The following is a 131678-nucleotide window of genomic DNA, read 5'->3' on the forward strand; positions in this document are numbered from 1 at the left end:
AAGTCAACAATTAAGACATTTCCTTCATCAGCAGGAACAAACAGACTATCAGTATCCTTTGATGTTGTTTCTATTGAAACAAAATGTCGTCTCGCTAGAGGCAGTTTCTTTTGAAATAAAATTAATCTCAATTGAGATTGCTGTTTCTTTCAAAAAAAAAATTTGTCTCGTTTGAGATATTTTTCCTTTGAGATACAAATTTTGAATTTGCTTCACTTGAAACAAAATTAATCTCACTTGAGATTGTTGTTTCTTTCAAAACAAATTTCGTCTCGCCTGAGATATTTTTCCTTTGAGATACAAATTTTGAATTTGCTTCACTTGAAACAAAATTAATCTCACTTGAGATTGTTGTTTATTTCAAAACAAATTTCGTCTCGCTTGAGACATTTTCCCTCATAATACAAATTTCAAAGTTGATATACTTGAAAAAAAATTAATCCTACTTGAGAATTTTAAAGTTGATTCGTCTCGCGTGAGACAGTTTCCCCTTTAAACACAAATCTTGAAATTGTTTCCTTTGAAACAAAATAAACCCCTTTGAGATTGTTTCCCTAGAAACAAAATCGGCAATCTTTGAGTCTATTTCTTTTGAAACAAAGTTTTGTCTCTCTTGAGACAATTTCGTGAAAAAAATATTTGAGTCTGTTCCTTTTGAATAAAAATCTTTGTGTTGTTTTTTGAAAAAAAATATTTGAGTCTGTTTCTTTTGAAACAAAGTTTTGTCTCTCTTGAGGAAATTTCGTGCAAAAATCTTTGAGTCTATTTCTTTTGAAACAAAGTTTTGTCTTTATTAAGATAATTTTGAAAAAAAAATCTTTGAGTTTATTTCTTTGGAAACACAGTTTTGTCTCTCTTGAGACAATTTCTTTTGAGAAAAATCTTTGAGTCTGTTTCTTTGAAAACAAAATTTAACGTCTTTGAGATTGTTTCCCTTGAAACAAAACCCATCTTTGAGTCTTTTTCTCTTGAAACAAAAGTCTTTGAGTCGTTTCTTTTGAAACAAAAATCTTTAAGTTTGTTTCTTTTAAAACAAAGTTTTGTCTCTCTTGAGACAATTTCGTGAAATATCTTTGAGTTGTTTCTTTTGAAACAAATATTTGAGTCTGTTTATTTTGAAAAAATCTTTGAGTTTGTTTCTACTAACAAAATCATCTTTGAGTCTATTTCTTTAAAAACAAATTTTGTCTCTCTTGAGACAGTTTTTAATGAAAAACCAACCTTTGAGATTGTTTCATTTGAAACAAATTTCATCTCACTTAAGACGTAATCTGTCTTTGAGTCTGTTTCTTTGGAAACAAAATTTTGTATCTCTTGAGACAGTTTCTTTTAAGAAAAATTTTTGAGTTTGTTTCTTTGGAAACAAAATTTACCATCTTTGAGTTTGTTTCCTTTGAAAGAAAACGAACATCTTTGAGATCATTTCCCTTGAAGCGAATTTTGTCTCAATTGAGACAGTTTCCTTTAAATGTCATCTTGGAGTCGTTTCCCTTGAAACAAATTTTGTCTCTTTTTGAGACAGTTGCTTTTGAAACACGTCATCTTTGAGTCTGTTTTTCTTTAAACAAATCTTTGAGTTTGTTTCTTTTTAAAAAAAAAATCTTTGAGTCTGTTTCTTTGGTAACAAAATTTTGTCTCTTTTGAGACAGTTTCTTTTGAAAAATCTTTGAGTATGTTTCTTTGGAAACAAAATTTTGTCTCTCTTGAGACAATTTCTTTTGAGAAAATCATCTTTAAGTCTGTTTCTTTCGAAACATCATCTTTGAGTCGGTTTCTCTTGGAACCATTATCTCTAAAGATGGCTAGAACTCTTCATCACGTATGAGCCGTACCATCCCCTGACCAGATCTCCTCATAACGTAGGAGCAGCGTCAACTTTAGATAACCAGTCGTCCTCATCACGTAGGAACCGAGTTATCACCTTTCCTAAAGATGGCCAAAACTCTTCATCGCGTATGAGTCGTACCATCCCCTGACCAGATCTCCTCATCACGTAGGAGCAGCGTCAACCGTAGATAACCAGCCGTCCTCATCGTGTAGGAACTGAGTTATCACCACTCCTAAATATGACCAACCGTCCTCATCGCGTAGGAACCTTATCATCCCCCGACCATATCTCCTCATCAAGTAGGAGTCACGTCACCTTTAGACGACCATACCTCTTCATCGCGTATGAGCAGTGTCGTCCCCAACAACCAACATTATCCAATTTCTAAGTTTAAAAGGGAGAGAACCAGACAAAAACGTGTTGTCTTGTCATCTTTGCCCTATTCTTGTTAACACAAGAATGTGCAAAAAGGGGCAACTGTAGACACCCGTTTTTGTCTGGGTCTTTTTTATTTATTTAGTTTTATATTTTATTATTATTATTATTATTTAATATGCATTTACATTATTTTTTTAGGCTTGATGGGCAGCCCAGATTACAAGCCCAAGACCTAGTCTACCCAGCCCACTCAGACAGGCCCAAATAAAGGACCCAACTCAGCTAGGGTTTCACCCTATTCTCCCTAGCCGCCTTTAACACCAGCCGTTAGATCTGGAGGAAGATCAACGGCCCACAAGTAACCCAGATTAGGGTTTTAACCCTAAGCATATCATCCAGTAGCCGCCGCCGCTTCAACTCCTCAGCTTCCTAGCCGTGAGCCGATCATCGAGCCTTCGCCGAGTTCCCGAGCCACCAAGCCGAGCCTCCATTCCGACTGTCTCTGTCGACGTTATCACCAACAGTGACCGAGACCACATCAGTCATGCAAATCAAAGAGAAAACCTGATTAAAAAATCAAATAAAATCATGCAAGTACACAAGAAATCTCGAGGAATCATAAGAGTCTATCTATCAGTCAATCACAAAATCAGCAGAGAAGATATCACCAATGATACATGTAAAGATAAAAAGACAGAGAGGGAAATATCAGGGGACCATTCGGTTTTCCAGTGAAAATAGGAAAGAAGAAATACCAGAGGAAGGATTTGAACAAAACAAAGAAAATATAGAGGTGAGAGGTGGAGATTTTACCTTTCTTAGGTCTTCGTCGGAGTCACTAATCGGTGGGTCTCGGTTGGGGTTGTTTCGTGACCCAGGGAGGTGGTTGTAGGGCTCTTCGAGCCTTGTGAGGCTCGATTGAACCATGGGTAACATAGGGTAAGGAGAACTGGGGTCTTTAGGGGTTTGTCTGCTCCCTATGGCCACCGTTATACGGTGGCCAGGGAGCCCCTGTGTGCTCTGTTCTTCGGCGACGATGAGGCAGGAGATGAGAGAAAGGGAGAAGAAGAGAGTTTGAGCGGCTGAGAGGGGAACATAATGAGGGATTTAGGGTTTCATAACCCTAAATATGATTTATAACCACATTGCTGAACGTCGTCGTTTTGCCAAGGGAGGGTCTGCGTGTTTTGCTAAAAGGGGTAAATCACAGTTTAGGTCCCCCTTTCTTTTGTAACATTTCGTTTAAGCCATTAAATGAAGTTTATTTCATTTTGATTTGAGCGCTCATGTTTATGTACTTATATTTTAGTCCTGTTGTTACCTATTATGCCATTAATGTAAATATTTGACTTTGACCTCAATGTTTTTAAATAATTTAATTTAGTCATTGATTTTATGTGTTTTGAATTTTCTTTGTTATTTAATTTTTGTCATGGAATTTGTAAATAGTTCATTTCAGTCATTGTTGACATTCGGTTTAATTATGTTTCAGCCCTCCATGTTCCTGTTTTATTTACTTTTAGTTATATATGTTATTTACGGGTTATTTCTATTTTTAGTACCTGTATTATTTAATGCTTGTAATTTTGGGCTCTGATTTATTTGTAATTACTGTTGTAGTTCCTAAGTTTCTATTTGTTTCATTTTAGTCCTAAATTCATGTTTATGCTAATTCAGTCCTTTAATGTTATGTTTTGCTCTTTTAGTCCTGAAGTTTCTGTTTTATATATTTTAGCCCCTAAAGTTTTTTATTTTGACTCTTAAATTTCTGTTTTTATTGTTTTAACCATTTAAGTTTATGTTTTTACCATTTTTGTCCCTTAAGTCTTGTTTATACTATTTTGGATCTTTGATTTTATATTTTTTCTATTTTGGTCTTTATAATTTCAAGTACTTACCTTTTTGCTCATTTTATTTCAGTTTGTAATATTTGTTAGTTTTTCATTTTAGTCCCTAATGTATGTGTATTATGTTAATTTTACTTTGCATATTTATACATGTATATGCTGTTTATTACGATATGTTTATTTATTATTTAAATTTTAGTTGGTGCCCTTTGATTATTTTTAAGAACATTTGTCATAGAATTGGTGTGAAAAGTACCCCCTTACGGAGGAGGTGCGATTCAATACACCATTCGAATGAAAGGAAAATTTGAGATAAATCAATTTCTATTTTACTAATTAATTTGTTTATATTATGATTCAAATGATGCAATGAGTATTGTTGTAAATATCAATTTGTTTTATTTCATACAAACTATTTATATTTAGTTTATATTCTATTTGTTTTTTAATCGATGAGGGAATATTTTTACGAATAAGAAATAGACGAGATAGTTTTCCCGACGGAGGATTGCTAATCTCGAAGTTTCTTTTCAAGTTAAAGAATTTTCTCTAATTAATTATTTCGAAGCAAATTAATTAAATCTCAATAAACGAATCATAATTTAACTTTATACTCGATTTATAATTTTCACCATTAACGACAACGTGTAAGCGACACAGTACCAGTTTTTTGGGCGTTGTGGGGTGTTAATCATTATCCACGCGTAAACGACTTCCGAACCCGTTTTAATACGATTTCTGGTAAATGTTGTCTTAAAAATGATTTTTCTTAAAATTATTTTTAAAAGACATTTTTAGGTATTCGACCTACCTAATCCAAAAGGTCGATGGCGACTCTCATTCGATTTAATTTCAATTAATCCAAAATTCCCAATTTTTCAAAATTAAAATCATAATCGTTTTTAAAATAATATTTAATTGTTTTATCAAAAAATGGTTATGATACTATTATATAAGAGAGACAGCAAGAGATTTGAAAACAAAACACTATAATTTTTAAAGACAATATGGCTAGAATTCCTTGCAAGCATGTTCTGGTTGTTTTCATCTTCCTTTGCTTTATTTCTACAACTCCGATTGGTAAACTGAAACCTTAAACCCTTCAATCCTTGTCAAACCATTTGGATATGGATCATTATATTCGTCCTCGATTAACTCTTGTTTTCGTGTTTGTAGCTTGGTGTTCACCGATTGCTAGGGAAACGAAGGAGGGTCTCGGCGGTCAGGTGGTTACGGCAACCGGAAGCGGAGCACTCTCCGATGTTGATGAATTAGAAGCTATGGACTATACGCCGGCAAGAAGGAAGCCTCCAATCCATAATTAAGAGTTTTTTTTTTTGCAGCATAAGTATATTTTCTATTTGTTTAAGACGTTGAATTTATTTCTAAAGGTATGCTTTCTATATATATATATATATATATATATGTTGAGTGTAAGTAATTAATATTCGTATATAGTTTGAGAAATAAAGTTATGAAATGAATTATTTATATGATTGAGGCTCAAGATCATATAGAGTGTATATAAATATGCATTGCCATATTGCAGTAGCTAGGGTTTATGCATTTTCCATAAATATGCATTGTCATCTTTCATGCACGTTGCATGAACCAAATAATCTTAATAGAGTTTTCGAATTCTAACACCAGAAATGTGAGGGTGTGAGCATTTAATGTCAAATGATTGTGAGTTATCTCTGAACATATATTATCTTATATTTATCTCAGATTAACAAAAAAAAAATCTTTCATACATGTCTGAACATATACTTGCTTATACTGTCTTATGCTACCTGGCTAAATGTTTTTTTTTCAGAAAAAAGAAAACTCAAAATCAACTTCTTTGAATTGTAGGCATAAGAAAAAAAAAAGGTCCATAGCATTTGTAACAGTTTAATGATAAATTAATCCTGTTTAGATTCTGCTGTAGACAGTGAGATATAGCATTATTTGATCGATGTGATATGGTGTGTGTAGTGTGAGCCCTTCTTAAATCATCAAAGTTTAATCATTTTAGAATATATAGCATTTCATTTGTCTATTAGTTCAATAAGTTATAGATTATTAACATATTATTTGATATTTAAATTTATTTTTATAATTTAAATTATTCTAATTTTGTTTTTAATTTTAATTGATTTGCAAACTTAATATTTATTATACATTTTAATGTTAAGCATATTTGATAAAAATCAAATTCAAATATTAATTTTAAAAAACAAAATTTAGATAACAAGTGATACATAAACCTAAAAAATGTACAAATAAGTTATATCAAGTTGACACTTAAACTAGAAATGTAACACTCTAGACCAGGACGACACACAATCGACTGATGTAAAATGCCACACGGAACCACCGGAGTGGCTAACCAACTTTTTCACTCTTTCTATTAATTTAAAACAACCATTTTCAAATATATTTCAACATAAACATTCATAAAATAATATAAGTTAAAACTTTACACTGGGGTCCAAAGTAAATAAATAAATACATTTTAAAATATTACAAACCGACTCTTAACTGACTTTACAATGTAACTTTACAATTTGGTTTATGAATACACATAAACTTCAAAACTCGATGGCGTACTCTACTCTACACTGAATCTGGATCTTAGTAGCTCTAAAACTTCTCGACCTGCTCGATATACTAACCTACCCACGGAAACATCCGAAGGATGAGTTAACTAGCTCAGTGCCACACTAACAACTAAAACATACTAAAAGTTCATCATTGAAATGCTCAAACTATCAAGTCTGCTACTATCTCGTTTATCGTTATTTGGTCTACTGCTATATGATCTATTGATCTGGTCTACTGTTCTGTTCTATTATTCTACTCTATTGATCTGGTTGATTGTTCTGCTTCAATGAGTATACTCGTATACCCACTATCTACTCTATAGTAAACATCATGGTGCGACTGAGGTGCTACATCTCGGAGCTCACACACCCCTCTAGTTTACCGAGGATATGGTCCCCAGAATCTCTGCATCGGACACCATACCCCTGACTAACCCACCCCTCATGGGTGTTAAGGCCTCAAAAAACATAGTTAGTCGACTGAAGGGACTCGGCCCTACCTAAGGATATCCGGATTGATCTATACTTTCAACTTTGCTATCTTTCCTAAAGGAACTCGGGTGTCCTAGTCGTTTTCCCGAGCATTTCAAACAAGGATAGTCTTATTTGGTCCTACTTTTATTTTTGCTTCTACGTTTGATTTAAACAATAATTATGTTTTCGCTTATAGTCTTATTTGAAGAAATACTGAAGTGTTGGGTACCTCGAGTCTAAAACACTCAAAAACTGACTTTTCTGCCCAAAACAGACATATGGTATCGATACCCTTGCACTGGTCTCAATACCCTATGTGGGTCTCGAAACCATTTTTAGCTACTGAAATTTCGGTCTCGATACCAAGACAATGGTCTTAATACTATTACCCAGAAATTCATATTTTTACCCAGAAACAAAGAACATGTCTCGATACCAACCCTCTGGTACTGAGACTCGACCTGCAGAAAGCATCAAACAAGTACGAAAAACTACCAAAGACCTTAGTGAGGTCCCCAAACATGCTTAGAGTTTTATTTGAAGAACTAAGGTCATAATAAAGGCTTTATAACATGTTTATAACATAAAACGTGAAATCTACCATTAACATACAACACTGAGCTTCATAACTTGCTCTCAAGCTATAACTCATTTCTAATGAATCACTAGGAGTATGGAAGAGTTGATAGTGTGTTACCTGAACTCATTGGTTGATAAAATCTCCCTCAACTCAACTAGGAGTCACCTTATCTTCTTCCTTTGCTTTAGAACTTCACCCACCTCTTTAGCTAAATAAGGGTAAGAAAATGGTTACTAAACCAACTAAGCTCTTAGATTAAAGCTTAAAATACTCTAGGCAACTTGAACATACTAAAATAAAGATTGGATTCAAAGATCCCCTCAAAATTCCATAAAACCCATTTTGAAAACTAATCTTAAAACCTACAATATGAAGCTTAAAACAAAGCTTGAAGGATGGAGAGAAACATTCTTACCTTGGCTATAACAAACTAAACTTAGATTGCTTGAAACTTGGGCCTTGAAAGGAATGAGGAATGGAAACTAATGGAAAGAAGAAGAAGAAGAAGAAGAAGAAGAAGGGTGGGTGTGATATTATGGGAGAGTTGGTATACGTGAATGATATAAAAGAGGGGAGAATTTTCAGCTTTAGCAAAAAGGGTAAACAAAAATTTTAGGTCATTTTCCTATTTACTTATAAAAACACCACTTTCCCAAAACTATTGGGCCTTACTTAAGCCCAATACCTTATTTTAATTGATCTCCACTATCTTAGGAAATCTAATGGACTCGACTCTTGAGTTTGAGATAACCCGAATTACTGACCCGAAATTCGGGTGTTACAATAAAACAAATTAAATTAATTTATTAATATGATATTTTAATAATCAATTATATTATGATAAATAGTATTGGGTAAAGTACACGAATGGTCCCCTTAATATAAGGTACTCTTTCATCAAGTCCATTGACTATTATAAGCTACAAAAAGTCCTTCGACTATAAAGTGTTGTTTTGTTGAATCCCTTGACTATCAAAAGTTACAAAATGATCACTCGACTATTCATTATGTTCCAAACTCGTCCTTTTCTGTTAAAAAAAATGACAGTATTTTGAGTATAACGTTAACTTACTGACTATGATATGATAAAATCTGATCCAAAAATCTTATGACATCTCAGTCATCATGTTAACGTCCAGCTTAGACAACTGTCAAATTTTTAACAGAAAAAGACAAGTTTGGAACATAATGAACAATCAAGTGACCATTTTGTAACTTTTGATAGTCGAATGACTTAACAAATAAACACTCTATAGTCGAATGATATTTTATAAATTTTAATAGTAAAAGTATTTAATAAAACACTATCCTATAAGCGGGGTCATTTGTATACTTTATCCTATAGTATTTAATGATGTCATCATTTTTTAACTTATTAATACAATGCGAGTAACTTGATTGATTGCATAGTTGTGGAGTCAAAATAGGTATCAATTTTTTTCTCTAAATTCATGTATGAATTTTAGATAAACTAAAGTTTAATTACCAATTTCTAAACTATTACTAAGTCAAAGTACCAATTTGTATAATAAACAAATTTAAAATGACTTCACTAAAAATAAAATAACGCAAAGCAAGCACACTCCAAAACACCCAATTCCACAAATTCGACGGTGGATAACAAAATCACAGTATTTCGTCACCACTCCCCATAACCGTACAAGGAGTGGAGCCCACCTCGTGTCCAGTTGATAGCAAATGGCCACGTGCCACGTGTATAAAGTGATTAAAAGTACAGTGCTTTGGGTCTGAATAGAGGCAGACAAATTTTTTTTTTGAGGGCCAAAATCTTAAAAACTGGAAAAAGGAAAATAATGTGAATGCAAAGAAAGTAACAGAGAGAAGCAGTTGTATTCAGAGTTACCATCCGAGGAATCAAAGGATCTTTTTTCAGGGAAAGGAAAAAAACCCAAGTTTTGAAGAGAAAAGAAACTGTTTGCTGGGTGTTTTTTGCTCTGGGTTTAGAATTATTCATCTACTTGCTTGAAATAGAGGTAAGAAAGATTCAAGCTTTACTCAACTTTTCCCATGGTTTCATTAAGTTGTACTTGCTTTACTGCTTATTTTATCCCTTTCGGGGTTTTGAATCTGGGATTGCTGAAATGCTGGGTTTCAATGAATTTTCTGTTTTGAAGAAAAGTTAGTATTGTTTTTTCGGGCAGAAGAATTATTTGTTAAGCGAATAAGCTGTACTTATTCTACTAGCTTTGTCCTAGAAAATGCTGGATTTGCTTTGTGTTGTATTTTCCATTTTGGGTATAAGTGTAGACAAGGACCTGAATATGGAAGCAGTTCTTGGAAATTGATTAATTTGGCTATGCTAATTGGTCTTTTTCAAATGGGAAATATTTGAATGACATTCTCTTGGGTTTGTTCTTTTCAACAATACTTAATCTCGTGTGCTTGATTCGAGTGACTCTAGCTAAAATGCTGGTGTTTTGAGAGAGTACTAGTTGTTTTTCAATGACTTAGCTTGTTGTGGCTTGTCGAAGTGAGATGATTTATTTAGCTGTTTTGTTGAGCGGAAAACGGTTTCAGATGTCGTTCCTAGACCTTACAAGCTAGTAGAAAGATGGTTTCTCCTCCATCCAAATTGCTCCATTTCCTTACATTTTGTTGCTCTCCATGGAAGCAAAGTGTGGAAATCTTATCAGCTTGTGTCATTTGTATATCAGAACTGCTTTTGTCACAATGAATCCTTCATAAAAATCAGATATGATTGAGCCTTTCCAAGCTCAAACTAATTTAAGGTATTTAGATTCTTCTGTGTATTAACAAATTATCTTACAATCGAAACAATAGATATATAAGTTGACTCAGACCTCATTAGAAAGAATATAATGTGTGACCTATAGTTGTGTGCATGTATGATAGTGCAGTTCTTTATATATCAATCTAATTTGTGACCTAATTTGTCAAAGAAATATTGACAGGGTTAAGTGGCTGAGCATTATTTTTATGTTGTCATTTGTAACTGGCGTGGAAGTTGATTTCAATGAGCTTATGTAGCTGTTGAAGAATATCTTCTGGATGGTAAATCTGAGCTCGAATTGGTCATAAGAAAGCTTGTTGGAACATGCTTGAGCCAAGAGAATCTGATATACCCGCATTATTTCTGGTCTTGGTGGTGTTCCCTCTGGTTGCTTATTTCTTGCTTGGGAGATGGAGTGAGGTTTCAAAGAAACGAGAGAAGATAGGTTTACTTGCTCATCTCTCCGCTGAAGAAGCTCTTACAGCAGAAGCAATGGCTTCTGTCAGTGTTATTCCAGTTGTTCCTATTCCGAAGAAGGGATTGCATGTGTGTGCTAGGTGTTTTGGTCCAGCTACAACTCGCTGCTCGAGATGCAAGGCTGTTAGATATTGGTATATTCCATCGCTTAGCAGCTGCAATGCATCTTTTGTTGCTTTACTTCATTGTCGTTGAATGGTTTACTTGTTTATTATCACTCTGCAAACATAGATATGCCTCCCTCGTGGTTGCCTTTCGAAAATGGATTTTGGATTCATTTATATCCTGGAGTATATTCTATACATTCTTGGGAACTTTTTTGTGAACCCTAGCCATGAGCTGATATATTTATTATTGTTTTTGGTTGTTGAAAATTTTCCTTCTACCTTTCGTATATTTCTACTCTAAAACTGTTGAGTTTATGCAGTTCTGGGAGGTGCCAGATTATTCATTGGAGGCAAGTTCATAAGGAAGAATGCCTGCAGTCGGAGAGTGAAAGCTCGAGCGTGAGCATGTTTCCTAGTGTTGCCTCATTTGAAGAATCTGCGCTACTCAGTGACAACATGAATTCACAGTTCTTAGAATACATTAATAAGCAGGCTGTCAAGGAAAATGCACCTTTAGATAATATAAATCATTGTCCCGTAACCACTGGATTATTTGATAATGGGGATTGTTCTACTATCGGTACCTCTCAGATCTGTGCACCAGAGAAACGTGCAGACAAAAGAATTTCTCGTAAATCCAATGGAGAAATGCTAAGAAGAGAGGATGTAGCTGTATTTGATTCTTGTGAGGAGACCTTGAGAACTAGAGAGACTAGTTCGACACTTAATAATATTTATTCGAAAGAGGCTCTTAGAAAGCATAAGGTTCTCATCTTAAGATTTTCATGTAGAATGTGTTAACTTTTATCTAATCACATTGTTTCTGATAATTGCATCAAACTATTGCTGCAGTCAAGAACTAGTGGTTTTGTTGTATCCGAAGATGGAATCCTTAAACAGGAAAAGGCCAATGGCTCTAACATGCATATTTGTGGACAAAATTTAAGTAATGCCATTCATGAGGGTCATAAACATCAAAGCCAACGTGGCAACATGTCCGAATCCAAAAGCAACTATGAAATTTCTGGCTCACCATATTCTGTAAAAGGTGGGACAAGTGCACATGAAGCCGAACATGCCTTTGTCTGGAGTTCAGAGAACATAGTCAACAGAGAAAATGCTTTTAGCAGTAAATCAGTAGAATTAGACTGTTGCGGCATGGGAGCAGCAAAAGAATGCACAAAAGGTAGAAGTTCATTGCAGTCCGTAGGACCCAAAATCTCTAAGTCACCTAAATCAACAGTGAAAGTGTCTGGGGAACGATTGCACCCTGAAATGGAGAGAAAAGGCCAAATTCCTAATGAATTAAGTAGGTTTTTGGTATTTCTTTCTTCATATTTTAGCCATGTCATTTGTAGTTTTTTATTCAATTTTCATGCATAAGTTTCTGGAATGACAGGTAACAAACCGGGACCTGGAATCAATGGAGTTTCTAGCATTGGAGTTATGGAGATGACGGGTTTACGAAGGTCATCAAAGCTTGCCAGGCAGGATTTTCCTGCACTCTATGGTGATAGACATAAGAATATAAAGGTCAGTTCCTATACATTTATCTATGATTGTTTTCTTTCCACTCCTGTTTTTGAGTTAAATTGTTTCATGGGGATCTTGAATTGTGAATGAAAAACCCTATCCTATTGTCACAGATGCTGTTTCCTTATGAAGAATTTGTAAATTTCTTTCGGTGTGAAGTCTTTGAGTTATCACCAAGGGGCCTTCTAAATTGTGGAAACAGGTACCATTTTTGTTTCTTTTATTTCTCTGTGATCTGGATTGCCTTTTTGGATTTTTCAGAGGATGACTTGTTTGTATGCATATAAAAGAAAGTCGTAGGACTTCCTGTTTTATGCACTCATTGTAGTTTTCATTTTGCAGTTGCTATGCAAATGCTGTGCTGCAGTGCTTAACCTGCACGAAGCCTCTCAGCATTTATTTGCTACATGGATCTCATTCAAGAACCTGTACTTGCTTTAATGTGTCTTGCTTGTGTTTTCTTTTCATACTGATATTGACACCTTTTGATTCCATGCATAGCTCACTTCGTAGTAATTGTAGGTTATGGGAAAGATTGGTGTCTTATGTGTGAGCTTGAACAACATATTATGTTATTAAGAGATGCTGGGGGGCCCTTGTCACCTAGTAGGATCCTTTCACACATCCGAAGTATTAATGGCCAGATGGGTGATGGAAATCAGGAAGATGCACACGAGTTCTTGAGGTCTATAGAATTCACGAGCCAATATTCCCCGGCTCCCTTCATTTCCCCTCATTTATATGTCTAGATTTGTTAATTTCGATTTGGAATTTGATGCTTTTCACTTTATGTAAGAATGGAAATTTCATCACCTTGCCTCTCTGAAAGTTAAATTCTTGTCTATTTCAGACTCTTGGTTGCTTCAATGCAATCTATATGCTTGGAGAGATTAGGTGGGGAACAAAAGGTTGACCCCAGGTTGCAAGAGACGACATTTATACAACATACTTTCAGAGGGCGCCTTACGTCAAAGGTGTTTATAACTATTTTACTTTGTTTTACTTTTATATCACGGTATATTTTTGTGGTGCTTAATTTTATCTTTCCTTGATTCATTCATGTATATGTACATTTTTTTGTTGCCTATATTGAATATCCGTGTAACCAGGTGAAGTGTCTTAGATGTTCTCACGAGTCAGAAAGATACGAAAACATTATGGATCTTACTTTGGAGATATATGGTTGGGTTGAGTCACTGGAAGATGCTTTAACTCAGTTTACAACACCTGAAGATTTGGATGGAGAAAACATGTACAGATGTGAAAGGTATGAAACATTGTTTCAGTGAGTTATCATTTTATCATTTTATTAGAACTATCAACTAATTTGTTCTAACTTTAATTTATTGTCTCTGCAAATATTTTTGTTAAAAGGTGTTCTAGTTATGCTCGAGCTCGGAAGCAGTTGCGCATACACGAGGCTCCTAACATCCTGACGATTGTCTTAAAGAGGTTTCAGGTATTACTTTGCTGTTTGCTCTTCTGTTAATTTCATGTCATAAATGCAACAGTGTATCTCAGAATTTACATCTCTGTTGTTTACTTATGAAAGAATTTAGCCATCATAGGTTTCGATATCGAGTGGTTCATCTTTTCATTCCTTTATGTGTATCTGTTGTTTGAGTATATTATTTTTAGTGATTATTTCTTGATGTTTCTGTTACTTGATCAGGAGGGAAAATATGGGAAAATAAACAAGTGTATCACTTTTCCTGACATGCTGGACATGGTTCCTTTCATGACTGGAATGGGTGACATTCCTCCTCTTTACATGCTTTATGCTGTTGTGGTGCATTTAGATACACTCAATGCGTCTTTTTCCGGACATTATGTGTCATACATAAAAGATTTACGAGGCATTTGGTTCAGGATAGATGATACCGAGGTAAAGTTAGCATCAACATAATGGTTTTACTTGTTGAAAGCTCACTGGTCAAATATCTTTCTGCAACGGAATTGAAACACGGTTTCGGTGTACCCGCTTTCAGGTACATCCGGTCTCGATGAGCCAAGTGATGTCTGAGGATGCATACATCTTATTTTACATGAGGTAGGCATCTATTGATGTTTCTTTGTTGTATGAATGTTACTTGAATAATCTCTTCTAGTCTGAAAGTATGTGATTATTTCAAGGTCATACCCTCGGCCTCCAAGAGCAATCGCTGAAAAGACCAAGCAAGTTCCTACTAGGCACATCACTTCGACAATGGAGAAGCCTTCACGACCATCACAAAGAAAATCCAGCACCTACTCTGTTAGCCCCAAGTTTTACCCAGATTCTAGGCCTGAAATTGCCGCAGGCTGTATCAACCGCTACTCTAATGGCATTCTCCGGCAGAATGCAAGTAGTAACATTCATCGAGTGGTAGAGTTGTATGCCGAACTACCCAATTTGGAGTTCTCCGATGCTACATCATCAAGTGATTGGTCCCTTTTCACTAGCTCAGACGAGGCTTCATTTACAACAGAGAGTACTCGAGACTCTTTCAGTACCGTCGATCATGCCGATGCCAGCAATGGAGATCCATTCTCAATCCCCAATAACTTGTACACCCCAGAATCATCTTCTCGCAACTCAGTTTCGTGCAGAGTGTTTTCGACTAGTAGACCCCACACGAGGTACTTCTTAGAGGAAAAGGGTTATGTTCTGGATGAGGTACTTCTTAGAGGAGAAGGGTTATGCTCTGGATTCGTACTCGTCTTCCCGAATCGTGAACCAATATCAAGAGAACTTCAAACAGGTCTGTGATTCTTTGAAAGATTTTTCTTTAGATACTGATCATGGAATGTTTGTAAAATATGGGGGTAACCCCAAAAATACATTTGATAGGAACTTATGGTCATTGAGAATGGTAGTTCATGGAATATCCAAGTGATTAAATAGTGACTTAGCCAAGTTAAAAGTGTTGCCTCAATTTTTGTATTTTCAATGGCTTTGTTGATTGAGGCATTTGGATCATATGAAAGAACCCAAATGAAAGGATTATTTGATATTTTCTGAAGATTGTATATTGCAGACGTTTGTCTTGGGTTCTTTTAGGCAATGCTCAGTTTTGGGAACATTTTAATCCCCGTCTGCCGGCACTGAAGGGATACATACATACACATACTTGAAGCTTTGGAAAGTGATCATCATAAGAAATTGAACTTCAGCTTGGAGTGAAAGAAAAACCAGTAGATACAGACCCTCTTTTTCTCATACAAAGTTCAGATATTTAAAACATACGTAAATTTCATTACTGTCCTGTAACTTGCAGTCGAGGAAGCTAGCTGAGTTATTTTGATACTTGAACAGGCAAGAACTCATCTTCCAAATCAAACAACATCCAAATCTCATTCACCCTGCCACTAAATTCGAAAGGAGAGTTATACTGAGCAACCGTATAAACCGAAGCGCCATCATCTTTCCGAGTCTTGTCGATTGCAGCAGACCAAACAGTGCCTTCAAGACTGGCTTGCAAAGCAGCAGCTTCCTCTGCAATGTTATAGTCCGTAACAAATCCCCCGAATTGCCTTATCGCTACGTAAGTCGATTCCCATCTTTGGAGATGGAGGCCTTCAGCTGGCGGCGGATTCGCCTGGTCCACCTTTGGGACATAAAAACTGACGGTAAACTATGACTCACAGAAGGGTCCATCGCTTGGTAAAACTTCAGTGATCACTGGACCTGTCATTTCTATCTGCTGCTCGTACTTGTTCTTCCCTTGAATGTAGTCAAATAGCCTACAAGCAAAGTAGGAACCATAAGCTTCCATTAATCTGTAGTTTTTGAAACTTTGAAGCAAAGAAAACAGATTTAATAAGTGGTGATTATGATAGTAAAACTTACTGAAGAAAGCCAGTCCTGGTGGCCTGAACAAGAGAAATATCCTGAATAGGAGAAGTTGACATCCACACACTGGAGTTGTACCTGCGAATCTCATAGCCATTGCCTTGTTGAATGACGTCGAAACTTGGGCACTCGATCCGATTGCACGTAGGTGGAAATATCCCAACGTTGTTCTTGGTGGTTTCTGACAGGAAACCAATGTTTGAGAGCAGACTCAAGAGCAGTGATAGCTTGAGAGGGATGAAAGCAGCCATTGATGGAGGTTTTTCCCAGTGAAAGTTAAAAAAAAAAATTATTAGTTTCAAGGGTACACGGGTTCTTTTATTGTGATTGAAGACTCGGTGTTTCAGGGCCACACATTTACAAGGCCGAGCTTGGTGGATGTTTAGTGAAGTCAGCTTCAGCCACATATGGCAATTAAAAACTACACGTGGGTAATCTTTAATGTACGATTTTTAATTCTAAAATAAAAATATTCATACTCAAATCCATAATTTTTAAGAATAACACAATTATGAGATAATTTAATTCGTACTCTCTTAATTTCTTGTTTTATGATTTTGTATTGAGCGTGACATGGTTAACATAATACAAGTACATACTGCTGTGTTAAAGAAATCCAACAACGACAAATAAAACAAGGAGTCAACACCTTAAATGAATATTCATCCCCTAATATTTTACACAGAATATAAAATATAATGTCATGATAGAAGGTAAAATGAGGGACAAATATAAGAAACTAGAGATTGCTCGAGATTGGGGATTAGGGCACGAGGAAGGAACAATTGATATTGTCACGATGGAAGGTGAAAGAGGGGGGGGGGGAAATGTGAGAAATTAAGGATTAGAGCACGAGGAAGGATCAATTGATTTGAAGATGGAATCTAAAGAGCAGCAGCTAGACGATGACGTTTTGATGCCTAGCATTGAAAAGCAGGTTAACCGAGAATAAGACAAAATAGACAAGTGTTCTAGAGAATATATATGCTCAAACGATGTAATACAAGGATATGAATGAATTTATGCAAAGTTCTGATTTTTCTTCAACCTACGCTCTTCTCCTTTAACCTAAAATTCTGAAATTCACCCTTCAAACGTGACAAATTGGTATCAAAGCTAGAAAAAAAAACCAAACTTTTTTTCAAGCTGGGAAAATTGAAAAAAAACTCGAACCATGGTAGAAAAATCAAATTTGGAAGCTATACAGGACCAAGTCATTGGAATGCAAAGTAAAATGGACGATCAACAAAAGAGAATAGAGGACAAAATGTAAAGTCTCGACTCCAGAATGCATAATCTAGAAGCTGGATTGGAGGATAACAAGTCCGGGTTGGCAAAGATTTTGAGGATTCTTATCGGAAACGATAAGGAACCAGAAAAACAAACAAAACCGGGCATCTAGATCGATGAAGGTAAATTTTTTAAACCTAATCTCAAAAAAATGAAGGACGATCCTTGACACAAGTGACTGTTATTGAAGAAACCGAACGATATAAACCAGGGGAACCAGGTGTCTTAGCTCTTAACCCTTTTCCCTCTAGTTCCCAAAATCCTACCTTTATACACTCCCAGACACCTAAGCCAAATGATTATTTGAATGAACCATTAAAACTTACTGAACATCAACCTAAGGGGAGAGCAAATCAGTATCAGGTTGATGAAGGCTTCAGACCATGTAATCTCTGACTTAAAATAGAGCTAAAAACATTTGATGGGAACAATCCTAGAGGCTGGGTAAAAAAGTGTCAAAAGTGTTTTTCATTGTTTGCTATACCAGACCATCGAAAGTTAGAAGTGGTTGCTATGTATTTAGTCGAAAAAACGAAAATGTGGTTCGATGGTTATATTATGCAACAAAACCAAGTAACATGGTCGGAGTTTGTAGTGGATCTTTGCCAACGATTTTGTGACAGAACATATGCATATACAATGGAAGAGTTCAATAAACCGTGGCAAAGAAATTCGATTGAGGAGTACCAAGAACAATTCGAAGAGCTGAAACCCTTTATACTACAAAACAACCCTTATTTGAAAAAAAATGTATTTTGTTTCCAGCTTTGTTAGTGGATTAAAAGAAGAGATCAAACATAGGGTTAAACTCCAACAACCAAGAAAATTAGTAGCAGCTTACAGGCAAAGTAAGCTTATTGAGTTGTCCTTGGAGCTTGAAGCAAAAAAGTTCATGTCCACACCAAAACTGGTGACTCATTATTTCCAGGGACTTTACACTTTGCCCACTGCTAAGGCAACATCCAATTTTCAAGTAAACAACAGTAAACAGTCACTTCAAGAATTCATGAGGACGAATAATCTCTATTTTAAATGTGGAGAAAAAATTCAACTGGGGCACCAATGTAAACTCAAGCAGTTAATGTCATGGAAGATGAAGATTCTCAGGAACCAACGACAGACGAGTAGCAAGAAAGGGCGGATATATTGTTGGAAAACAATAAAGGAGATTTACAAATTTCCATCAATGCTTTAATTGGAAGCATCGGCCATAACACCCTACGAATTCAAGGGTCTATTAAGGGCAAACCATTGAATATTCTCGTGGACAGTGGCAACACTCATAGCTTTGTGACAGCTACTTGGGCTAAGGAGTGGAAGCCATTGACCCTAATCGACTAACTATAACGGTTGCCAATGCCGAAAATTTGTATAGCACAACAAAGAACAAACAACTGAGTTGGCGCATGCAGGGCCACCAATTTGAACATGACTTTCGAGTTTTAAAAATGGGAGGTAGTGACATGGTGCTTGGGGTAGACTGGATGTGTAAATTTAGCCCAATTACCATGGATTTTCGAGGACAGACTTTGAGTTTCCAAAAAGATGCTCAAACTATTGTCCTACATGGAGGAAGACCTAGTAATGTGAAATTAATTTCTGGACAGAAATTACATAAGCTCACATGGGAGAGATTTATTTGCTCAGCACAGAGGTTGAAGAAACGATAATTCCAGCAGACCTTCAACAACTTTTGGACAAATATAAGAGTGTATTTGCTGAACCTCAGGGTATGTCACCGGAAGGATCACAGGATCATGCTATAACCATTAAGAGTGGTACACAACTAGTTAAGGCCATACAGGTTTCCACATCACCAAAGAACAGAAGTCGAAAAACAGATCACTAACATATTGACCTCTTTCTGTTATCTGAACCATCAAAAGCCCTTTTACATCACCATGTCTGTTAGTGAAGAAGAAAGATGGTTCTTGGAGGCTGTGTGTGGACTACAAACAATTGAATGTATTGACTATCAAGAACAAATTTTCAATTCCTGTTGTCGAGGATTTGTTGGATGAGTTATCCGGGACAAAATGTTTCTCGAAAATTGATTTACGCTCAGGTTATTGGCAGATCAGAATTAAACCTGAGGATATCCCCAAAACAACATTTCGAACACATGGCCACTTTGAATTTAAAGTGATGCCTTTTGGTTTGAAAAACGCACCAACCAGTTTTCAGTCTGTGATGAACCAGCTCTTTAGCCCTTATTTAAGGAGGTTTGTTTTGGTCTTTTTTGATGACATTTTAGTTTACAGTCCTAATTGGTAGCAACATCTTTCACATTTGGAATTGATTTTGAATTTACTGCAAACTAATAGTCTATTTGCCAAGAGAAGCAAATGTTTTTTTGGCCAGGATCAGGTAGAGTATTTGGGATACATCATTTCATTTGCTGGAGTTGCCACTGACCCCTCTAAGGTAGCAGCAATGAGTAATTGGCTTCTACCACACAATTTAAAATCTTTGCGTGGATTCCTTGGTTTTACTGGCTACTATGGAAAACTTATCCAAAATTATGGAGGTATTAGTAGGCCACTGACAAACATGTTAAAAAAGGACAGCTTCAAATGGTCTAAAGAAGCATTGGAAACTTTTGAAATTTTGAAGAAAGCTATGCGTCATGCCCTTATCTTGGCACTTCCTAATTTTTTCAAAACATTTTGTTTGGAAACGGACGTAAGTTATAAAGAACTGGGGGTTGTTTTATCACGAGAAGGCAGACCAATTGCCTATTTGAGTAAAGCTCTTGGAGTTCGACACTCAGACTTATAAGTGTACGAGAAGGAATATTTGGCGATTCTCATGGCTGTCACAAAATGACGACATTATTTGGAAGGCAAACCCTTTGTTATTAAGACAAATCACGAGCCATTAAAACATTTGTTGGCACTGTAATTTAGAACAAAGGGTTGACAAAATTGTTGGGACTTGACTACATTATTCAGTATCGAAAAGGGAGGACTAATAGAGCTGCTGATGCTCTCTCTAGAAGAGAAGAGGTTGACTCTCATTGTTGTCAAATGCATGCTACAATGATCATTCCAACTTGGATTCAAGAGATAGAAATGAGTTATAAAGGGGATGAGTTTGCTTAGGAGAAAATTACAGCGTTGGCCTTTAAAAACACGATGGCAGGTTGAACTTATTCTAACGGTATTTACGGTTCCATAAGAGTGTTTATATGGGATCTATTTTGTTTTTCTTGTTTCGCCTTCCTTTCATTTTTACCTCCTTTGAATAAAATTTCGGAATAGTCTCTACTTTGTCTTGAATTTTAAAACCCCATTTCTTGGCCTTTATCCTACCCAAACCTTAGCCCCATTACAACCCGTTTTGAAGTCCTCTTGATTGTTGCATCATTTTCAAACTAAGTAGTGGAGATTAGATTTAGTTTTAGGCCTAGGGTAATGTGTTGATCAGTTTAAGCTTGAGCGATTCTTTCACCCGAAACACATTAGCGAAATGAGTGAACTCATGTGAGGAACTAAATCTTGTATTCTTTGAAATTGATGGATGATTGAAATGCCAGGATTGATTTACACTTAATTGATTATGCCTTGCTTGCTTGATCTTGAATTTCAACATTTACTTGACTGAGTCTGCTTATAAACCTTTGAAATTCTGTGAAATTGAGATTGACAACTTCAGATTTTTGGCATGGTAATTGTGAAATGGTTGAGGACAAGCTTTGAATAAGTGAGGGGGAATTTATTTAGCGTTTAAATTATACATTATTTTATGATTAATTACTCCTTGATTAGATTGTTTTAGTTGCTAACTTGGGAATTTTCATTCATTTTCGACGCAGGACATTGAATTCCAAAAATCATGCTAAGAACAACGAAATCGTGCAATTTTTTATTTTTTGGATTCATGGCCAGATTAGTGGGCACGACTTGGGACATGACACACCCAACATGGCATCTAGTTAATGCCTGATGTGGCAGTTGATGTGGCGATGATGTGGCAGTTAACGTGGTGATGAAGTGGTAGCTGACGTGGTACCCAATTAACATCTTCTAGAAGGCCCAATCATCAACTTCTAGAAGGTCCAATCATCAACTTCTAGAAGATTCAATCAACAGTGGCGTGGAGAATGAGACTTAGCCGAATTTTTTTAATTTTAAATTAATATTTATCTTATTTTTAGTTTTAGGAATTATCTTTAGGCATTGTTTTTTGTTTAGAATATTATTTTATAGGGTTTTTGATGACTATAAGTACCCCATTGGGGTAAGCCTCAAAGCTATTCAACTCATCATTTGAGCACTCAATCATTTTCAAACTCTCTTGTTTCTTTCTTTCTTTAAATTTATAAAAGTTTTTCTTTCTTTTTATTTTTCAAGTTACTTTATTTTTTTTTCGAAATGCTAAGTATGGTTTCTACCATGCTTAGCTAAGTTTTCTATAGTCAAGGGCTAGAGCAATGACTCAATTATAAGTCGTTAGAATCGAAAAGCGCTTCATACCCTCAAAGGTTACATTTTCAGTTTTCAGTAATCAATGATTGATAATCGACCATCCTTTTACAATCAAAGCGATTTCATTTTAAAAAAAGCACGTTGGAATTGGATTTCAGTTTCGATTAATAGTTGGGAGGAAGGATCGGCCTGTGGCACATTCGACTTCCTGTGAACACACTAAGCGGTGGTCCACTAAGGGAAACTGAAATCAGGTTAGATTCTCAATTGAGACGATAAAATCTGAGTCGGATCTTTCCAGAATTTAAAAGCATTGAATTAATAAGCGATTGCCGCTATTAACTCACAAAGAGTTGAGATCTGAAAATTGATTTTAGATTCTCGATTCATTTGAGAGAAAAACAAGTTATAGGGGTTGGGCCCTATAGACTGTAACCCGCGTGAGCCCGAAGGTAAAATCTTATTCAATGATCGATTAAAATTGATCCAAAATCTTTAACTCAAGGCTGATTTTTACTAATTGAATTTTATTTTCTTAATTTACTTTTATTTCAATCATTTTTATTTCACTTCAATTCTCCAAACTCCTCCCTCTAATTTCTTTTACAAATCACGCTTGAAGTCAAATCAAAAGCAAGAAAATCATCAAACTCCTAGTTCCTTTGGATCAACCCTTACTCTCACTATTCTACTTATTTTTATTTATTTTATTGAGATTAAGGCTATTTATTTTGAAATCATAACGACGTGTGTCGGTAAATTGTATAATTAATTATCAAATTTTAGATTTTGTCTCATTTTGATTATTAAGTTATAAAAAGTTGTAATTTATTCTTAGAGTTTTTAAAATCAATTTTTTATAAAAATCTAAATCATTTTAACTATTATCATCTATCATCGATTATTACAGGATTAATATCAAAATGTTTATATTTTTTCTTATGTTCAGATTACTTACAACTTAAAAAATTATAAGTAATCAAAGAATTATATAAAATAAAAATAAGTAGACATTATTTTTCTTTACCCCATCGAACACTCCAATAATCAAAGCTATAATTTATACTAAAAGTCAAGTTTGATTGAATAGATCTTTGTTTTCTATTTTAAAATATTATATATTCTTTTATTTTATTTTTTGTGATTGAATTTTAGTACAATTGATATGATTATCACTTAATAAGAAGAAGAAGAATGTGGGTTCGAACACATTTAAGTTTGCTTTAGTCTATTTGATTTTTTTCTAAAAAAGTAATAAACCATTCCTTTTATATGAAATATATCATTAATTTGCATTTCATTTAAAGTGATTTCTAATTTGGCACAAACCAACTTACTTAAGTAGTTAAAGAAATGGTTGTTGTTCCTAGAGGTTATGAGTTTGAGCACCAACGACTGTAGCAGGATGGTTGAGTGTTTATTGTCAAATGGTTGAGAGTATTTAGAATAAGTACTACTTTATAATTGTTGAAAAAGAAAACAAAGCAACTTTCGGTGCATGTGCATTAAAGGGCACCGAAAGTTGCAACTTGAAAATGTTGAATTTTTGAGAAATGGTAAAATTGCAATTAGTTCCTAGACTTTAGGGTATTTATAAAATTAGTCATTAAGCTTCAACTATAAATACCCTAGCTTATTTAGCTTCAAAACCATCCCAAATCATTCCAGCTTTCTCCCAATACTAGATAATTTAGAGAGTTTTCTTGAGAGTTGTTTTCTCATTTTTATCAAGAGAGAATTGTTATTGTTTTCTCCTTGTTAGATTGAGAGAAGTTGTAATTCCTATTTTCTCATAGTAAAATTCTTCTACCGTTGCCCGTAGTTTTTACCCTATATTATTTATGAGTTTTCCACGTAAAATTTATGTCTTCTTTATCTTCATTTTTATTTTCTCAAATTATCAGTTGCGATTTTGCTCTATCCGATAGCCGTATTCCGCAACAATTGGCATCAGAGCCAGATTTGAGTGTGTAATATCTACTTATTATCTTTGTGGTTGCCACCAAAAGGTGGATCCTCTAACATAAGAAAGTAAGAAGGTATTACCCATTCTTTGAAGGTGTTAGAGAACTATTCACGATAGTGAAATAGTGGGAGCTATTCGTAATAGAAGCTATGGCAACGAAATTTGATATTGAAAAATTCAATGGGAGAAATTTCTCATTGTGGAAATTGAAGATGAAGATAATCCTGAGGAATGAGGTTGTCTAGCAATTATCAGTGAAAGGCCGGTAGATTTCACAGATGACAACAAATGGATCGAAATGGACGGGAATGTTACGGCAAACTTTCATTTAGCATTAACAGATGAAGTATTATCAAGCATGGAGGAGGAGAAGACTGCTAAGGAGATATGAGATCATCTCACCAAATTGTACGAGGCCACATCGTTGCACAATAAAATTTTCCTTAAGAGGAAATTGCACACTCTCCGTATGTCAGAATCTACTTCAGTGACAGAGCATTTAAACACACTGAACACATTTATTTTCTCAGCTTACATCCTTAAGATGTACAATAGGAGAACAAGAACGTGTTGGACTTCTACTTCAAAGTCTACCTGATTTGTATGATCAACTCATCATCAACTTGAAAAACAGTAATGTCACCAGCCTAGTCTTCGATGACGTTGCAGCTGATGTTATACAAGAAGAAAATAGGCGCAAGAACAAGGAAGACAGATAAGTAAATCTGCAACAAGAAGAAGCGTTGACAATGATGAGAGGGAGATCAACAAAACGTGCCCAAAGCAGTAGTCACAAACATGGTAGATCGAAGTCGAGAAGCAAGAAGAATTTAAAGTGCTACAACTGTGGAAAGAAGGGCCACTTGAAGAATGATTGTTGGAGTCTAAATAAAAACTCCAATCCACAAGACAATACCACAAACACTTCAGATGATGGAGATGTTATATATTGTGAAGCGTCAACCACCGTAGAAGGTAGAAAAAGATTTGCAGATATATGACTTTTTGATTCAGGAACAACATATCACATGACCTCAAGAAGAGAATGGTTCTATCATTATGAACATGTTGCCTCATGTAGTTCAGATTCTGCAATGCTATGGCATCAGAAACTTGGACACATGTCAGAACAAGAAATGAAAGTCCTTGTGGAGCAAAAGCTACTCCCAGACTTAACAAATGTATCACTTACTTTGTGTGAGCATTACATAACAAGTAAGCAGCACCGGTTGAAATTCAACAAGTCAAATTCTAGAGGTAAAAGTGTTCTAGAATTGGTTCATTCTGACTTATGGCAAGCACCAGTTACATCCCTAGGCGGAGCAAAATATTTTGTCTCATTTATTAATGACTACTCTAAGAGATGTTGGGTGTACCTTATTAAGAAGAAGTCAGATGTGTTTTTAACTTTCAAAAACTTCAAAGCATGGGTGGAACTTGATTCTGGAAATAAGATCAAGTGTATCAGAACAAATAATGGAAGAGAATACACAAGTGAAGAATTTGATGACTTTTGCAGGAAAGAATATATCAAAAGACAGTTCACAGTGGCGAGCACTCCTTAACAAAATGGAGTGGCAGAGCGGATGAACAGAACCTTGTTAGAGAGAACAAGAGCAATGTTGATGGATGCAGACCTAGAAAAATCATTTTGGGCAGAAGCAGTCAATACCGCCTATTATTTGGTGAATCGAGCTCCACCAACTGTAATAGAGTTGAAGACACCAATGGAGATGTGGATTGGTAAACCAGTTGATTATTCAAACCTCCATGTATTTGGAAGTATTGTTTACGTGATGTACAACTTCCAAGAAATTTCAAAGTTGGATCCAAAATCCAGGAAATGCAAATTATTGGAGTATGTTGATGGTGTAAAGGGGTAGCCCACTGCTCGTAAAGTGATCATCAGCAGGGATGTTATCTTTGTAGAAGATAAACTACAAAGAAAAGAAGACGATGATAGTGCTGAAAAGTCGGAGACTACACAAATACATGTGGAAAAAGGAGTTTGAACAAGGAGATTATTCTAAAGCAGAACCAGCACATGATGAACAAGAACCAGAGAGTTCTGAATCTCCAACAACTCGTCAATCAGATCGTGTGAGAAGACGTCCCAATTGGCACTCAGATTATGTTATAGAAGGAAATATTGCATATTGCCTTTTAACAGAGGACGATGAGCCATCAACATACCAGGAGGTAATAAACAACTCAGATGCTTCACTGTGGATGATGGCGATGCAAGAAGAAATCGAAGCCCTTCATAAAAATAATACATGGGACCTTGTGCCACTACTATAATGAAGGAAGCCAATTGGTAACAAATGAGTCTTCAAAATCAATCGAAATGGTGACGATCAAGTGGAGAGGTATCGTGCAAGACTGGTGGTCAAAGGATATGCTCAAAAAGAAGGTATTGATTTCAATGAAATGTTTTCTCATATGGTTCAACTAACAACAGTTCGAGTAGTTTTGGCAATGTGTGCTACATTGAACTTACATCTAGAGTAGCTAGATGTTAAAACAACTTTTCTTCATGGAAATCTTGAAGAAGAGATTTACATGCTCCAGCCTGAAGGTTTTGAAGAAAAAGAAAAGAAGAAATTGGTTTTCAGGTTGAACAAATCTCTGTACTGTCTAAAGTAGGCGCCGAGGTGTTGGTATAAGAGATTTGATTCCTTCATTATGTGTATTGGATACAAAAGACTTAATTTAGACCCCTGTTCTTATTTTAAGAGGTTTGGTGATAACGATTTTGTTATATTGATGTTGTATGTGGATGACATGTTGGTTGCAGGACCCAATAAAGATCATATTAAAGAATTGAAGGCACAACTGGCTAGGGATTTTGAAATGCAGAACTTGGGATCAGCAAACAAGATTATGGGGATGCAAATGCACCGAGACAGAAGTAATATGAAGATTTGGCTTTCACAAAAGAATTACTTGAAGAAGATCTTGTTAAGATTCAACATGCAAGATTGTAATCCAATTTCTACCCATCTTCCTATTAAATTCAAATTATCCTCCAGTATGAGTCCTAGCAGTGAAGAAGAGAAGATGGAGATGTCTCGAGTGTTGTATGCATTGGCAGTGGGAAGTTTAATGTTCGCTATGATATGCACAAGACCAGACATTGCACAAGCAATGGGAGTGGTTAGTTGGTACATGGCGAATCCAGGCAAAGAGCATTGGAATACAATAAAGAGGATCCTTAGATACATCAAAGGGACCTCAAATGTTGCATTATGTTACGGAGGATCAAACTTACTAATCAATGGGTATGTAGATTCTGACTATGCAGGGGATTTGGATAAAAGAAAATCTACTACAGGATATGTGTTCAAAGTTGCTGGTAGAGCTATAAGTTGGGCTTCAAAATTGCAGTCAGTTGTGGCTACATCCACAACAGAGGCAGAATATGTAGCAGCTACAAAAGCCAGTAAAGAAGCAATTTGGTTGAAGATGCTATTGGAGGAGCTTGGGCACAATCAAGAGTATGTCTCTCTGTTTTGTGACAGTCAAAGCGCCTTGCATCTAGCAAGGAATCCACTATTTCATTCAAGGACAAAGCACATACGAGTTCAATACCATTTCATTCATGAAAAGGTGGAAGAATGGACGGTAGATATACAGAAGGTCTATACCAAAGACAACATAACATATTTCATGACGAAGGCGATCATTGCTGATAAATTTACTTGGTGTCGATCATCTTGTGGCCTGACAGAAACATAAGCAACATGAAGGTACAAGGTAGAAAGAATGGTGTGAATATATTATTGCTCCAATCAAATCTTAAGTGGGAGATTGTTGAAAAAGAAAACAAAGCAACTTTCGGTGCATGTGCATTAATGGGCACCGAAAGTTACAACTTGAAAATGTTGAATTTTTGGGAAATGGTAAAATTGTAATTAGTCCCTAAACTTTAGGGTATTTATAAAATTAGTCTTTAAGCTTCAACTATAAATACCCTAGCTCATTTAGCTTCAAAACCATCCCAAATCATTCTAGCTTTCTCCCAATACTATAGAATTTAGAGAGTTTTCTTGAGAGTTGTTTTCTCCTTTTTATCAAGAGAGAATTGTTATTGTTTTCTCCTTGTTATATCGAGAGAAGTTGTAATTCCTATTTTCTCATAGAAAATTCTTCTATCGTTGCCCGTGGTTTTTACCCTATATTATTTATGGGTTTTTTACGTAAAATTTGTGTCTTCTTTATCTTTATATTTATTTTCTCAAATTATCAGTTGCGATTTTGCTCTATCCGATAGCCGTATTCCCCAACAATAATCACCTTAGGTTAAAAGAAAAAGTGATTATTAATTTGAACGTGGTCTCACTCGTAATAGGATATGTTATTTTTCCTGTGTTCTAACTTCGATCAACTGCATATACAAAATGTAGTCGTTATCAATCGAAAATTTTGAAGTTTCCAAGTCTCCAAACCATCCTATAGGTGGTTAATTTGTGGAAAATTGGAGCAGGAATTGCGCTACTTATTCAAAACTAATTTACATTTCAATCGAGTAGTCTATTTTTGGTTTAATAAAGGAAATATCAAATAGAACTTTGGCAAATGGAGATGTGATCTGTCGAAGTCTTTCAGGTCATCGCTCCCAACAGTTAAGGCTTAACTGTGGGAGTACAAGGACTCGACTTTTAACTTATATGCACGAAAAGGAATTTTTTTAAAAAAATTAAAAGATAATTTTCCATTTATAATTAACAGGAAAATAATTTTAATTGTAGCCAATTTTCCCTTGGTTTCCCATCAGTTGAGAGCTATACATGACAATATAAAAGCCATCCCTGTCAACTAAACGATCACCTAAGAGTTTTGCTTGGTTTTGAAAATGAATGAGATGCATTCTCTAAAGTTGATATTTCTGGTGAATTTGGTCATCATATTCACTCAAACTGACGGGCAAAGAGCATGTTCTGAAGAAGAGAGGACAGGGCTGTTAGAACTGAAGTCGTTTCTGAAGATAGACGTCATGAATGGTGCAGAGCATGATGTACTGCCTTCATGGGTCGATGATCCGACGAGTGATTACTGTGGCTGGGAGAGACTTAGCTGCAACTCCACCACCGGACGGCTTCACAGGCTCTCCCTCTTCAATATACGACTGTCTAATTTACATGATTTTTACTGTTTCGATTCACCCAATTGGAACATCACCTTATTCCAGTCTTTTAAACATCTAAAAACTCTCATTTTAGCCTACAATTGTATGACATGGACAGAGAACCAAGGTATGGTTATTACATGCATGATCACATCTAATATCTTTAAATTTTTGGCTGATAATATCTTGTTTATTGGGTCTAAAGGTTGGTCTAGGCTACAACAGCTGGAGACGTTGGATCTTTCGTATAACATTTTAACAAGCAGCCATCTGCATTCTTTGAGGAAACTCAAATCGCTTAAGAATTTGAACCTTAGTGGCAATTCCTTTAACGGGTCCTTCCCTGCCCGAGGTATACATGTTGGAATTTAATCAATATATATATAGGATTACAACAATAATTGTTTTGTTTCTCTTCCACAATGCAGAACTATCTGCTTTTGAAAACTTGGAGACACTGGATTTAAGTTTAAATAGACTACAAGATTCTCCAACAAAGTTCGGTATGGGACAAGTTCATTCCTTTAATTACGCAATGATTTCAGTATCTGTTTTGATATATATATATATGATGATGATGATGATTCACACCCATTGATTTGTGATAATTATCCAGATTCTGTGGATTGCTCAAAGCTCAGGAACGTAATTCTGCATGACAACACCTTCACCGGTACTAATATTATAAGGTTTCTGGGCTCACTTCCGTCCCTAAAGTCTCTTGATCTTTCCGATAATGTTATGCGAGGCACTCTGTCGAATCAAGGTACGTAAACATGCAAATTCCTTTCTAAGGAAAAAAAATATTTGATGAAGCTTACATTTTTCTTTGCTTTGTCCGTAGATTTGATAACATTGGGAAGATTGGAGGTATTAGATTTACGCAATAATATTATGGAAGGAGGTATTCCTCAAAATATTGGGAATCTATCCCATCTTAAAGCTCTGTATTTGGCAGATAATTACTTCAATGGCTCTTTGCCGGTCCACGGTAAGAGTATAACTGAGGTGAAATCATCGTTTTCTTGTAAATTATTGAAACAATTTTAGTTTCTCCTTCTTCCAGGGTTGTGTGAATTGAGGAGACTTCAAGTGTTAGATATTCATCATAATAGTTTCCAAGGAACTCTTCCCCCTTGTCTAAGCAATCTGACATCTCTAAAGATTCTTGATCTGCATCATAATCACTTCAGCGGCACCATTACATCATATTCAATACCAAGCCAAAAGTTTCTTCAGTTCATGGATATTAGCCATAATGATTTCGAGGGTTCCTTCTCTCTTAGCTCCATATTCAATCACTCGAAGCTTGAGGTAGTCGTACTCGGGAGCAAAGAGAACAAACTGCAGATTGATAATGATGAACAAGCTGGGATCCCGTTGTTTCAACTAAAGGTATTGCTGCTTTCGAATTGTAACATGAAGAATGCTCCTCGGTTTTTGCTAAGCCAGCATCGGTTAATATGGGTTGATATCTCGCACAATGACTTGAGCGGAGCCCTGCCTTTCTGGTTGCTTGAAAATAACACTGATCTACAGTTTCTGAACCTTAGGAATAATTCGTTTATCGGGAATCTCAATCCTCTTCGGAAGAATCCTATGAGTGGTGTGGTTCATGTTGATGTATCAAACAATCATGTTGAAGGGCATCTTCCAATGGATCTTGGACTGTTTCTTCCAAATTTACAGTATCTCAATTTATCCTGTAACTTGTTTGAAGGCGAGCTCCCGTCCTTGGTTGGTGTCATGACGAAGTTGTCGTGGTTGGATTTATCCTTCAATAATTTATCAGGAGAAGTTCCAAAGGAATTGGTAGAAAATTGCATTGATCTAGTTGGTTTGATGTTGAACAACAACAGTTTTCATGGTGAATTCTTTTCCGCTGATCACTTCAACTTGAGTAGAGTACAAGTGTTGAGACTGGGGAACAATAAGTTCACCGGAAGTCTAATAACAAAGAAGGAATTCTATAGTTCCATGAAACTCTTTGATGTTAGCAACAACAACATGGCCGGTGAGATTCCTAATGGAATAGATGCTGAGGTTCTTTTACTGCAGAACAATTCTTTCGAAGGCCACATGCCATGTGAAGGATTTTATGAAGCGCAGGTCATTGATATTTCTCATAACTTGCTGTCGGGACCGATACCGTCTTGCTTGATCGAGAATTTTCAAGGTTATTCACCTGTTTTCTTGTTGAACATCAGAGATAACAGATTTTCTGGAAACATTCCTTCCCAACTTGGTCCACTTCGTCACTTACAAATTCTTTTGTTAGGAAATAATCTCTTCGATGGCTTGATTCCGAGACAGTTGTGTCAATTAACAGAGATAACCATATTGGATCTTTCCAACAACTCCTTTTCTGGTCCAATACCAAGCTGCTTGAGTGATTTACCATTCGGAAGTGCTTCCAATGATTTCGTTAAAGACTTTACATTTTCTTATGATTTTCACAATCTCCTTCAAGAATTTTATGACTTTACCAGTTTCTGGGATAGTAATAGGCTAGATGTCATGTATGTGTGTAATGTAGACTTTGTCACTAAACATAGTCTCCTTTCTTACAAAGGAAACATTCTGAATTACATGGCTGGATTAGATCTGTCATGCAACAATCTGACGGGCGCAATTCCTCAGACTCTTGGGAAGCTGTCATTCCTTCACGGACTCAACTTATCCCACAATCATCTGACGGGGTGCATTCCGGTTTCGTTCTCGAATCTCCCTCAAATCGAGAGCCTGGATTTGTCCTACAACAATCTAAGCGGGAAAATCCCATCGGAGCTGGTCAAGCTTAACTTCCTGGAAGTCTTCAGTGTGGCACACAACAACTTATCAGGCAGAGTCCCAGACAAAGGCCAATTCGCGAATTTTGGCATCGACAGTTACGAAGGAAATCCATTCCTTTCTGGCATACCATCGGAGAAAAACCACACGGCATTGCCACCAGATGGAGCCGAAGAAAAATGGTATGCAATGGACCGTAATTCTTTCCTTGCAAGTTTTTTTACAAGTTATTGTGTGGTCTTGTGGACATTGGGGGCTGTTCTCTACCTCAACCCCAACTGGCGAAGGAGGTGGTTTCGTTTCATCGAGAATTCTATCTACTGCTGCTATTACTTTGTTCATGATGCTGTTCGTAACTTAGCTACCATGTTCAATCATTAGTTGTCTTTCTTTTACCTTTTGTAAGTCAGTTGTTTTCAAGTTTAAATTTTTAAGAAAACTTTAACGTGCACGTACAAAGCAACCTTAGTAGCAAAGAAATCGTTGTTATTCCTCCAGGTTCCGGGTTTTGAGCACTAAGAATATAAAAGATATAAGAGTTCAAAATCAAATGGTGAAGAGTTATCTATAACCAGATACTGACTTACTCTCACTCTAGATTAATAAAAAGGAAACTTAATTCCAGAGACCATTATGCCAAATTAGATACCAAAGTCGGTCAGACCAAAAACATGGGGGACTATCGACATAGTTTACCATTTATTATATTGTTTTTTCTGACCAACAAATTGATCAACACGATCTAGTTTGACTTGTAGATAAACGGGTAAGATTGAGCTGAATAAAGCTCAAATTAGAGAAATGAGACCGTTAGAAAGAGTTTAGTCACACACATTGAATCAATCTTGACGAATTACATTAATTGCGCGCAAGCTAACTTCATCTGCAGAATCCAGTAAAGGTGATGTTTGATCCTCACTTGATATGATATGTCAAAAGGAAGTTGAAATTGCTTTGGAGGTATTCGAAGGAGTTCGACATCGGCTTCGAGCATCTCCAACACTTTCCTCATCGAAGGACGGTCGGTCTGCTTTATCTGTATGCACCAAAATGCTGTTATTACCATCTTTCTCACGGTGATCTTTTCGTCATCGGTAACACCTTCGAATTTTATGTCTTCTCCTTGAGAATACCAATCATATATCCAAGATGGAAAATACATTCGACTCGATTCTTCAACAACCGACTTCATATTCTTCCTCCTCCCAACTATTTCCAACAACAGCATTCAGAAGCTATAAACGTCGGCCTTATACGAGATGCCACCGATGCTTTTGTAGACCAACTCGGTAGCAATGTACCCTATCGTACCCCGAGCTGCAGTTAGAGATACGATACTAGCATCCGTCGAATATAGTTTAACAAGACCGAAATTAGACACTTTAGGAACAAAGTTCTCATTTAAAAGAATGTTAAGCGGCTTGATATCAAAATGTAGAATCTGCATATCACATCCTTGATGCAAGTACTCAATCCCTCGAGCCACACTAAGTGAAATGTCGAACATCTTTTTCCAGCTTAAAATGGTCTTGCTTTCTTCTGCAAATATAATCTGATCCAAAGAACCATTCGGCATGAAATCGAATACAAGAACTTGTTTTGATCCTTCAACGCAGAATCCGATAAGTTTCGCAACATTAACATGGTGAATCCTCCCTATTGTAGCAACTTCACTAATGAAATCTTGTCCATCCGCCTTTGCCTTGCACAATAACTTTATCGCTACGAGATTACTGCTACGAAGCCTCCTTTATATATGGAGCCATAGCCACCTTCACCTTGTTTTTCTTTAAAATCGCTGCTCAATTGTTTGATCTCACGAAAAGAGTACGTTATTGGCATTAGATCACCTTGGCCTTTAAGGAAATTTTCAATGTTATCATCAGCAGATAAATGTCTTCTCCGCCATTTGTATGCAACAAGTGCAAGCAAGCAACATATCCCCAGTAAATATATTGCTAAGATAACTCCTTTTTTTAAAAAAAAAGGGTAAAATTGAATGCATTAATGAAATCTGTTCAATATAAAGTTACCTGTTAAGTGCAATTTAGAGCAGAATTAAAGCTAATTACCTGCTACTCCAACACATAATACACTAGTACCTGCAAAATATGATTATTTCAATATGAATCAAAAGTGTTAATTGATCAATTATAATGAAATTTGGGAATTAAACATACTGTCAGGTGCATAATACGTATTCTGGAATACATGGGGGCCATTGAACAAGAAATGTACGAAGCTATCTGTATGGGGATGTATAATAAAGCTGGTCCACATATATTTGAAAATTCAAAGTCAAAGTCGTAACACATTTTCTTTGTTTGGTATACCAATTAAGAGGAAAATTACAAAATAAGAAGACGCATATGAAATAATAGCGCCCGCCTCAAATGACATTTGAACTGGTTATAGTAATATCATCCTTTGATGTAGTTGGCTCATCATTAGAGTACTCACCGCCATGAACCTCCGATGACGTGTCAAGAGGAAGTTGATGAAATGGCTTTGAAGGCATTTCAAGTAGCTCATCCTCATTTTCATGCATCCTCAATGCTTTACTCATCGATGGACGATCTGCAGGCAGTAATTGTATACACCAAAAGGCTGTTATTATCATCTTCCTCACCATCACTTTGTCATCATCAGAAGCATCTCCAAACTCCATCTCCTCACCTTGATCCAATCGATCATAAATCCAAGACGGAAAATAGATCTGACTGGTGTGTTGAAAGTCATAGCACTAGCAGCCGGCAGCTAATGCTTCAAAGGTGGCTTTCAAAATTAATTATTTTTTGTTGAATTATGCAAGGGAAAATTACAACATTTGATCATTGTACTTTAGGGTATTTACAAGATTAGTCCTTAGATTTCAACTATAAATACCCTAGCTCATTTAGCTTTAAAACCATCCCAAAGCATTCTAGCTTTATTCCAATACTAGAGAATTTAGAGAGTTCTTGAGAGTTGTTTTCTTCTTTTTATCAAGAGAGAATTATCATTGTTTTCTCCTTGGTAGATTGAGAGAAGTTGTAATTCCTATTTTCTCATAGTAAAATTCTTCTACCGTTGCCCGTGGTTTTTACCCTATATTATTTAGGGGTTTTCCATGTAAATTTTGTGTCTCTCTTATCTTCATTTTTATTTTCTCAAATTATCAGTTGCGATTTTGCTCTATCCGATAGCCGTCTTTCGCAACAATTGGTATCAGAGCCAGATTTGAGTGTGTAATATCTGCTTATTGTCTTTGTGGTTGCCACCAAAAGGTGGATCCTCCAACATAAGAAAGTAAGAAGGTATTACCCATTCTTTGAGGTTCTAGAGAACTATTCACGATAGTGAAATAGTGGGAGCTATCCGAAATAGAAGCTATGACAACGAAATTTGATATTGAAAAGTTCAATGGGAGAAATTTCTCATTGTGGAAATTAAAGATGAAGGCTATCCTGAGGAAAGACGGGTGTCTAGCGGCTATCAGTGAAAGGCCGGTGGATTTCACAGATGACAGAAAATGGAACGAGATGGACGAGAATGCTATGGCAAACTTTCATCTAGCATTAGCAGATGAAGTATTGTCAAGCATCGAGGAGAAGAAGACAACTAAGGAGATATGGGATCATCTCACCAAACTGTACGAGGCCACATCGTTGCACAATAAAATTTTCCTTAAGAGGAAATTGTACACTCTCCGGATGTCAGAATCTACTTCAGTGACGGAGCACTTAAATACACTGAACACTTTATTTTCTCAGCTTACATCCTTAAGCTGTAAAATAGGAGAACAAGAACGTGTTGAACTTCTACTTCAAAGTCTACCGGATTCGTATGATCAACTCATCATCAACTTGACAAACAGTAATGTCACCAGTCTAGTCTTCGATGACGTTGCAGCTGTTGCTCTACAAGAAGAAAATCGGCGCAAGAACAAGGAAGATAGACAAGTAAATCTGCAATAAGCAGAAGAGTTGACAACGATGAGAGGGAGATCAACAGAACGTGACCAAAGCAGCAATCACAAACATGGTAGATCTAAGTCAAGAAGCAAAAAGAATTTAAAGTGCTACCACTGTAGAAAGAAGGGTCACTTGAAGAAGGATTGTTGGAGTCTCAATAAAAACTCCAATCCACAAGGCAATACCGCAAACACTTCAGATGATGGAGATGCTCTATGCTGTGAAGCGTCAACCACCGTGGAAGGCAGAAAAAGATTTGTAGATATATGGCTCATTTATTCGGGAGCAACATATCACATGACCTCAAGAAGAGAATGGTTCCATCATTATGAACCTGTCTCAGGAGGATCTGTGTATAGTTGCAATGATCATGCCTTAGAGATCGTTGGCGTGGGAACCATCAAATTGAAGATGTATGATGGAACAATTAAAGTTGTTCGAGATGTGCGGCACGTGAAAGGCCTGAAGAAAAATTTATTATCCTACGGATTGTTGGATAATAATACTAGCAAGATTGAAACACGAAAAGGAATCATGAAGGTGTTCCGTGGAGCGCTTGTGGTGCTGAAAGGCGAAAAGATAGCTGCAAACTTGTACATGCTGAAGGGAGAGACTTTGCTAGAAGCAGAAGCCTCTGTTACCTCATGTAGTTCAGATTCTGCAATGATATGACATAAGAAACTTGGACACATGTCAGAACAAGGAATGAAAGTCCTTGTAGAGCAAAAGCTACTTCCAGGCTTAACAAAGGTATCACCTACTTTGTGTGAGCATTGCATAACAAGTAAGCAACACCGGTTGAAATTCAACACGTCAAATTCTAGAGGCAAAAGTGTTCTGGAATTGGTTCATTCTGACGTATGGCAAGCACCAGTTACATCCCTAGGCGGAGCAAAATACTTTGTCTCATTTATTGATAAATACTCCAGGAGATGTTGGGTGTACTCTATTAAAAAGAAGTCAGACGTGTTTTCAACTTTCAAAAACTTCAAAGCACGGGTGGAACTTGATTCTAGAAAGAAGATCAAGTGTTTCAAAACAGATAATGGAGGAGAATACACAAGTGAAGAATTTGATGACTTTTGCAGGAAAGAAGGCATCAAAAGACAGTTCACAGTGGCGAACACTCCTCAACAAAATAGAGTGGCAGAGCGGATGAACAGAACCTTGTTAGAAAGAACAAGAGCAATGTTGAGGGATGCATGCCTAGAAAAATCATTCTGGGCAGAAGCAGTCAATATCGCCTGTTATTTGATGAATCGAGCTCCATCAACTGCAATAGAGCTGAAGACACCAATGGAGATGTGGACTGGTAAACCAGCTGATTATTCAAACCTCCATGTATTTGGAAGTATTGTGTACGTGATGTACAACTCCCAAGAAATTTCAAAGCTAGATCCAAAATCCAGGAAATGCAAATTCTTGGGGTATGCTGATGGTGTCAAGGGGTATCGCTTGTGGATCCCACTGCCCGCAAAGTGATCATCAGCAGGGATGTTATCTTTGTAGAAGATAATCTACAAAGAAAAGAAGACGATGATAGCGCTGAAAAGTCAGAGACTACACAGATACATGTGGAAAAGGAGTTTGAACAAGGAGATTCTTCTGAAGTAGAACCAGCACATGATGAACAAGAACCAGAGAGTTCTGAAGCTCCAACAACTCGTCAATCAGATCGTGTGAGAAGACGTCCCAATTGGCACTCAGATTATGTTATAGAAGGAAATATTGCATATTGCCTTTTAACAGAGGACGGTGAGCCATCAACAAACCAGGAGGCAATAAACAGCTCAGATGCTTCACTATGGATGATGGAGATGCAAGAAGAAATTGAAGCCCTTCATAAAAATAATACATGGGACCTTGTGTCACTACCACAAGGAAGGAATCCAATTAGTAACAAATGGGTTTTCAAAATCAAGCGAAATGGTGACGATCAAGTGGAGAGGTATCGTGCAAGACTGGTGGTCAAAGGATATGCTCAGAAAGAAGGTATTGATTTCAATGAAATTTTTTCTCCTGTGGTTCGACTAACAATAGTTCGAGTACTCTTGGCAATGTGTGCTACATTGAATTTACATCTAGAACAGCTAGATGTTAAAACAGCTTTTCTTCATGGAAATCTTGAAGAAGAGATTTACATGCTCCAGCCTGAAGGTTTTAAAGAAAAAGAAAAGAAGAACTTGGTTTGCAGGTTGAACAAATCTCTGTACGGTCTAAAGCAGGCGCCGAGGTGTTGGTATAAGAGATTTGATTCCTTCATTATGTGCCTTGGTTACAACAGACTTAATGCAGACCCTTGTGCTTATTTCAAGAGGTCTGGTGATAACGATTTTGTTATATTGCTGTTGTATGTGGATGACATGTTGGTTGCAGGACCCAACAAAGATCATATTAAAGAATTGAAGGCACGACTGGCTAGGGAATTTGAAATGAAGGACTTGGGATCAGCAAACAAGATTCTAGGGATGCAAATTCACCGAGATAGAAGTAATAGGAAGATTTGACTTTCACAAAAGAATTACTTGAAGAAGATCTTGTCACGATTTAACATGCAAGATTGTAAGCCAATTTCTACCCCTCTTCCTATTAATTTCAAATTATCCTCCAGTATGAGTCCTAGCAGTGAAGAAGAGAGGATGGAGATGTCTCGAGTACCGTATGCATCAGCAGTGGGAAGTTTAATGTTCGCTATGATATGCACAAGACCAGACATTGCACAAGCAGTGGGAGTGGTTAGTCGGTACATGGCGAATCCAGGCAAAGAGCATTGGAATATAGTAAAGAGGATCCTGAGATACATCAAAGGGACCTCAAATGTTGCATTATGTTACGGAGGATCAAACTTACTAATCAATGGGTATGTAGTTTCTGACTATGCAGGGGATTTGGATAAAAGCAAATCTACTACAGGATATGTGTTCAAAGTTGCTGGTGGAGCTGTAAGCTGGGTTTCAAAATTACAGTCAGTTGTGGCTACGTCAACAACAGAAGCAGAATATGTAGCAGCTACACAAGCCAGTAAAGAAGCAATTTGGTTGAAGATGCTATTGGAGGAGCTTGGGCACAATCAAGAGTATGTCTCTCTGTTTTGTGACAGTCAAAGCGCCTTGCATTTAGCAAGGAATCCAGCATTTCATTCAAGGACAAAGCACATACGAGTTCAATACCATTTCATTCGTGAAAAGGTGGAAGAAGGAACGATAGATATGCAGAAGATCCATACCAAAGACAACATAGCAGATTTCATGACGAAGGCGATCAACGCTGACAAATTTACTTGGTGTCGATCCTCTTGTGGCCTGTCAGAGACGTAAGCAACATGAAGGTACAAGGTAGAAAGAGTTGTGTGAAGATATGATTGTTCCAATCAAATCTTCAAGTGGGAGATTGTTGAAAGTCATAGCACTAGTAGCCGGCGGCTAATGCTTCAAAGGTGGCTTTCAAAATTAATTATTTTTTGTTGAATTATGCAAGGGAAAATTACAACATTTGATCATTGTACTTTAGGGTATTTACAAGATTAGTCCTTAGATTTCAACTATAAATACCCTAGCTCATTTAGCTTCAAAACCATCCCAAAGTATTCTAGCTTTCTTCTAATACTAGAGAATTTAGAGAGTTTCTTGAGAGTTGTTTTCTTCTTTTTATCAAGAGAGAATTATCATTGTTTTCTCCTTGGTAGATTGAGAGAAGTTGTAATTCCTATTTTCTCATAGTAAAATTCTTCTACCGTTGCCCGTGGTTTTTACCCTATATTATTTAGGGGTTTTCCACGTAAATTTTGTGTCTCTCTTATCTTCATTTTTATTTTCTCAAATTATCAGTTGCGATTTTGCTCTATCCGATAGTCGTCTTTCGCAACAGTGTGATCAGCCAATGCATTTACATTCTTTCTCCTTCCCACCATTTCCATTAGTAACATCCCGATGCTATAAACATCGGCTTTGTATGATATGCCTCCCAGGTTTTTGTAAACCGATTCGGGAGCAATATATCCTATTTTTCCCCGTGCTGCAGTGAGAAACACAATGCTATCATCTACCGAATATAGTTTAGCAAGATCGAAATCCGAAATTTTTGGATTGAAGTTGTCATCTAGAAGAATATTGTGGGCTTGATATCAAAATGCAGAATTTGCATGCCACGCCCTCGATGTAAGTAGTCAATTCCTCGAGCCACCCCAAGCACAATCTCAAACATCTTTTTCCAGCTCAGAGTTTTCTTATTTTCTTCCGTAAATATGATTTTATCCAAAGATCCATTTGACATGAAATCATATACAAGAGCTTGCTTTGATACCTCCACACATAATCCAACAAGTTTTGCCACATTAGCATGATGAATTCTCCCAATAGAGGCAACTTTATTTATGAAATCTTGGCCATTACCCTTTGATTTGCCAAGCAATTTTATGGTCACATGATGCCCACTACGAAGCTTTCCTTTAAATACGGAGCCATAACCCCCTTCACCTAATTTTTATTTGAAACCTCTTGTTATTTTTCCGATTTGTTTAAAAGAATACCTGATCGGCACTAGATTGTTTTGTCTTTGAAGGAACTCTTCGATCTTATCATCTATTGATAGATGTCTCCTTCTCCATTTATACACAACAAGCGCAAGCAAAGATGGTGTCCCAACCAAAGGCCTCGATAAGATAAGTCCAACTATTGAAAAAAAAATTGCAGCACATTAGTAGTTGTGAAATGAATCCAATAGCATGTTACCTACATTCTCAAAAAGTCTGTAAATGTAAGTGAACTTGAATTTTTCTTTTCTATTGCAGAGTTTTTTTTATATATATGCAAATTGAGTCCAAAAGCATGCCTGTCCCTTCAAAGTGATCATAAGTTTCTGTAGAAACACAAAGACAAGAGATATGCATATCAATATTACCAATGAACAAAAGAGGTAAAATATAAGTAAAAATAATGCAAATAAACTCTGTAAACCATACTTTTATACATTTCACTACGAGTGGGTTGATAGGGCCCACGGAAAATGAAATGTTTAAAGCTCTTCCAATTTTTTCCCAAGCCCTCATGCATATAATACAATCTGCAATATGAAGACTGAAGTATGAACACACCCAAATAAACATTAGCTGACCCAACCATGGCAGCTTTGCTTTTAATTGTGGCATGCTAAAACACGACAACAACAATGGAGGATTAACACTGAATTCAGCCAAACATATAACAAAACTTCAGCCTCAGAGAAAACATTTGTGGTGGGTTAGAAGACTTTGATTGAGAAGACTTGGACCAAGTATTTTAAGTGAGGGGGACCAAGGGGCCGGCACTTTTCCCACTATTGTTGATATCTATGATATTAAAACATATATATATATATATATATATTTAAATCCATTAATCGGCCGAGTAATAAAAAATTTCATGTTATCTCACCTTAATATTAATCTTAATATTATTAAATCTTTATTTAATAAAAAACATATTTATTTGTGAATCGTATTATCATATAGAAATAATTTTGGAAAGAATAAATTTGGATAATTGAAGATTTAGGAATAATTTTTGGATATATACCCAACACGTACATCATCTTCATTTATGAAAGACTTCGTGAAAGATTTTATATATCGTAATTCATATTTTAGCCTAACACGTACATCACATCGGGCAATAATTTTATGAAAGATTTTGTCATGAATTTGCAGGAAATACAAGAAGAGTTGTAGAATGGAAGCAGGGTGAAGTTTCCAGGAAGAAGTGAGGAGGACCAAGGGCACAGTACCTTTCCCAATTTAATACCTCTAATTTTATCATCTTCGTTTAACGTCATTATTATCATTCAATAGCTTAACGTAAACTACACAAGCTATATTCCAGCTTAACAAAACATTAGTTTAGAGGTGCAACTATTTTAAAATAGTTATTTTGTCTCATATTCTATTTTTCGGTATAATGCCAGAATTAGTTCTCACGTTTACTAAAATGGTTATTTTGTCTCGTGTTCTATTTTTTTGGTACATTTGGACCGCTGACATTTCATTTTAGAGTAAAAATGCCTTTAACATTTGTAAACTAATCGATTTGTTCCTTGTTCTTTATTATAGGGTATTTTAGCCCTCAACGTTTCATTTTAGGTTAAAAAATACTCTTATTTTATAACTATAATCATATGTTAACTAATGGTTTTCATCTATAGAGAGAGCTTTTTGTCCCAAAGTAAAACGTTGGGGCTAAAATACTCCAAAAAAAGATAAGGTCCAATATGACCATCTTGAAAACATTAGGGGCTATTTTTGACATTGTGCCTGTTTTGCCTTTAAAATAACTTAAAAAGGCTTTGATTAGTAGTAAAATTGAAGTTTTCTAAAAACTAAAAAATCCCAAGCATAGATCTCGTCCTATATATATAAAATAGTATTTTTATAATATTTAAACTAATATTAATTATAAATATTATAATGATAATATTATCAATTTAATTGGAGGTGCAACTCACTATAACTTTGAGCCTTAGACTTGTGAGTCGAACTCGAGCTTCTTCCTCTTTAAGCTACACTCTTTTAAACATGGAATCCTTTCGATTTCAGGCCCTTTAAATAGGGAAAAGAAAGTTGTTTACTGAATCACTCGTGTAATTTACTGAGGTTAACTCGACCTAGTAAGTTGTAAGTTAACACATGCATTTTGCTGCCTTAACTCTGATTAAAATTAGGTTCCCAACCCTCTTCAAAGCTCCAGAAACACTTTGGTTCTTCGGTGCTGGTTGAAGCTTCGGAATGCCTCCGGTTGGCTTCGTTGTCACCCAAATGCAACGAAACGTAAAGATCTTCATCGCAGCCGTTCCTTAAGGATGCAAGATTTTCGGAGACAGCCTTGTCCGATAAGTTTTTAGGGAGATCGTCCGATGAAGCATGGAATGAACTGGTGCTCTATGCTAAGACCAGCATGTTGGGAAAATAGACCCCTTGTAATCCAACAATCCCTTTAGATCACAACATTAACAAAAATACTTGAAAAATAAAAGAGAGAAAAACACAATAATTTAACGTGGAAAACTCCCAAATAGACAAAAAAACCACAAGCGTTGTCAAAAGACAACCAAGAGAAAAAAATATTTACTATGTGGAAAATTATTACAACCACAACACATGCCCAAAAGCTAAAGTACACCCCAAGAGAATTTCCCTTTAAATTCTCTACTAGTATAGCTAATAGCTTTCTAGTACACCACTTGTATTTTGATGATTGACATACATTTAACCAAAGGGAAATGTTCTATTTATAGGCTAAGAATTTTTCCATCTTTTGTTAATTTCCAATGTGGGATTTGGCCAATTTTTGCCAAAAACTAACAAATCTCCACCTTGGCAAAAATTCCATACAATTCTTCACCATAAAAACAACAGCTACCTCAATAACACCATCAGCTATGATAGTCACAATTCTAAAAACAAGAATTGTCATACTCCACCATAAGAGTATACACACTTGGAATTCACTAACTCCAAGAATTTTTACCTCGACCAGTTCATGTCGAAAAACTGCTAATAAGTTATGGTGCAACTTCCAATGTTGACTTTCTAGGAAGTTCATTAGCCATCGACATCAATTCCACCACACACCTTGCATCAACTGTCAACCAATGCCATGTGTAAATGTGGACATGCTACCTTTTCATACATCCTTTTCCATGGCAACTCAATTGGTAGCTATCATGCCATGAGGATATATATCTTTCTTTAAAAAGCAAATTCATCGTCTTCATTTTCAAAGACGACTACATTAGTAGCATCACTTTTGGAGCCATTAGCCGAATTAGCTCCACCGTTTTTGCAATCCTTCTTTAGATGTCCAGGTTGTCCACATCCCCAGCAAATAATTTTCTTATTGGAGCCTTTATACTTCTTCCTATTTCCACAAACCGACAATGCTCCACTTTCAGAAGATTTGTTCTCTCCATTCTTCAGTCTTCTTTCTTCCGAAATCAGCTTACTTGTCACTTCTGAAAAATTCACATTCTCTTTCCCGTACATTAAAACGGTTTGCATGTGCTCATAGGAAGATGGAAGAGACCAAATAAGTCTCAATGCTTTATCTTCATCATCAATCTCCACTCCAATAGATTCCAGTTCAGAAACAATCCCATTGAGTGCACTAAGGTGGTCAGAAATTTTTGTACCTTCTTCCATTTGCAATTTGTGAAATTTCTCCTTCAAATATAACCTATTTGAAAGACTTTTAGCTTGGTACATCTCCTCAAGCTTTTCCCAAAGCTCCTTTGTTGATGACCATCTAACAACATTAGCAAGAACATTTTTGGCTAGACAGAGACGAATCTGACTTGCTGCTCTCATGTCTAACTCCTCCCATTCTTCTTCACTCATCTTGGATTTTCCCTTGTCTCCACTGTTGTCACTAGGATTATCTGGTTCCTTTCCTTCGGACAAAGAAGCTGGCTTTCCCTTTAAGGCCTTATACAATCCAGACTGGATTAGTATATCCTTGACTTGTACTTGCCACAACCCAAAATTAATTCTCCCATCAAATTTCTCAATATCAAATCTGAAACTCATTTTTGCTCAACAATGCTATAGTGATCTCACACGTGAATAATGAGTGAACAATTGTGTCTACAAAATGCACTAAGAAAGTTTCCAGGAAAGATTGGGGGGACACAAATGGTACCGCTTAAGTCCCAACCTCCTTAGGCGATTATAGCCTTTGTGACAAAACTTTCTTGGCTGCACTTACTTACACAATACCACACTCAATAAACACAATAACGTATTTAAAGGACCTCCAGTTGGACCACAACAATTTCTAAAAAATCTTTTCTGATGTAGAAGATCGGACAAAGCCGCAACCACAGAGCATACTAAGAATTTTAAAGAAATTCCTACACCGCCTTGAAGTTTATCTTTTACCAAGCTCCGATACCAATTGTTGGGAAAATAGACCCCTTGTAATCCAACAATCCCTTTAGATCACAACATTAACAAAAATACTTGAAAAATAAAAGAGAGAAAAACACAATAATTTAACGTGGAAAACTCCCAAATGGAGAAAAACCACAAGCGTTGTCAAAAGACAACCAAGAGAAAAAAATATTTACTATGTGGAAAATTATTACAACCACACTACAAAATATTTAACTCTCACACATGCCCAAAAGCTAAAGTACACCCCAAGAGAATTTCCCTTTAAATTCTCTACTAGTATAGCTAATAGCTTTCTAGTACACCACTTGTATTTTGGTGATTGACATACATTTAACCAAAGGGAAATGTTCTATTTATAGGCTAAGAATTTTTCCATCTTTTGTTAATTTCCAATGTGGGATTTGGCCAATTTTTGCCAAAAACTAACACAGCATTGATATCATCTTCCAAATGGAACTCGGTTTTTATCGGTGACGGATTCATTTCCGGGCTGTTGCAGTCTACTTCTAATGGGATTTGCTGAATCTGAAAACCAAATGGCTCAATTTTTTTTCGCTCTTGTCCCTTAGAAGAACACGTTCCGGGGTCGAAGAGTCCCCAACCGTGGAGGCAATAACTGCCACTGAGGCTGCTCTTTGTTCTTGCACCTCTAATGACAACAACAGCAACAGCAACAACATATGGTCCTTCGGCACGTGTGTGTGAGTTTTAATCCTCTAGGAATAATAACTACTCCTATTTCTTTACCCCCTGAAGTCAGTTATGCTTATTAATCTCGAGGTCGGTCCATGTATGCATGGATTTAAAATAACCTGAAAGGTAAATTATTTATTTGGGTTAATGTTATTAAGGTTGAAGTTTTGTCTTCTGAAATTGCACTCTCGCTGTTTTCTCTCTGTTTCTTCCCAGCTTGCTTCCCATTATTTGATCTCTGTTTTCTCTCCATCTTATATTGCTTTTTCTGACCAACAAATCATCGATCTGATCTAGTTCTTGCTTCTACTATCATTGTTATTTCTTCTAAGCCTTGTAGAAAAAGGGGTAAGATTGAGCTGAATAAATCTCAATTACAGAATTGAGACCATTAGAAAGGGTTTAGTCATACACATTGAATCAAGTAAAGGTGTTGTTTGATCTTCACTTGGAATGTTGCTTGTTTGATCTTCACTAGACATGTCAAAAGGAAGTTGAAATGGCTTCGGAGGTATTTGAAGGAGTTCGACATCGACTTCAAGCATCTCCAACACTTTCCTCATCGAAGGACGGATCTGTATGCACCAAAATGCTTTTATTACCATCTTTCTCAAGATGATCTTTTCGTCATCGGTAACACCTTCGAATTCTATATCTTCTCCTTGAAAATACCGATCATAAATCCAAGACGAGAAATACGTTTGACTCGATTCTTCAACAACTGACTTCATATTCTTCCTACTACAACATCCCGAAGCTATAAACGTCGTTCTTATACGAGATGCCACTGATGCTTTTGTGGACCAACTCGGGAGCAATGTACCCTATCGTACCCCGAGCTGCAGTTAGCGATACGATACTAACATCTGTTGAATATAGTTTAGCAAGACCAAAATGAAACAAAGTTCTCATCCAAAAGAATGTTATGAGGCTTGATATCAAAATGTAGAATTTGCATATCACATCCTTGTAAATTATTTTCAAAGTCAAATTTAATATGCATAGATATTAAACCTAACATGTTACTCAATTTATTCTAAAAAAAATATTTTCTTTGTAATTTTTTCTGTTACAATTAATTCCTTTTTTTAAACTTATATTAATCGGTTTTATTTTAAACTCATCTAATATCTACACTTGTAATTTATATATATTGGTTCTATTTTAAACTTCCATAAACTTTTTTTTTATTAAAAAAAACTTTCATAAGCTTACATGCTCAAAATTTGTTCAAAATTTTAGTGAACTCTAGCCACTAATTTTAATTCCAAGCTCAAATTCATATTGTTCTCACCTCAAACTTGCCATTGAAGTGCTTAATGCATATAATCCAAGTTTCTTTTATTTTGGTCCTTAAACCGAAATTAAAAATTGTAAAATTATAGCTTTAAAAATTTAATCTAGTATACATAAGTGGTAAATCTAAAATGTTAATTTATTTATTCTAAAAAAGCTATATTCTTAGTAAGTTTTTATGTTACAATTATTTTCTGTTTTTATAACCTTATATTAATCGGTTGTATTTTATACTTATCCAATATATTATGTGTACTTGTAATATATGCATATTTAATATTTATAATGTCAGCTATAAATTTTTTAATATTATTTTACAAATATCTAATCTTTAGACTAAAAAATATTAGTTGGGCTCCTTTGTATATTTTCATTATATATTTCTTTTTTTTAATTAATCTATTTACCGACTAATCCAGATCAGGTACTGCAGAGGCGAGGGTGACCCTCCCAACCCAGCTTGCTCCATTCACAAACGTCAGGATTCGAACCCATTACCTTGCAACTAAACGCCTAAAACAGTTACACAAATAATTGAAAACCAGCCACAAAGAGTGTAGCAAAACTGCACTCAAACCCACCTAAAAGATAGCAGCATCACACGGGTACGAGACTTGAGAAATATTATTAATATTTATATAACTTTGAGAAATATTATTTTATTAGTAAATTGGAGGTTTAAGTACTAAATTGTGAATTTATATTCTATTATATGAGACCTTTAAAACAACATAATATATGCTTAAAATGATAGAATGATTAACGAAAAATTGATGATCAAAGCAAGTTACAAAAATTGTTGTGTTGAGACAGTCCTTGGATGCCCGGATCGATTCTCGACTTAAGTGAACAATTTATCTTTTTGGAGTCGTCACCAATCATTTGGGTTAGGTAAGATAGGATACCTAAATCTTACTGAATCTATCTCTTACCATATATTTACTTGGAAGAGTACGAGAGTTGATTATGTAAGGGGAAGGACGAGCATTCCCACAACGCCCAATTTTTTTTGCTCGATAAATATAATTTTTGATGTCTCTTCGTCATTATTGTGTCTTGCTCGGCGAATCGAGGGTATCTTCGTTATGTTTTATTGTGCTTGACGTGGTTGATTTTGTTTGCATCAGTCGTATTGCAGTGAGCTGAATTGTTTAAAGGTGTTGTGTGCGTCTGGTGAATCAGATGCAATCTGTTTTTAATTGGTTCAACCTGATATACTTGTGCTTGTAGGTTGCTGTTTTGTTATCTTCTTTAAGCTTTTATGGTGTACCAATTGATAACTTTTGGCTTCTGACCAATTTTCCCTTTATTAATATAATATGCCTCCTGTTGTTCCAAAAAAAAAGTATTGCACTGAAGAGTATTGTTTGGTGTACTCCAAAATCTAAGCAGAATTATAATTAGGGTACTCAATTCATTTCAATTACCAAGTAAAATTATTCGAACACGATATTTATAAGATTATGTTTAAATATATTATTTTATGAAAAATGACAATAGAAGATATTTAAACTTTCATAAATAAAAAAAATTAATCAAATTATTATTTATAAAACATCAATAAAAATAAATTTATTTAAGTTTTAATTGATCATTAATATAATTTAATAAAAAACTATTATGTATAAAAGACAACAAAATATAAAACTACAAAGGAATGGAATGTCCTCAACCTCAGACTACATTTGAACTAGTTATAGTAACAGAGTCCATTGATGTAGTTGACTCATCAATATTGGGGTTCTCGCAACCATGAACCTCCGATGACGTGTCAATGGGAAGTCGATTTCAAGCGATTCATCCTCATTTTCAAACATTCTCAACCCTTTACTCATCGATGGACGATCTCCAAGCAGTAATTGTATACACCAAAAGGTTATTACTATCATCTTCCTCACCATTGATTTTTCATCATAAGCATCTCCAAACTCCATGTCTTCACCTTGATCCAATCGATCACAAATCCAAGACAAAAAAATAGATTTGACTGGTGCCATCGACAAATCTATTCAAGTTCTTTCTCCTTCCCACCATTTCTATTTGTAACATCCCAAAACTATAAAGATCCGCTTTCATGAAATGCCTCGAAGGTTTTTGTAAAACAATTCGGGAGCAGTATATCCTATTGTTCCCCGTGTTGCAGTGAGAGAGACGATACTATTATACTACAAGACCGAAATTTAAAACTTTTGGATTAAAATTCTCATTTAGAAGAATATTGTGTGACTTGATATCAAAATGTAAAATTTACATGTCACACCATCGATGCAAATAGTCGATTCCTCGAGCCACACCAAACTCAATATAAAACATCTTATATTAAGAAATGCCAAGCCAAACATTATTTGTAAATTGAATATCAAACATCTTATATTAAGAAATGCCAAGCCAAACATTATTTGTAAATTGCGTTACAACTTGCAACACTCCGACGTGATACTCATTCTTCTTCTTTGGTTGAGGCAATTATATTAAGAAATGTCAAGCCAACATTTAGTTGTATGTCTCGTTAAAAAACCCTAACCTAAATGAAGAAAACGAGCACATACAACCAAACAAAAGTTTCAAAGGGGTTTCTGGTTTTAAAATTGGCTCTCTTCCAGTTAAGTATCTCGGAATTCCTCTCGTCTCTCGTAAACTCACTGACAAAGATTGTGAAGCTTTAATCATCAAAATTAAGCAAAAGATGCAATCCTGGTCTGGTAGGAACTTAAGCTATGCAGGGAGACTTGAATTGGTTAAAATTGTTCTTTATAGTGTCTGCAATTACTGGTGTAGACAACTAATTCTGCCATCTTCTATCTTAAATAAAATAGAACAACTTTGCTCCCGTTTCTTCTGGAAAGGAGTTGACAAAAAAGCTGTTGGAGCCAGAGTTAGTTGGGCACGTATCTGTCTTCCTAAGTCTGAAGGAGGCCTCGGTCTGAAAAATTTAAAAGACTGGTGCAAGGTCTGTAATTTTAATCTTATTAGGAAGATTCTTGCAGGTAATGGATCTCTTTGGGTAGCATGGCTTAATAGCTATGTTTTTAAGCACCAAGATTTCTGGAATTTTCAAGCTGGAGTTAATGTAAGATGGAGCATTAAACGGTTACTTAAACTGAGAGCTGAATCTTTCCCTTTCCTCACTGATGGTCATTCACAAGCCAAAGATTTTTGGAATTAATTCGTACGCGAGAGCAGAAAGTTCCTTGGCATCGATTAATTTGGTTCCCGATGCATGTTCCTAAGCACAGTCTTATTGCTTGGAAGGCCATTCTCGATCGTCTTCCTACAAGAGATCATCTTCAACGTATGGGAATCTGTTCTGAAGGAGTTTGCGCCAATTGTAACTCCTTCCAAGAGTCCCGGGACCATCTCTTCTTCCTCTGCCCATTGGCAATTGATCTCTGGAAATCTATTATGCTGCTAAATGGTATTAGCTCTTGTTTGCTTGTTGGGACAATTTTTAGATTGGGCTATTTCTGTTTGGAAAGGAAAGTCACTTATCACTTTCATATTGAAGCTTGCATGGTCTGCTTTCATTTATTTTCTATGGAAAGAGCGCAATTGCATAATCTTCTCGGGTCGTCGTAAAAACGTTGAAGACTTACTCAAAGATATCAAGGAGGTCGTAGCCATCCGACTAAGAGGCAAATCCATTAATAGACTTGATAGTTTTAACCTTACCCTTTGTAATGCTTGGAATATAGCTTAACCAATCATTTTTTGTATCTGTTATTTGTTCCATTGTAGTTTGATTGGTTGATTGGTTGATTGGTTGTAGCAACTTTACTATTTGGTTAATAAAATTTGAATTATCCAAAAAAAGTTTCAAAGGATATTTAGAAACGACTAACAAAACGAGCACAACAATCTGCCAACAAACCAGAGAGAACAGCAAACACAAAATAAAGGAAGATCACAACAAACCACACACACAAACAACATGGTGCAAACAGTCACCACGAAGCTTTGAACAAATCTAGCCTTGACAAGCAAGCCACCCTGCTAACGACCTGTGTTCGGGTGAAGAGTGATGAATGTCAAGCGGAGATGCTCATATGCACTCTCGGCGAGGATTTTATTCAAAGCCTCGGTAGGATGGACAGCATCCCAAAATACGTATCTCCATGGGCTACTACACGACTTTGAATTATGAAGGCAAAGCTCTCCGCCGCCACCAGTTGTGCAGCATGAACTATTCGTCACTGAATGCCCCAACCAAAATATCAAATAGTTTTTCATTAAAAGACATACGTTAAGAAGAGTATTTTTCAGCAATTTTAATGTCACGTTACGATAATATCATAACATTTCCATTGTAATCATACGAGAGGCAAAGCTAGGGTTGTTTACCTAATGTTGCAAGATCAGTTGGAGTTCCGGAGGGATTAAGATAGGTAAATCTAGCACCGGGTAGATTGGTGTTAAGTTGATGGATGAGTAGCTCCAGTCTTTCATTGAAAAGGGTTGCTCCCTCGTTTAATTTCACTACACAGTCTGACCCATTAGTTCCGTACATCGAAATTGCGTACGGAGTGCAACCAATGTTCCCTATCCCGTACACGCCAAACATCCTTGCACCCTCATTGTACAAAGACTGGTATAGTGCATACGAATTAGTTAACCAATATTTGAACTACATCAAATAATTCAACTGCTATATTTGGTACCGATTAAAATTTAAACAATCATTCAACTTATAATAAAACATTTCTTCCTATACTTAATTCCTTAGATTAATCTTGATTTAATTAAAAGATGGTATAAAATATATATAACTAATTACCTTAAGTTGGACTGAACCAGCACCGTAGCATATTCCGACGGCGTGAAACTTTGGCCGGTTTTATAGAATTCCGGCTTGAAATAATTGTTGATATAATCATTGCTTCCGGTTTGAACCGAATAAATACATTGTTTTAAAAGCGAATTCGTGGCCGAATAATTTTGCATTAACTCCATGAGTTTTGAGATAATAGTTTTGTGATTTTTTGTTTGCTCATCTAAAGATATACAAACACCCTGCACAATACATCAGTAGAGAATATTGTTACGTCACAACGTAAGCTCGCTCAAAAACATGTTCAACGGCTATATTATACTAGAGTTGCACATAATTGTTAAAGCTCAATTTAAAATATGAATCTTAAATCGTGTCCAAACATGTACATGTATGCAAGTGGTGCACTCAGACTTGTTTAAAGCTGACCATATTTTTTTTAATCATAAAAATACGTCGTTTTAATATTATTATTTTATTATAATATAACAATGTTGAAAATTCAATATTAGCCTAAATAAGTTCACACCTAGATTAATTTGCTTACATCAATTTAGTATTCATGTCATTGATTACATCAATTTAGTTATGTGGAAATTAAGTTTTTTCTCATGTTTTAATTTCAATGGTTTAGATTATTTAGTGATTATTTTAATGAGTGGTTTAGATTGTTTCTTATAACCTATAAATACCCTACTTGTATTTGAGTTTTATCATCCAACAATCAAAGCTTAATTATAAGCATTTGAAAGCTTTCTTAAGAGTTCTTTCCTTTTGCAATTTTGTGAGATTATTCTAAAGAGAGTTTTTCTTCTTCTCGATCAATTAGAGTTTTTACTCTATTTTGATTCAACAATTGGTATCAAGAGCCACGTTTTTTAAGGTCTCTAGAAATTCGAGTATGCTCTGTGGCTGCAGTTTTAACTAATCTTCCACATCAGAAAAGATTTCTTGAGATTATATATTGTCGGGGTTATTACAAACCTTGTGGAGCTTATTTGTGTTTAGAGTAATTTAGTACTCTGCACGTTTGTTACTCAAGCTTGTTCGGTGTAGTCAAAGCCTTGCCGTTAAGATGGGTGATCTTCAAGTAATTGGAGGAATCAAGAAGCTCAACAACAAAAACTACAACACGTGGGCAACATGTATGGAGTCATACTTACAAGGTCAAGACCTTTGGGAGGTTGTCGGTGGTGGTGAAGTTACACAACCGGCGGCAGAAGATGCCAATGGCATCTTGCGAAAGTGGAAAATTAAAGCAGACAAAACAATGTTTGCTTTAAAGACTACAATTGAAGAAGAAACGTTGGAGCACATCCGGGATGCTAAAACACCAAAGGAAGCATGGGACACTTTTGTTACACTCTTTTCAAAGAGGAGCGATACAAAATTGTAACTTCTCGAGAATGAACTTCTATCAATGGCGCAACACGACATGGCGGTTGCCCAATACTTTCACAAGGTGAAGTCGATATGCCGCGAAATTTCATAATTAGATCTGACAGCTGCTATTAGGGAAGCTAGGATAAAAAGAATAATTGCCGTTGTACAGGGATGGCCGACACAACCATCACTTGTTGAGTTTGAAAATTTGCTTGCAGGTCAAGAAGCCATGGCCAAGCAAATGGGAGGAGTCTCGCTGAATGGTGAAGAGGAAGCGCTCTACACCAGGAAAAATAGAGGCACTTTTCAGTGGTATACTGGCATTGGATCTAAAAAGCATGGTGACAAGGTGAAAAATTACCAAGGAAAGGGAGGCCCCCATTCAGGGGGAGCTTCCAAGAATCGCGGTAATAGTAGAAAGTTTGATGGCAAGTGTTACAACTGCGGGAAGATGGGTCACATGGCAAAAGACTGTTGGACCAAGAAAAAGCATGTTGAAAGTAATACTGCTACTTCCAGTTCGAAGGAGTATAGTGAAGATGGTTGGGATGCTGAAGCATTATTTGCTACGGAGGAAGAAGAATTAGCTCTCATGGTAACAACACCAGAACGGATTGATTACAAGAATGATTGGATCGTAGACTCAGGCTGCTCAAATCACATGACGAGTGATAGACAGAAGTTGCAAAACTTTTCTGAGTACAAGAGAAAAGGAGTTTCCACACGCAAAGGAAAAGAGGGTCATGGTGGGAAACGGGAAGAGAGTCTGGTGGGCTCGAGAGCATCATCAGTGTCCAAACATGGGGATGCCATGATGAGTTCGCAAGAAATGCTTGGGGCGATGAAAACACACCAGGAGGAGCTAGATCTCGAGGTAAAAAGACTCGATGATGGAGCCCAAGGCATGTTTGAGCGAGACAGTACATTCACTCATGAAGACGAGGAGAGTCTTGATGGGAAACAAGAGGAGGAACTGACAGTCTACGAGAAATGGGTTTATTTGATGGAAGGTTTGGCTTTCCATGCAGATAGGCTCATCAAGTTGAAGCATCTCAACTTTGTGTGAAAAGAGGGTCGGGGGACTTGAAAAAGCCGAGGATGAGGCCAAGGAGACTCAGGGTGTTGTGGAGTCCCGCCTTGATAAATTGGAGTCCATGGAGGACAAGTTCAAAGATGAGATGCAACGAGTTCTCAATGAGTTGGAGATAGTTCGAGGGAGTAATGCCCATGAAGTCGAAGTGATGGCTTTGAGAAACGAGGTGGATGAGCTCAAGAGGGAGCTACTCATATGCAAGGGAGAAATGAGTGAATGGGGTGCGCTCAAAACCTTCTTGGAAGGACTTAGACCAGGGACGATACTCGGGGGAGAGCAAGGTGATGCCCAGAGACTTTCGGGAGCCATAGTTGTAGCCGGAAAGCTGACTGAGCTTGCAGGTGACAAGCCAAGTAGCAATGTGTCGTCCATGCCCATGCCCAGGGATAGTGGCAATAATGGGGGAGACCAGGAAAAGATGAAGCGGGGAGATGGTAGAGAAAGCTCTTCGAGTGGCCAAGTTGAGCCAACGACTGTTCGTAGCCAAGGAAAGCCATCATGAAAGAATGACAAGGCTAAGTCTGGTGTAAAGAAGAACGGGAGCAAGGAAAAATTGAAGTGTTACTTCTGTGATGGTCCTCATTTGATTAGAAGATATCCCGAAAACGTCACCTTGCAATCATCATGAAGAGGATGGAAGAAGGAGAAGTAGCGGGAATTGGCACGGTCGCAAGTGTTAAAGTTGCCAAGGTAGGGAAAAGACTTGGTTCGATTGAGGGGATCAATGCGACCAAGCGAGGATCAAGACGAGGTAAGGCTGTTGATGTTGAGGTAGTCGAACCCAGAAGAAAGCCCGATGTGATTGCGAGTGTTCAAGCAATCAAGTCAGGAGGACTTGGTGAGGCTACATGTTCCAAAGTAGCCGAATCAAGGGGCAAGGATGGTGCGATTACAAGTTCTCAAGTAGTCAATCCAGGATCGAGACGTGACGAGACTGCGGGTGTCAAAGCAGTCGAGCACAAGAAGGGACCCGATGCGATAGCGAAAGATAAAGCCGTCAAGCCAAGGGTGCAAAGTGAGCAAGTTCGCTTACAGTGATTCAAAGAATGGAGGCTAACATTGAGGGGGAGTGTTGAAAATTCAATATTAGCCTAAATAAGTTCACACCTAGATTAATTTGATGTCATTGCTTACATCAATTTAGTATTGATGTCATTGATTACATCAATTTAGTTATGTGAAAATTAAGTTTTTTCTCATGTTTTAATTTCAATGGTTTAGATTATTTAGTGATTATTTTAATGAGTGGTTTAGATTGTTTCTTGTAACCTATAAATACCCTACTTGTATTTGAGTTTTATCATCCAACAATCAAAGCTTAATTAAGCATTTGAAAGATTTCTTAAGAGTTCTTTCCTTTTGCAATTTTATGAGATTATTCTAAAGAGAGTTTTTTTTCTCTAGATCAATTAGAGTTTTTACTCTATTTTGATTCAACAAACAATTTATTTGTGATAGTTTTTTAAATTTACCAGATGTCTCCCAGTTTCGTTGCGAATGCCTGCAGAACCCGACGCATAGTTTACACCGTTGAAAATGTCTTTCCCTCCTGAGTTGGCGAAAGCAGGAATATAATCTTCGAACCCCAAAAGTTCAGCTATCGTCACATGCATTTACACATACAAATCAAATGTCAGTTATACTTCTACCGATAAAACAAATTATAATTTTATTTTGGTCCCTCCTAAAACAACCTCTTGGACCTCAATCATAAATTTTTAGTGCACGTGGAAATAGAGAAGAGAGAAGTGCATACCGATAAAATCATGCATGTTTCGACCATCGCTAAACCTTCCGGTTGGTCCTTGGGGGAAATCATTCCCGTAAGGCAGATAATTTACTTTGGCCAACGTCGGAAGGTTATTATTGTTTCCATTATCTGATAACGAGTCACCGAAAATAAAGTAGCACGGCACTTGCGGGCTTGCATCCGCCTTGTTTGACATGCTTAACAATACTAACAACATCGCCACCAGCTCCATTGGTTTAAGCTTTGATTCCATTGAAGATACAAAAACCAAAGAAATCACAATTTTTTTATAATAAAAAAAGATGACTTGAAGAAAGGTTGAGTTGGAAGATAAATAACAAAACAACTAGCTATATATAAGGAGAAAAAGAAAACAAAAGCTGTGATGATCTGTTTTCTTTCTTTTATTATTGTGACAAATCTTAATTATTATTTTATCAGCTTGGCACATATTTAGCTAAGATAACATGTCATGGCACTTTTTCGTTTTAACTCAATAAAATTACATTACAAAAATTTATGGCTAACAAAACCATGTTGGATGCTTCTCCTTCTTAAAGCTCAACCACATCAATTGTTAGTGCTTGCCAAACCATGTTATCTTGTTTTTCCAACCATAATTTATTATTATCTAATTAAATTATCAATTATTTAATGGAGTTGGATAGAAAATAAGAAAAAAATTAAATATGGGAATAATTAAAAAATTAAAAATTAAAATATACTTTAAAAAATTAATAATAAATAAAAAAGGGGAAAGTTCCTGCATCATCGTGTTCACACTTCCCCTTCCCCTTACAGACTTCTCTGTCTTTTTCCTTTCAATCACCAGACTTGTGTTCTATTAGCAGACTGTTTTATGTTCACGGACGAAATCGTCAGATTTACCGTTCTAGTTTGCAAACGACCCATGATTGGGATCAGGCGATGGCTGTTTAGCGATTTAGGTAACTATGATCTTAACTAGCAACATTTGGGAACTATTTTAACACATAACATATTGAAACAAGAATTAATAACCATAAGTAACTTACAGTTGCAGATTGAGATGTACAGCTGGAGCTGTCTCGAAAGCCGTTTTTAAGCTTTGGCTCAAATAATATCTGATTGCACAATCAAAGAAAAAATTAAAATGAAATTCTGTGCTGAAAACACCAACCACTTGCATGGTTGCTGCCACGTAGCAGCTGCATAAGAACAAATTTAGGAAATCAGAAAAATCAAACCATTATATTGTTACTGGTAGCCTTATCCCTAATCACCATCATCATTACCTTTTTCCAAGATTCACAAGACCAGTATAACCTGGTCCAAAAATTGGTTCCAAATCCTGCCCACTTTCTTGATTTCTATCCCAATCAAAGTTGGTATTCTGGTCAAGCTCCCTCTCAGCAGTTGTCCTTGCAGTCTAGAAACAGTCATAGATTATAATTTCTAATCAGATAACATTAAATCATTCATAAACGCTTCAAGCTTCCTATTTCTGATCATTGTATGGCAGTGGTTGATCTTCACAAAGAGGCTCATTTAAATAGACCGAAACCCTTCAAATTCTTCAACTGTTGGACTTTACATCCAGAGTTTCTTAACATTATTGGTCAATCGTGGAATATAGCAGCACAAGGCAACCCAATGAAGTCTTTATTCCTTAAGCTTAAACGACTCAAAGCTAGCCTTAAACAGCTCAATAAAGACTATTTTAGTGACATCTCGGATCGAACTAGAAAAAAAAGAGAAGAGCTTGAAAAACAGCAAATTCTTACCTTAAGAGGTGATGATTCCATGGAGAAAGAGCTCGAGTTGCAAAGGGAGTTCAATTCTTTAGAAGCAGCAGAGACCATGTTCTTAAAGCAAAAAGCTAAAATGCATTGGCTAAAGGAGGGTGATAAATGCACAAAATTCTTTCACTCAGTCATTGCTACAAAGAAAAAGAAACAGACTATAAGGGTTCTTGTCAACAATCGGGGGGAAAGACTTGAATCATTCGACGAAATGTCCTCGGAAATAATTGAATTCTTCACAAATCTCTTAGGTTCCGAGGATCCAAACGTAAAAGAATGTCCTTCTTCACTTCTTAAAGGTCTTATCCAACCGATTTCTTCATTTATTGACCCTGAAGCTCTTGTCAAGGAAGTTACTAGTGACGAGATTAAAGAAGTTCTTTTCAGCCAAGGCAATGACAAGGCTCCCGGACCTGACGGTTATACGTCTCTCTTTTTCAAGAAAGCTTGGCCTGTTGTAGGTAATGATGTTATTAAGGCAATAAAGTACTTCTTTCAAGAATCTTTTATTTATCCAGCCTTTAATGCAACCACTATTGCTTTGATTCCAAAAAAGCCAAATCCTAGCAAAGTTGCCGACTTTCGACCCATTTCTTGTTGTTCGGTTATTTACAATACCATTACAAAGATTCTTGTTAATAGAATGACAAATCTGCTGCCAACGATTATTGCACCTAACCAATCTGCTTTTGTCAAAGAAAGGAGTATAGTTGATAATACCCTTCTTGCTCAGGAAATTGTTAAAGGTTACGGAAGGAAGCTCATATCACCAAGGTGTGCACTGAAAATTGATCTCCAAAAGGCTTTTGACTCAATCAATTGGGGCTTTATTTACGCAGTCCTTAAAGCATTGGATTTACCCCATAAATTCATCAATTGGATTGTCTCATGCTATACGAATGCTAGATACTCCATCGCTCTCAATGGAAGCTTGGTTGGTTATTTTAGGGGAAAAAGGGGAATCAGACAAGGAAATCCGCTTTCACCTATTTTGTTCGTTCTGGTTATGAATGTGCTCTCTAATATTCTCAATAATGCTGCCTTCAGAGGGATTTTTGCCTTCCATCCTAAATGCAAGAAAATTGGACTCACCCACTTGTCATTCGCTAATGACTTATTAATTTTCTGCAAAGGAAACCTAGAGTCTGTTATGGGAATCCTTACTATTTTGGACTGTTTTTCTGAACATTCAGGGTTGAAACTCAACACAGGCAAATGCGAGATTTTCACTGCAGGTATTTCAGCCCTTAATCTTGATACTATCATCAACTGTTCTGGTTTTAAACATGGTAGGCTGCCTGTCAGATACCTGGGGGTTCCTCTTGTCACCAGGAAACTTACCGATAAAGATTGCCAAGCTCTGCTTGACAATATCAAGAGTAGACTCCACCAATGGTCTAGGAAGAAAATGAGTTATGCAAGCAGGGCTGAGCTTATTAAGACGGTCCTCTACAGCGTTGCTAATTATTGGTGTAGACAGCTAGTCTTGCCACAGTCCATTATCAAGAAGATTGAGCAATTATGTTCCAGATTCTTCTGGAAAGGATCGGACATTTCTGCTGCTGGTGCAAGGGTGAGTTGGGTGAAAATTTGCAAACCAAAATCAGAAGGAGGCCTGGGATTAAAGGACATCAAGTCCTGGAACAACGCCTGCATAATTATTCTTATCAGGAAATTACTTGAGAGAGAGGGTTTTCTATGGGTAGCGTGGCTCCATACCTACATAATTAAACAAAATGATTTCTGGACCATGGCAGAACCGCAAAATGCTAGCTGGAGCTTCAAGCAAATGCTGAAATTCAGAATTGTTGCTCAAACAATGCGTGTAACAGCAGTAAAAAGCACTGCAGAAATTTGGGAACTGATCCGCCCTAGAGATACTAAAGTCTCATGGCATAAACTATTATGGTATCTTTTTCATGTCCCGAAGCATAGCATTGTCTCATGGATGGTTATTTTGGATCGGCTTCCCACTAGGGACAGACTGCACCGACTTGGTCTTATTACCAATGACCTTTGCATTTTCTGCTCGGAAGCAAAGGAAACTAGAAACCACCTCTTTGCCGAGTGCTCGAAGACTGCTTCCATTTGGAGATCCATCCTTCAACTTTCTGGTTTGAATAGGCAATTCTCGACTTGGACTAACCTGCTGGAGTGGGCGACCGCTACATGGAAAGGCAAATCACTGCTTTCTTGCATTCTGAAGCTGTCATGGTGCGCCTATAATTACTTCATTTGGGAGGAACGAAATCGTAGGATATTCAAGGGAATTTGCAGAACTGATGAAGTAATTATCAAAATCATTAAGGAGGTGGTAGGAACTCTTCTAAGTAATAGAAATGTTAATAGATTAGATAGCATTAACTTAGCTCTTTGTGATCATTGGGATATAGTCTAATTTTGCTGTAACTAGTTCCCTTTTCTTGTTCCTTTGACTGCACTGTTTTCTGTTGTTACTAGCTTACTGCTATTTGGGTAATAAAAGCTTGAATTATCCGAAACTTACATTCTACAATAACATATCACTCGTCGAGGGATACACTCTTCAACACCAAACTTAAAACTCCTCGAGGGATCCACTTCAGGTTTCTCAGCATTAGATCGTTCAACTTGGTCGAGCAAATGAAGGAAGAACTCCAAGGCATCCTACAGAGAATTCAAGGGTCCACATAAGCAACTGATGGCAACACAAAGGGAACATTATGATCCCCAAGACAGATCCTACTGCACAATGAATGGATTAACCCACATAAGCCCGTATTGCAATGATGTATTATGTCGCTTGGTCACCTTGCTATATCTACCATTAGAACTTTTATGTCATATTCTTCATGTAATCTTAAAGAACCATTTTCAGATTTACTGGAAATATGGCAAATTCAAGCTGATACTAGAAACCAAATAATAATTTCAAAGTAGAATTAGTAGAATCAGCATACCTGTTGTCTCATTGTAGAAAACTCGGGATGGTCGGCTGCAATAACTGCTTTGAAGTTTGAACATGTGAGGAGGGATCCCTTCTTGTTTCTAATATTTTCAAAAGGTTGAAAAATGAAAAGAAGTTCACAGGCGACTGTCACAATTGTTCAAACATAGCACGTAGAAATTAAAATAAAATTACTGATAATTTAAGACGACTCGTTTAAGCATATTTAAGTTGCATAGCACAAATTCTATAGCTAAACACCGATACCCATGCATTTATGCTTCACCAGAAATTTCCAGGTTGCATATGTACTTGTATCATAACAGAGCTGGCAAATGCATGATATCGTCTAAGAATCTACAAGAGTAGATTATACAGAGGGAAGCTTACGGCATCTTTTACCGGAGATGTAGCAATTCCATCTTTCTGGAAGATTAAAAAATATCAATTAATTCATTAATCAGAAAAAAGGGCAACTTTACTAGGAAAATCAGATTGATATGGTTACAGTACCTCTGATGCTGGAAGAGAATATTTACCGGAGAGCAAACCATGTGCCAGTTTTGTTCTGTGACACAACCAGAAAACGGTTACATTATCATCGGATTAGGGGAAGAGGAAAAAGAACATCAAACTACGTATTAAATACAATGCAGAACATAACAGGCAAGGACTACACACATCATAACAAGATGAGAGGCATTTGTAATGTATCTTGTATTAAAACAACATTAGGTAAACCACCACATCATCTTTGTCAAGAAAGACAGCAACAAAACACCAACATAACCATCGTTACGTGGAACGGTCTGGTACGAGGAACAAAATGGGAACGCAGATCGCTATTTGTTTGGAACAAAATTCAATAGGGTTAGTCTTTTTTGGTTCGTTTAGTAGGAAAAAAAATACAATTTTTCAGTTCGTTTAGTCAGAACAAAATATGGTTTATTAGAACACAAAACATTCTTATAAATAATATATGTATTTCAATTTAAATAAACAAATACAAATACAATTAATAAATACAAATAATTAAATTTCATAAACTTTATGATTAAAAATATTCTTAATGGAACTCTAACTCCATTATTTGAAAGCTCCTCAGGGCTAATAACAAGTAGATAAAAGATTAAGAAAATATAGCAGACTTCTCTCAATTGTTTATCTGTTAACGGCACTATTAATAGAAATGATATAATATATAAAAGAAATCAATAAAATGTACCAAAATATGCCAAATGTTGTGCTAGAAGTGGGTCTATAACATTATCATCCTCTGGGTAAGAGAAAACATCTGCACTGCCACAATAAGTTACGCATGGTAAGTTCTGACAAATGTAAACACCAAAGCTAAAAAGATACATGACCAAAATTGTATGTCAGACTTTTCATTGTCAAAAACCACGGTTTCGATTCAAAGATATCTAGGTTGAAAGCTCATTGGTAACTGAGGGCAAAAAGAGTTTATAACAATTGTGGACCAATCAAAACTTACTGAAAAGACACTAGAAACAAATACATAGACAGCGAAATACAAGTAAGCATTACCTGCAGCTTCAAGATCAGAAGTAATTGTCCCAAGATTTACGGCTATAGGATAGCCAGTCTCCTTGTAGTGCTCAACAGCGTGGCTGTTACCGCCAGTTCCATCCCAATTTCTCTTCCCACAAAGGATCATTCCATCACTAAGATTTATCCATAGATTATCTCTTTTATCACACATGGCACATTTCCAACCAGATGGGGGAACGACACATGGCACATCTCTTTTATCACACAAGTATTCATTTTAATGTTATGGGCAGATCCGTTTACCCCTTGTATATATTAATTCATTTTAATGATATGAATATTATAAAAATATAATTAAGTGAAATTATAATAATAATTATTAAATAGAAAAAACATACAAATTACTCTATTCAAGTATTACAATTTTTAAACTTACCGTATTCAATAACTGAAACTGTTCGAATCTAATTTGACAATAAATAAATCAAAATCGGTTTTATTTTTTATTTGAACTCAATTAACTCATGAATATAATTGTCACATTTCTCATCTTTTACTTGGATGAGATTATGAGATTTTTATGATAAAGATGGAAGAGAGCGGTTAATTGGAACAGTTTGTATCACTAGTAACAGGAGGAAAATAAAAATTAATATTACATTTCTCGCCAAGTAGAGGAAGTCGTTTAGGGTCATACGCCCCGTGTAGTGGCAATACTACTTTAAGCCACAAGCATACTTCTTGTTCATCTCGTTTGTTTTTTGTTTTTTCAGCAATTTTTTTAGCACCTGCACAACAACTTGGCCATGGATCAGATTCCACGCCAATAAAGAAGAGCCGGCAAGGTGATATTAACCCGCGAACCTCATCCCATGCAAACGGGGATCTATAGCGGTCGGGCGGTGGTGGAGAGGGTTTATCATTCAAGAGGGTCCGAAAGGGCGCTATTAACCCGATAACCTCACGATTTGCAGACACAGTTGAAATGCAACACACAATTAAAAAGTTGAACATGGCTAGAAACCTTATCGAGGCACACATAGTGGCTAATCAATTTTATTGCCTTATTTTATTGTTGTTTCAGTTCAAGCTTATGGATATATATAGGTCAAAGTATTATTTTTTCTAGGAAAACATGAAATTGGCCAATACAAGGAAGGAAATAGTCAACAAAATTATAGCAACTAAACGCCTAAAACAGTTACACAAATAAAAAAAAACCAGCCACAAAGAGTGTAGCAAAACTGCAATCAAACCCACCTAAAAGACAGCAGCATCACACGGGTACGAGACTTGAGAAATATTATTAATATTTATATAACTTTGAGAAATATTATTTTATTAGTAAATTGGAGGTTTAAGTATTAAATTGTGAATTTATATTCTATTATATGATACCTTTAAAACAACATATAATATGCTTTAAATGATTGAATGATTAACGAAAAATTGATGATCAAAACAAGCTACAAAAATTGTTGTGTTGAGACAGTCCTCGGATGCCCGGATCGATTCTCAACTTAAGTGAACAATTTATCTTTTTGGAGTCGTCACCAACCATTTGGGTTAGGTAAGATAGGATACCTAAATCTTACTGAATCTATCTCTTACCATATATTTACTTGGAAGAGTACGAGAATTGATTATGTAAGGGGAAGAACGAGCATTCCCACAACGCCCAATTTTTTTTGCTCGGTAAATATAATTTTTGATGTCTCTTCGTCATTTTTGTGTCTTGCTCGGCAAATCGAGGGTATCTTCGTTATGTTTTATTGTGCTTGACATTGTCTTGACGTGGTTGATTTTGTTTGCATCAGTCGTATTGTAGTGAGCTGAATTGTTTAAAGGTGTTGTGTGCGTCTGGTGAATCTGGTGCAATATGTTTTTAATTGGTTCAACTTGATATACTTGTGCTTGTAGGTGTTGGGGAAACCGGATTATTTCTCACACGAACGTAGTTTCAAAATTGATCTGAAATGTCAAGATCAAAACCACCAAAGATTGCACAGCGGACAAACCCGTCAAACTATTAAATATTGAAACACAATGGAAAAAACCCAATAAAGAACAATAAAGGAGAGAACACACAAAATTTACGAGGTTCGAAGAGAATATCGTCTACTCCTCGGGCACCACACCGGATGATAACTTCACTATCAACAAATATCACAATAAATGGAATTCTTTAGAATTCCCAAAGTGAGAGAATGAAGAAAACAAATGGAAGAGAGAACTTGTTTTGGGATGATTTCTAATGAAATACTTAAGCCTATTTATAGTTGAGTTTTAAGGACTAAACTTATAAATAACCTAATATTTTAAGGATCCAAAGATGAAATTCTCATGTACACAAGTTGGCCACCTACCAAAGATGAATTTTCCCATGTGTACAAGTTGGCCACCAACCAACTTGTCAACTTTGCCAACTTACCAAATTTGACAATTTGCAAGCCACACTTAACAAATCTCTACCTTGGCTTGAAATTACCAAGCATACTCAACTTCTTCAACTCCCCAAATTTGATGAAGTTATTTTAATGTAGTGCCCCTAATTGCGCTCACAAGCGCCATATACCCGAAGGTGATCAAACTTTCAGGATGTTAATCAAGTTCAAACAATAATTGAACTTGATTACTGTTACCACCTTGGTCATCATATCTGCAGGATTTTCTGCTATCGCAATTTTCTGAAGTAGAATCTTTCCTTCTTCAAAGATCTCACGCACAAACTGATACCTCGCGTCGATATGCTTAGTCCTTGAATGGTAGACTTGATTTTTCGCTAAGTGAATAACACTCTGACTGACACAATAGATACTAATGTGACTTTGAACAACTCACAAGTCTTCCATCAACCCGTTAAGCCAAATTGCTTTCTTCACAGCCTCTGAAACTGCCGTGTATTATGCCTCTGTAGTAGACAAAGCCACTATAGATTGCAAAGTAGGCTTTCAACTTATTGGGGCTTTAGCAAGAGTAAACAAATACCCAGTAGTTGATCGACACTTATCCAAATCACCAACATAGTCGGAATCAACATATCCAACCACACACTAACCAAGTGTTTCATCCTGTTCAAAAACTAAACCAACATCCACGGTTTTTTGGAGATACCGTAGTATCCATTTCACAGCTTGCCAATGTCATTTTCTAGGATCATGCATGTACCTGCTCACAACTCCAACTGCTTGTGAAATGTCAAGACGTGTACACACCATTGCATACATCAAGCTCCCAAATGCATTAGCATATGGAACTTTTTCCATATAATCTCGTTCTTCGTTAGTTTTAGGAGATAACTGAGAACTAAGTTTCAAATGAGAAGCTAATGGGATACTTACATGTTTGATATTTTCATTCATTCCAAAACATTGTAATATCTTTCTCAGATACTGCTTCTGTGTTAAACAAAGCTTTTCTCTCTGTTTATCTCTGCTTATCTCCATATCGAGAATTTTTTTGGCCTCACCTAGATCTTTCATCTCAAACTCTTGATTCAATTGAGCCTTTAATTTGTCTATCTCCTTTTGAATCTTCGAAGCGATCAACATATCGTCAACGTACAAGAGAATATAAATGAAAGATCCATCTTTGAGCTTTTGCAAATACACACAATGATCATATTTGCTTGTAGTGTACTTTTGTCTCCTCATAAAGCTATCAAATCGCTTGTACCACTGCCTCGGAGATTGCTTCAATCCATATAGTGATTTGTTCAACTTACAAACTCATTTCTCATAACCACCATCTTTGTATCCTTCTGGCTGAGTCATATAGACCTCTTCTTCTAAATCACCGTGCAAGAAAGTTGTCTTTACATCAAGTTGAGCTAGCTCCAAATTCAACTGTGCTACCAAGGCCAACAATATTCTAATGGAGGAATGTTTCACAACAAGGGAAAATACTTCATTGTAGTCGGTTCCCTCCTTTTGAGCGTAGCCTTTAGCTACCAACCTTGCCTTATAGAAAACATCTTTTTTTGCTATGAGATACATCTTTCTTTGCAAATACCCACTTGCATCCAATTGCTCTTTTACCTTTATGTAATTGTGTCAGTTTCCAAGTGTTGTTCTTTTGGAGAGATTGTATTTCTTCATCCATGGCATTTTTCCACTTATCACTTTCCAAGCTTTGTATTACTTCTTAGTAAGTGATAGGGATATCATCATCAACAACTGGAAGAGCTTAGGCCACCATATCAACAAATCAAGTAGGTCTACGAATTTCTCTCCTTGACCTTGTAATTGAAAGTGGTTATGGTGTCTCCAATGGTTTTTGGGTTTGAACCTCTTCATCTTCTGATTCTTCTATTGGAGTTGAAGAATCAGTTGCATCAACTTCTTAGATCATCGTCTGCTGAAACTCCACCTGTTTTGGAGTATGCTCCATCTGCTGCGAAGTGCTACTTGTCTGGACAGCTTCATTTGTTACCTTCTTGACTATGGCAGATTCATCAAATGTAACATCTCTGCTACAAATTATCTTTTTGGTGTCTAAACACCAAAGGTGGAATCCCTTCACTCCATGAGTGAATCCCATAAAGAGAGCCTTCTTTGCTCTCGGATCAAGCTTGGATTTCTTCACATGATAATAAGCAGTGGAACCAAATACATGTAAGGAATCATAATCAGTAGCAGGTTTTCTAAACCATACCTCCAATGGTGTTTTTCCTCCTATCGCTGATGACGGCAAACGATTGATGAGATGACCAACATATGTCACAGCCTCAGCCCAAAATGCCTTATTTAACCCAGCATTAGACAACATACATCTAACTTTCTCCAATAGTGTTCGATTCATACGCTCTGCCACCTCATTCGGTTGTGGTGTATTTCTAATAGTGAAGTGTCGAACAATACCATACTCACGGAAAACGTCAAAGAATGGGTCACTTTTATATTCCCCTTCATTGTTCGTCCTAAGACGTTTGATCTTTCTACCAGTCTTGTTCTCGATCATATTTTTCCATTTAAGGAAAATTCGAAGTACTTCATCTTTAGACTTCATCGGATACACCCAAACTCTTCTGGAAAAGTAATCTACAAAGGTTACAAAATAATGTTTTCCTCCCAAAGAAGGTGTCTTGGAAGGACCCCACACATCTGAGTGAATATAATCCACAATACCTTTTGTATTATGTATAGTGGTGTCAAACTTCACTCTCTTATACTTTCTCAAAACACAATGCTCGCAAAAGTTCAATTTGCAAGCTTTTGCACCTTTCAACAATCCTTTCTTTGCCAGAATTTACAAGGATTTCTCTCCAGCATGTCCCAACCGCATATGCCACAATTGGGTTGTGTCCAAATCATTGCCTTCAGAAGTTGCTGCAACTGCTCCAATGATTGTACTACCTTGGTAGTAATACAAATTATTTTTCCTGATGCCATTCATCATCACAAGTGCGCCAGATGTGACTTTTAAAACTCTATATCTCATAGTGACTACTGAGCCTTTGGATTCCAAGGCTCCCAACGAGATGAGATTTTTCTTCAAACTAGGAACGTATCAAACATCAGTCAGAACTCTGGTTGATCCATCTTGATTCTTCAATCGAATTGAACCTATCCCAATAGTTTTACAGGCATTGTCATTGCCCATATAAACAACTCATGCATTTAGTTCTACTAAATCAGAGAACCACTCCATATTAGGGGACATATGATAGGTGCAACCTGAATCTAATATACACTCATCTAAATGGAATGTTTTTGATGAAGCAACCAATGATATGTTAGAGTTATTTGCATCATGCTCTGCAACACATGCATCTGGAGCAGCTTTTCCTTTCTTCTTCAGCTTCGTACAATCTTTCTTCCAATGGTTTTTCTCATGATAAAAGGCATATTCATCTTTTCCAAATCTGGACTTCAAGTTTGATCTCTCTCTCCTTTTTGGCTTTTGATTTTTCGAGCGACCTCTTTCCACCATGGCCTCCGCTGCTGCGTACTTGCTCTCCTTCTTGGTTTTCTTTCTGAGCTCATAATTATACAAAGAAACAGTTACATCTTTAAGGGTAACATTATTCTTACCATGAAGTAACGTTGTCTCAAGGTGCTCAAATTCATCTGGAAGAGATGACAACAACATCAAAGTCAAATCTTCACCTTTGAAGGTTTCATCCATGCCCAATAAGTATGCCACTAGCTCATTGAAAGTAGTGATATGTTCATTCATACTGGTGTCTGGTTGATAATCAAATATGAACAATATTTTCTTCACGTGGAAACGATTCTAAGAGCTTTTCTTTAGGAATTTTTTTCTCCAATGCTTTCCACATCTTACTTGCAGAAGTCTCGTTCTTGTAACCATACTTCTGCTCCCTGGAAAGACAAGATTGAATCGTGATGCACGCCAAACAATTGATTGTTCTCCATTTTTTCTCCTCAATATCTACGGGCTTTTCTTCCTCAATGGTGATGTCTAGACCTTATTGGAATAAAGCGTCTAACGCCTCACCTTGCCACATGCCAAAATGACCGGATCTATCGAACAACTCCACCGAGAAATTTGCATTTGACATCACCCTCCTCACCGGTCCAAATGAAGAGCTTGATGTCTCAACTGATCCGTATTTTGGCATTTTAATTATAACGAACAATATTCAATAGCACAAATTGTATCTTTTCAACAACAGGACCACCAGGATAACTTCAATTGAAGCTCTGATGCCAATTGTTGGGGAAACCGGGTTATTTCCCACACGAACGTAGTTTCAAAATTGATCTGAAATGTCATGATCAAAACCACCAAAGATTGCACAGTGGACAAACCCGTCAAACTATTAAATATTGAAACACAATGGAAAAACCCAATAAAGAACAATAAAGGAGAGAACACACCAAATTTACGAGGTTCGAAGAGAATATCGTCTACTCCTCGGGCACCACAACGGATGATAACTTCACTATCAACAAATATTACAACAAATGGAATTCTTTAGAATTCCCAAAGTGAGAGAATGAAGAAAACAAATGGAAGAGAGAACTTGTTTTGGGATGATTTCTAATGAAATACTTAGGCCTATTTATAGTTGAGTTTTAAGGACTAAACTTATAAATAACCTAATATTTTAAGGACCAAAGATGAAACTCTCATGTGTCCAAGTTGGCCACCTACCAAAGATGAATTTTCTCATGTGTACAAGTTGGTCACCAACCAACTTGTCAACTTTGCCAACTTGCCAAATTTGACAATTTGCAAGCCACACTTAACAGTAGGTTGCTGTTTTGTTATCTTCTTTAAACTTTTTTATGGTGTACCAATTGATAACTTTTGGCTTGTGACCAATTTTCCCTTTATTAATATAATATGTCTCTTATTGTTCCCAAAAAAAAAAGTATTGCACTAAAGAGTATTGTGTTTGGTGTACTCCAAAATCTAAGCAGAATTATAATTAGGGTACTCAATTCATTTTTAATTACTAAGTAGAATTATTCGAACACGATATTTATAAGATTATGTTTAAATATTCCTTATCGAATTTTTTAAATATATTATTTTATGAAAAATGACAATAGAAGATATTTAAACTTTCATAAATAAAAAAAAAAATTAATCAAATTATTATTTATAAAACATCAATAAAAATAAATTTATTTAAGTTCTAATTTATCATTAATATAATTTAATAAAAAACTATTATGTATAAAAGACAAAAAAATATAAAACTACAAAGGAATGGAATGTCCTCAACCTCAGACTACATTTGAACTAGTTATAGTAACAGTCCATTGATGTAGTTGACTCATCAATATTGGGGTTCTCACAACCATGAGCCTCCGATGACGTGTCAATGGGAAGTTGATGAAATGGCTTTGGAGGCATTTCAAGTAGTTCATCCTCATTTTCAAGCATTCTCAACACTTAACTCATCGATGAGTGATCTACAGGCAATAATTGTATACACCTGTTATTATCATCTTCCTCGCCATTGATTTGTCATCACTTGGAATGTTGCTCGTTTGATTGGTGTTGTTTGATCTTCACTAGGAATGTTGCTCGTTTGATCCTCACTAGACATGTCAAAAGGAAGTTGGAATGGCTTCGGAGGTATTTGAAGGAGTTTAACATCGGCTTCGAGCATCTCCAACACTTTCCTCATTGAAGGACAATCGATAGGCTTCATCTGTATGCACCAAAAAGCTGTTATTACCATCTTTCTCAGGATGTTCTTTTTGTCATCGGTAACACCTTCGAATTCTATATCTTCTCCTTGTGAATACCGATCATAAATCCTAGATGGAAAATACATTTGACTCGAATATAGTTAATCAAGACCGAAATCCAACACTTTAGGAACAAAGTTCTCATCTAAAAGAATGTTATGTGGCTTGATATCAAAATGTAGAATCTGCATATCACATCCTTGATGCAAGTACTCAATCCCTCGAGCCACACTAAGTGAAATGTCGAACATCTTTTGCCAGCTTAAAAATGGTCTTGCTTTCTTCTGCAAATATAATCTGATCCAAAGAACCGTTCGGCATGAAATTGAATACAAGAGCTTGTTTTGATCCTTCAACGCAGAATCCGATAAGTTTCGCAACATTAACATGGCGAATCCTCACTATTGTAGCAACTTCACTAATGAAATCTTGTCCATCCGCCTTTGCCTTGCACAATAACTTTATCGCTACGAGATTACCGCTACGAAGCCTCCTTTATATATGGAGCCACAGCCACCTTCACCTTGTTTTTCTTTAAAATCGCTGCTCAATTGTTTGATCTCACGAAAAGAGTACGTTATTGGCATTAGATCACCTTGGCCTTTAAGGAAATTTTCAATGTTATCATCAGCAGATAAATGTCTTCTCCGCCATTTGTATGCAACAAGTGCAAGCAAGCAACATATCCCCAGTAAATATATTGCTAAGATAACTCCTCCTTTTAAAAAAAAGGTAAAATTGAATGCATTAGTGAAATCTGATCAATATAAAGTTACCTGTTAAGTGCAATATATAGCAGAATTAAAGCTAATTACCTGCTACTCCAACACATAATACACATAATATTATTGTAATTACTAAAAGAACTCAGAAAAATAGACAATATTCGAGTGACATGTAATTGACACAAAAAACCTATTTAAGAGGTAAAAAGCAGTAGAGGGATAGAATTTTAACAGAAAAGAAAGAAGTGAGTCAAAATAAACAAAAGGACAGAGGCAATTGTTTTAAACAAAAAAGTCTCAAGTTAATGATGTATTGAAGCATACTCAACCAATGGATACAAAACTGAGATCCTTCGAAGAAACTTGCACGTCTTGGAATGAAAGTTTGTAGATGCAGAGTCTCCTGTTATTGTAGTAATAGTAGTACTCCCACGTAAGCAGAACATCCTCAGATAGCTTATTGTAGATAGCCAGCGTAGACATGCCTGAGATATTATGAACCTCAATTGGAACCTCCGCTTCCGCAGTGCAGGATCGAATGAAATCAGAGGGCAGGGTTGTTCGATGTAAAATGTAGAAATAGGAAGAGGCATTGGAGTTGATCCTACAACGAGAGGCTGAAATATAGATAGGTGACTATAGGTTTCGTGCAATTCACGACATACATAAGGCTACGAGGATTGTAATTATAAAAATAATAATCACAATCATACAATTGAAGAGAGAGGAAGGGAGTTGCAATCATCCATGTCTAGGCCCGCATCAACCACTTGCATCGTATTATTCTCATAAAAGATTTCTTCCACTGAGAATTTCCCCTCTCAAAACCAAAGTGGTGCGGTTATTTTTCTCACACTCAACTTCATACCTACGGTAACCACAGGGAGGAGGTTGGTTTTTCAACCGGAATGGGGAACTGATATTCAAGCTTCCACAAAAAACAGACCCACAATCCTGATTTACATGCCTGGCGTGGCAAGCACCAGGAAATACAAATACAACTAAAGCAAAAGCGGCCATTACCTGACCCAACCATGGCAGCTTTGCTTTTAATTGTGGCATGCTAAAATACAAAACAATGGAGGATTAACACTAAATTCAGCCAAACATATAACAACACTTCAGCCTCACAGAAAGCGTTAATGTTGTGGTAAGGTACAGGACTTTGACTGACAAGAAGCATTGGCCGAGAAGACTTGGACCAAGTGAGGTGGACCAGGGGGCCAGTACTTTTCCCACTATAATTAATATCTAAGATATTATGCATCTAATCGAGTTATAAAAAAAAATTCATATTATCTCATCTTAAAATTATAATATCCTTATTTAATAAAGATTATATTTATTTTCAAATCGTATTATCATATAGAAAATAATTTTATAAAGAAATATATTTGGATAATTGAGGAGTTGGGAAAGATTTTTAAAAGAAAGTTGTTTACTGAATCACTCTTGTGTAATTTACTGAGGTTAACTCGACATAGTAAAGTTACAAAGTTAACACATACATTTTGCTGCCTTCACTCTGATTAAAATTTAGGTTCCCAACCCTCAAGCTCCATAAAGGGTTTTCACTTTGGTTCTTCGGTGCTGGTTGAAGCTTCGGAACGCCTCCGCTTGGCTTCGTTGTCACCCAAATGCAACGAAACATAAAGATCTTCATTGCAGCCGTTCCTTAACGATGCAAGATTTTCGGAGACAGCCTTGTCGGATAAGTTTTTATGCATGGGAGATCGTCCGATGAAGCTTGGAATGAACTGGTGCTCTATGCTAGGACCAGCATTGATACCATCTTCCAAATGGAACTTGGTTTTTATCGTTAACGGATTCGTTTCCGGGCTGTTGCAGTCTACTTCTAATGGGATCTGCTGAATCTTAAAACTTAATGGCTCAAATTTGTTTTCGCTCTTGTCCTTTAGAAAAACACATCCTGGGGTCAAAGAGTCCCCAACCGTGGAGGCAATAGCTGCTGCTGAGGCTGCTCTTTGTTCTTGCACTGCTTCTGCAAATAAAAAGAAATGAAAGTAACATTAGGAACAAGCTGTGAAGTCTCATAGCCAGTTTGCATGATGCATGCCAATAGATGAAAATGGCCTTTCATAGCCTAAAGACCATAATTGAATTGTAAGGTCAATTTTCCAGCATTATATTTGGATTTCCATTCATCACAGGGATCCGATCATTCTCGATCTATCTCGCCAAAGAAAACTCTTAATGAGGGAATTCAACCATGGCACATAAACCCAGATTACTCACTTGGAAACAAAGAGAATATGTCCTTGAGCTAAAGACCTTTACCTATCTTTACGATCAGCATGAAAATAACACAGTTAAGTTCAAATATTTCAATCATGGCATCAAAGACGCGCATCGCTCCGGTTGTTCAATGCATCGGACTCTGAAGACAAAATATGATATAAAATAAAACTAAAATGATGGAAGGTAAAATAAGTGTTAATGGAAAGGACAACCTTTAAGCCCTTCTTCTGTAATAATAATATCAATCTCAAGGAGGTTGAGCAGTCGCCCAAGATCAACCCCACTGGTCCAAATTTCGGGTGGTTGTCCAACTTTTAGCTTAAGTCGACCCCGGTTTGCAGTTCCACCCCATATAATTCCTATCGGCCTTGACTTTTCCCCATTTTCACCTTTCATAATGATGAGGCTTCCACTATCCCCTTCAAGGTCGAAACTCTGATGATTCTCACCGACAACAAGAAAATCGGTTAAGAAGCATATGCCTTTTTCATCGTTATATTCAAGGGAATAAGCTAATACTGTTCCAGAGGTTAAGCCAGAACTCCTTCCAACCTTCATAACTTGCTTGCCAATAAGGCTACCAATTGGATACTGTAAATCGATAACCTTGACATCACCAATCTCACCGACACCTTTAACGGATGTAGTAACAGTGGACATGTCGAAATCATCAGCGAACGGGATAAATGCACCATCTGCTCTGACAAATGTCTCTGCAAGTTAATGGAATTGTTAGGGACACAATTAAAATTCAGTTCAAGAAGTGAAAAAATGGCAAACAATAGGAAAACCTGCTGAGCAGATCAGATGAGAAACATGAAGGAGTATAAGGAAAGAATAGCAACAAAACGAGATACGGACGGCAGGAGTTCCTCATTTAACCAACGAGTCCAATGATTGAAAAAAAGAAATCCCGATGAGATCCCATTTCAATAGAGCCATAACTACATATCATGCTCCAAATAGCGCAAAGCATTGAAAAGATACATAAGTAATAAGATCTTGGGACAAATAGGTCATGTAAGTTCAAATAAAAGCAAGGTAAAAAAATCCCATTTGAAAACAAATGCAAAATTAATCAACATGAAGAAGGAAGCAAAGCACAAATCATATCCGTCTAAAAATCAATAAAAATGCATAACGGTGACCTGATTAAACCTTAAACGAAAAATGGCATGGAGATTGTAATGAACCTATGGTATTGACTAGGTTTCAAAAGGAAACTGTAAAATGACAGTTCAAAAGCTTCATAAAGATAACTTCAAAATAGTTAAGTAGTTCGTTCATGTGGCAGCATAAGCTTTCAAAACAAAACCAAAAAGTGAATCAGCAGAATCCAAGTTATCATAAAATTCTTACCCGGGTTTATTCCGGCAAAAATGTCATACCAAAGATCGTCCGTGATGAATGAAGTAGCTCTCTCCACTGCACCAAGATATACACCAGGGCCAAGTGTTGGAGGCAAAGGATGGAACATTTTTTGATTTGGGTAATCCAAGTCAACTGCAACATGGCGATTCGTAAGAAACCCGACCTGTCGGCTGCCAGTTTGACTTTTCACAATAGCACCCAAAGTCCCATATGTTTCCTGGTTTGCTACCTGACAATAATAACATATAGGACTAGTATGGAATCCAAGGCTTGCTTTGGAAGATCATTTCTCAAACATGCTTGTACACCAAAAAGATCTACCAACTACCATCGAATAAAAAAACATTGCAAGGCAACTTGAGAATACCTGAGAACCAGAGCCAATATGCGGATCACCCCCACGTAAATCCTCCACAATCTCCGTGTACAGCTGCTCTTTGGGTGCTGGCTCAGGCGCACCGAAATACGAGAACTCCACAACATCCACATCACACCATACTCCTCCTGGTCCCTGATTAAAGGATTTAATACTTATTTTACCAACATAATTACCCGAGCCCAACTAAAAGGGGTTGAAACAAGATAAAAACCAGTGTGTAGTAAAAATGAATAACCTCTAAGGCTGTAGGTAGACATTGGATGGGACTGAGCCATTGCTTGTCAACTTTCCTGGAGACGAAAACAAGGATAGCTGGTATGTCAGTCAGCACTCCCTTTTTAATACGAAAACCGATCGCCGTCCCAAGACTGTAGCATCTCAAAATCTTGCTATGAAACGCTCTTATGGTCATCAGCTCGAGTAATGTCATTGCTTGTTGCCCTTTCGGCAACCGACCAAGAGTCTCGGGCAGAACCCCTTTCTGTAGATTAGCGAAATAGTTCGCCCTCTCTTCAGCAGCATCATTTAACCTGCTGGAGGTCGGCCATGAAAAGTAAGGAGTATTGTTATCACTTTGCTGTCCAGCTGACGCGAATGGCTGAAGCGTCGGCGAACTGAAGGAAGGAAGATGAGGATGCCAGCAGCAGTTCCTCTCGGAATCCAAAGCCGATTCCTCCGATGGCGTCGAATTGGAGCACCCACCCCTCGTGTTAAGTCTGGTTCGCTCCATCGTTTAGACCAGCTAAAAAGATAGTCTTGGCGAAACACCTGGAGACCAATACAAATGACAATGACTCAATACACAATTTGACTTATTTTAATGATTTTCGTGAAAGAAAAAGAAAATACAGTTAAGAGCTTTCATCTTTATCAAAGTGTTTACACACTTATTGCTATTACGAGTAGACGATAAGTATACAATGGATTTAGAACCCATCATGTTTTCATTCCTTTTTCAAAACAAATTTACGCATGTAAACTCTAATCATATTCTAAAGCAACCAAACAATCCGTTCTACCACAAGCAATCAACAAACGCAATTTTTTTTTATTAAACACAAAAAGGAAAAACTTTAACAAAGAGAACTACCCAGAAACCAGAATAAACAGAAAAACAAAAACAAAAAAAGTGGAAGAAACTGAAGAAGCTTACAATTGATTTATGGGAGAGAAAAAAAAAGAACTTTTCTTTGGTTAAGTTAAGCGCTTTTCTCCCTGTTCTACAGTGAACTGAAAGCGGAAAGACTAAAGAGTTAAGAGAGGGAAAGGGAGATGGAAAAATTCCTTGGCACAAGAGGAAAAACAACACTTTTTTTTTGTCTCTCTCTCTTTCTTTTTGTTTGTTCATAAAATGGTGTTAATGGCGGTGGGCCTTTGCTTAGAGCTGAGATTGAGTTAGGTTTGGGCTTTTGTGTATTAAAGTTCTTTGTACTTTTTTCTGAATTTAATTCAAATCGTATATACGGTAAGCGTACAGTTTCAGTTCTAAACAAAGGAAAGAAATCTTTATCAATTGAACTAAAATGTTACATAATGACAATGCACATTTATTTGCGATTGGCATACAGCAGAAACTGAGTGATCTTCATGATAAAAGGATTGTTATTCTTTGAGAATTCAGATTTGAACATCATAAATATCATATGTGAACATTCATTATCGAGAGGTTAAGAGTAATATTTGATTAGATACTACCTTGTAAGTTTGAAGTGAGAGCGATAGTGTTGAGATGTAAATTAAACAGGAGAATGTTTTAAGATCTTGAAAGCATTATGTTCATTTAGGTATCTCTCAAGACTATCTATTATTTTTTATCTATCTATTTTTTCTCTAGTTATTCATTAGAACAATTATGATAAAGTCGACCCGAAATAAACGTTCGAATCTGTTATGACATATCCATAAGGCGCTCAACCGACCTTTTAATCTTATAAAACCTTGTCCCTGATCATACAATGACAAGTGTTCTACAATGAATTGCTCCTACTAGCTTTGTGAAATTTGTAATCCCGAGTTCTTTAAGACGCCGCCCACTGATCATGGCTTAAACAAAATAACTAGACAAATCCTTTTTATCAACTTGCTGCAATTATTAGGCAAGTCGTAGTTTTAATTGAAAGGTAAATTCCATCGATCACCGATCAACTTTATTATCTCTTCTATTTCACTCGTTATACTTTAAGTCTGTTCAATTTTTTCACTAATTTTAGTACATTTGATTTTTTTTAGTCTCTTCGTCGTTTTTTCACTAACGACGTTATGAATAGACTATTATATAACTATATAACGCCATCGTTTTGATGAAAATTTTATTTTTTAAAACAACATCATTTTAACACCATTAACTATTTACTGACGGAGTGATAAAAAAAACTAAATATATTAAATTGAATGAGTTTAAAATACAGTAAATGAAAAAAGAGAATAAATTTCAATGATGATTAATAGGATTTACCCTAATAAAAACATAAACCGATTTCTAGGCTACCTGGTAGGGGATGGGATTCGATTTGATCCTACAAAGATTGATGGTATTCTGGAATGGAAGACCGACGTCCAATTTTTCTTAGGTTTGACTGGTTTTTATAACCAATTTTCATTTTTTATCTTATATCAGAAAATCTGTAAATTATATATAATTCAATTGAACTGTGTGGGAGAAAAAGATAAGCAATTTGGGGACACTAATGAAATGTTCAGACAGACAATGTTAAGATGCAGTTTTACCACATATGAAGTGCATTATTTGGAAACACGTCGATAAGACTCCTTGACATCATTCACTCAACAACTACATCAAAATACATATGACGGAATGGGCAAAGGGAAATAAATTGCGTTAGAAAGGTATTCTACGGCTTCCGAGGAGGCGAACCGCTGCTGCTGCTCTTGCTGCTGCTGCTGCTCCTTCCTCTCAATGGCCTGCACGAGAAAAAATAATATGCCTTTCAACATTATAAAATCGGAAACCACATCAAGTGTCAATCTCAGTAATAGGCAGGCAGATAATTTTCGAGAATAAGTCAGAGAGAGATTGTGCTTGAGCAAGCATAGCCTAGTTTCCATGAACAAACAGCAACACTCATTGAACTAATAGTGCAATTGTTCAGTAAAAAAGTTTCTAAAAAGTAAAAAAAAAAAAAAATACCTCCTAGGACTACGACTCCTCGAAACCCTTCGTCCGACCTGTCATAATTGAAAATCAGTCACTTTACGTGATTACCTCAAAACAAAAGTAATAAAAAAAACAGACCTTCCGGGGACTGGGTGATCGGGAATAGGATGATGATCTCCCCCGTCTAGCTGCAGGTCCTCTGCCTCTGTTTTAAAGATAAAATATTGAAGTAAGATCCGAGGTGTGGAAACACAAGATTAGAAACAAAAGTATAAAATTGATAGAGGGATGGAAAGGCATGAAAGGCGCTAGTACAACTCAAATTCACTCACTCATTCAATGCAGTCAAATTTAATTTCAGCCCGTATAATTAAATTTAATAATCCATTCTAACCATACATTTTCTTGAAAACATTTGGCATAATGCAGGAAAAAGGTATAGTCATAATGAAGAAAACGACAGATTGTTTAAAGCAAATGCACTACCTTGGAGGTGAAATTGACCTCGAGCGAGAACGAAGAGGTCTACGAATTGGAGAACGGCTTCGTCTACGAATCGGAGAAGGGCTACGTCTACGATTGATGGGAGACCTTCTTGGGGGACTACGGGCTCGTCTAGGAGGTGAACTGTAATAAGATATGACGGTACATGAAATTATAATCAAACTAAATTGTCTGAGCTAATCCACACTTCATACCAACAAAAAATCAACACTGAAGTGTCAGTCATCACAGCCAATAACATGAACATGACATACCATAACATTCTTAATTGCTCTGATTCGGTTAGGATCTTATGGTTATGGATTTATTCATTTATTCACATGTAATGCAGATTCACATATACCTTAGGGAAACAAAATTAAAGCATTCAGAAAATAGCTAAAATGTATCGGTACCGGCGCCTTGGAGGTGGAGAACGTCTTCGGATTGGACTACCGCGCATCCTGCGAGGAGAGGTCCTGCAAAGATTTAAAATGGGTCAAATTCTTTCAAGACCAGTTCCATTAAACAAGCTATTATCTATGAAAACTACCAAACCTTGCTGGAGATCGAGGCCGCCTTGGAGGAGACAACGGAGAACGACCTCTGGCAGGAGAGGCAGGCCGGCGCCTAGGAGGTGTTTCACCACGACGACGAACTGGAGAATCTAGTCGCCGACGTGGAGACTCTGGTGGTCTTCTAGGAGATCCACCTCTTCGACCCACAGGAGATCTCCTTCGTGCTGACAGTGGGGCTTTCCGTTGAGGAGAAGCTGATTTACATCAGTTAACAAGTTGAATAACATGTAAGCAACCATGTATACAAATAAAAAACGAAATTGAACATTGAACTAAGTTAAACATACGTTCCGTGGTCGTTTGGCCCATCCCTCTCAGTATCAGCATTGACATTATCAGATTTGGGGGCATCTCTTTTAGGAGCAGGAGCAATTGGCTTTGGCGGTGGAGAAACTTTTGGTCTTGGAGGAAGTGTAAACTTTGCTCTTACTACATTGCCATCAATCTGGGCCTGCATCAAAGCAAAAAATAAAATCATTTCACAAAATACCAACTCCAGACACTACTAATAGTATCACTTTCGCATCATACAAAAAACCTACACCATCCATGTAAAGTAGAGCCTTTTCAGCATCTGCTCTTGTCTTGAATTCAACATAGCCATATCCTCTTGGAAGATTGAGCTGTTAACAATTAAAATGTGCCTCAATAATAATAATGATGATGATGATAATCAACAATACCAATATATAACTGGTATGAACTTACAACACGGTCCATTGCAAGGTCCACATTTGCAACTTCACCAAAATTACCTACAAAGAGGGAAGATGAAGACATTTATAATGAGCATTGAACTGGAGTAGCATCTAATGCTTAAAAAACATAAGAAAACAAATACTCATCCAACAAGTAGTAACTTTTCTCAGTGAAGCACTTTTACGACTTGAAGGTTAAAAGGTAAAGTGCGTACCAAATATTCTCTTAGATGACCTTCATTAACATTCCTGCTCAGTGAATCAACATAAAGAACCAGAGACTCACGGATAGGAGAGGTCTTCCTGAAATCAATGTCAAATGAATAAGTACAAGACCATAAACTTCAATCTTTTCAAGCAATGGGTTATTATAGCTCCTTAATCTGGAAAAATATTCATACTGGTAAATCTTCCTATATTATCAAGCAAAATGTATGTCTATATATAGTGTATTAAACAAGCAACCAAGTCGAAGTTTATCTAGAAAATTCGCACATGGATGAAGAGAACAGGAAGCGATGAAAAATTCCTGTGCTCGAAACTGTTTGGGGGGGACAGGACAAGTGTTTCATAAGAAACTAGCAACATAGATAACACTTATCCTGTCCTGTGAGATGAATGATTAAACTAAAAACTGCATCGTAAAAGATTATCGGTGTTCTCTATCACTACAAAACCACATACACTAGCTTCAAACAAATAATAATAAGTTTCCTTTGACAATTCTGTGATTTTCTAAATAATGGATTACCTTTAAAAGTTCATTCCCTACTCGTTAATAATACTGAAAGTATGCAATACACAGAGAACAACATAGGCCTTACAGAGATTTAAACTGACAATACTGGTTAATTTGTACCTAACATAGCTCATATCCAATACTTAAGGCCTCTGAACAAATTTAACTGACAATATGGTAAATTTAAACTTAGCATGGCTTTACCTTGGAACAGGAGATGCCTTTTTAGATTGTGGAGGAGGGGAACGACCTCTCTTAGAAGCATCAGCCTGACTGTGTATAGGAAAGAAAAGAAAACTCAGAAACACAAATTACATTTGAAAAGGATAATCTGAACCTAACATAGCTCATATCCAATACTTTAGGCCTCTGCACAAATTTAAACTGACAATGCTGGTAAATCTTTTCATTTAGTTCTGCTATTGACAAGATGAAATGCCATTATTAAAATTTTCAAAACTTCTAAGTTACTCATTTTTTAGAACAATTTCGAAAGCGTCCGTAACCTGACGAGCGAAAAATAAATTCACCTTCGGCGCTGATGAGGGCTGCGACTTCGAGAGCTGGCGCTACGAGAGGAAGATGATAGATCTAGAGCGGGACCGAGACCGAGAACTGGACTTGGAATCTGAGCCGGAGAAAGAGCGGGATCGTGACCGAGACCGGGAAGAAGAACCAGAGCCGGAGACAGAAGGCGATCGACGGCCTCTCGTCGGCTTCGCCATTGATGGAATACAAGAGAGGGACGAGAGAGGTAAAAAAAACCCTAGACAAACCCTAGGGGCGTGTTTGAACTTGTGATTGTATTCTGCTTCACAGACCGCAATTTATCTGAAAAATACATATATATATATATATATATATATTAAGAGAAACAATGTTTAATTCTCAATTTAGTCCTGAAATATACTCAATTTTCACTTAAACTACATACTTTAATAAATTTAGATCGAAACATACTTTTCTTTTTGCTTTAAGTTTTTAAATTATTTCTTTTAAATAATAATTCAAATCATTATACTAAATATTTATTTTAACAAAAAAATAGTTTAAATATTTAAAATGGTATATATAATAATTTTAGAATTTATTTTGACTAAAAAATTATATATAAATTTAAAATAAAAAAAACATTATTTAAAATTTAATTTTTAATTTGAATCTTTAAAATACGATTAAGTATAGTAATTTGATTGTAATAAACTTATAATCAGTAATTAAGTGATTAAGTAATAATTTTAAAATATGATGACATTATTATTTATAGGATAAACTATGCATTTAGTATTTATCAGTTATAGTTCGTTTTAGTACCTAAACTTTTACTTTTTTAAAAAAAATCATACATAATGTTTAGTTTTCATTTCATTTTAGTATCTCGACATTAAAATCTTAAAGCGTTTAGTACTTAAACTATCAGTTTTGGCTCGTTTTAGTACCTAAACTTTTAATTGTTTCAAAACTTAAAGTTACATTTTGAACGGGATATTAAAAGAAGAACTAAAATTTTTAACTGTGGAATACTAAAATGAAACAAAACTAAACTTTATGTATTGTTTTGAAAAAATTAAAAGTTTAGGTACTAAAACAGACTAAAATTGATAGTTTAATTACTAAACATGTAATTTACGTTTATTTATATGTAATAATAATAGAGTGACCTGTGGTGTAATTTAACCAAAATAGAATAGGTATTCCGTTTTTTGGCGCAAGTTAGAGAAGTTATCGAAGAGAGTAGAGTCCAAAGCCCTGCAGAGCCTGAATTTACGCTAGGGGGTTATCTTATATTAAAAGCTATATAATAAAGCCACTATCTTTGTTACCCGTCGACTCTTTTGAGATACTTTCGCTGCGTTGAGTGTTAAAAAACTGCGTACGATGTCAAGCATTATACAATTCGAGGATATCTTTGTGTGTGATAAGCTCGACCCAGATGGTAAAAAGTTTGATAAAGGTCAGATCTTCAATCTTTCTCTCTATGATTGTTTTCTTTCTCTAGTTTACGTGCTTTGGGTATTATGTTTTCACTGAGTTTCCTTCATTGTTCTGTAATAGTTTCAATTATGCATGAATATTAAGATGTCGCTTTAATTTTATAAATGATCGAGCTTTGTTATGTATTCCCATTTTTTTCTTATTATTCCATTTCAAATATAATATAACTATGCATTAATTGATTTGTAGAAGTGCATATTGGGTTTGATGTTTACAAAGTAGTTTTTATTATTTTCAATCCAGTTTTTTGCACATGAAGTATATGAAGAATGATCATTGCCTAAAGGAACAAATAATATCAATCAAATTCTAACTTTGCTTGAACTAATCGATTCATGTGCAGTTTCCCGCATCGAAGCACGGAGCCAGAACTGTGATATGTTCATGCAGCTGGATGTAAATACAGAGATATATCCTTTGCGTGTCGACGATAAATTCACGATGGCGTTAGCTCACACGTTGAATTTGGATGGAACGCTGGACACCGGCTATTACACTCCGGTGATCTTACTATTGCATTTCTGATGTTTTAGCACTTTTTGCAATTTCTTTTGATGCAGCAAAAGATATTCTTGATGGTAATGAAATCATTCATGTAGGCTCTAGTCTAATCTCCGGAGCTTGAGTTCGAACTTTGATCATTCTATTTGGTTCTGGTGGATGTTTTACCTGATTGTTTGCTTTGATTCTGGACCAGAAATTTGGATAAGTATGCCAGCCGATAAAGCTGTTCAGTAATACGAAAGTAGTATATAGTTTGCCCTTCTCATACAATATTGATGTTGAAGTAAACTAGAACAATGAGCATAAATTGAGTTTGCTCTCTCTGTTTCTCTGTTTGTCTGTCCTCAAATGCCTGTGTGTTGGGGTTTCGGAGGGGATGCTTGAGGAAAAATTGTGGATATGTTTCATAAGTTTCTGAGACGACCAGGTGCTACACCAAGTTGCTACATTAAAACTGATTACTGTTGAGAATGTCGTATTCTGTCTTTCTCATGTAGGAGTAAATAAACAGTTTTCTCTTGAAGTTTGGTCTCGATAACTAAGCCGTTCTTGTATGTTTCTCGTTCTAACAATCAGATGTTTTTGATAATTTATAGGTTCAAATGGTTAGCTATTAAGTATTGTTGGTCTCAAGCTAAAATAGTAGTTTGAAATTCCACTTTTTCGCCATGAGTACCGCATAGTTATATGCACGTATGTATATATGAAAAGGCACCTATAGATTAAACATGCCTGGTATTTCGATTTCTGTATGCCTAAAAGATTTCGACATGTGTTTCAGGGGAGGAAGTCTCTCGCAGATAAGTTGAGTATGTCATGCATGGGAAGCTATACAAGATAACAGACGATGCTTCGGGGGGAGGACTTAAAGCGTACGTCTATTAACCATAATCGGTCGTTAATCTAATCTTTTATCCGATCTTGGACTTAATATGCGTGTCGTTATTTCCAGGGAGTTATACGTATCATTCGGTGGACTTCTAATGCTTCTCATAGGAGAAGCTTCTCATGTCTCCCACTTTGAACTTGACCAGAGGATATTTCTTCTCATGAGGAAGCTCTGAAACTTTCGTTACGTTTAGCATCTCCATTTAAATCGGAGAAATTATCCGAGTCTTACTCGTCTGTAGTAGCATGAAGCGTCGAATTTCCGGCACATTATGCTCGAGTAGAATAACAATAGATTATATGCATTTTCATTTGAAATTCTTGTTGAATGAGTCCATTACCTGAGAATAATATTGTTGGAGAAAGTACTGTTATCTTATTATTTCTTTTGTTTAAACAGAAAATAATAATAATGAAGGGGTCCTTCACAAATATTGAATTATCACATTAGACCTCTAAATCATCATCATCACAAATTCACAGCCTTACATGAATATGATCATGTTTTTCCCCTCAGAAAACAAGATCAACATCGTTAATAAAAAGAATATATATTCAAAACAAATAGAGGTTAGTCAATTCCTCCAAGGAATCCAAGACGAGATTTGGATCAGAATTCTCAAGCAACCACAGAAGATGATCAAACAAAACCACCTCACATTTAACCAACAAATGATCTTCCCCTCCATGCTTCTCTATCAAAGCATTCAAAACGGATGTTTAAGGTACTTCGAATTGATCACGTACTGTTTCCTCGTACTCCCAACGTATATCGTTTGGCATTCTTGATGTTCATCGTCACCACCACTATCGTCATTCTCGTTGTTTCTTCTTCTTCTTCCTGTATGATCCCACACATGACAATGATTATCTTCCCAAGCCGACTTCGATCTCAGGCTGCTATACGAGGACGACCTCCCGAGTTGTCTTGACAAGCTCTTGCATTTTCGAATTAAGAGATTGATCTTCTTCATTGAATTTTTTAGATGGGGGGAAATTGATGAAGATATTTCTTTTGTTGTTGGAAGATGAAAGGAGACTTGACTTGCTCTATGAAGGTGCAATGAAAAGGTACCTAAAATGGTTGGATACATGGTTGGTGCAAAGTCTTTGTATTTCGGTGCTAAAAACAGAATAATTTGTGGGGATCGAACTTAGCAACCAAACATTTTAATTTTATAATTTGAAAGATATGATGGACAATTTTTTAATGAAGTTTGAGGGAATATATGGTGGGGCTTAAACAATGAATTTCAACCCAAAAGTTTAAATATTTCAACTGATTTATATCCGACTCTGATTTAAACATAATATAAGGTGGGTTAAAGTGGCGAAACTTTATGATAAAGTTTGGGGGTAAATTTAAAATTTTAAAAAAATTAGAGATTTAAATTAAAATTTCAAAAATTTTGAAGGGTTCAGTTTATATTTTCTTCAAAAAGGTTGAGTCTAATTAAAAAAAATTAAAATTTAAGAGACTTAATGAGAATTTTTCTAAATTATGAGAGGGGTTCAATTTAAAACATTCAAAAAATTTAAAGTTCAATCTAAATTTTAAAAAAATTTGTGGAGGTAAACTAAAATTTTTGAAAATTTTAATGGTTTAAATTATAAATTTTTAAATTTTGTGTGACCATAAACCCCCACTAATCCTAACTACGTTCCGCCTCTAGTTCAAACTTGTCGGATCTAGAGAAATTTTCATCCCTACTCTTAAACAACGTTCAGAGTTTAAATACTTATACTATAAATAGAATATATTAAATTGAAAGAATCATAGTAAACATCTTTTTTTAATTAACCATTTGTATATGATTTATTAATTGATTAATTTAGATTGGATTTTATAGAGGTTTATTATTAGGATAACCCTTCAAATCTAATTTATACCATAAATAAACATCAAACTTTATTTAAATAATCTAATGTCTTATCTCACTTAATCCAAAATACACCACAAAATACACCACACTGGATGGAAGGGACTTCGTCGTCTATGGTTTAAGTAACACTGAGAAAAGGAGAGCACGTGGATATCGTTCTCATTCGGCTAAGTTGTTCATCAATCTTTCTTTCGTGCCCATTATCTTTCTACTTGCCTTTTATCGCAAAAGGGGATAAATCCAGGGTTTTTATCATACATAAATCATACCGATGTGACTGAAAATGTTGACATATATTTGTACATATATGGGTGGAAATACTTATGTCTCTCATATTTGTTTATAAAATATGATTCCATTTAGGGTAAATTACATCGTTTTTAAATGAATTTTATTCATTCTCCTATTTTTCTCACCTAATTCAATTTGATCAATTTATTCACTGAACTTTACAATCGAGTCATTCTGTTCGCTCGACTGTTTTCTCTCTGACAGCTGATGATGTGGCATTTTTTAATTATTATTTTAATATAAAATAATTAGAAAATAAAATAAAAATAGAATGTGGTTATGCCACCAGCGACCACCGTCGATCGCCGTAGACGGTGTTCGTTCAGTCCTAAAATGGGATGGGTCGCTTCGTCTCGACACATTGAGTCTGTATCAAACCTCTATTTTATTGAAACTTGCTCCAAAGTCCACGAATTTGAGATTGAAAATGAGTAAACCGAAACGTTTCAGACCAAATTTACGGGTTTTGAAATATTTTCCGATAAAACAATCACCAAATTCAGACTCAGAGGGTTGAGACGAACTGGCCCATGAAGTTTGGGGCTGAATAACCACCATCTGCGGCGGTGGACAGTGGTCGAAATGAAAATGGCGTGGTGGCCGACGGAGAGAAAATGAAGAAGATAAGGAAAAAGAGTAAATTACACCATGAGTCACTGAGCTTTACCCTCTCTTATATTTCACTCATCAAAACGATATCGTTTTGGAGTATATTTGAGTTTTTCAAAACGACGTTGTTTTGATGCATGTGCCACATCATAATGTCGTTAAATAGTTAATGACAAAGTGAGTAAAATTATAACACCCTAAATTTTGATCTAGTAGTTTCAGGTTTACCCGAGAGGTAAGTGGACCTCGTGAAATTCATAAGTAAAATCTTTGGGCTTAATTGGGTTGGATTTGAGGCCCAATTAGCCATAAAAAGGATATATTTGAATATGGGACAAAATATAGGAGACTAAAAGTGTAATTAGACAATTGAGGAAAATAGAAGCTGATTTTGGAGTTTTATTATGTTTTGTACATGTGTTTCATTCTCATTTCTCTTCTTTTATTTCCTCTTCTCTATTTCTCTTCTTTTTTTCTTCCCTCTCCAAGTTTCATAACAAGGAAAGATTTAGAGCTCTTTCATACTTCATTTTGTCCTAATAACACCCTAGCAACCTCATTTTTGAAGATTCAAGTTTTATTTTGCAAGAAAAAAGGGGGTTTTATCATCAAGCCTCGATGAGGGTGATTGCTGGCTAAAAGTGGTTCATTTTGGGTTTCTAAAATCAAGGTAGTGTATTTTTAATCCTTTGGAGTATTTAGTTTTCATAAATTTCAAGTATTTGCTAAGATTTGGTGATTTGAGCATATTAGGATTTATCTATGATTTCTTAATCAAATCACATTTTAGGTGTTAAAAATATGTTTTTATGATTCCTTAAGACCCTAAACAACTTACCAAAGCTTCATAATAAGTTTAGAAACCAAACCAAGTCTTTTAGGATGATTTTTGAGTGATTCATGAGCCTAAAACACCTATTTCTTGGTTCAAGTATCGATATTGGGGTGAACAGTATCGATACTGGTTAAATTAGGGTAAAAATTAGGGATTTTGGGCTGGAGTATCGATACTGCCAAGGGGAATATCGATACTGCCCCTGCAGTATTGATACTCAGGGTGATAATATCGATATTGAGGCCTCAATTTAGCAATAATATATTTTTTATATCGATACTCATGGGGATATCGATACTTGGCCCTAGGGTACCGATACTTCAAGTGGAGTACAAATACTACTCATTTTGGATGGTCAGTATTAACCCGTTTAAGGTCCGTAAGAGCTAAGGATGATCAGTATTAGTAAGACTTAGTTCGTGAAGGATACAAATGACCAAGCATCGGGTTCATAAATGGTTTGTTTATGCTCGAAAATCACCCAAAAATCATCCTAAATAACTTGGTTTGGTTTCTAATCTTGTTATGAAGCATTAGTAAGTTGTTTAGGGTCTTAAGGTGTCATAAAAATGCATTATTAACACCTAGAATGATTTACTTAATAATTCAAAAGTAAACCCTAAAATGCTTAAATAACCAAATCTTTACAAATTTATGAATATAAACCCTAAAATGCTTAAACAACCAAATCTTTACAAAATCTATGAATTGATGAAAGCTTAATACTCCAAAGGATTAGAAATACACTACCTTGCAGATTGAATCCCAAAATTGAGCTCCTTTAGTTAGAAATCATCCCCCATCTTGACGTGGATGATAAAACACTCAACTTTTTATTGCGAACAAAGAACCCAATGCTTGAATGGTTAAATCCATGTTGCTTTATGGATTAAGAACGAAAATTAAACTTGAAAGAGGTAAGAAATGGCTCAAATGACTTACCCTTAGCTAGGGAGTTTGAAAAGGAAGAAGAAGAAGAAAATGGAAAATGAGAGGAAGAAAATGAAATGAGATAATATAAAAGCCCCCATCCTTAAAAATGAGATAATTACACTACTGGTCCCTCTTCATCTTCCTACTATGCAAAATCATCTATTTATGGATAATTGTGCCAAAGTCAAACTCAATTAAGCCCAACGACTTGAATTATAAATTCTATGAGACCTACTTACCTTAGTTGTGTTAGCCCAATTTGAGGTGTTTACACCAGTTGTGTTAAGGTGTACCCCGATTACCTTAGTTGCCCTAGTGGGGCATTACCAGTGCGCGAGGCACTTCATGGGCTAACTAGGGTACGAGACCCAAACACTTGAGAGGAGTGGGTTAGCAATGTCAGTGTTGTGTGGCTTGTGGGCATTAGATATGCATGGGTAGTTATGTCAGTTTAGTTCAATTGGGTAAGCTTCTGATGCATGTAAATTTTGGTTTTTACGCTTAGGCTTTTCTGTATGTAAGGTAGGTTGGGGTGTTGTTTCGAGATGCACGTAAATTACTCCGACACACACCAGACCTACTTCATGTCTGTTTACCTTAGTCATGCATGTGTAGTCCATTAGTCTGATATGTCAACTATGTTGAGCTTGACTTAAAGGCTATGTGAGACCGACCCAATGCTTCAATTTGTGTGGGAATTACACCGATGCTCTGTGACATCAGGTTCCCCTCAGTGATCTATATGATGGCTCTGTGAAGACCATGAGATCATTCAGTATGTTTGTGGAAATTACGCTGATGCTATGTGACACTAGGGTTCCCTTAGTAACTAATGTATGAAACTTATGTGAGACCAGATACTAGTCAGGTTTACATTCAGATAATGCATAGTTTGTCAGGTTTGCATTCAGATGATCCACATGAGCATCAGTGTCGCATTCAGATGATGCGTAGCATGTTCAGTTGTTAGGGTTAGAGACCCTTTTAGAGGTGTTATCATGGCAAGGCCCTTATCAGAGGATTAAAAGAAGCATGAAACCCTGCTTCAGAGATATATCATTAAAGCCTTATGTAGGTAGCACTTGATCTAGGTCATGCATGTATTTATCGCTTAGCACCACGTCTCGGCATGCTTATTTTATGAAATTCCTATATTGCTCTAGTTTAACGATTATACTGCTAAACTTTGTAAGCTCATCATTCGGATGTTTTGCGTTGCCAGGTCAGTAGCTTGAGCAGTTCGTGGAGTACCATCACGGTAGGAGTTATAGCATCTCCTACAAAGTACTATATTGTAGCTTAGGTGGGCATATATATTCATAAAACCTTAATTATGTATTTGAGTTGTAAACCTCAAGAGTATTATCTTGATTTTAATTGTGTCATGGAGCTCCAGTTTGTAAAATATTTTATAAATGTTATTTATGTATTTTATGATACCATTCATATTTGAAAAGAAAATAATTAGGTTTTGAAAATCAAGGGTTGCCTCGGTGGCCTAACGTGGCACTTTAGGTAAAATCAAGTTTAGGGTATTACAAAAATGATTCAATATGTAAAGTTCGGTGAGCAAATTGATTAAATTAAAAGTTGGGTGAGGAAAATATGAGAGAGAGTAAAGTTCAGGGAATAACAATATAATTTACCCTTCTATTTATGAAAGAATCATATTATAAAAATTTGAGTTAATTACATCACATATCCTCAAAGTATGCCCCTTATTTTAAATTGGTCTCTAAACTTTCAAATATCTCAATTTCATCATTAAACTATGAGTATCATTTTAAATTAATCCTTAAACTTTTGAACACTTCAATTTCATCCCCAAACTATGACCTTAATTTTAAATTGATCCCCAAACTTTTTGAACATTCTAATTTCATCCCAACTATATATATATTAATCAGTTCATTGTATGTTTGAAACAAAGTTTAGGTTAAATTGATTTATTTGGATGAAATTGATTGGAATATTCAAAGTTTTAAGGACTTAGAAGAAGGTCATAGTTAGGGTGGAATTAGGATGTTAGTTTAAGTACTAATTTAGAAAGAGTCATAGTTTGGGGATGAAATTAAATTCAAAAGTTTAAGGACCAATTTAAAATAAGATTTATAGTTTGGTGACATATGATACAATTAACTCTAAAATGTCACATGTACACATACATTTGCGTTGATAAATTTAATAATTTCATTTTTAAGATATTAATTATAAAGGATATTTAATAGTTTAATTATTAAAATTAATTGTAAAAGAATTTATGAAAATACGGAAACATTAAATTATAAGAAACACAATTATGTTAAGAGAGACCCCACTGTCCAAAGTACCTTCAAGTAGTTAAAATTTGCTGGTGAGACATTATATTCGTCATTTTAATTGATGGTTACTAATGGTCCAAACAGAGAGAATAAATTATATAATGAATACCTTATCTTAAAAATTAATGTTTGAATTGCCTAATACATAAAAATATTAATGATAGTTGGTAAGGGGATAATTTCTTTAAAAAAAAAAAAATAATAATAATAATAATAATAATAGAATTAGGTTGCAACAGCATATCATGACGGTCCATTTTGCCCTAATTGTGACCAACTTTTCAAGTTTCCAACTAAATTACAAAATCATGCAAATAATTGAATTTCTTAAATGAATAATGACTCTCTACACATTTATATTTGGATGAAGTACACAATGGTCCTCCAACTATAGATATTACTTTATTAAATCTATCAACTATTAAAGTTGCAATGATCCCCTACTACATGACATATTTTTTGAGTCCCCAGCTATTAAAATTTACAATATAGTCACCCGACCAGTCATTGTGTTCCAAACTCGTCCTTTTCTGTTAAAAAATTGATAACAATTTGAATTGGACGTTATCCTGCTACTGGGATATCATAGTCGTTAGAAATTCTAGGATCATATTATATCATATCCCAAAATTCTGAGATCAGATTATATCATATCCCAAATTAACATCCAACTCAAACTGTCATCAATTTTTTAACAAAAAATGATGAACTTGGAACATAATGAATTGTCATATAGCTATTTATAATTTTTAATTGTCGGAGACTAAATCTTATAATCGAGAAACTAATTTGTAATTTTTAATAGTCAATTGACCATGTACCCTTTACATTTTTAGTAAAGTAAGACTCGAGTATTTTAATATCATATAGTTAAATTACAAGATATACAAATATGGATAAAAGAAAAGGTAACATTATAAAATTGAAAGTGAGAAGGCAATTCATGTTCCCAAAACATTATTGCATTTGAGGTTGTCGACGACAAAACATCATGATCTAATATACAAACAAACAAGACACCCAACAAACGACATGAGAGACCAGGACGTTAGAAACCTTTGACAAGCCAAGCCAAACCATTGATTCTCTCACCTTGATTTGCTTACAAGCAAAACCTTTGATCAAGCCAAGCCAATGTGGGTGGATTGGTTCGACCTTAGCGTTCGTTAGTGTCGAACCTCACCTAAACGTTGTAGGAGACACCGAAATCCGACAATCATACCCGAATCCAAGTAACATAGCTTCTAGTTGTGTCGAATTCATGCTAAGGATGTTAGGTAGCTCATGGAAATTTAAGAAGGGAGGGCAACAGGTAATTCATTGTCAAAATAATACAGTATCATAACTATGAAGAGCAATATGCAATAGGTTCCAGAAATGTTTTCAATTTAGCAGCCTGTCTCATCTTCTTCGACTGCCACGATAATCTTCTTCGCTTCTTTATCTTTTTAGCAAGAAAGTAATATAAAAATCGGTAGCAGATCATGGTGAAATCCAGGATGGCGAAAGACACCATGAAGTATATACGTTATAACACTAGTAAGATTTTCGCTAAAAGGAAAGCAGTAGAGAAACTAGAAACAGAAAAATGAACATTGTCGATGCTTCAAGCAAACGACTCCAGCATATGGATTCTTCCATACAGTCACCTACCGAAGCTGATGGTGCATGAAAGTGCGGGCATCAAAACAACATGGCTAAATTCTAAAACGTGTATGAGGCGATGCATGCTATCATTATCCCTTCAAGTACTAGAGAAAAGATCACTTAGCCCACTGTAACCTTCCTAACCACAATCAAACTTGAGGTGGGACAAAAGTCGCTAGAAAATCACAAAGGAATACATCTAACACATTTGGCAAATTATTGAAAGGATGTGTTTGTTATTACAGTGAACAGGAGCTTGGGTGATCGTTGGTGCTTCCCGAATCACGGTTTGAGTTTGCCCTGAAGCACTGCAAGTTGCATTCTGCAGGAAGAAGAAACCACGTCAGAAAATCCGAGCTTCAACATCGTTAAAAGTCTAGTAACGTTCATAACCCATATCCACACATGTTTGATCTGTTTCACTAAATCTATTTCAGGCTTTAACTCTGTTTATGCTAGTACATGGTAAACACATAAAGAGTCGGCTTTAGTTAACTATTCTAAAGGAAATCAATTTTCTCCGTAGAAATAAAAGCGAATAGCCGCAGCACATACAATGGATAAGCATTGCTTTCTACGTCTTCCAACGATAGGTTGTGACCGCAAACTGAGTCCTCTCGGCCGAATTCGTGTAGGAATTCGAAACGCAACACAACAGCCACTGCAAATTTGGGGCTCCAAACGATGTCCTGGCGAAAACCATGAAAAATATTATTCATGAATCTAAGAAAATCCAACCAAATGATAAAAGAAAATTCCAAGAAAACCAGCTAGAACAAGAGCATACCGTTAGATAGTGAACACGGCAAGGGGGCAGTAACACTAGCAGTCAGCATTCGCAAATAATAATTACAACAAATGCTATTCGGCTAAGAACAAAACCTGAAAACATATTAGATTCACAACAATGAAACCCCATAAAATATTTTCCATTTTCAACGAACCTACATGGATTATAATTATCAATCCTATAGGGTAAAAGCACCCAAAAGAAACACGGAAACAAAAAATGGCCCAATTCATTTACCTAGTTACCAACAACAAAAACAACATCAAAAGGAGTGATTGAAGTGCTAAAACCGACTTAATTCATGGATTACGTACGAATTAAAAGGGAAAAAATTGAAACCTTGAAGAAGCTGTGGCTACTAGAAGCCCAAGAAAGGAAAGTTGCCGACTTTATGAAGGAGCGAGAACCGGGGATTGCAATCCAAGTTGAGGAAGACGAAAAACAGGGCTCAAATAAACGGCGTAAGTGTATAGAAATGCGTATAATTTGCCGACTTTAATGGCTGCCATTTTGTGGACGTGTGGGAATCTAAAACTTGAGCATGGAGAATTGGAGATGAGCATGGGCTAATGGATCGGGACTCGTATACAAAAGTTTCTAAATTCCGTCCACCTCACAAAAAAATAGGGTAAATTTCGAATTTAGTATCTGAACTATCAATTTTTAATCATTTAGTACCTAAATTTTAATTTTTTCTTCAAAATCATACCTAAAATTTAATTTTTATTTCATTTTAAAAGAAAAATACACACAATTATAATAAATATTTTAATTATAATCATAAATTAAATATATAACTAGAATATTTTTCTATAACTATTAACACAATAAATGATTCACTTGAGATCATACAAGGATCATATAATGAAAATATTAAAAATCCAATAAAATACTCGAACAAAAATAGATATGAATAAATCTAACTATATTAACAAACGAATCACGAAAAGATATAAAAAGTATTAAAAGACCATCGATAAATTGTATATCAGTGGCACGTTTTAATAACTCTAATTTTATGACACATTTTCATTTGTTTTTATGACATATTTTCATCTTCTTTTATAACACACATGCTTTTCGACACGTTTTCGGTTTTTAATTGTTTTATTTTTTATCATAGGTGGATTTTACATTATCACAACTAATCAAGATGACGCTTAATTGTTATCATGATGATCTTCTCTGCTTTGAACCATTGGATCAAGTATGAATATGTAATTTACGTCGGTGAATAATTTTCTCACGTCGGTCTATTTTGATTAGTAATTTTGTTGGTGATCTTTTAATAACGTAATCTTTTTGTGGTTTGTTTGTCAATGTGTTCATATCAGTTTGTATTTACCTTTCATTCGCATTTATTTGGTTAGATTTTAAATCTTTTTACATATATAATCCTCGTATCTTGAAAAATTAATTTATTAGGTTAATGATTATAAAAAAATATCCTACTACACATCAAGTCTACTCTTATAATTATAAGCATTTATTGTAAATTTAGATTTTTTTTAATAAAATTTTATTAGAAAAATTTATTTGTATAACTTATAAAAGTTAAATTTATTATCTTAAAATATAAACAACTTATCAAAATGATTTAATATAAATAGTTTGCAAAATGTTATCCCAATGATTAATAAACAAATAACATTCGTCATCTCTTCTTTAGGGTTCCTTTCTTTGTTCAATTTATCTAATCAATTTTGACTTGGAAAAAATTGGAGAAAAATGCATATTCCTTGACAATGAAATAATGATGCATAGATCTTCTCCCCATCAAACCCTATTTCGTTGCAAAGGGTTTTTGCTTTCAAAACCTCTATTTTTCCCTTTCTCTTTGAATTCCTTTCCTTTTTTAAATCCCAGATTATTTTTGTTTAACCCCGATAGATCGACGATTCAGTTAAATTATTATACTTTTCGTTTTTTGGTTTCTATATTGAGTAGTAATTTTAATTTGTTTATATAATGGATTCTCTTGCGAATCGTGAGCGATTTGGCGATACTTCTACAGGTTTGACGTTCGATCTTTTTCCTTTTATTTACTCTTTATGCTCTTAATGGGATAAAATCAGCTATGGGTTTTGTTTGCTATAGTTTGGTTTAAGCTAGAAGTTTAGGTTGTATTAGATTTAAAATTTAAAATCAAATAATGTTTTTGTACATATGGAGAACTACTGGGCCCTGGCTACATAAAGGCTGAAGTGTGTTTATACTTGTGTTTACTGGTGAAAAGCTTGAATTAATGTTTGTTTGAGTTTTCTTTCTATTGTCTGAATTTATCTCATCTTTGTCTTGTGAGTTTTTCTCTTTAATTATTGGTTGAAGTGTGTGTGTGTTTTTACTAAATTTAGTTTTTTTTTTCCTATGATGCAGGAGATGCATTATTTGATGCTTCGCAATATGCATTTTTCGGAAAAGATGTTCTTGAGGAAGTTGAATTGGGGGGATTAGATGACGATGAGGAGGATTTACCAGCAGTTGGACTTAATGATGAGGAGTTTTTGCTTGAGCGAGAGGAGGTTAATATTCTTGTTTCTTTTCACTTTTCTTTCATGTTTTAGTTATTCTTGCAAATTTATGTAGAGTAGGACATAATCAGTGGTACTTGTTTGAAAAGAAAATTGCTTCCTTCGGAAATCGTGCTGTAAAATCCTTCTGGTGTAATGTTGATGTTCTTTTTCTGAACAGAAGGAAGCCGCTACATTTAATTAGTGGTTGGCATGCTATTCTTATTTATGGAGTAAAACATTGTGGGAGCTCAATCTCATATTATATATTTTTATTTTTTCGGGCATGACACTGTTAACCTTGTTTTATGTATTTGTGAGTTAACATTATATCATTCTTGGTGGGTTGTTTTCTGAAGTTAATTTGTGTTTGCTCTTCTCAATAAGAGGCAGCTCTTGTGTATTGTGTAGAGGCTTGTACTGTACAAGCTGCAGTGGTCAAGTGCCTTAGTTATATTATCAATAAAATTGTATTCTACAGTGGAATAGGTTTTGGAGATTGTGTTAATTGTACTTTGTTGCTCTATATGCTTCCCAAAGCAAATATGTTGAGAAGGTAGTTTATGGTGGGTTTTTTCCTTCTTTTTGGTTCTTAGTTTCTTTGGTTCTTGCTTCTTAGAGTATTCATTATTGAAGTACTGTCCTTTTTATGTTTGTAAAAAAGGAATTGTATTTGATATCAACAGAAATTTGATTGGTTATGCTAATGTATTTAAAAGTTAGATTTAATTGTGGGTTTAAGAATTCAGTCTTCTCATATGTATGAAGAATTTGCAGTTTATGGATCAACTAGTGGAGTTAATTGCACAAATTTATTTGAATCAATTTTGGATTAATTCTAACACTTTTTCGCACTTAGCTATCCAATGAGATGCATGTCTCACTAACAAAGAGAAATCCTAAAAAGTAAGAAGAGAGGAATATTTTCTCTTCCTCTCATCTCTCTCTCTCTGTGGTGTTGTGAAGTCTGATCTGTTATGTGATAAATTTTATGTTTTAATCTAGAATTCTCATCACTCTTGGTGTTTCTTTTGGCCCTCTAAATATCTTCAAGCTTATCATTTTTTTGTAGTTGATTTTAGCAGAATATCTGTGTGCTAGGTGCTTTAACTAATTTCTTTTAATATTTGCAGGGTGAAGTTTTTGAGTTCCTTATTGGACATTGATGATCTTACTAGTACATTTTCAAAGGTGAATCCAGTACATGATCATGTATTTTGCAACTAGTGATAATCAAATATCTTTTCCTCTCCCGAGGATTAGCCCCTAAATTCGCATTACTATTAGATTTAGATCATCCCCATTTTGAGTGAATTAATGGGACGGAACCACGGCACATTACTTGATATTGGCCTTTTTATAAATAAGAAGAACTGCTTATTTTTGAACTTGTATCTCTCTCGTTTATTAAGATATACAATAAATATTTTACCAACTTCTTTCAAAATCATCTGCTAGTGTTTCCAGAATATTGTTCCTCCAAGCTTTTATTGTAACACTAAATAAGGGCACTAGCAGCTATCAGAATCCTTGCTTGATATTTGGCCTTTTTTTTATAAAATAAGAAGTCAATTTATTAAATTGTATCTCTGTTTTCTCCTATTAAATCTTTTGGTGTACATAATCATAAAGAACAGAGTTCCTATTGTTTGTCACAATATTTCTTAAATCATAACTCACAGATGCGTCCATGTTTCTTGGTGGTTAGTTCTAGCCTGTCTTTAACAATTGCTGATGCTAGCTTGTGATGTTGTTGCAGTTGGACACAGCTGTTAGTGGACCAAGAGGCTCTGGGATAATAGATGATGGGGGATCCAGACAAAGTGAGTTTATTAATCTCATTACTTTGTTCTGTTAGTCAGTTGTTGATGATTGATGTTGTTGAGGTCCCATCTTTTTTGGATTTGTTTCTTGCAGAAGTCTTTGATATGTTCTATTTAGCATCAATGCTGATTGTTGAATTTGATTAAAGTATCGGTTATGGTTTGAAGTATGGGCTGTATCTGTATGTTTCCAAATTTAATGTTTAAGTTCTGGAATACTATTATATGTGGATAGGAAAGTTGATTTCAGACTGCTTGACCTTTTTAAAGGAAGAACAAGGATCATCTGGTAGTAGTCGTGAATTCTCAGAACAGATGTTCCCTTGCCTAATCTGTTGATGATGCATTGTCGTGGTTATAATTAATTAATAGTATACTTGCTGAAGGTTTCCTTTGCTACCATTTTTAATAGAAGGTTGTGCATGAATTGTACTACCCATTGTTTTTGCTGTTGTAAGTGAATAGCTAGTCAGTAAGATCCTACATCAGAGTGAAGGGACCCATTACTCACAAACCACAACAGGCAAGATAAATACCATACCGATATTGACTTCTTTCATTATGTTGTTGAAGGTTCATCTGCTGCTGAATGGACACATGGGGAGGAATTTCCTTACTGGCTTGGTCAGCAGCCACTTGGAACCGAAAGTATTCCTAAAGGGAAACACTGGTCGTCACAACCATTGGCCAATTTGGACTCAAAGAATCTCTATGGGACATCCTCATACCCTGAGCAGCAGCAGCAGCAACAACAACAACAATACCATCAACATTTCTCTAGTGAACCGATTTTAGTTCCAAAATCTTCTTATACTTCATACCCTCCCCCCGAGGGCAGATCTCCTCAGGCTTCACCGAACCAACAGCTGGACACCTGAATATTCCTTATAAGGTTGGTGGGTCACAGGTGGCATCTTCGCCAAACCTCTCTGCCTTCTCAAATTCTCAGCTTCAACCGCCTGACTTACACCATGGGCCACCTTTTCGTGAGAATATTCCTCAATTTGCTTCAGGTCCGTCTGTCGGTAGTCAGCCATCAAATCAATGGGGGAGCCAGCCAAAATTTTATGGAGATAATTCCATGTGTTTGAACAATATGCTCGACAACAATTATCTCATCAAAATGGTTTGATTCCACCACAATTAATGCCACAGCTGCGGTCGCACCGCAGAGACTGCAGCATCCTGCTCAGCCTTCCGTTAGCCATTTTTCAGGGATTCAGTCACAACTATTTAATTCTCAACTTTCTCCTTCCCCACCTTTAATGAACGAGGTTGAGGCTATACTTGGTATTGGTGATCTAAGATCAAAGAGTCAATCAGCCCAGAAAGGCAGGCAAAATCTACGGTTTTCACACCAAGGCTTTGATAGTGATAGACTGAAGCACGATCTTGGATGGCCTCAGTTTAGATCCAAATACATGTCACTGATGAGATTGAGGGCATTGTTAGAATGCAGCTTGTTGCAACCACAGTAATGACCCTACGTAGATGATTACTACCACCAGGCTTGTCTTGCTAGAAAATCTGCTGGGGCAAAGTTGAGACATCATTTTGCCCAACTCAGGTTAGGGACCTTCCACCCGAGTCGTTTGAATTCTGAGCCTCGTGCTTTTCTCCAGGTTGATGCTCTTGGGAGGGTTCCTTTCTCTTCAGTTCGCAGGCCTCGCCCTCTTCTGGAAGTTGACCCTCCAAATTCATCTGTTTGGCACCAACAATGATAAAAAAAAGCTTCTGATATGCCTCTGGAACAGGAACCTATGCTTGCTGCTAGAGTTTCAATAGAGGATGGTCTGTGCCTTCTTCTCGATGTAGATGATATTGATCGTTTTTTACAGTTTAATCAGTTGCGGATGGTGGAGCCCAACTAAGACAAAAAACGACAGACTTTGTTGGAGGGACTGGCTACATCACTTCAGTTGGTTGACCCACTTGGCAAGAATGGTCATACGGATGAGCTTGCTCAGGATGATCTGCTTTTACGGATAGTTTCCCTCCCCAAAGGTCGGAAGCTACTTGCAAGGTTCCTTCAGCTTCTTTCTCCAGGTGGTGAACTCATGCGAGTTGTCTGTATGTCCATTTTCCGTCTTTAAGGTTCTGTTCGGAGGTCTTCCTCTGACCAGGAGCGGCTGAAACTACTATTAACCTTGCAAGGGTTGTTTCCTCTTGTGTTCATGGGATGGATATCCGTGCACTTAGCTTCTGTCTTGCATCTGTTTTTGTTCCTCAGAGCAGCCCCTCTTCGTCCCCTCGGAAGTCCTGCTGGAGATGGGGCGTCGTTTATTCTGAAGTCTGTTCTTGATAGGGCAACAAAACTCGTCACAGATTCTAGAGCTACTGGCAATTATACTACGACTAATCTGTCCCTTTGGAAGGCTCATTTGATGAATTCTTTAACCTCTTACCAAGTATTGCGTAAACAAATATACAGTGAGCCTCCTTGTGTATGCAGGCCAAACCAAATATGGAAGTGATGAATCAGATGCTTCTAAAGCTATTAACAATATGGAGCAAGTGCTGCTGAGTGCTGAAAAGAATTAGCTATTTGTTTCTCACAAATGTGGTTATGACGGAGCACCAACAATGGTTCAGGTGAAACTCCAAAGATACTTTTTTAAGTAAAAGCCAATTTCCTTTGAGATTTTAGTTTTAGCTCTTATGGTCTTTTATCCCCTCTTTTAGCAAAACTTTGAAGTGGGCCTACGTGTATTACTATAGAAAATCTGCAGGATATTTTCCCTTGTGCCCTTACCATATATAATCGGAGCTTGTTTTGTTGCTCTGTTGTGAAATTTCTGGTATGAAGATATTAGTCGGTTAGCTTGTACAGGGCTTGGTACTGATATCCCATGCCCCGACTATTATTTCCTGATGATGCCGGATGGATCCTATCTTGGTCTTCCTCAGAATTGTCGCCACCGTCCAACTTAGCAGACACTGGTTATCGGAAATTGTAGCTTTACGGGGAGGAAGGTATAATTATCAGTCTTACCTGCCGAGCTAAAATGTTGAGTTTAGCTCAAATAATGGGAAAGTTGAAGCTTTTGTTTTGATCCTTGAAATTTAGTGTTTGTAATCCTTTTTATCTTTCCCCTCATTTTGCTAAAGAAAAGACTGTTTTATTATATTAGCGCTGCATTTTGATATTGGTGTTGATCCAAAGGCTCCATTCTTTGTATCTTTTTATATATTTAAAAGATTTTATTATCAAATATGGTGTGTACATTCCTAATTCAGTCCACCAACATTTCTAACTATGTTATGTACTTACATATCTCAAAAGGTTAAGATGATACCCATTGCTGTAAAAGCTTATTCATCTTGGGTGGTTACCAGTGGTAGTAAGAAAAGATCATTTAACAATGAATGTTCGAATATTCTGTGGTTACTGATGCTCAAACTCGAAATCCCTGAGAATAATAATCATTCTTTGAAGGATTAAGGGTAATTTTTGCCTCTGTATTGGATCAAATATATCATTTTTGTCCTTATCATATTTTTATATCAATTTAGTCATCAAATTGTATAATTTCATCATCCTATGCTCTATCATTAACTTAAAATCCTAAATTATAAATAAAAAACTCTAAACCATGATCTCTTAACCTCTAAACCTTAAATTCTAAACCATAAACCATACCTTAAGATCCTAAACAATAGTAAATATTTAGTAAAAGGCACCCGAGGTCCCTGAACTTTTAAAACAATGTGGCTTTCATTTTATTTTTTAGATCAATGTGGTCGGCCAACTCGAAAAAAGAACCAATATGACCCTTTGACCAACATTGTTCATCATTGACCAACAATTTCGTTAATTCCTGTTATAAATTGGGTAAATTACACCATTCATCATTCAACTATTTTCTTCTCTTCTATTTTGGTCACTAAACTCCAAAAATTTTCAATTTCAGAGCTTTAGAGAGTTCAAGGACTAAGGTTGTTGTTAACCCATTTTATTTTAAGGGTAAATTATACAAATGATCACTTTTGTTTTAGGGATAAATTATTAATCACGGGTCTCTTTATAAACTCAAAATAATTCAGGGATAAAACATCAATATACTTGGTTTTTTTTTCATATGTGGTCCTATCGAAAAAAGGGTAAATTGAGTTTACAAAGGACCACTTCGTAGAGAAAAGGGTACATTTTATCCCTGAACATCGACAACTATAGAGAAAAAGTGAAGGGTAAATTGATAAAATATCATACCATTGGTCAATGACAGAAAATGTTGGTCAAATGATCATATTGAGTTTTTTTTTTAGTTTGAGGGTCATATTGATCTAAAAAATAGGATGATGGCCACATTGGGTTTTTTGGAAAGTTCAGGGACCTCGGGTGTTTTTTTTGCCTAAATATTTTAAACATTGATACAATTGAACAAATTCAAGGATTAAATCAATACGAAAAAATGATAATGACGAAAATAACAAATTGAATCTATTATAAAGAATGAGCGACTAGGCCTGCAAATGAACTGAACGTTCAGCGAACCGTTCATGAACTGTGCGGCTGGAAGTTCGTTTATGTTCTTTTATTTATTAAATGAACGAACATGAACAAGATTTTGCGTTCGTTTAATTAAATGAACGAACACGAACAAAGGGTTCGTTCGTTCATTTACGTTCGTGAACGTTCGATTATATGTTCGTTCATTTATGTTCATTCATTTATGTTCGAACAGAGGGCAAGTTGAATATGTTACGAAGATTATTGAAGTTGTTTGGATTTCAAGAAGATTGTTTTGTTGAACAAATTAACTTTAAGACTTTATTATGTTCATATAGCTTATTTATGATTTATGTATGTTTTTGTCGTATTCGAACTAATTAACTTTAAAGTTGCATGTTATATTAAAGAATTTTAAGTTGTTATTCTTGTTGTTTACTTTTTTTACATTCATTTGTTGTGTTCGAATAAGTTTGTTTTTTGTATTTGTATTGTTTGTTTATGTTCGTTTATTGTGTTCGTTTATGTTCATTTATTATGTTCGTTCGTTTGTGTTCGTTTATGTTCGTTTATCATTTAAATGAACGAACATAAACAAGCTATATTCCTTAATGAACGAACATAAACAACAAAATTTTTGTTCGTTCGTTTATGTTCGTTTATTTATTAAAGGAACGAACATGAACATACCTCCGTTCGTGTGAGTTCGGTTCGTTTACAGGCTTAACTAATAACCATTAAAATAGTTTGGTTAGTGTGAAAGACGAACAATTATAGAAAATGCGTCTACCAAATGACTTGGAGCCGTATTAGCCATGCATGTCTGGTATCAACGTACAAAAACTGCTAAATATCAACGGTACATAAAAAGTCGGTAAAGATATATAGAAATAGGTATGAAATTACTTATGATCATGTCGTTTTCCATCGTTTTGCCGATGGCCCCTTTTCATTTATCCTTCACACAAGTTCACGAGATCTTTGAAACCATTGTTTACCTAAAAAATAAGGGAACAGATTTGGCGTAATGATCCTCACGATGAAAAGGAACTTCAAGAAGCAGATATGTTGCATCAATGAAATATCATTTTCATTGGAATCGATCACGCAGTAACATTTTTTTAATTAGGATAAAGTACACAAATGATTCATCGACTGTAAAGTATTGTTTTATTGAGTCCGTTGATTATTGAAAGTTACACAATAGTCCTCTAATTATAGGACGTTGCTTTCTTAAGTTCCAACTATTAAAAGTTACAAAATGGTTATCCGACTATTCATTGTGTTTCAGTCTCGTCCTTTTTCGTTAAAAATTTGATGGTAGTTTGAGTTAAACATTAACCTGTTGACTGCGATATGATAGTCATTTGAAATTTTGAGTTCATATTATATCATTTATCAGTCAATAGATTAATATCTAACTAAAACCGACATCAATTTTCTAATAGAAAATGACAGGTCTGAAATACAATGAATAGTTAGGGAATCATTTTATAAGTTTTAATAGTTAAATTACTCAAAAAAATCAATGTCATATAGTTGGGTACCATTTATGTACTTTACACTTTTAACTAATGCAGATAATTGACGCTTTGAAATTTCTTCGTAACCTGTAAGCATTTGAGCTGCCATGAAACTTCACTGGATCATTAATTTCATTCATAAATCATAGCTTTTACTTCCAAGTTCTGCACTTACGTTCAAGAAACCAAGTGATGAGGGAAATTATTAGAGGCTCTGTTTTAGTAGCTTTAATGTCTTGTTTTTACTTAGAGTTCGGCACTGGTACAGACACTATAACACCTTCCAAATCCATCAAAGACCCTGAATTTATAATCTCCAGGACTGGTTTTTTCAGGCTGGGATTCTTCAGCTTCGCTAATTCCAGCAATCGTTATGCAGGGATACTGTACAATCGAATCCCAGTACAAACTGTGGTATGGGTAGCCAACAGAAACAATCCCCTCAAAGACTTCTCCGGGATTCTCAAGCTATCGGACGATGGAAACCTCGTTGTTCTGAACGGAAAATACGACATTCTTTGGTCTTCAAATGTCACAAATTCAGTTCCCGACACGACAACCGTCGTGCTTTTGGATAACGGAAACCTTGTGCTCAACAATGGCGAAAACAATGGAGCAAACTTATGGGAGAGTTTCGAACACCCTTCGAATGCCTTCATTGAAACGATGAAGATCGGCACTGACGTGAAGAAGGGAAGAAAAATGCAGCTGCAATCATGGAAAAGCGCTTACGATCCAGCTGTTGGTAACTTCTCACTTAGCTTTGAACCTTTCAATGTCCCAGAACTCATTCTACGGAACAACAAGCAGCTGTATTTTCGAACCGGACCATGGAACAACATCATCTTCGTTGGTCTAATAAGCACCAAGAGTGCTTATTTCGATGGGTTTTACGTTGTTGCCGATATGCAACACAAGTGTATTACATCGCGTATGAATTCTCTAATAAATCCGCGTTGATTTACTACGAACTCGACCCGCAAGGACGATTGATGGAACGCTTTGGGATGATGGGAAAGAGGAGTGGGTGAACAGGGATACTGTTTACCGAAACGCTTGTGATCTTTATGGGAAATGCGGCGCGTTTGGTGTCTGTGACTCGACGAAACGGCCCATTTGCAGTTGTTTAAAGGGGTTTGAGCCCAAGGATGTCAAGGAATGGCGTCGGGGGAATTGGAGCAGCGGGTGTTTAAGGACTACCCATTTGCAGTGCCGAAGGGATGATCACAGTGGCGGTGAGGTTAGCCGAAAGATGCGTTTTGAAGCTGGAGATGATGAAAGTTCCGGCTTTTCCGACCGGTCATCGATGATCATCGGCGAAGCGAAGATCAGTGCTTGAAGAACTGTTCTTGTGTCGCTTATGCGTATGATGCGGGTATCGGTTGCATGTTCTGGAGTGGAGATTGATTGATATGCAGAAAATTTCAGCTCGCGGCGTCGATCTTTATGTTCGCCTGCCATCTCCTGGACTTGGTAAAGTTGTGATGTCGACCATAAGTTCGATAAACGAGTCAATCATCTGGTTTTTTATTTTATTAAAGTTTAGTAAAAATATCTGTATTGTTATCTCTTAACTAACGTTTTTCGTCGTTGACAGTTTATTTTATTGACATGACAGTTTATTTTACTGACGTAATAATCTACGATAGTTGATAACGTGACAGATGATAATACATATGGATCAAATTAGTAATCAAACATGATAGATGGATTGTTACGTCAATCATAAACTGTCATATCAATATAGTAGATCGTCTTGTTAGCATCATGAACTGTATATCAGTTCTGTAACGATCAATGACGAAAACACGTTGATTAAAATATCACATTATATTTATTTTTTAAGTTTGAGTGTTAGAATAAAAAAATAAAAATAAAAATCACATCGATTAATAGAGACAACCAAGTTTCTCTATTTGCAGATAAAAGGAAAGACAAAAGTAGGGTCATTGTTATTACAACGGGGATTGTCGGTGCACTCGGTATTTCAATTTCTGCACTCTTAATATGTTGGATGACTAAAAAGAGGGTAAAATGTATTCCTTCACTTCGTCTCTATAATTATCGATGTTCGATTCATTAATCTACTAATTCGAATCAGATAATATAAACATTTGTTTATAAAATTACTTCTCTAATTTCTATTATCACAGGAAGGAGACAAAAGACCAAACTGATCAACAGCAACTCCAGCAGCAGCTACCCACTGTTCGATTTCGAAGAACTCGCCACCGCGACGAGCAACTTCCACGACACAAAAAAGCTCGGGCAGGGCGGTTTCGGTCCAGTTTACAGGGTAATAACAACGGCGATATTCGAGCAAAACAACCCTCAGTCAAATGTCATTTTCTAATTTTTGTGCATGCAGGGAACGCTAGAGGATGGAAAGGAAATAGCAGTGAAGAGATTGTCGAAAGCTTCGGGGCAAGGCTTGGAAGAATTCATGAACGAAGTGGCGGTGATTTCCAAGCTCCAACACCGGAATCTGGTTCGAATTCTTGGTTGTTGTGTTGAAGGAGAAGAGAAGATGCTCGTCTACGAGTACTGCTTAACAAAAGTTTGGACGCTTTTCTCTTTGGTTAGTAACCTACCCTATTTTTAATAAGGGTAAATACACAAATGGTCTCCTAATTATAGGATGCTACTTTTTTAAGTCTTCTAACTATTAAAAGTTACAAAATAGTCCCCTAACTATAGGGTGTTGCTTTGTTGAGTCGATCTACTATTAAAAATTACAAAGTGGTCACCCGTATGTTTATTACGTTCTAAACTCATCATTTTCTGTTAAAAAATTGATGATCGTCTGAGTTGGACGTTAACATGCTGACTGAGATATGATAATCGTTTGAGATTCAGATATCATATTTTATCATATCTCAATCAGTAGGATAACATCCAGCTCAGACTACCGTCAACTTTTTAACGAAAAATGATAAATATAGAACATAACGAATACATTTTGCAACTTTTAATAGTGAATCAACAAAGCAACCCAATACTTAGAGACTATTTAAAACTTTTAATAGTTATGAGACGTAACAAAATGTCTTATAGTCAGGAAATCATTTGTGTACTTTATCCTTTTAATAACAACGCACGTCAATTTTTGTTTATTTTTTAATATAATTATGTCTACAATTACAATAAACACGATGTTATAGAAAAATAGAATGTGATCGTGATTTAAATCCCGAATAATGTGGAACTTTGAAGGTATTATTGTTTGGTTTTTGTTATAGATCCACATAAGAAAAAACTGTTGGATTGGAGAAAACGCTTCAACATTATTGAAGGAATCAGTCGAGGACTTTATCTTCATAGGGATTCAAGGCTGAGAATTATACACAGAGATCTGAAAGCGAGCAATGTATTGCTTGACCAAGAACTAAACCCTAAAATTTCAGATTTGGGATAGCCAGAATTTTTGGAGGTGATGACACAAGCCAGCACCAAAAGGGTTATTGGAACTTAGTAAGTTGGAATTTCTTCCTCATTCTGGGTAAATTACGTATGTAGTACCTAAACTATCAGTTTCGGTCTGTTTTAGCACTTGAGCTTTTGATTTTTTAAAACCATACATAATGTTTAGCTTTTATTTTATTTTAGTATCCCTCTATAAAAAGTTAACGTGTTTAGTACCTAAACTTTTATTTTTTTCAAAACTTAATGTTAAATTTTGAATGAGGGTACTAAAATGAAACAAAAACTAAAGTTTTTAACGGTGGGGTACTAAATTGAAACAAAAACTGAACTTTAAGCATGGTTTTTAAAAATTAAAAGTTTAGGTACTAAAATAAATCAAAACTGATAGTTTAGGTATTAAACGCATAATTTACCATGTTTTAACAAATATGGGATTAGATATGAGGTTAGTTGCACCATTTTCAAAAAATTATTCGGATTCTAAATTGATCTTCAATTTTAAAATATTATAAATGAGTTCTTAGATTATAAATATAGTATCAAGGCTTCATATAAAATAAGTGCTCGAACTATACACTTTTTTCTATTTAGGTGTCTAAACTATTTTTCGGTCAATCTAAGTGTCTAAGGTTTTCAACGTTACACTTTTAGGTGTCTGAACCATTACTGCCGTTAAATTTTGCCATTAAATGACACGTTTCACCTTTATAAAATTTATTTTTTTAAAAAAAATTAAAATTACTTGAGCATGACACGTGTCGTTTACAAGAGGAATTTAACGTCCTTTACGGCCGAGACACCTAAAAGTGTAATGTTATTAGACACCTAGATTGACCCAAAAAAAGTTTAGGTATCTAAATAAAAAAGATATAATTTATACTTTATTATATTAAGCCTAGTATTAATCTGAAACTTTTGTTATGTTAAACTACAGTGGATATATGTCTCCCGAGTATGCAATGCAAGGACAAATCTCAGAGAAATCAGATGTATTCAGCTTTGGAGTTCTATTGCTAGAGATTGTTAGTGGAGAAAAGAACACCAGGTTTTACAATGATCACTATCATCTTAGCCTCTTGGGATATGTAAGTATATAACCACCGATACTCGATTCATTTTTCGATTAATCCAGATTAAACATTGCAGAATTTCATTAAGGGCTAATCCTCCCAATCATCTGACATCACTTATAACACCTAGCGCCTCGTTTCACTAAACCAATCAGTAGATGTTGCTCGATCTTTATCTTTAAACCGAATTCGATCGAGTTTTGTTTTTGCAGGCATGGAAATTATGGAAGGAAGGCAACATCCGGGGCTTAGTAGATGAAGTGGTTTGGGATATGGATTTGGATTCGAGGTACGAAAAAGAGATGTGGAGATGCGTACACGTTGGATTGCTATGCGTCCAAGAACTTGCTAAAGATAGGCCAACAATGTCAACCGTTGTTTCAATGCTCAACAATGAGATTTCAGATCTCAACACACCAAAACGACCTGTTTTCACTCAAACTAGTCAAAATGTTGAAGATAGGTTTTCACTTAATGATGTAACTCTTACCGACCTTGATGGCCGATAAAATATGCAAATTATGCTCGAAAATTAATCAATTCTTATTATAATTATTCGAATATATAATATGTTTACTGTTATAAATATACTGCTTTAGCACAGAAGAACATTCCTCTTGGATTCTTATTTAGGTTTCATTATCATATCAGCCTGTGTATAGAAATATCATATTCTTTAACTGCCTCTTAAATCCTGCAAATCACAAATAAATAAAACATAATGTATAGAAATATCATTACGAGAATAAAATATAAAGGGTAAATTATGTGTTTAGTATCTAAACTATCAGTTTTGGTCTGTTTTTTAGTACCTAAACTTTTAATTTTTTCAAAACCATACATAACATTTTGTTTTGGTTTTATTTTAACTTAACGTTAAGTTTTGAATTTTTTTTGAAAGTTTAGGTACTAAAACGGACCGAAATTGATAATTTAGGTACTAAGCATGTTAAGCTTTTAATAGCGGGGATACTAAAATGAAACAAAAACTAAACGTTAGGTATGGTTTAAAAAAAATAAAAGTTTAGGTACTAAAACTGATAATTTAGGCACTGAATGCACAAATTTCCCTTATTTTTATGATTTTATTTAAATGAAAAAAGATTTTTTTCCTTTTTCTTTACAAACTTACCGATCATACACGATATTGATTCTGCTACCATCAGTGTCCGCAATCACGGCAAAAGCCTCTTCAGAAAGGTCAATGGTTACTTGAGGATTTTGTCTCGCCAAAGGATGATAGCGATCCCCAACTTTAACGACGACCGATTCACCCCGGCAAGTCAATGGCACGCCGGGGATGGCTGGTCCAATGCACCTTACTCTGTAATTTGTATTGCATGCCGCACCGTTGTTCCATATAACGTCATTCACCCTGGCGACCATAACCCCACTGTCTTGAAATCCATTGCATGCAGAAGCTGGTATTTTATTTCTTGTGCAGAGAGGAAAGCTGGTATTCCGTTTATTTATACAAGGAAATGGACCATTTTATTAGCCACTTGAGTTGGATGTCTCGAGGTGGATAAATTATTTCATGGACTCGACTCATCACGTCATTTATGATCTCAGTGAATCACATTTATTAATTTTAAAATAATTTTCAAATAATTGTCAACTCCTTATTTACACATAAGAAAGAGTTGAAGATTCACCTTGGAAAAAAAATAGATGAAAAAGTGTTATTGGTTGGGACCACGAATGACAAGACACACAATTTAGATTTTGAATTTGTTTAATTAAAATCCTTAATAAAATCATATTTTTTGAGAAAAACAATGATATCCTTTTTAAAAAAATAAGGTAAACTATGCATTTAGTACTTAAATTATCTGTTTTGATCTGTTTTAATACTTAAACTTTTATTTTTTTTCAAAACCATGCTTAACGTTTAGTTTTCATTTCATTTTAGTACCATGTCATTAAAAGCTTAACACTTAGTATCTAATATATCAGTTTTGGTCCGTTTTAGTACATAAACTTTCAATTTTTTCAAAGTTTAACGTTAAATTTTGAACGGAATACTAAAATGTTATAAAAAATTGAAGCTTTTAACGAATACTAAAATGAAAAAAAAAACTAAACTTTAGACATGATTTTGAAAAAAAACTGAACATTTAGATCATAAAACAGACTAAAATTAATAGTTTAGGTACTAAATGCATAATTTACCCTAAAAATAACACAAAAATAAATTCAATGTCATAGAAATAACATTTATGATTTATCATTAGACTTCAATCACCATATTAAATCTTATAAAGTAATGCATTCAATCTAACACCGACCGACCTTTTCTTCTTATTGGACAAATTATTATTGGAAACCTAATCGAATGGAGTAACGTGGCGAATCGGTCCAAGTAAAAGTACCGAAAACATAAATCAAATTAATAAAATTAAACAAGGGATTAAATGAAAGAAATTAATTCGAAAAAAGTGAATGGAGTGGTCCAAAATCTATAACTATAAATAAATTAAGGGGCTTGAATGAACATTGAACAAGGATATTTAAGTTCAATTGAGAAACTTGAGTGACCGAGATTGAAAATTTGAAAATTCCGACAACTTCTACTAGAATGATATAATGATCTTTTTTGGCCCTTTAACTTTATCAATTTACTCACTTTAACCTTTAGTATTTTTGTATTTTTTATGACATGATAAAAGGAGAATATATTTTACGTCAATTTAGGGATTCAATTGTTGTCCCGTCATATTTGAGTTGAGTTAACAAAACCAAAATAAAAGTTTGAGGGCTAAAAGGAATTCAGTAAGAGTTTAAGGGCTAATTGACTAAACTGGTAAAATTAAAGAGTTAAAAAGATCATTTTACCAAAAAATCACTCAATTAAAAAAGATATTCTAAGCTTGAATTTGTTTCTCTTAACTTATTCATTTACAAAGCCTCGACCTAACACTATCTATAGGCTGATTCTAAGACTTCAACATTGTTGAAGTTTGAATTATTATATTTTGATATAATAAATATTTATAAAATTAATTTTGATTTAATTAATTTTTTAAGAATAATTTAAAGTCCAAATTTTTTAAAAAAAAGTTTGATTTAAATGATATTCAATTTAAGGGTAAAGTACACAAAAGGTCCCCCAACTATAAGGTATTGTTTTATTAAGTTCACTAACTATTAAAAGTTACAAAATAGTCTTCAGATTATAGAGTAATGTTTTGTTGAGTCCATCGACTACTAAAAGTTACAAAACGGTCACCTAACTATTCATTATGTTCTAAACTCGTTTTTTTTGTTAACAAAATAAACGTTATTCTGAGCTGAACGTTAACATATTAATTGCGATATGATAAAATCCGATATCAGAATTTCAAACGACTATCATATCTTAGTCATCATGTTAACGTCCAGCTTAAACAACCGTCAACCATTTTGAATTTTTGAACAAAATTGTGTTTCTACTTTCAATTACTTTAACCAAATTTTAAAAAAAATTAGTTCATCCCACTTGATCTTTTAGCTGATCGGTAGAACCAACAGACATAAACTAAAAAAAAACTGTAAAGAGAAAATAATTATTAAAATTGAATCCAAAAGTAACATTCACGAATTGGCTCTTTAGTCAGACCTATCAAGGTCGACCCTCATATTTTCAAAATATAATTTATATTAATATATATATGTATAATTAAATTTAAATAAAAATAAAAGTTTAAATTATTCTTAAATTAGAACAAAGAGAAATACTGGAAACCTTTGGACAATGAAAATTGAACGTTGAAAGAGAACAAGGACCAAATTAAAATTAAATATAAAATTTGAAAGTTAAATTCATTGAGGGATATAATCACAAGGGTTAAATTAAAATTTATTATCAGTCTTTGTAATATGTGTAATTTTCAGATCTAATTTATTTTCGCTAATCGATTATTTTAAACCCTCATAACTTAACCATATTGTTCCTATGCAGATTGAATTATAACTAAAATTTCAAATTTGAAAAAGTACAAGGGTAAAAGATGATTAATTTGGAATAAAGAGACTAAACCCACAATTACAGATAGTACTGGGCTAATAAAAGAATTTGACCTTTACCAAATATTTGTTCTTTGAGCTGGGCTTATGCAATTTTGCTTTCGGGGGGTTGAAGCCGGGGTTTTTGCCCAATAGAGCATTTAGAATAAAAAATTAAGGTTTTATTGAACCTTAACTTTTAATTAGAGATTTATGACATTTATTATAGTGTCGGGTGAACTCGTCACGTCGAGATGATGAATTTATCTAAATAATATTTTATTTAAATTCTTCATCTTGAGATGACGGGTTCCGATTAAATATAATTTTTTATTAAATTTTATCATATCAAAAATTAATTTTTTTTAAAAATATTTTTATTAAAGCTCATCATTTCAAAATAATAAATTCCGTACAATATAACAAATACAGTAGATTCCTAAATAAAAACCCATCTCATGGACTAAATAATTAACCCACATCTTGTAGAGGGCCCATAGCATATTTTTGGGCTAAAAATCACATCTTTTCATTACACGAAAACCACCACGTTTGAACATTTCTCTTACAGTGATTCTCCTTACTAGTTTCTTCTTCCCCTCTCCCACGCCGGCCTTTCACCGGCGTCCGCCGCTTCTGGTTAGTCCACCCTTTCTTTTCATAAAAGAGCATTTCGAGTTGAAAATCGGATACAATATTTGGGGATTAGATTTCAAACTCTGGGTTTAAATATTTCTTCAAGTTCTTTTCTTTTTTTCTGTTTTTCTTCTTCCAGAATATAAATTCTTTGAATGTTTAAGCATGGTTTCTTTTCTCTCTTTTTTGTAGATGATTTCTAGTGTTAAAAAATTGAACTTTAGTAAGATGGGTTAGCTTAATCCTACAGTTAATCTCCTTTTTTGCTGCACAAAATTTTGAACATTGTTAGTTAGTTGATTTCTAGTTGTTTGCCATTGTTGTTTGAGTGGTTCTTTTGATGTTTGATACTGCGGTGGTATGCATATGTGGCCTGTACAGTTTTTTTTTTTTTGATAAAAGCTTTTGGTCGTACTAGAGTAGTATAATTATAGATATTATGAGCATTAGATTTTGGAAGTTGAACCTGTTCTACCATTTACCTGTTGTTATCTCTTCATTCTAAACCAGTTTGATTTAGTCAATATGATCATGGAACATGAGTTTGCTTAAATTTAAGGCCTCTGTTCAGCTACATTGATTTTCTCATTTTCAGGTGAAATGAAGCATCTTTGTTAGAATGTAGTGTATGCCATCTTCATCGTCTCGTATAGTGTTACAAGGCCTGTCTTTATCCCGAATCCAGAAGTTCATTCCTAAAAAGTAGAAACAAAGTGTCAAGCCTATAGAGTTTCAATCCGACAAACGGTCTGAATCGTATGATTGTGAAAAGAATGAGTTGAATACTTCCACAACTGATTTTTCATCTATGATAGAGAACCTTGTTGCATCTTTCAAGGAACTTTTAACCCAAGGACATATACTGAAGGCATTTAAATCATATTCTCATATTCGGCTCCACGTCTCTTCTACTGCTTCTTGTGATGTTATCTTACGCCCCGTCTCTTTTCTTCTTGTATCGTGCACCAACCTTAAATTGCTTCCTCCAGGAAAACAGCTTCATGCCCAAATCATCTCGCTGGGTTTGGAACAACACCCTCTTCTGGTTCCCAAGCTCGTCAGCTTTTACTCTAAATTTAGTCTTTTGGATGATGCTCGGGTTGTTGCAGAGAATTGTAAATTTTTGCGCCCATTACCCTGGAATTTGCTTATATCTTCCTTTGTCAAGAACAAGCTTTATAAGGAGGCACTTTCTGCCTATAAAGTAATGGTGAATAAGGGGATTATACCCGATAGTTTCACCTACCCGTCCGTTTTGAAGGCTTGTAGTGAGGAATTGGATGTCGATTTTGGGAGGATGGTTCATAGATCAATTAGTGCTAGTTGTCATGAGTGGAACCTGTATGTGCATAATGCTTTGATTTCCATGTATGGAAAATTTGGACAACTGGATGTTGCTCGTGATTTATTTGACAAAATGGTGGAAAGGGATGATGTCTCTTGGAACACGATGATCAGTTGCTATGCCTCCAAGGGCATCTGGGGAGAAGCATTTATGCTCTTTGATCGTATGCACGCTGAAGGTGTCGAGATGAATTTTATAACTTGGAACACTATAGCTGGAGGATGCTTGCGAACCGGGAATTTTAAGTGTTCACTGGAGTTGCTTTCTCAGATGAGAAGTAATGGGTTTCATTTGGATCCAGTGGCAATGATCATCGGGTTAGGGGCATGTTCACATATCGGAGCCTTGAAATTGGGAAAAGAGATTCATGGTTCTGCGATTCGGAGTTGTTGTGATCGGTTTGAGAATGTTAGAAACGCATTGATTACGATGTATTCTAGGTGCAACGGCCTAAGGCATGCTGATCTTTTGTTTCGGTCAATGGAAGAACGGAGTATAATTACTTGGAACGCAATGCTTTCCGGTTACACTCACTTGGATATGTCCGAAGAAGCATCTTTACTGTTCCAGGAGATGTTGCTCTCTGGGGTTGAACCCAATTATGTAACGATTGCCAGCATTCTGCCTCTTTGTGCTAGAGTGGCAAATCTGCAACATGGCAAAGAATTCCACTGCTACATTATCCGACGCAAAGTTTTCGACGATTATTTGTTGTTGTGGAATGCTCTTGTCGCAATGTATGCAAGGTCGGGAAAACTCCTTGCAGCTAAGCATGTATTCGATTTGATGCAGAAGAGGGATGAAGTTACCTATACTTCTTTGATTGCCGGATACGGGATGCAGGGCGAGGGACACACTGCTATGAAGCTATTTGAAGAGATGGCTAACCGCCAGATCAAACCGGATCATGTAACGATGGTGGCTGTCCTATCAGCTTGCAGCCATTGTGGTCTGGTACTCGAAGGCCAACTTTGGTTTAAGAAGATGCAAAGTTTGTACGGTATAGTTCCTCGTTTGGAGCACTTTTCTTGCATGGTCGACCTCTACGGTAGAGCCGGATTGTTGAATAAAGCAAAGGAAACCATCACACGGATGCCATATAAGCCAACCACCGCCATGTGGGCGACTCTCTTGGGAGCCTGTAGGATCCATGGAAACACAGATATAGGGGAATGGGCGGCCGAGAAACTCTTGGAGCTTAGACCCGAGAATTCAGGGTACTATGTGTTGATCGCCAACATGCATGCCGCTGCCGGCTGTTGGAACGAACTAGCGAAAGTCAGGATTCTGATGAGGGATTCGGGCGTAACGAAGTCTTCCGGTTGTACTTGGGTGGACGTCGGGTCAGTATTTACCCCGTTCGTTGTGGGGGACACGTCGAATCCATACGCACCGGAGACTTATCGAGCGCTGGGTGGACTGACCAAACTGATGAAGGATGATGGTTATGTTTCTTCGAACACGATGGTTTCGGACGGTGAAGTTCTTGAGGAAACCGGATGAAACCTGGATTATATATACGGTGTGATTCGCTGATAGTGTTTTGTAGTGTCCCCAAAAAGAATAAACACATTTTTTTTCTATAGGAGATTCGATGATGGATAAACATTGAAGCAGGTTCTTCAAAATTATATCAACATTTTTTATGCATTTTTTCTATGGTGTGGTGACCATAGGTATGAACTTGAGTGTGTGATCAAAACTACCGCACCACTGTTGTTTTGGAAGAAGGCAAATTCTCTGTACTGGAAATCTTTTATGAAAATGGTTCAATGAAAGTGGTTGATGCAGGCCTCAAGAGGAGTGTTAGAGTTTCTAAGTTTTGAACCGGCTATAGTTTATATACGAGACTTTTGATATGTCCACGTAATTTATTTAATCGAAATTCAAGATCTGATAATAAAATCTATCTGGCATGCTGACTTACGAGTAATCGTAGTTATCTTACAGCATTAGTTAATGTCACTATAAATACCTATCAACCACAATTAGCTAATGTTCTTTAAAACTATATCAACATTTTTTTTTTATGTATTTTTGCTGCTAAACTAATCAGATATGCTAATCGTAGTATTCTTACAATTATTTAAAAATTTAAAAATTGTGAATTACCAAATCGAATTGAATTTTATAAGTTCTGTGATGGGTAATCTTAAATAAATTTCACATTGAACGCTTGATGAATAAATAAAAAAATCTATAATTAACGGTTTGAATCTCTTCTAACCCCATGCATACATTAGACAGAGGACTACCTTACGATTCAGGGACAACAATTTAATTCGAAACTGACGGACTTCGACTTAATTTGATGAGATCAGATTTAAAAAAAAAAACTTAGTTCGGATCAAATTAGGTTAATATTTTTTAGGAGTGAAGTTGGATTAGGTTCGGGTGGACTGTGAAAAAATTCCAACTTGATCCGACGGGGGTAATAATATAATTTCTTCAAATAAATTTATAAATATTGTTATATTACCCCTCTGTCTATTGTTTTTTTAATTAAATTCTTATTTATATTAGGTTGGATTAACTCGAATCTAATTTATATTTTAAAAATTCAAGTCGGATTAGATTCGGATGAAATGTATATATTTTTTGAATTGGATCAAGTAAATGATATATAATTTCAGATCAAATCAAGTTGGGTTATATTACCCCTCTGTCTATTGTTTTTTTAATTAAATTCTTATTTTATATTAGGTTGGATTAACTCGAATCTAATTTATATTTTAAAAATTCAAGTCGGATTAGATTCGGATGAAATGTATATATTTTTTGAATTGGATCAAGTAAATGATATATAATTTTCAGATCAAATCAAGTTGGGTTAATAATATATTTTTCGACTCGATCGAGTTAATAAAAAATTCAACACGACCATCTCTAGTTGAGCTATTGAATGAGTCAAACCATGAAAAAGAGGCTATTGAATGAGTCAAACAATGGAAAGAAGGATCGAATTGAAAAGGTCTCCTTGTCATCTCAACCACTTAAATATTTTGTCTTTTAAGTTTAAAGAAGAATTGGCTTCCATCGAACGTAGTTTACAAACCATATGTTGGGCAATCGAATCGACCATAATATTTTTTTTTTTGTTGGATAAATTCATTTTTATTATCCAAGAGCAGAAATATGCTCAAAAGAACAGAGTACTTACAAGAGTATCCAGAAAACTACAATCAAAGTTACAACAAAACAACTTCAATAAGTAATACCCCATTATTACAAAGTGTGATATGATACTATCAATCCTATTGATGTTTCTATCCCGTAATTTGATTGAAATGGTATCTTTAATGTAGTTGAACATAGCTTCAAAAGATCTTGAGCAACCTGTAAATAACCTTTTGTTCCTCTCTTCCCATATGTATAGGTAAAAGATGTCCAAGCAAGCTTCAAGATAGTAACTAGTAGGATTTACCTTCCATGTAGTACATGCCCAAGATATGTGTTCTTCCCAAGAGCAAGGTCTTCTTCTAATGCCATTTAGGTGCAAGATCGCATCCCACAGTGAGCTAGAAAGGACAATGGAGAAATAAGTGATCCCTAGATTCCAAGAGACATTGCAAAGCACACATGTATTATCAATTTCAAATCCCATTCCAAGCAATCTATCTTTAGTTGGAAGTCTATTAACAAAGCCATCCAAGTAATAATGCTAAATTTTGGGAAATGGAGTGGGAACCATATAACTGTGCCATTTATTTTCTCCTCCCTGTGTCTGATTTGAAGCCAATATCTTTTATAGTAGCAGCTCCCCATGGACAAAATAGTCGAAGCTTGATGCCTCATTTTAAGCAAGCTTCGGAAGCCAGCTCATATTAAGACCAATTTCCATGTCCCAGAAATCAGAATTTTTAATGATATAACTATTAATCCAGGCTATCCATAAAGAACCTTCACCCGCAAGCACCTTCCGAATTAAATGCATCATACAAGCTTTGTTCCATGATTTTATATCTTTAAGTCCTAAACCCCCTTCTGATTTAAGAAGACATAGTTTTTTCCAGCTCACTCTAGCTCCCAAAGCTGCCTTGTCCGAACCTTTCCAAAAGAAATGTGAACATAGCTGCTCAATTCTGTTTAGAACAGATTGGGGTAGGAATAACTGCCTACACCAGAAATTTGTGATGCTTAACAGAACAGTTTATAAGCTCTAATCACCAGTGTAGCTCAAGTGTCTTCGTGACCATGATGAAGGCGTTCCCTGATATTATCAATAAGAGCAATACAATCCTTGTCCGAGAGTTTCCTAGTAACTAGAGGAACTCCCAAGTATCTAATAGGTAGATAACCTTGATTGAACCCTGTAATTCGCTTGATTTCATCAATTTGTGTAGGTGATATTCCGCCGTGTAGAATTCACATTCTGCGCATTGATTTTAAGTCCAGAAATGACATAAATTGTTCCAAACACAAATAATTCCCACAACTGATTCAACATTTGCCTTACAAAATAAGCAGGTCACATAAAAGTGAGGTGTGTTAACCAATTTTTTTGCATCTAGGATGAAAGCCAAAAATACCTCGAAGAGTAGCCTTGTTGGGATGTGTGATAAGACGTTCATTGATAGAACGAACAATAAAGGTGAGATTGGATCACCTTGTCGTAATCCTTTGGCTCCTTTGAAATATCCTATGAGACTTCATTAAACGAGATGGAATAACGAGCTCCAGTGAAAACAAGCTTCTACCCCTTGAAAGCCTTGTGGATGTCAATTTTCAATGAGCACCTAGGAGAGATAGATTTCCGACCATAATATTTTTTAGGCTAAACTATACTTTTAGTACTTCAACTATCACTTTTGTTCTGTTTAGTCACTTAACTATTTTTTAATTATACCTTACGTTATGTTTTGATTTTATTTTGATTCTTACTGTTAAAAAAATTAACATAATTATTGATGTGATACTTTTTTTCAAAGATAATATGACATTATCTTATGGTGACTTATCAAGATCAAGGTTAATTTTTAACAACGAGTGGCCAAAATGAAACCAAAATTAAATGTTAAGTATGATTTTTAAAAAAAATAGTTAAATTACTAAAACAAAACAAAAGATGATAATTAAGGTACTAAACATACAATTTTCCCATTTTTATTGGAAGATAATAAATTTTGGAAAACTGCTGCCCCGTTGGACCCGCGTACTTCCGGCAGGCCACATAACTCGTCAAAGTCTTCTCTGTCCGCAATAAGGCTGAATTTCGTTAGAAACTTCATCGTTTACTCATGTTTTTATCACTTTAAATTGTTTATTATTATTTTCGTACGATGTGTTTTTATTATTATTTAATTTAAAATGATTTTAAATATAAAATAAAAACATAAGGTAGTCGGATGTCACCGTCGGTCGTCGTTGGCCGCCATAGACGGTGGCCTTTTTAGTCTCAAATTTCACGTGTGGGTTCGCCTTGACCTTCTAAGTTCGAATCTAGTAGTTGTTTCACCGAAAAATGTCCCAAAACTCATAAATCTCGAGTGAAATATTTCGGTTTCCTCACTTTTGATCTCCAATTCGTGGACTTCGAAGCAAGTTTCGACAGAATAGAGGTCGAATTCGAACTAAGGATGTCGAAGCGAAAAGATCCGTGAAATTTAAGACCAAAAAATCACGATCTACAACGGTCGATTGTGGCGTCCAACCACCTTCTTTTTTTATTTTATATTTTAAAGTGATCAAAACTGATAGTTTATATACCAAACATGTAAGTTTATGTATGCTTTAAAAAAAATAAAAGTTTAAATACTAAAACGGATTAAAGTTGATAGTTTAGATACTAAACATGTAAGTTACCCTAACTTTAATATTGGTAGTTTAAATAGATTGAGTTTTGAAGTGACTGTAGTTTACATACAAGAATTTTGATAGGTACACCTTATCTATTTAAAAGAAATTTAAGATATGATAATCAAATCTATTTAGTCTAATGATCTAGAGTGACTGTAATTATTCTATGTCTAACACCATAAGAAAACATCACTATATATACCTCTCAACCACGACTAAAAGAAAGAATTTTAACTACTTTCTTCTCGTCATAAATGCTTATAATTTTTTTTATATATTCGTCTCTTCTACAAAGAAACATTAGTTAAATTGTATGTCCTCTTCAGAGTGGGTACATATCCACTATGAAATTTAAATTTAAGTTAATTGTTCATTTTATTGATGTCATTCACCCTAAAATTTTATTTTGTTTGTCTCGTATGAATTTTTATTATTATTAATAAATATATGTTCAGAGAGTCGTCTCGTACATTTTCGGCCTCCAAAACGAAAATAAAATATAAACTCTTATAAAACGAAAGTATATATATTTTTGAACAAATAATTTAATATTATATTAATAAATCATAGAAAATGATTAAAATAGGGGCTTAAACTATTAAAGGAAAAAGTTTGATTAAAAAATTATGGACTTCAATTATAAGGTAAAAAGTGAGATAAAAAATTAGGTGCCTCAATTTTAAAGGTAAAAAGTGAGACAGAAAAAATTAGGGAACTAAATTATAAGAAAAATGGGATTGAAAAAATTAGAGACCTCAATTATAAACGTAAAAAATGAGATTAAAAATTAGGGGTTCAATTATAAAGGTAGAAAGTGAGATTGAAAAAATTAGGAGCTCAATTAAAGGTTTAAAGTGTGATTGAAAAACTTAGAGTCATCAATTATAAATGTAAAAAAATGAGATTGATAAAAATTAAGGGATAAAGGTAAAAAGTAGAATTACAAAAATTAGGGACCTCAATTTTAAAGATAAAAATAAAATTGAAAAATTAAAAGATTCAATTATAAAAATAAATAATAAAAAATTAGGGAACCTATAAAAAAAGAGAAAATAACCTCAGTGACCGAAAATTCCTTATAATATACGATTTTGACCAACTTTTTTACGATTTGCCAAAATGACCAACAAAATCGCAATGCGATCTCTAAATCGCAACGCGATCTCCATTATCGCAATTCAGTTTCCAGATTCGCAACGCGATTTTGACCATCGCAATGCGATTTTCGAAATCCGCGTTGCGATTTTAGATAATCGCAATGCGATAATACGTGATCGTAACGCGATTTTGACTATCGCAACGCGATTCTGACTATCGCAACGTGATAATACGTGATCGCAACGCGATTCTGACTATCGCAACGAGATTCTGACTATCGCGTTGCGATATTATAAAATCGCAATGCGATTTTCAAAGCACCATTAGTATCGCAACACGTATTTTATTTTCAAATTCCAAACACGAATATTTATCCGTAATCGCAACTCTTAACCTAAAACCCTAAATCACAACTCAGTCTCATCTCCATCTCTCACTCTCTACGGCGACATCCGTCCCCATCTCCGACGAAATCCGTCCCTATCTCCGGCGAAATCCGTCCCCATCTCCGGCGAAATCCGTCTATCTCCATCTCTCAGAGCCACCCTCACAATCATTCACGATCAGAAATGAAAAATCAACCAAATCAACCACCGAGGGTTAGTTTTTTTAATTATTTTTATTTTGAAATTTTTGCATTATTATTAGGTTTTTCATATTGAAATTAATGATAAGTTTATTGGTAATTTCAATAATAGATTAACCATTTCACTTAGATTGCTTATTAAATTCATTTGATTGCTGCCAATACTACTACTGTTTAGTCTTTAACCCTGTGAAGTTAGTATTTGTCTTTGTTTTGTCTTTTGGTTAAAGTAATGCAATTCATTCAAGTTTCAATTTTAGACAATGACTATTTGAAACCGAGAATCGCAACGACAAAATTCGTGTTGCGATTATCTCGTTGCGATAGCCATTCGCGTTGCGATAGTCAAATTCGCGTTGCGATAATCATTTTTCGTGTTGCGATTTTAAGTTTCGTGTTGCGATTTTAAGTTTCAGAAACTATTATTCTTCTGCAAATTGAAACTTGAATGAATTGCATTACTTCAACCAAAAAACAAAGACAAATACGAAATTCACAGTGTTGCAAAATTAAGTTTGAAGAATAAACTACTACTCTTTATGTTTATTATTGTTTTTGGTATATCTTCACAGTGTTGTTTTTGGTATATCTAACTTGGTATGTTTATTGTTTTTATAGAACTTTTTTTCGGCTCAATTGACCTTAAGGAATAAAATAAGCCTAGTCACTACAATTGCGTCGAAGCTTTCACCTGTACAAAGACAATTGTTTGAGGAAACTTGCTTCGGGCCATGGCTGAAAGTACAACATCCGGGTGGAGATGCTATATTGACCCATTTGTGGCTTCAGACCATGACACGCGATCTACCCGAGAGTATAGAACGTGGTAATGAAGAGATATGGTTTCATTTTCCACCGGCGTATACGTGTTTTGGGCGGGAGGAGTTTTACTTAATCACTGGTCTACGCTTCGGACACGATGATGTAGGTCGATACACTAGTCATATTACCCGCCCATCATGGTTATCCCGGGTTTTTCCTGAGCTGTCAATGGAGAAGCCGAATTTACACGTCGACGACTTGACGAGATTATTTAATAAGAAATATGGTTTTACTCGGATGGATGACGTCGATGTTGTCTGAGTATGCCTTTTAGTACTTTTGCATGCCGGCTTTTTAGGCAGAGAGGGCAGACAACCTATTCCTAAGGACCTAATATTATTGGTAGAGGACCTAAATGCATGGAACCTATTTCCGTGGGGTTCGTATCTATGGAAAGCTAGGTGGAATAAGTTGTCGTCTGCCTTTGATGACCGCAAAAGTTTGTGTGGCGATGGTTCCAAATACACTTTGTCAGGTTTTATTTGGGCCTTTAAGGTAGGAATTTCTATATAATGTTTCCAAAATTATAATTAATTAGTTTAACAATTACTAAAGTTTGTGTATTATATTGTTTGTAGATTTGGATATTTGAGGCTTTTCCCGATATGCAGACATATGCATTCAAAACTTCAAATGATATTCCTAGGGCTATTTCCTGGAAGAGGAAACGACGGCTGTTGATTTGGGAAGAGTTACTACGGTATACGACAATAAATGATGTAAGTTAACACAAATACTACCATATATAAACAAGTTATTACTAGTACACGTTTAACTTTGAGCTTTTATATTGTTAGGAGGCCAACACTCCATTACAAAGGCTGACACCCACGGAGGCTGAGCTTGCCACTGATTGGTGGAAAGCTAGTAAGCGTTTTTTTGATGGCACGGATGATGAGAAACCTCCACTTCGAGAGTCATCACCTGATCGACCACACTATACACCTCTACAACGAGAGCCATCACCTATTCTGTCACATCATCGAGCCTCTTCTCCACCATCACCTCATGATAGGCGACCGGAAAAGATGCCATGACATTTATCTCCCTGTTCTCCACCTCCACGGGATGAGTTAAGGGAGTTACGTGATGAGGTCAATGCCTTTCGTGAGGAGGTCAGTACTTTACGCGATGACAATGGTGAATGGCGTGATGAGGTATCTACTTTACGTGGTGAGGTAGCGGCTCTACGTGAGATGGTAGCATCGTTGTAGAATGAGGTTCATACTCTACGCAACGAGGTAAGTTTAAGATTTTTCATATTTAACTTGATTTACTCGTAATTTCACTTAGATTAACCATTTCACTTGGAATGCTTAGTAAATTCATTCGGTTGCTGCCAATACTGCTAAACAGTTCTAAAATAACTTAGTATTTGTCTTTGTTTTGTCTTTTGGTTGAAGTAATGCAATCCATTCAAGTTTCAATTTGCAGAAGAAGAATAGTCGCAACACGAAAATGATTATCGCAACACGAATTTGACTATCGCAACGCGAAATGACTATCGCAACGGGATAATCGCAATGCGAAAATGACTATCGCAACGCGAAAATGACTATCGCAACGGGATAATCTCAATGTGAAAATGACTATCGCAATGCGGAAATGACTATCGTAAACGGGATAATCGCAATGCGAAAATGAAAATCGCAATGCGAAAATGAAAATCGCAATGCGAAAATGAAAATCGCAATGCGAAAATGAAAATCGCAACGCGAATTTAGTTTCGCGTTGCGATTTTGGTTTCGCGTTGCGATAATCATTTTCGTGTTGTAATTTTAAGTTTCGTGTTGCGATTTTAAGTTTCAGAAACTATTCTTCTTCTGCAAATTGAAACTTGAATGGATTGCATTACTTCAACCAAAAGACAAAGACAAATACTAACTTCACAGTGTTGCAAATTTAAGTTTGAAGAATAAACTACTACCCTTTATGTTGTCCTTGAACATGCACTAAACCTATATGTTGTCCTTTTAAATGTTTATATATAAGTGCTTACTTCCGGAATGTTATCTGATGCATTTTGTGAACTATGATATAATAATGACTTGGGTGAATACCGTGCAAGTTTGAAACATATTTGTCTTTGTTTTCACTGTTTAATATCATGTTTGTTTATTTACTGATTTTATGTATTAATTTATTTTTAGCGGCCCGATAAGGTGGATGCTTTACGTCGGGTTTTTCTTGCACGACGGGTTCACGCATCAGACGACGTGCACGTGTCATTAAGTCTACGTTCACCCCAATAGTGTGAAGACTCCGTAAGAAGAAGCCCGACTCACCTGTCATCGTTCAAGAGGCCTCTCATATCGTTCAAGAGGCCCCTATCATCCCTCAAGAGTCCCCTCCCACCGTTCAAGAGGCCCCTGTCATCGTTGAAGAGGTCCCTCCCAACATTCTAGAGCCCGATTCACACGACATATTATATCGACTTATTGAGAAACCCCCTCCTGTGCCAGACATGATGGATGAATGTTGGCTTTCGTATAAGTTACCAGCCAGTACCATTCCGGCAGATGAAGTGGAGAGGAAAAAACTACCGGAAACAATTCTGGATAATACCCTTTGGGCTAAGACCGCTGCTGATTTTTATCTACATGAGCGAAGCCAGGGGTGTTACGCTGACATATACAAACTCAACGATGATATGCATTTGTTGATTGATCGGTCTTGGTGGGGTGTGTTATTAGGGGTTGAAGAGAAAGGCTATTTCGATGGGGGGTAAGTCTTATATTTTTCTTCTTATATTTCATTTTGATTAATTTTTTTTAAATTTATGTAATTCACTAATATATGTCTTTTTTTGTAAACAGCATATTGATGCATGAGTGTCACGTCTTCTAATAATAAGGAAAATTAGGAAAAATAAAAAAAATACGCGATATACAATTATGCCGACGTCTTTTCACGTAGTTCACATGAAGAATCAACGACATGAATCATATGTGTTGGCTAATGGACAAGCTAAACTTTATCCTGCATGGTGGGAGGTCGATAAGGTTATTATGTATTTTTTAAAATATTTTAAAGGTGTTTTATAAATAAGTGCGCAATTGAATTATTACTTATGATTGTAGGTGTTTATCCCTGTTTTGGAACGTACTCATTGGCTTCTCATCGAGCTTCAGCTCCCATCCCTGAAGACAATAGTATATGTCAGCATGATAAATTACATATCATTGTCCGATTTGAGAGATATTATTAAGGGATGGAGCTCTCATTTGGCTAAATTCTTGGATGCGATTAATTATTGGACTTATTCTGTAAACAAGAAGCCAAAGAAGTTCAATATTACAGTTATCAGAGACGAGACCGTGCCACAACAAACGCAAGAAGCCAGAGGGGATTGTGGCCCTCTCGTATGCATGTGCTTGGAGCGTTTGACGACAGGAAGTACAGTTTCTACCTCCCACCGATAGAGATAGAGGTGCAGTAGGCTTGTGGTTTCGGCATTTTATGGCTAGAACGATATATGCGAGACGCTGCCTACCTGCATCCGCGTTATGAAAGTGTCCATAAACAATTGGTAAGTCAAATGCAAGTGTTGTTAAGTACCTAGAATTCAATATAATTTGTTTGTTGGTTTTAGATGTGTAGAAAGTGTTGTTTGAGCAAATGTTTGGTTTCTGCAGGTTAATCCTGAAGTGAGCTGCGTGAATTGATGTATGGGTGCATAAACAACTGTCTAAAGTGAGCTGTGTAATTAATTGATTCTTAAAAGTCTGACTTGTTTAATTGATGAGAAAATAATAAGAGTTGATTTGTTTAATTGATGTGTAAATAATTCTTATTTGTTTAAATGATGTGTAAATAATTCTTATTTGTGCTTGTTTAATTGATTAAAAGTTGATTTGTTTATTGATGTGTAAATAATTCTTATTTGTGCTTGTTTAATTGATTGAAATGAGTTGATTTGTTGATTTTAATCTGCATCATATTCGCGTTGCGATAGTCTAATACACTTTGCAATTTCTCGTTGCGATAGTCAAATTCCCGTTGCGATAATCAAATTCGCGTTGCGATAGTCATTCGCGTTGCGATAGTCATTTCGCGTTGCGATTATCTCGTTGCGATAGTCAAATTCGCGTTGCGATAGTTAAATTCGCGTTGCGATAGTCATATTCGCGTTGCGATAGTCATTTTCGCATTGCGATTATCCCATTGCGATAGTCATTTTCGCGTTGCGATAGTCATTTTCGCATTGCGATTATCCCTTTGCGATAGTCATTTTCGCATTGCGATTATCCCGTTACGATATTCAAATTCACGTTGCGATAGTCATATTCGCGTTGCGATAGTCAAATGAAAGTGTAATAAGTGATAACAACTGAACAAATCATAGCAATTTTCAAACTCAAGTTACTAATACATGGGCCTAACTGAAAATGTTAAAAGTTTACACATAAAATACACATAATACAACGTTTGCATTTAAAAATCACCTAAGTCAATAGTCCCAAAAGGTGAAGCCGGTTGTGATTGGGATTTTGACTTTGATTGCGATTTTGATTGCCTTTTGCTTGACACCATATGAGCTTTGGATTTTGATGATGATCCATATTTTGGTAAAGGAAAAGATGATTGTGATGGCACTGGTGATCCACATGTCAACCTTGTATGACCACTTTCCTTGCACCGATGTCGATCTCTTCTTCTCTTCACCCTTAGACGGTATACGATCGTGACTTTTTGGTCGGCCAGGTAGCCTTCTGTCTATGGCTGGTGGTAAAACTGTTTGTAAGTCATCTGGTATGTCCCACTCAGAAGGATGTGGAATAGGGTAGATAATCTCAGCATAAGTCTGTCGATATACTTTTGTAGTGTAGCAATCCATAGCATATGCGCTTGAATCATCTTGGTTTAGATGAAGAGCAACTTTTATAACATGGCCACACGGATAACCAGATGTTTGCCATTTCATACAACTACACGTCTTTGCATTTAGATCGACAAGCCCATTTAAGTTATTATCCAGTACTTCAAACAAAGTGTTTGAACATGGTTCAACTCTCCATGACGTTGACTTCACAACACGTTTCGTTATCTTTTTTTCAGTCCATGGTGTAACACGATGTTCCAATGTTCCTGTAAATTTAAATAAATAATACTTAGTAAATTATATGATAAGTTACGAATTTAAAGAAATAATACCTGCATGGTTTCTTTTCTTGTAGTACCACTGTTGAATAGAGGCTCGAAAAAACTCCATTAACATAGTAATGGGTAATTTCTGGGAATGACGACTTAGAGCGTTAATTGATTCTGCACTATTAGACGTCATGAAACCATATCTTGCTCCAAGTTGATGTACTCTTGACCATCTTTCAAACCCGACATCTTCTAGTGTTTGAGCACACTGAGGCAAAACACGTCTTAAACAATTTATATGCTTATTAAAATCCACTTCCCGATAAGCTTTTACAGTCTTCCAGTATGTCCATTTGTGATTTTTTACCAGCAGACCTTGATTTTAGATTTCAATACAAATGAACACCACAAAGTCCATGAAAAGCATCTGGGAAACACCTTCTAACAGCGTTGTCAATTGAGTTTACCCTATCGGATATGATTGTCAGATTGCTAATAGGACCTATGCAATCCCTAAGATGCCCCATAAACCATTTCCATGAATCAGAGGTTTCAGATTTGCCAACCCCGTAAGCTATTGGCATTATCCTATTGTTAGCATCCATGACTACTGCTAATAAGTTTACTCCAAGGTATCGACCTTTCAAATGTGCTCCGTCAACTATAATAACTGGGCGCATGCAAGTAATAAAAGAATGAATCTACAAAATATACACAAAAATATAATCATTTAAATGTGAAATGCATGTAACTAACAAAAATGAGTCAACAAAATTATATTGATTTACTAACCACAACACCAATGGCGATAAACAACAACTCAAAGCGTCCATCTCTATCTGTTTTGATATGAGTTACCGACTCAGGATTTTTCAGCTTTAAATTGTGACAATAAGCCGACAGTTGGGCAAACGATGCTTCTGGCGACCCCCTCAACAATTCCAAGGCATAACATTTGGCTCTCAAAGCTTGAGAATATGAGATACTAATCTTGAACCGAGCATTCATGTCAGTCATAATTTCATGTCCCCGATATACCCTGCCATTCAAAAACATTAACTCAGCCAGAAAACCACCCAACACCTTTTTGTTTACCTGTCTATGGTGAGGAAAATGGGTTCTTGAACATGTATGTTTATCATAAAAGTCCTAACTTGAAACATTTCGCAATCTTTTATCCTCTTTGCAATCATACGCCACGTACAGTTTTTGTCAATCATACACTTGTTCGAAACGATCTTTGCTTGATTTGTTAACTTTTAGTTGATAGCCATCTTCCACACATTTCGTATACAAAGCTATCTTCAAGTCTTCCTTTATCAAAATAATCATCTTTCTTGATACGAATAATTTTTGTGTAACAATCAACTGCTATCTTTACCAACTCTTCTTCCAGTATCTGAAGTAATTCTGGCATATTCCAGTTATACTCCGTGGCATTTTCTCGGGGACTTTTCTTCGGAGATTTCTTCTTCTTCTTTTTCTTCAGGGTTATATGAATTACAGAATGAATGTCAACATGTTCATTCACATTTGTAACTTCCTCCTCATTATCATCAACAACATCTTCCTCAGCGGCTGTTCATCATCAAAATTCGGGTATTGACTAATATCAAAATCATTACACGCAGGGTCTGTTTCTTCTTCTGAAACATCATCAAAATCCGAGTATTGACCAAGATCAAAGTCCGGGTATTGACCATGATCAAATTTTGAATACTAACTAGTACTCAAAAAAATTTCTGTTGGCTCATCATCGTCTAACTGGTCAATACGAAAACCGAAATTTGGTGCTGAAAGTTGATTGGGATTTGGATTAGGGAAAGGTTGTGGGTTTTGAGATTGTGTTTGGTATTGGAAATGTTGTGAAACAACATTTTCTTGGTGATGAAATTGTGGTGGAACCATTAAATTTTGAGCACCATAAATTGGGGTTGACAAACTTAGTTGATTACTACCCGATACTGACCCAACTTCCCTACTTCTAGGTTCAACAACATACAATGTAACATCATCTTGCGAAACACTAATGTAAGCAATGAATCGTTCAACATCTTCATTGTCGGTTAACAAATAAACTTTACCTTCTCTGATAAGATAGCCTAAATCCACTTAGAGGCTCTAAATTCAATTTATTTGCAACACGTAACATTAGAGTTTCATAAGTTAACTTTTTTAATGACAGTTTTAGTTGAAGATTCATGGGTAAAGGCATATATTGTAAAACACCATGAACATTCTCCCATGACCCTCCAAAACACAAATCTATCCAAACATGATCAACATTAGATGATTTCATTATTGTAAATTAATTTACTAAACAAACGAGCTGCGAAACTAAAACTTGTTGCCGGATGGGGAATGATGTCGTTGGATATAGGAACGGATGTCGTCGGATAGAGTGATAGATGGAGATGGAATGAGTTGCGATTTAGGGATTTAGGTTATGAGTTGATGTTGCTGCGTAGTAGTTATATACCCATTTGTGTTGCGAAACTAAAACCTGTTGCGAATTTGAAATTCAGTGATGCGATAGTCAGAATCGCGTTGAGATAGTCAGAATCTCGTTGCGATAGTCAGAATCGCGTTGCGATCACGTATTATCGCATTGCGATAGTCAGAATCGCGTTGCGATCACGTATTATTGCGTTGCGATTTACATATTCGCATTGCGATTATCTAAAATCGCAACGCGGATTTCGAAAATCGTAATGCGATGGTCAAAATCGCGTTGCGAATCTGGAAACTGAATTGCGATAATGGAGATCGCGTTGCGATTTAGAGATCGCATTGCGATTTTGTTGGTCATTTTGGCAAATCGTAAAAAAGTTGGTCAAAATCGTATATTATAAAGAATTTTCGGTCACTGAAGTTATTTTCTCATTAAAAAATGGAGCTCTGAGCGATTGTCCAAGTGTTTTAAGGGAAAAACACAAAAACTAATTGCATGAATCAGTGAAAATATTTGTTTTAAGGGAGTAATAAAGTATGGTATTTGATTAAGTTTTAATCCTATTGATATCATTGTTACAGTTGTATTATAGAAGTAGCGACTTCCAATTGATGTATTTATTTTGATGGTAGGTTTATATTAAGTTGTCTTTTATATGTAATAGTATTTTTTTACGATAATATTATCATTATAATATTTATAATTAATACTTTTTAAATATTAGAAAATATTATATATATATATATAGGACGAGACCCATACTTAGTTTTTAAAAACTTCGAATTTTACTATTAAACCAAAGCCTTTAAAGTTATTTTAAAATAATTGTATCTCTAGCACGAATCAACTTATCTCAGTGGTTAAAAGAATTGTTATTGTTTCTAGAAGTCACGGTTCGAACACCAACGACTGTAATAAGGTGATTGAACATTCATTATGAAATGATTGAGAGTATTTAGAATAAATATTACTTTGTAATTATCTTAGCTTAACCAAAAAAATAATAATTGTACCTTTAAAATGATATATATGTTAAGCTATTGAATGATAATAATGACGTTAAATGAAGAAAAAAAGAATTAGAAAAGTATTAAATTGAGAAAAGTATTGTCCCTTTGGTCCTCCTCACTTCTAACTTCACCCTACCTCGAAATTTCCTAGTCCAACGAGTCTTCTTCCATTTCCTGCAATTTCGGTAAATTACATGTACAATATCTAAACTATCAATTTTAATCCGTTTTAGTATTTAAACTTTCAATTTTTCAAAACTTAACGTTTAATTTTGAACGAGTACTAAAACGAAACAAAAACTAAAGTTTTTAATGGTGTGGTAATAAATGAAATAAAAACTGAAGTTTTTAACGACGGGTACTAAATGAAACAAAAACAACTAAACCTTAGGTATGGTTTTTGGAGAAAAAAATAGAAAGCTTAGGTACTAAAACGAAGTAAAATTGATCATTTAGGTAGTAAACGCATAATTTATCAAGTTTTTTATTACTCGACCAATTAGATTTATAAACATATATGTTTTAATATTTTCTTGGGTAAACTACATGATTGATCACTTAGTTTTGTATTTTGTCAATTTTTCCTCACTGATTTCAAAAAATAATATATAATCACTTTTGTTTTTATTAATTAAGATATGGTGACCACGAGTTAACTGTCGTTAAATATTATTTATATACACATTAATCCATGTTTTACATATTCTCTCAATTTAGTCTTACTTTTAAATGATTAAAATAAATTTAATCATCCAATCAAATGATGTCATGTGTCATTTTCATAA

The 131678-nt window shown here is 35.6% G+C and overlaps 9 protein-coding genes, 1 long non-coding RNA gene and 5 pseudogenes across 16 annotated transcripts; 7 read left to right on the forward strand and 8 right to left on the reverse strand.

Moving 5' to 3' along the window:
* The first annotated feature begins 9534 nt into the window (after positions 1-9534).
* Positions 9535-15378, forward strand: LOC120123749 (ubiquitin carboxyl-terminal hydrolase 15-like). 2 transcript variants are annotated; one of them, XM_039142576.1, is made up of 14 exons: positions 9535-9686; positions 10626-11055; positions 11349-11793; positions 11881-12337; positions 12428-12561; positions 12675-12763; positions 12904-12989; positions 13084-13246; positions 13412-13535; positions 13671-13828; positions 13936-14020; positions 14234-14446; positions 14550-14611; positions 14695-15378. In XM_039142576.1, exons 2-14 carry the CDS (start codon positions 10769-10771, stop codon positions 15308-15310), a joined length of 2919 nt encoding a protein of 972 aa, XP_038998507.1. In that variant the 5' UTR covers positions 9535-9686; positions 10626-10768; the 3' UTR covers positions 15311-15378. The 2 variants fall into 2 exon arrangements, with proteins under 2 accessions (XP_038998507.1, XP_038998508.1); XM_039142577.1 differs by having other exon boundaries at positions 9545-9686; positions 10614-11055.
* Positions 15379-15818: 440 nt separating this feature from the next.
* On the reverse strand, positions 15819-16663 carry LOC120123750 (annotated as a pseudogene).
* A 12268-nt stretch (positions 16664-28931) lies between these two features.
* Positions 28932-32375, forward strand: LOC120123896 (receptor-like protein 56). The gene is made up of 6 exons (XM_039142694.1): positions 28932-29331; positions 29410-29556; positions 29633-29707; positions 29821-29970; positions 30049-30195; positions 30271-32375. Exons 1-6 carry the CDS (start codon positions 28932-28934, stop codon positions 32373-32375), a joined length of 3024 nt encoding a protein of 1007 aa, XP_038998625.1.
* A 472-nt stretch (positions 32376-32847) lies between these two features.
* On the reverse strand, positions 32848-33953 carry LOC120123897 (annotated as a pseudogene).
* A 16788-nt stretch (positions 33954-50741) lies between these two features.
* LOC120123864 (GDSL esterase/lipase At1g29660-like) lies at positions 50742-56111 on the reverse strand. The gene is made up of 5 exons (XM_039142674.1): positions 55851-56111; positions 55567-55691; positions 51625-51860; positions 51192-51412; positions 50742-51043 (listed from the first exon to the last, which is right to left on the reverse strand). Exons 1-5 carry the CDS (start codon positions 56095-56097, stop codon positions 50844-50846), a joined length of 1029 nt encoding a protein of 342 aa, XP_038998605.1. The 5' UTR covers positions 56098-56111; the 3' UTR covers positions 50742-50843.
* A 16276-nt stretch (positions 56112-72387) lies between these two features.
* LOC120123751 (protein NARROW LEAF 1-like) lies at positions 72388-76202 on the reverse strand. Its single transcript, XM_039142578.1, has 6 exons — positions 76119-76202; positions 75201-75733; positions 74954-75097; positions 74575-74815; positions 73428-73928; positions 72388-72958 (listed from the first exon to the last, which is right to left on the reverse strand). Exons 2-6 carry the CDS (start codon positions 75693-75695, stop codon positions 72528-72530), a joined length of 1812 nt encoding a protein of 603 aa, XP_038998509.1. The 5' UTR covers positions 75696-75733; positions 76119-76202; the 3' UTR covers positions 72388-72527.
* A 1417-nt stretch (positions 76203-77619) lies between these two features.
* On the reverse strand, positions 77620-79921 carry LOC120123860 (serine/arginine-rich splicing factor SR45-like). Of its 5 annotated transcripts, none has more exons than XM_039142671.1 (8): positions 79684-79764; positions 79429-79592; positions 79122-79335; positions 78980-79027; positions 78567-78707; positions 78219-78285; positions 78114-78151; positions 77620-77887 (listed from the first exon to the last, which is right to left on the reverse strand). In XM_039142671.1, the coding sequence occupies exons 2-8, from the start codon at positions 79490-79492 to the stop codon at positions 77818-77820; spliced, it is 642 nt and encodes a 213-aa protein (XP_038998602.1). In that variant the 5' UTR covers positions 79493-79592; positions 79684-79764; the 3' UTR covers positions 77620-77817. The 5 variants fall into 5 exon arrangements, 3 of the variants coding, with proteins under 3 accessions (XP_038998602.1, XP_038998601.1, XP_038998603.1); XM_039142670.1 differs by having other exon boundaries at positions 77622-77887; positions 78980-79042; XR_005516227.1 differs by lacking the exons at positions 77620-77887; positions 78114-78151; positions 78219-78285; positions 78567-78707 and adding an exon at positions 79850-79921 and having other exon boundaries at positions 78980-79042; positions 79425-79592.
* Positions 79922-80070: 149 nt separating this feature from the next.
* LOC120123861 lies at positions 80071-81256 on the reverse strand. The gene is made up of 3 exons (XR_005516229.1): positions 81109-81256; positions 80783-80851; positions 80071-80142 (listed from the first exon to the last, which is right to left on the reverse strand). It is a non-coding gene; the product is annotated as an uncharacterized LOC120123861 (long non-coding RNA).
* A 1147-nt stretch (positions 81257-82403) lies between these two features.
* On the forward strand, positions 82404-84186 carry LOC120123849 (annotated as a pseudogene).
* A 250-nt stretch (positions 84187-84436) lies between these two features.
* On the reverse strand, positions 84437-84987 carry LOC120123854 (annotated as a pseudogene).
* A 6801-nt stretch (positions 84988-91788) lies between these two features.
* On the reverse strand, positions 91789-93847 carry LOC120123845. Of its 2 annotated transcripts, XR_005516225.1 has the most exons (4): positions 93614-93847; positions 93272-93366; positions 93040-93173; positions 91789-92806 (listed from the first exon to the last, which is right to left on the reverse strand). XR_005516225.1 is itself a non-coding variant. In XM_039142658.1 (3 exons), exons 1-3 carry the CDS (start codon positions 93318-93320, stop codon positions 92684-92686), a joined length of 306 nt encoding a protein of 101 aa, XP_038998589.1. In that variant the 5' UTR covers positions 93321-93434; the 3' UTR covers positions 91789-92683. The 2 variants fall into 2 exon arrangements, 1 of the variants encoding a protein (XP_038998589.1); XM_039142658.1 differs by lacking the exon at positions 93614-93847 and having other exon boundaries at positions 93272-93434.
* A 1881-nt stretch (positions 93848-95728) lies between these two features.
* LOC120123898 (protein PAT1 homolog 1-like) lies at positions 95729-98912 on the forward strand. The gene is made up of 4 exons (XM_039142695.1): positions 95729-95796; positions 96918-96975; positions 97544-97607; positions 98181-98912. The coding sequence occupies exons 1-4, from the start codon at positions 95729-95731 to the stop codon at positions 98483-98485; spliced, it is 495 nt and encodes a 164-aa protein (XP_038998626.1). The 3' UTR covers positions 98486-98912.
* LOC120123900 lies at positions 98873-100081 on the forward strand (annotated as a pseudogene).
* Positions 100082-103756: 3675 nt separating this feature from the next.
* Positions 103757-108582, forward strand: LOC120123901 (G-type lectin S-receptor-like serine/threonine-protein kinase At1g11330). Its single transcript, XM_039142696.1, is given in 8 exon segments — positions 103757-104511; positions 104600-104911; positions 105734-105876; positions 105949-106126; positions 106129-106158; positions 106820-107051; positions 107938-108088; positions 108286-108582. Coding segments are annotated over 8 exon segments (2082 nt in total). The 5' UTR covers positions 103757-103772.
* A 4781-nt stretch (positions 108583-113363) lies between these two features.
* LOC120123754 (pentatricopeptide repeat-containing protein At1g71490-like) lies at positions 113364-115836 on the forward strand. Its single transcript, XM_039142579.1, has one exon. The coding sequence runs from the start codon at positions 113502-113504 to the stop codon at positions 115539-115541; it is 2040 nt and encodes a 679-aa protein (XP_038998510.1). The 5' UTR covers positions 113364-113501; the 3' UTR covers positions 115542-115836.
* Positions 115837-131678: the final 15842 nt, after the last annotated feature.

This window comes from Hibiscus syriacus, unplaced genomic scaffold (assembly GCF_006381635.1).
Source record: "Hibiscus syriacus cultivar Baekdansim isolate YM2019G1 unplaced genomic scaffold, ASM638163v2 tig00110403_pilon, whole genome shotgun sequence".
Taxonomy (NCBI): Eukaryota; Viridiplantae; Streptophyta; class Magnoliopsida; order Malvales; family Malvaceae; genus Hibiscus; species Hibiscus syriacus.

Coding starts and splice junctions, on each gene's coding strand:
- LOC120123749 (XM_039142576.1), top strand. CDS start 10,769: ATGCTTGAGCCAAGAGAATCTGATATACCCGCATTATTTCTGGTCTTG. Junction 12,562..12,674: donor ATAGACATAAGAATATAAAG/GTCAGTTCCTAT, acceptor CTATTGTCACAG/ATGCTGTTTCCTTATGAAGA. Junction 14,612..14,694: donor TACATCTTATTTTACATGAG/GTAGGCATCTAT, acceptor GATTATTTCAAG/GTCATACCCTCGGCCTCCAA.
- LOC120123896 (XM_039142694.1), top strand. CDS start 28,932: ATGAATGAGATGCATTCTCTAAAGTTGATATTTCTGGTGAATTTGGTC. Junction 29,557..29,632: donor CGGGTCCTTCCCTGCCCGAG/GTATACATGTTG, acceptor TCCACAATGCAG/AACTATCTGCTTTTGAAAAC. Junction 29,971..30,048: donor AGGCACTCTGTCGAATCAAG/GTACGTAAACAT, acceptor CTTTGTCCGTAG/ATTTGATAACATTGGGAAGA.
- LOC120123864 (XM_039142674.1), bottom strand. CDS start 56,097: ATGGAATCAAAGCTTAAACCAATGGAGCTGGTGGCGATGTTGTTAGTA. Junction 55,692..55,850: donor AAACATGCATGATTTTATCG/GTATGCACTTCT, acceptor ATGTGACGATAG/CTGAACTTTTGGGGTTCGAA. Junction 51,861..55,566: donor ACGAAACTGGGAGACATCTG/GTAAATTTAAAA, acceptor TGTATTGTGCAG/GGTGTTTGTATATCTTTAGA.
- LOC120123751 (XM_039142578.1), bottom strand. CDS start 75,695: ATGGAGCGAACCAGACTTAACACGAGGGGTGGGTGCTCCAATTCGACG. Junction 75,098..75,200: donor GTCTACCTACAGCCTTAGAG/GTTATTCATTTT, acceptor TCCTTTAATCAG/GGACCAGGAGGAGTATGGTG. Junction 74,816..74,953: donor ATATTGGCTCTGGTTCTCAG/GTATTCTCAAGT, acceptor TATTATTGTCAG/GTAGCAAACCAGGAAACATA.
- LOC120123860 (XM_039142670.1), bottom strand. CDS start 79,492: ATGCCCCCAAATCTGATAATGTCAATGCTGATACTGAGAGGGATGGGC. Junction 79,043..79,121: donor CGGCCTCGATCTCCAGCAAG/GTTTGGTAGTTT, acceptor AAATCTTTGCAG/GACCTCTCCTCGCAGGATGC. Junction 77,888..78,113: donor AGGAGTCGTAGTCCTAGGAG/GTATTTTTTTTT, acceptor TTTCTCGTGCAG/GCCATTGAGAGGAAGGAGCA.
- LOC120123845 (XM_039142658.1), bottom strand. CDS start 93,320: ATGCTGACTGCTAGTGTTACTGCCCCCTTGCCGTGTTCACTATCTAAC. Junction 93,174..93,271: donor GCCGTGTTCACTATCTAACG/GTATGCTCTTGT, acceptor GGTTTTCGCCAG/GACATCGTTTGGAGCCCCAA. Junction 92,807..93,039: donor GAAAGCAATGCTTATCCATT/GTATGTGCTGCG, acceptor TTCTTCCTGCAG/AATGCAACTTGCAGTGCTTC.
- LOC120123898 (XM_039142695.1), top strand. CDS start 95,729: ATGACGATGAGGAGGATTTACCAGCAGTTGGACTTAATGATGAGGAGT. Junction 96,976..97,543: donor TTACTAGTACATTTTCAAAG/GTGAATCCAGTA, acceptor ATGTTGTTGCAG/TTGGACACAGCTGTTAGTGG. Junction 97,608..98,180: donor TGATGGGGGATCCAGACAAA/GTGAGTTTATTA, acceptor ATGTTGTTGAAG/GTTCATCTGCTGCTGAATGG.
- LOC120123754 (XM_039142579.1), top strand. CDS start 113,502: ATGATAGAGAACCTTGTTGCATCTTTCAAGGAACTTTTAACCCAAGGA.